We start from the raw sequence: 114,578 nt of genomic DNA on the forward strand, positions 1-114,578 counted from the left end.
CAGTCCTAGGAACAGCTAAGATACTGCACAGGACCCTCAAGCTCCCAGGCCTCTGGTAGAGGACCCGAGCTTGAAGGATTAACCGCCCACAGGGGCGAGTGGGGAATTTATTTATTTATTTTTATATGTAAGCGTGTATGTGGAAATATGTATGTACGTACGCATGCATATATGCATGTATATATACATATATGTATGGGTGTATCTGTATGTATGCAGGTGTATGAATAAGTTGTACATATCTTTCTTGTGTAAATGTAAATCTGTCTGTGTTATTATGTAAATACTTACTTTCGCTATTGTGTATTTCACACAGAGAGATGCCAAACTGCCTTTCATTGTTCTTGTAACAGTGACAATAAAGAGCTATTCTAATCTATTCTGTACGGCTAATACTGGGCAAGATCCCCTTTTTGTCTTCAGAACTCTTTGTGCTAACCATTAGCGGCTAATGGACTGCAATCTGGTGACTGCGGAGACCATTCAAGTACAGTGAACTCACTGTTGTGTTCAAGAAAACAGAGATGATTTTCACCTAGAGACCTGCTGCTCACTGGATATTTCCCTTTTCTCAGTTCATCTTCTATAAACCCCAAAGATGTTTGTGCAGAAAAAATCCCAGCAGATCTTTAGTTCCTGAAATACACTTAAATTACCTTTTTTGCCCCATTCTGATGCTTCGTTTGAACTTCAACTGCGTTGCTGCATTGTAATTGGCTGATAACACACTGGCGTTACCTAAAGGTTGAACAGTATAGCATGTAAGCAGATCACAAACTCTTAGATGATGTCCTTTCTTAGACAGTCATTTGTCACATTATTTAAACAGCTGTCATCATATAATCATATGGATTCAGAAGCTACTGGCTGCTTTTTTATTCAAACCTAAGGTTTGAATTCAAGTTCTGCCTAAACTGAACGCTTGAAGTTAAACTACAGTAAAAAATGGAAAAAAAAGGAAGCAACACAGTCTACTCCCTTAGTATTAATATATGATTATGAAAACATCGTGTTTTTCATGGCTTTTAATAGTTTCAGTTAGTACGACATGGCAACAATCAGAAACACAACACAGAAAATTAAGCATCTGTAGAGCAAAAAAACCAAAAAACTTCAGTTTTAGTTTTTCTATCAACATGTCTATAAAAATAAAATACCATTCCCATTATTCATTTGTCAGGGAATTTGATAAAACTAACTCTTCTAACTAATACTGACGTCTGGGTCTCAACAGATGATAGATGACTGTGACATTCACTTTTTCTAAAGTACAACACACACAAATTACATGACTATTGTTACTATGTACACATGAGCACACATTAGGAAACTGAAGCACATCACCACCTCATACTGAGGTCAAAGCTGCACATTCACATTAGACTGACACATACAACAAATACTTAAAGTGTTAACCTGTTACAGGAGCTTCAGAGCAATACGATTTGCAAGCTGTTTTTCACATTGTCATTTCAGAATTTAACAACATACTGGTCTCAAGCTGTCAAAGTCTAGTGTAACATATGAGTTTGGCTACTCTGAAATCTTCTGGTTAACACGAATGTCACAAAATTATTAATCACGTTTATTTCACTCCACGGTAAGTGCATTGTTTGTCAAGAGCTCATCACGGGGCAAAGACTCACTGTTTAAAAACATGACAAAGGTGCTCACTATGAAAGGCAGGTATGACATGTAAAACACAGGGCACATTTTTACAGTAAACATCAAAGTACACATATGTACATGCAGGCACATGCCATCTACATTTATGTTAATTTCATGAACATTTTAAGTCACCAAATCACACAGCTGACAACCTACATCATACAGCTAAATCACGTCAAAGCAGTGCCAAGTACTAAACATTTCATATGTACAGGAATCCCAGTTAGACTGAAAAGATTCACACACTCATAAAAACCAGTTAATTTAATGCCCTTAACTCCACAATCTGCCTCCATCTTTACCTTTAAATGACTTTTTAAAAAATGACTGAATTAAAAATATAATTTAAACTGATTTCCTTCATTTGCTGCAGAATTTATAAGTACAAGACAGAGATCAGTCAGCAACTGACGGCCTATGTCAGCGCGCTGTGAGCTGCACATTTAACGGTATTCTTGACAATGTTTTATGTGTGACTGTAAGATCTAATACATGCTAACATCAATACTATTATGACAGATGATCCACTTCGTAAAGTAAATCTGCTAGGCATCTTTCTTGGCCTTCAGACAACAATTCTGATGGCTAAAGATCCAAACGGGACAGGCAAAAAAAAAACAAAAACCTATTATGACAGAGGCAGTGGGGCTACAGCAGTGGCATGCGCACACCATCCAGTGGTTAAAACCCGCAACAGCAGCTATTACGACATGGATAATGTAGAAGCGCATCACTTTCAAGGAAAAACAGAGCTACAGACCTTCATTGGAACGCATAATACTCCACTTTTAAATCAGTGAACATAAACTTCTGTTTTTTGCAGCCTCTGTTTGCAAAGTATACCCCCAACCCCGCCTTTCAGTTCCTTTCCTCAGACTAGTGCTTCATGCAGATTCAACATGCAAGCATAAACACCACCAAAAACAGTGCCAAAGAGGATTTTATCCTAGCAAGTTCAAATGAACCATTTTCTCCTTTCCTCAACTGCATCTCATTCCAGCACGATGCATCTCTATCACAACACCTCGCATAGATACTAAAATTCCCCAATAATTCAGTAGTTTCAATTTAAAGTACACGTCACAGTGTGTTAAACAATGCAAAAAAAAAGGGGGATTTCAGAAAAAAAAAAGCAGTGCAGTGGAGCTTGAAAGTAAACATCACTTATGTACAGTGCAGGACGTTTTCATTAGAGGATTACAGTATTCCCCATCCAGAGTTATAAACCAAAATCTATGAATTTGCAAAATCAAATACACTCACAGTCAGTGTGATAATAATTCCCAGTTCAAAACAATGCAAGCAGGACATTGTCAACATTTTCCATTCACACTGCATTGAGTCTTTATATGGCACTTCAGATGGCTTCTTCAGACAGTTATTAAACACATTTTTTAGTCACTAATAGCTGAAAGACTCAAGGACAACAGTTTACTGTAATAAGAGAAGGAACCTCAGAAAAACAAGGTTAGAAAACTAATCCATCTCTGGGTTTTAAATCTTAACAAGGCTTCAAGGAGCACTGTTCGCTCACACGCTGCTGCCTTGGCTCTTTAGAGTGGTGACTCTGCGCACGAACCTCCTGGTTCTCCGGCGGTAGCGTGGTTGCGTGAAGTAAAACAGAATCGGGTCCAGAAAGCTGTTCATGCTGGCAAACGGTCTGGTGCTCTTATAGATGATTGAGAACAAGTTTCTTGTTGTGCAGGGAGCATTGGGCAAGGTGCGCACCACCAGGTACAGAGTCTTTGTGAGGTGAAATGGGAGGAAGCTTACGCAGAACACCGCAGCTACAATAATGATCATCCTCACCGCCCTGTCTCGTTTATCCCCATGCGCTATGGAGACGCCCTGGTAGGACACTGGGCGGCAGAGGATGAAGGCCATCTTGCAGTAGCAAACCATCACGCCTATGAAAGGCAGCAAGAAGCCGAGGCACGTCAGAGCCATGCCGTAAGGATAGTAGTCTACCGAGTGCCCTGGCGTGCTCAAATCGTAGCACACGGTGCGGTTGCGCTGTTGCCCTGTTGCTGCAAAGTGGAAAGTTGGCACACACAAGGAGCCAACCACCAGCCATACCAATCCGCAGACGCACCACACTATCTTGCGACCGCCCTGCTTGTGCCACACCGAGAGAGGGTGGCAAATGGCCAAATAACGCTGCACACTGATGCAGGTCAGGAACAGGATGCTGCCGTGGAGATTACTGAAACAGGAACACAGAGAAGAAAATGTTGTTGAGCTGAATATTATCACAATCCATTTGTATGTTCTGCAAAATCAAAGTTTTTTTTTTTCAAAAAAGTGCTTTTTTTAAACAGAGCAAGGGACTTTCAGTATAGCATTTCTAAACTATTTTTTTCGTTTCTATTTGCACATGATAACAGAATTATTTCAGAAAAAACAAGAGACCCTGCTTATAGTTGGAGAAAGAAGGGCAAGAATTAGCAGCAAAACTGGGTCTTCCCTTTGTCAACTCAAAACATACGTTGCTCCTGGTGAAAAACTACCTCCTGAAGACTAAAGTAACCATTAGTGACTGTATGGTGAACGGAAGACCACATCCATGCCAGAGGACTATAAAATCTGGAGGAGCTTGAGAGATTATCCAAAGAGGAATGAGCTGTGTGTTTTTAACATCATCTAACAGAAGTTGAAACTGCCTCCCCCACAGTGTTTCCTATGATTGTGCTCATTGTTTTTCCAGTACACAATCTGGCAATAATACCCCTACTGAGGACTATTTCCAGATATTTCCACCAAAAGAAGATTTGTGCTGGTGGCAAAACCAAAACCAAAAAAAACCCAGATGAAGATCCAAGTTGCAGAAAACAGGAAGATTTCCCACAACACATGTAGCCAACAGACTCTGTTTCCCGTGATTTTTCTTCAAATCCCAACTTCTGCTACTAATGGCATCCGATGACCGTTTCTCAAGAAAGTCCAAATGTAGTCCCGTTCTCAAAGTGTGTGTGTGCACTAGCACTATTTCTGCATCTGCATTAGATACCTTGCCATGTTCAAAGGTTTGGAACTTCTTCCATAAACTAGTTTTCATGCTTTACACACCTGTTCACGTCACACTTGTGCGCACTATAATGCAAAAAAGTACACTTTTTCCAGTATACTTAAATATTAGTGTCATTGTCTCCATTCCCATTACTTATCACATCTCAGATCCAATTTTCTTTCCCATTCCTGTCCAAAAATAGGACAATTCACATATGAGCACTGTGTCACATATCACTTGCATACATAGACCTTAACAATGAAAAATTAATTCCCAAAAATTACATAATAAAATCTGAAAAATGAGCCAATAATCAACCATGAACCCACCTGTAGAACTGAAACCTGACCATCTTACAGGTAAACTCCCCAAAGGGCCAGTAGTCATGATTCGCATAGTTGTAGATGAGTAAAGGAAGTGACATCACATACAGAAAGTCGGCTATGGCCAAGTTGAGCATGTAGATGTTGTTTCTGGACAAATTGGACCTCTTCCTCCATATCTTCAGTATGACGGTGGCATTCAGAGGAATCCCAAGCAGGAAGACGATGGTGTACACAGCAGGAAGTAAAATGCGCTTAAAGTCTTCCTTGTAGGTGCAGCGAGGGTTAACCGCCCCACTAACACTGCTGATGTTACTGAGAGCGTTAATGAAGCTGTCTGCTGGGTAAAGCTCTGTAGGGTGTGTCAACAGGCCCACTAAGGAAGTTTTTGAGTTGAGGGCTTCTGTGGGGATGGTGCTGAAAGAATCTGGCATCTTCACATTCTGGAGGAGAGATAGAGAGACAGGTGAGACTTGGTAGCAAGATTTGCTCGAGATCAAACACAATTACCGGGCTATTGTATTTGATGGAGTACAGTACATCACATCACATCATCGATTACTTCGCCGTACAGGCAAAAAAAACAACATTTGTTTTGGATGTAACGGCACACACACACACCCACACACCCACACACCCACAGCCTTACCTAGAAGACAGACTCCTATTGTTCCCATTTGTCGATTTAACTGGGAAAACACATGAAAGCAATGTTTCTAAAGCATGCCACGATTAGACAAATGAAACAGAAAACATGCAAGAACACAAATGGATGAAATAGAGAGAGAGGACAACTCTCCACCAGAGGGCACAAGAGATCTGCGTTTGTGTGAAATCCTCCAATATTACACAAAAGCAGTCACCTTGAGCCCTGTGAACACAGGACCTTCAGTATTTATTTGGACAAGTGTATTCAGGTATTTTTTATTTGACACTAGTTCATAATAAAAGCCTTGAACAGTCAATTTAGTGCAAACTATGCAGTATGTAACATAAAAGCAGGAAGGCCACATTTGATAAATTTGTGGAGGAGCAGCAGTGAGCAAGAAAAGATTGTTTTTGCAGTTTTTTAAACCACATGTTTGTAAAAAACACTTGTAGTTAATCATATTTTTAAAGTATAATCCTAATTATTATAAGGGCTTATTAGTAACTCTGACAAATACCTCATAACCCGACTTGAAACCTAATAATCTCCTGGGTGTGCTCACCGTAAAAAGGGCTCACTTTGTATTTACGAATACATACGACCGACTGTAAGAACTACAACAAAATAGGTGCTACAGTGAAATAACAATCATTTAATCTCTCCATCATTTTCTGACAAGTGTAGACCAAGACGTTTGGTCAAGTTTTGAAATGAAAACCACTGCAGACTGTCTGATCTCCCACTCACATTTCACAATGTCTGGAACAGGCCCGCTATACACAAACAGACTTATCAATGATCTTAAATATTCTTCTGCCTTTCAACATCAGTCATATCCACTTCCCTCATGGCAGCAGGCAGCTGAGTAAGTGATCTGCCCAAGACACTTCCTCCAAAGCCCTGTCAGACTGTTACTCACTACGTTTCACAACCAACCAACCAACAAGCCAACCAACACCCTCGAGCCTGCGTCTGTGCTTGTGTGCCAGAGTGTGTACATGTCAGGTATCTCTCAGAGCTGCTTAAAAAACTGTCTTTGGATGTGTTCAAAAAGTGTTAACTGTGTGTGTGTTTAGGTGAACTCCTCTGTGTGGGTGTACAGATGTGAACAGAAGTGACGCACAATTTTATAACTCCTGGCACAGAAACTGAGGGAGAGGAGGTGAAGGGAGCAGTGTGCCAAAGGACCACTGAGCATTTATCTGCGAAGATGAATAGAAAACGTTGTTGAGGAGTGCTCTGCAGTTTGTTTTATCTGCTGATGACTCATGCACAACGTACTTCAGATCAGTGATTTGGTTGAAAATCAACTCCGCAAAAGGCCTTGAAGCCAAAATTCTTGGCTAACCTGAAGCATAAAGACCCTGAATTAAGTCTGTAGCTGTTTTCATGTTAAATAAAGTCTGATTTTCATGAAACACACTAAACTGCAGCACTACAGAAACAATCATGGTCCTAGGGCTCTTGCTTTTGCCACAGAGGAGGCTCTATTACTCATCTTTATGTTCAGGCTTGCTTTTAGACGCCTCGCAGAGCCTGACCTGAATAAAACACAATGAAATGTGTAATAGTTTGAGCAGTAGCTCCTGTTTGTGACATGTGTTGGTGCTCATAGTTCATATTAACTGAACAGGACAGGCAGTAACATGAAAGCTAAGCTATAATTCATTTTACAAAAGAACTAATCAACTCATTGCCACATTTTCCTTCTTTAGCAGTACCGCAATATTTCAATACAGTAAGGATAGAAAAGAGAAGCAGACATCCTGGATCCTACAAGCCCTAGCAAGCAAACCACTGGTTTCAAAGTAAGAGCTGAGATGTGAGAGGCCAATAAACCACTGATTCCCATGCTGAATATCTGCACCTTTTAGGATAAGTATTGTGGTGGAGATGATTTATATATCAAATAAAGCCAGATTATTTTAAAAAGGTTTTGGAATAGGGGGCAAATAGAAGTAAAAGCTCTTTCTTATCTATTCATGTTCAGGACTCATGTCAAAAATTGTTTCTAGAAAAATGGAAAATAGATGTTGTGATTTAGTGGAAACATGGACAAGCATACTCGATATAAAGACGAAACTCAGCCTGAACTCTCCTAGGGAGTTTTCTTGTAACTTCTTTATTATTACTAGTATTAGTTTTTCCCAGTTTAGGTTGCCCTTAAGGTTTTGCATTTGCTTAGTAACTTTTATCAGCCACAATAAATCGGCTCGCTTTTTCTTAAGATTTCTGTTTCATGTCTTCGTTTATCTGCGTTTAGGTCTGCACCACAATCCTTACTAGGTCTGCATCTGCGGACCGTGACACTGGGAAAGGCAATCCGTGACTGATAGTGTTTCATTGCATGGGCGGTGTGTTTGGTTTCACTGTCGTGCTGAAAAATGAAGCCATTCTAAATAAGACGTTCTCCAGATGGCAATACATCTGTGATCATAATTTTATCAATTTTAACAAGATCTCCAACACCTCTGGCTGAAATGCAGTCCCAAACCATGACAGAGCCTCCACTGTGTTTTACATATGGCTGTAGAGACTCACTGTTGTAACTGTCTCATGATCTCCTCTGTGCATATTGACACTTTGAACCAGAAATTGAATTTGACTCATCAATCTATAACACCTGTTACCACTGATTTTCATTTCAGTTCTTGTTTAATTTGGCCTGCCTTAGCCTTTACTCACTGTTTCTTTAAGGGACAGAAAGTAATTTTTTAGCTTATTTAATAAAAAAAAAAAAGTTGTACTCACAAATATATACTGATTAGTGTGTAATTAGGTCTTCGAGCAAAATGATGCGTTCTCATAAACTGAAAATAAATCTATTAAAAATGCATATGAGCAGGTGGCAGCTTGCATATCTACTGACACCTAGTGGTGAGATTTTACACACAATACCTTTAAGGACATGACCTTCATATACTGTTCATCTGCTTTAGATAGTTTATTTAGGCCAATTCCACCTGTCCAATTTCCTCACATTTTTTAAGGACACAGTGAACACTAGTTTGAACTAATAGCTCTTTACTAATCACCTCATTGGTGCATTAATACTATTTTATGCCTTTCAATCTTTAACATTTCTCATAGTTTCAACCAAAGAAGTTGGAGTAAATTATGATTTTTTGGAACAGGTTAGAAACAAAGTGTTTAAAGACACAATTTTGGTGCTTTATGAAATTTTCTATCACATGTAGACACAACACTGGTTCAGTCTCTTGAGTTGGTGCCTTTTTTATGCTTGAATGCTTCATAGGTCAGGGTTAAGTCACTTAAACAAGAAAACAAAAAACATTCTACTGAAAATGATCAGAAACAAGGACTGGAATGAAAATGAGTGAAAAAGCAGCCAATGTCCAAAGAAAGACCTTTAGAAAGCCAGAATAACTGCCTAAAAAATGGTGCTACATTTTATATGGCATAACCCAGAGTAACGCGCGCCAAAGAGTGCTGCTGAAATCTGAAGCATGCACAGTGTGTGTAGCTATAAAAATGCAAGCATTCATTCCTGTGTGTGAGCCTCTAAATTTGTTACCCTTTATTTATCCATTTGAAAGTTTCACTGAGATTTAAATCTCATTTCCAAGACAGACTTGGCAACGATTTCAGGGTAAGAAGTGTGCTCCATTTATTCTAAAATGACCCATTAGTTTATCAATATAAGGAAATATTACTAAAAACACTAACTTAAACGAACAAAACTTCACTCACTGAACTTCCCTAGTACATGTGAAGCTAACATAAACCTGCTCAATGACTCTACTTATCTGCCCACATTAATTTTGATAAACTGATCATACATGTTCTCTTCACATCCTTCCCGAAAAGATTCAGTCATTTAGTGCATGGTGCAGTAATTGGACTATTTAGAGATTTTGAGACCAAATCCTGATATGTTGTCGTCTTTATTGTAATTTTTTTTCCAGCATGCAGATACAGTGTATCAAAGTTATAATGTAAATGGAAAGATAAGCTGACATTTAAGGTTATCTGCACTACCAGGAGAGGAAAAAAGAATTACAGAAATAATACAGATGCTGTTTCCACTGCTAATAGTAAAGAAAACTCTTACCTTTAAAAGTATTTAATCCAGATTGGAAAAAAAAAAAAAAAAAACTTGTTGGAGAATGCGGGCATCGATCCCGCTACCTCGCGCATGCTAAGCGAGCGCTCTACCATCTGAGCTAATTCCCCTTCATGCTGTGTGCTGCAAAAATAAAGCCTTTAGAGGCACACACCCACAGCCCTGCTCACTCACGTGATGTGACCAGTTAATGACAGGGACACTTTCTCTTTGCGATACACACACCCTCACAAACACCCTGCTGCATACTCTCCACCCTGAGGACTGCCAAAAGGCTGAGCTGAGCAAGTCACACAAAGTTATTTATAAACCATGACTGCAAGAATGTGACTGCTACACTCAGGACAAATATAGGAGATTAATAATTCATCATAACAAAGACACCTAGATTGCATTAATGATTATTCTGCATGTGGATATGGTGTCAGGACCTTTGAACTTTGATTAAGGTAATGCAAGTTAACTCTAACTACGTCAATATCACAAGTAATGATTGATAGCAGAGCCCAGCTTATATTTAAACCACGTAACCCGGAGAGTGCACTTACTGCCTTAAGGCTCTGCATGTGTTTTTATTGCAGTACTATGAAAAATGAACATGACTGTGTAATGTAAACCAGCAGAACTTTAAGGTTCCTTTAAGGTTCCTTCCTCAGTGTTACAGAAATGTATGAGGTGTTTTAAACTCATTGGTGTTTAGGCCAAGAATAGAACTAGAGACACAAAGTCACTAACCAGATGTGTAATATGGCAGAAATCTCTACTAGGAGTAAGTGGAGACAGAAGAAAAACGACATAAGCCAACTTGAAATGTTTGATTTGTATGTGCAAACATGTCCGACATAAATTTTATATTAAAATAATGTTATATACAAATCAAAAACGTGGTGTTCCTGCTATTATTATTTTTAATGTATGTTTCTGTCTGATCCACAGATAAAACTCCAAAGAGACATTTGGAGAGAAGAGATAATGGATATGTTTCCGTGGACGATTCTTATATAGCATTTTTCTACTCTACCTGAGCACTCAAAGCGATTTATACTATGTGCCTCATTCACCAATTCACACAAGCGCTTTGTTCTCTGCTTTTTCCTGCTGAAGTGATTTCTATCTAACATGCATGCGATGATGGAGAGCAACTTGGTGTTAGTATTTTACCTAAGTATATCTGGCATGCAGACTGGAGCAGCCAGGGATCGAATAGCCAACCTTCCAAAGAAGAAGTCCTACAAAATAAATAAAACAATGTAAAAATTAAAACACGTGAAACACAAAATCGTGACCAGTAAAAACAAAAAAGCTTCATAGCTGGTGAGCTTTAGAAACATTGACCTACAGAATGCCTAATTAAAACTGGCAGATAAGGTGACATAAAGAGTTATACTGCCGTGCATGTAGGAAGGCTATCTCTCTATCATTTAAACGAACAGAAGAAGGAGATTTAGAGGAGAGGACAGCAAGCAGGCCACAATTCAAGTCCAATTACTTTCCCATCTCCGATCTCTAAAGTCCCTGAACACCCTAATCAATGATTCATGCCCGCTGCCCCTCATTCACTCCCGTGCTCGGTTGTAGTTAATTGGGGAAACAAAATGACGAGCCAGGAAATCGATATTAGTATCACACATGTGTATACGCGCAATGCAATCACATGTTTGCAGACGCACACTGCAGCCCAGCCTAGCAATCAGGAGCAAATCTACAGTAAACAAAACAGAGTAAATTCAGGAGCGCAGTAGGAGTACAATAATCAACTGTACAAACTAATAGCATGACACAGAAACACACAAACCTTCCACATATCAGTGTGATCAACATTCAGGTCACAGCCCTCTATTGTGGATTAGAAAAAAACAGACTGCGATAATTATCGCTGCTAATATGAAGACAGGAGACAGGAGACGCTTTAAACTAATCAGCTGCACCATAAAGAGGACGAGTGATAAGCAAAGCTGGTGTTCCATCAAAACCGCACTACTTGCCATATGGTCTCAAAGATAATAAAAGCATTTCTTGTTGCATGTGACATAACTATACAAATCATTTAAACATTCAGTAGTGCAAACAAAGACATTACTGCAAGGCTTGTGTAGAAAGTCCCCTTCTGGCCTAAGTTAACCAAAGCATTATACCACATTTTCCACTAATGAAGTGGACAAGACTGCAGCTGATAACAGATAGCATTCGCATAATTTGCCATATCTTGCAATCAAAAACAGGCTAACGATGTTGTTGTTGTAAGTATGTCATTAGATATACAGAGAGAAGGTCATGCAATATTTCCTACAACTTTACTTTGTGTTGGTTCTTTGGTGCACAAAAGAGGTCTGATGAAAGAAATGTAGGGCCAGGACAGTAGGGCACCTGTCACTGAAACTAAAATTTTGAAACACCAAAGTTCTTTCTTGTATGATTAATCTGAATCAGCACTCTTACTTAATTGAGTTATGAGAACAAAACTTGTTAAAATGTACTTCTGTTTAGGGTGAGGGGCTTACTAATACATGCCACACTCATCAATTGCAGAACAGTCCAAAAGTCTTGCACCACCGCTTTCTTTACAACAGACTTTCCGACGCTTGCTGCTTTTTTTTTACTCATTTCCAGTCCATCCTTGTACCTGACCAGTATCAAAGGAATGTTTTTGGTCGTTAGCTACTTAACACTGACCTGTGAGTCTTTCAAGCATAAAAAATGTGCATAACTCAATGGATCAACCAGTGTTGTGTCTATGCAAAACAGACAACTTAGCCCTTTTTAGGCACTTTGTTATGAGCAGACTGCCACAAAGGTGTGTCCAATTTCTTTAGAAATTTTTATCTTTTGCACCGACAAGGTGATTCTCAGAAACTGAACAAAAACTATTTAGAGCAGATAAAGAGTATCAGAGAGTAATCTCCTTAACAAATAGGAAAAAAGCCACACAGACAGAGAACATGGTAAACTCCACACAGAAAGGCTCTAAATGGTGATTTAACCCAGGACCTTCCTTCTGTCTGTTTGAATGCTTTGATGAGCACAACGGCAAACATCGCCAAGCTGCTGAACTAATCAAAGAAAAAAATAACAGCAAGCAAGCTGAACGACATTTCACAATAGTTTCTCTCTTGCTTTTGTCCTTCAGCACATATATTGTTATAATAATAATGACTCACTGATAATGTAAAAATACCCCAGAAATGCATAAATATTTTTCTGATGCATGTTTTTGTTCTTGAGCCGCTATTAGTCACATTTAATGTTGTGAGAATAACATGTTTTTACTGATCTTGAGCTCCAGTAGCTGTAACGTCTTGGTGCACAACTTGTGTTGGGCAAAAAATAAATAAAAAGCTTAGCAAAAGCTCAACAGACTGGTAAGCAGCAATTAGTCTGTGCCCCGTGGTTGCTGAAGTCATGTATTTGTGCTGCAGAGGGGATGGAAATGCAGATGTGGTGAAAGCAGAGTCAGTAAAGCACAAAAAGAGAACAGAAACAAAAAAAAAAAAGTCTTTACTGACCGATCACCCAGTGCATCTGTGACAATTGCTGTGAATTGCACAACAAGTTTTGGAAACATTGGCGGTAATCTTTTTAAAACCTACTCAGGACAAAGACATTCAATTTATTTTGAGACATTCACATCAAATCACCAATTTGGCTGGTATGTTTATGATGGCTGCCATTAAGCTTGTGCTTGTTTATTCTGTGAGATAATGCTGAGGGCCACTTAACTTCATTTGATAAACAACTTCAGCCCTAAATTTTCTGTCTACCCGGTTTTCTGCTTATCTAACTCTGCGTCTCCAACACAGAGTTACATTAATCTGCTACCCGGCAGACAAAACAGAGGCTCAAACAGTGCCTAGCAGAAAGGAATCTCCACTAAAAACACAGCAGCCATGTCAAAGCCCTGTGGCGACTGAAGCAGATAGCCTGTCTAAGTGATTGTTGGTTATTACGTCAGCAATATGATAACTTGTTTTTACTGGATCCGAGCACAGTTATGCACATTCTAGAGAGACATAACAAATACAAGTTATAAACCTCACATCTGCAGTTTTTTTATTTATCGTTTTTTCTTACCGTTTATAATGTTTTACTTGCTTTACTTACTTCGAATACGATTTACAACAAGATGTTTTTGAAGTTATCATGGTTAACAGCAGATTTATTAAAGAATGTTTAAACAGCTTTTATACGTTGCTTTGACATATCAGTATGACTCTTTGGTCTTGAAACTAGAGATGGACCGATCCGATATTACGTATCGGTATCGGTCAGATACTGACCCAAATTACTGGATCGGATATCGGCGAGAAATAAAAAATGTAATCCGATCCATTAAATATCAAAAAAGCACCTCACAAAACTTGCTACACAGCGTAACTCGTCTCATAATCGTAGCACGTCGCAGCAGTGTGCATCACGTGATAGAGCGGCTGTGTGTATTTGTAGCCTAGCTAGCAAACCAGCATTTCATCTCCGAGGAAGTTTTCCCAGAGAGAAGTAAAGCAAGTGTGTAAGTTCATCTCTGAATGTTTGTAAAGCTTATGGAGCGACTGCCTCTCTCTCTCTCTCTCTCCTGCTGCTACTTCAATCGTGAAACTGCTTAATGATCAGCTGATCGGCTTTTCTGTCGCGAGTCCATCTCTCTTCTTAGTTTTTGGCCCACTTCTCACCAGAAAGAGGAAACCAGCGGCTGAACAACAGCAGCACGTTTAAGCTTGATATGCTGTTGTTAGAATTTATTTAATATTACTTTCTACACCAGGATCTTTTTCTACATAGCTGACTGCTGGTAACTGTGCAGGGGCGGATCTAGCAAAGTTTAGCCAGGGGGGCCGATAGGGCATGAACAGGGAAAAGGGGGCACAAAGACATACTTTTCTTTCTTATTCTCATTTAAAATGTCTAGCTTTTAATAAATAATTATCTGACTCTTACACCCAAAGTTTTAATCTGATGTAAAATGTATAGAAGTCCATTACTGTATATAGTAACTGTTAAGTCTAATATACCCTAGTAAGCTATAGTACTTTTTCCTTTGGGAAGATACCATCTGTGCAGTCTGCAATTCTGTTGAAGAAAGATGTTGAATCTATTTAATTATTCTTGAAAAATAATTTATTTCTGTGCATTTTCCCCCCTGCATCAAATTAAATTTGATTACATCAATTAAGCATCATGAGGTGGAGGGTGGTTCCCTATTTTGTTTTTGCTGGGAGTTTGCAACCCTATTAGTTAGGTTGCTTAATATTTCTGCTAAGTACTCTTTAAAATACCAGAATAGGGAGGATGGAGCAGGTTTAAGGTTATTAGTTTGATCAGTATTGCTGAACTATGAAATATTTTGGGCGCCGTGTATTTTTTACATACAGGTATAACAGAATAGCTTTAGTGTTGTTATTTATTTAAACTTGAGTATGAACTTATACAAAATGCACCAAGATATTTAAAAAAAACGTTTTATTGATTAAAAAACACACTATATCGGATTCATATCGGTATCGGCAGATATCCAAATTTATGATATTGGTATCGGTATCGGACATAAAAAAGTGGTATCGTGCCAGCTCTACTTGAAACGTTGTACTCTCCTGCAGCATGGCCGACAGATTTATAGAAACAACTGATTGCTGAGAACATACTATTCCTTTTTTAAAAAGATCACTATTAAGGGTGTCTGTCCTGGGGCACATGATGTATTGCAGGCTGTTTATTAATCACAGGGTCAGTAGTTTGTGCTCCGGTGCCTCTAGTCAGCACTCTTAGGCATGATAGGGAATCCCAAATTGCTCCTGACGCATCCATCAGAGTGTGGTGCTTAAAAGGCAAACAACGTGGCTAACAGTAAAAAGCAATCACTTAGAGTAGAAAAGCTAAATAAGCTAAATCTGTTTACCATAACTATATCAAACAATCAAGCAAACACTAGGTTGTTCTTAGTAATTTTTGATAAAGCTTATAATTAGAGTTGGATCAGGTGACCCTGAGCCCCCCCCCCCCCCCCCCTTAATTAAGCTACAGTATCCCTAGGCTGCTAGGGGCCAATTATTATTCATCTCTGTCTCTCTTTCACAATGTGTCTTTTCTCCTGTCTTCCTCACCTCATCTTGAACCAGTTGCTTTGTGAAGCCTGGTTTTGCTGGAGAATTCTTCCTGTTAAAAGGGAGTTTTTCCTTCCCACTGTCACCAAGAGTTTGCTCATAGGACCTCATATGACAGTTGGGGTTTTCTCTGTATTACTGTAAGGTCTGTTACCTTACAATGATGTGACTTTTGGTGTGATTTGCTGCTAAATAATAAAACTGAATTAAATTGCTATCAAATGGTCCAACTCAGTGTAACCCATAAAGACAGCAGGGGCAACCTTTGGAGCTGAAAATTAAGGCAAATACCAAAGTAACAAAAACTGTATTTCCTTTAATGGCTACTACAACCTGGCACCGAAAGGGAGTCAGTTCCAATACACGCCATGTTAAAATTTGTAACTTTACAGCATTGACAAGCATATTTACAGCCTGATTTTTTCAAAATGTGTTGCTCTCTGTAGATAGTTTTCCTAGTGGGTGATTTTTTAAACTATCCTAAACTGCTTGAATGTTGGAATTAAAGGTGTGGCTGTTTTGATTGACAGATGCCTCACGGAGGACACTGTCAGTGCCACACGCGAGAGAGAGGAGGAAAAAGGAGAAGGACAGCCATCTGCAGCGGCAGTCTTACACAAATTCCCGGTCTCTTCCTCACAGTGAAAGATAAAGCATATTAATTTACCACTGGAGCCAGATCACTGCAGATGCCCACAGCATCAGTATCATAATGGACGGGAAGTTGTAAAAGCTGTTGTTGTGTGGTCTACCAAAAAGTGATTTCTGGTATTTGCCAAAAGTGACTGTCAGTATTTAAACTGTTATAAACAATTTTTTGGCCTATGAACATTTGTCAAATATATCTCTAGCGAATGATATCAAGCCATTTTAAGCCAAACTGTCTGCCATCAATTTTTGGCAAATCAACTTTTATATTTCCATTGTTTATGAATGTAAAACTCTCACTGACATCAAAAATGTCTTTTTCAAAAGGGATCAGGCCAATAGGGGCAGCAGAAATTGCAACAAATATAACATAACGGTTATATAAAGATATTTTAAGTAGCTGAAAGGACTGAATTGATTATAATGTAGAACACAGAGCACGTACAATAACGCAGAGTCACAAAGATACTTGCAAAACAAGTCATTTTTGTTTGTTTTATATGCAACACCTGTAAATTCTGTTGAGTGCAGACTATTAGATAAACACTGGAAATCAGTTTTTGGCACAAGACTGGGATGGTGCGTTTTTGTCTTCATTCTGTATGATCTCCTAAACTTCATAATTTTCTACGAACTCCATAGAGATGCTTGAACAAATATTCTCACCTGGTTTGTGCCCCATAAATCATCAGAGTCCTGGGACGCATACAACATGAGTGGATAATGATGACAGCGTCTTGCTCGAGGGCACGTAAGTTCTTGTTTATTTAACTATCGTAATGTAAGAGTACGTGAGAGTATTTTTTTAAGGAATTTGATTTAAAATGATGAAGAGAAACAGGAAAGGGGATACAACTGATCTGATGTTATCACACCAGACGAGTTTATTAAGTGCACTGACTGCACCAGTCACCGGGGCTTTGAGGTGCAGGACACAGGACATGTCTCACTCCAGCACCACAAATAACACAGCTACCAGCCTTACAGCTGCTTATTTTAGCACCACAGGAGCCCCTGCTGGGACATCTGTGCGCCTGGACGAATAATAACAAAACTACACATCTGTAGTAACAAGCTACTATATCTCAGCAGCTAAAATTGATTGTTACACACGGCAGGTCAAATTCGTATCGCGATAATTCTCCAGTGGGAATAATGCCTTTTAAAAAACATTTCTTTAGTCGCTAGCTGCTGCTAAAGCAATAAAACTCTAAACAAACTGAACTTACCCTGAATGAAAAACGAAACAAGTGCGACAACATCAACAAGTTGGCCACTCGGCCATGGCAAAGTGCTGCTCCTCGGTGATAACAAAGAGCTGGGAAACGGACTGTTGCCGGGAAAATAGCAGGTTTAAGGAAACGCCGTGCTGCTAGGTTCGAATTCACCGCTTATCTGTCCCGTACCTACCTGCAGCCGAGCGGCGAGCTGCTGCACACTTTACACGCCGTATAACTGCCACGCACGCGCAATGAGTCTTGCGCCACCTGCACGAACAAAGGAAACGACTCCAGCGACAGCGAACGTCTCGCGCCTTTAGCCGGCATCACGTGTCTGGTTTCTTCAACAGACGTTACAACGCTGTTGCTTTCAGTGGGTGTTTTAAAATCACCTAAAAAATAAAGCAGTTGCAGTGCTGTGAAAACCATCGTGATTTCTTCATATTTGCATATTTATCACATTTACCTTACACTACCTTTTCACACAAGGCAGGTCCAACCATTAATTAAAAATGATAAACCTTTCTTTATTAACCATTGCTTAAAAAGCCATCTCTTGACTGTCTTAGCTACTTGTAGAGCAATATCCAACCTTTCTTTTTACTCATAAAATCTTGAAAGAGTGGTTTTAAAGCAGCTTACTGATCATCTGCAGAGGTTTCAGAGCTCATCATCAATAATATTTTATTACAGCGATTAGAGCATGCTGTAGGTATTAAAGGTACTGCACTTGAGTAGTTTGAATTACATCTGTCTAATAGACTCCAATTTGTTCATGTAAACGGGCAGTCTTCTTCATGCACACAGGTTGATTATGGAGTTCCACAGGGTTATATAGCATTTAGCTCTGTCTTGCATAACGCAATTCATTATTACTATTTTTTCTATTTAAAAAAACTCCTAAGCCTTCAGTTAATCCAAAATGCTGGAGCAATGTCTAGAAAGAGAGAGCATGTTTCTCTTATATTGGCTTCTCTTCATTGGCACCCTGTTAAATCCACTATCAAATATAAAATCCTGCTCCTCACATACAAGGTCTTGAATAATCATCAGGTCCCATCTCATCTTAATGACCTCATGGTATCATGTCACACCAGTAGAGCACTTAGCTCTCAGACTGAGGGCTGACTTGTTGTTCCTAGAGTATTTAAAAGTCGAATGGGAGGCAGAGCTTTCAGCTTTCAGGCTGCTCTTCTTTGGAATCAGCTCCCAGTTTAGATTCAGGAGACAGAAACCATCTCTACTTTTAAGATTAGGCTTAAAACTTTATTTTTTGAGTAAGCTTATAGTTAGGTTAGGATCAGGTGACCATCCTTCTCTAGTTATGCTTCAATAGGTCTAAGCTGCTGAGTGTTTCTTCTTCGCTCATCTTTTTTTTTCTCACTCACTACGTGTTTATACACCTCTCTGCATTTCATCATCATTATTATTCATCTCTGGCTCTGTTCCACAGTGCGTCTTTTGTCTTGTTTTTCACACCTCACTCCCATCCGGTCATGGCATATGGCCGCCTCTTCCTTAGCCAGGTTCTGCAGCATGGTTCTTCCTGTTAAACGGCGTGTTTTTCTTCCCACTGTCACCAATTGCTTGCTTATAGGTGGTCATCTGATCATTGGGGTTTTCTCTGTTTTCTCTGTATTATTTTAGGGACTTTAATTTATAATACAAAGCACCTTGAGGCAACTGCTGTTGTGATTTGGTGCCATATAAATTAAATGTAATTGAATTCAAATTGCTATCCAATGGTCAAATTCAACTGAATTAAAAAGCTTGCAAGAAGTAATAGTTGACAAAAATAACCAGAGTAAATACAGTTTTTAATTGTCAATGATGTTGTTTATTAAGGGAGAAAACTATAAGAACACACGTAAATAGAACTTGTCTGATGAAATTAAGGAGGCTTTGGGACTCAAGTGAGCAACACTGAGAGCCATTATCCACAAATTAAGAAAACCTGGGACAGTGGTGGACATGACAAGGAGTGGCCAGCTTACCAAAATGACTCATCCAGGACGCTGCAAAAGAACCCAGAACCACATCCAAAGAACTGTAGGCCTCACTTTCCCCATTTAAGGTCAGAGTTGATGATTTAACAACAAGAAAGAGGCAAAAAAAAATGGCATCCATGGGAGAGTTCAAGTAAAAAAAATTACTGCTGACCACGATTTTGCATGACAATAAATAAGCTGTTCATGCTTGAAAGTCTGCCAGCGTGGCTGAAAGGAAATGGGTCAAAACTCCTCCACAATGAAAGTGTCACTGCCAGTTATTCGCACTTAATTGCAGTTCTGGTTTTGCCACCCTTGGCAGGAATGACAAGGGTGGCAAAACCAGTTATTAGGTTTCATTTTGCATTTACCCAGGCTAACTTAGTATAATACTATAATTAGCTGGATGAGCTGAAACATGTGAATGTGACAAATCTGGGGGGGGGGGTAAATCACAAAAGGGGCAAAAGCTTGTTCACAGCAGTGAATGTTTACTGCAGGTAACGATGTTTAAGCAACAGTTAATTCCCAGGAGGAAAATTCTAACATTATAAGGGCTTCAACCAGAGAACTTGCCATAGTCCAGCACCTTTGAGTGTGTTTGCAGCTCACTGAGTTCAATGGCAGGTGTTTGGTCTGTACTAAAAAGAGCGACAGGACATGACTGGAGGTGTCACTTCTTATCATTTTTGTTTGAACTTCTATGAGGTTTATTGGTTAATTTTATTGTGCCATTGTAAACATTGCTGTGTCCTGCTCAGCACCAGGTTGTCATCATAAAAGATAAGATGCCTCCCACTGAGTGTGTCGAAGTTTGGATATAAATTTGGCAAAGCTCCAAAGTGACCAGTGGCTCTCACTTCTTTTTGTCCCTAGTTCCACATATTGAGATAGTGAACCTGGTTTTCATTGGCTGATTACAAGTCAACTTATGTGTGTTTCATGTGAAAAGTATTGTTTTAAAAAATATGCCCATGTGTAGCTTTATCATAACCCAAAGATGACACAGGAAGAGATAAGAAGAAGTGCATGAAGGCTAAAGTTATTCTTGTAACAATATGTTCCACCACAGGATGAAGCAGAAGATAAGACGAAGAAGATGATAAACTTTCAGTGCAACTATGTAATCAATGACTGTATAATTGATAACAAATATATAAATAGGTAACTAAGTACAAGAAAGAGACTTAAAATAAGGAACAGAAAAACAAAGCAGAAAACACTAAATTATCATGCATCTATTTACCAGTCTTTGTGCAAATTGTTGTTTTAGGCACTTGAACCAGGTTATTCAAATGTCTGTTTTGTCAAGCTGGACTCTGTTATCACCCAAAAAGTCACATTATGTACTTTTGTCTCAGGTGTTGTGGCTGGTGAGTCACGCCCACATGGATTCCTTCTTCATGGCGTTTATATCTATTCTCTCGGTTAAAATTAATTTTGGCTGTAATCCAATATTGTGGAAAAATATGTCACTGTACTGATAAGGGAAGAACGACGTGCTCGTTCTTGTGTTCTCGAATCACTCCCCTCTGTATTTGTGAAGCCAGATTTCCCTCTGTTCATTTACAACTCTGGAGAGGCTGAAAGACGAGAAGACTCTTTTGTCAGGGTGTATGCAAGCCATGCAAATTATAAACCACAGTATTGGGGTTGAATGTTTACATGTTGTGGCAGTCACAGGAAACGTACAGTAAGGATGTGTTGATTCATGCTCGATTATCCAGGTAAGAAAATCCCAAAAAGTTGATTCTCTTCATGTGTTCTTTTCATGTTTTGTCACTTATCCAAGTGACCTTTTCAGTCTCAGTTGACTGCAGGTTTACCCAAACCAATAAACAGTACATGTGGATAACGACCAAAGGTAGCACCACTGACTAACAATGGGTCGCGAGGTCCATTATTTTTTTGTCTTATATTAAGATAAAAAGGCATGAAAAAAAGAAAAAAACATTATATTCAAAATTGACTGCCATCAGCCTGCCACAAAATTAGACATGAATTAAAAATACAGTCATGTTATCACAGAACTTTATGCTGTCCTGTGAAAAACTAAGTACACCATTACCACTTCCAAAGGAATTAAGAGGGTAAGTAACAGCCAAGTGTTGCTAATGAAGTGCACTTGAATAATTCATCACCAGCAAGTGTAAAAAATTCCATGAAAGCAGAAGTTTGTATTTTGCGTTAAAACCGTGCCATGATCTTCCCAGCAGATTTGCCTCAAGGTCAGAGAAGCAATGCTCAGACTGCAGAAAATCTTTAGAACCTGCAGAAAATCCAATATCTTCAGAATCTCCAGGCCTCAGTTAGCATGTTAAATGTTAAAGTTTATGACAATAGAATCAAAAACAGGCTGAACAAGTATGACTTTTTTGGATGAGCAGGCAGGAGAAAGGCTCTTCACACTACAAGCAATGTGGTAGCATTCCTTAAGTTTGGAAAAAGTACAGATGTTTGGCCATAATGCACAGCGCTGCATTTGGAGACAACAAACACAGCGTATCAGCACAAACACCTCATACCAACTGTCAAGCATGTTGTTGGAGGGGTGAAGATTTGGGTTTGTTTTGCAACCACAGCACCTTGAGTTAACCATGAATTCCTCTGTATACCAAAGCATTCTTGATTCAAATGTATGCATCTGTCTGATAGATATAGCTGGGCCACATTTGAGACGTGCAACAGGACAATAATCCTCAGGATTAAATCTGAAACAAGGTGTTGCAGTCCACTCAAAGTCCAGACCTCAACCCGTGTTAAATGTCTGTGGAAAGACCCGAGGGAGCTGTGCATAAACAATTCCCTGCAAATCTTAATGAAATGAGAAGAGTGAGCCAAAATCCCTTCACATCAATGTGAGAGACTGAGGCTCATAAGCAAATAAACCAGTCTTAAGTTATTGCTGCTTAAAGTAGTTCTATAAGCTACTGAATCACAAGCTGTTTTTCAGGGTACTACATGGAGACCTGTGGAAATGTTCTTTTTCACATTTCTGTAGGACTGTTGCAAACATAAGAGATGTAACATCAATAAAAGCCAAAGCTGAAATGAAGGATTGAGTCTCCCTGCCACTGATTAAATGAATACATTAAATACTAACAAGTCATTTAGACGATTCGATTTTTAAATGGTCAGCAAAAGCATGTCGCCGCTGACTCGCATCCAGCGGACGTCTTTCCGAATGAGCTCATTTGTCATGTTGAAATCCAGACGTGTGGAGACAGAGAAGAAGAGCTCATTTCCCTTTAAAAAGAAGTTGCTCAAAACTTTGACGACACATTTCGTAATAATTTAAAGAGGCAGTAGGTTTAAGCTTGGAGGTGGGACAGCATGGCTGTGACATGACAGCCAGAAATACTGCACAGCATTTCATAGATTCAAGGCATGCACCACTGTGCTATACTGTTGTGAATGTGAAGATGATCCATAAAAATTGCAGGTAATTATGGGTTTACAAGTTTTTTAATGATTTTTACATTTGGTGCGACCTTGACTTTGACCCAACTTTCACCAAAATGAAAAGCTGTTATCTAACATCACATAAAATTTGGAAATGATTGCATCTCCCTTTGAGGGGAGAATTATGTGTAAAAAATATCTCTGGTGGATGACTCATATAACAAGCATTTTACACCTTTGTTTCTCCCATGAGATATTTTCACTGGAACCTTTCTGTTCACAGTATCGCATCGTTTTCCTTCACATGATAGGTTTAATTGCATTCCCACTCAGTTATCTTCTTTCACAAAGAAAAATTAGTCTAGTTACAGCTTGAAGCTGTAAGAGAGAAACAGAAAGCTTTTTAAACCTCTGTCTGGTTTTACTAGGTTGTAACTTCTGTTTCAAATCCAAGGAGCAACAAAAATAATTGGGAGATATGTGCAGTTTGGTGCATACTTCAAGAACTCGTCTAAAATCAGCTCAAACAGTGTGTATTAACTTTGATTAATTATTTGAAGCATATAATCACAATAATAACTTTTCACTTTTCAAACCACAGTTATAAAGTGCTTCACAGTTCAAATAAAAGTCACATACTAACGATAAGTGCACATGTTAAAAACACACAGACACACAGTCAGCCATAAAGACAGGCATTTATTCCAACATACCGGTGCATGGTCTCAAAAATCAAGGGGAACGGATTAAGGAGACGATAAGCTATAAAAATGAGTTTTCACCAGTTGCTTAAAACAAATAACGGAGTCAGCTGACCTGATGGACAGAGGAAGGCTGCACAGTTTGGGCGCTACAACCTCAAAAGCACGATCATCTCTGGTTTTAAATTTAGAGTGAGGGACAGTTAGAAGGCCCTGGTTAGACGATCAGAGAGGCCAACTGCATCGACAAAGTGTTAGAAGCTCTGCAATATGTAGAGCTTTAAATGTTAATAACACAGCTTTAAAGTGGATTCTGAATTCCACTGGAAACCAGTGAACGGATGCAAGGATTGGTGGAACATGTGACGGCTGCTAGTTTTCGTTAGCAGCCTTGCTGCTGCTTTCTGAAATAATTGGCGATGAGCTATCGAGGACTGAAAGATCCACGTTTTAAATGTTTTAAAGTATGTAGCCTACTGATTTAAAACAAATCAGTGGGCTACATACTAAACTTGGAGGGTAGAAACAAAATGCCAGTCTTGTTGAACTTGTATCGATTAAACATCAATACAAGCATTTATATTAATTCTGCTGATATTTGGTAAGTAGTTCTCATTAAATAAGAAATCAAAGTATATTAGAAGAACACCTCATCCTCAAAATTAAAGTTACAGATTTCTTCTCTATTTTTCATCCCACGAAAACCGCACCACCTCACTCATATAGTGGATTTTACGTTTAAAGCGATTTGAGCACAACGAGGCGAGTGCCATCAGGTGTCATTACACTGAAGATAAAGCTAACAGTCTCCAACACTGGCCTCCAAGCCAGCAGATACTTTATTTGATTTAGCTGTGAGCTGTCCCTTTGAACTGGAAGCAGATGAAAGAGAAACACGAAAGTTTTGAAGATGTAAACCTGAATTAACTTGGAAGAATTACTTTAATCGGGAACAAAGAGCATCACTAAAATAAATGATCACTTCAGGTGTGAACCTGCACGGTGGGTTTTTTAGAGCCTGCTCGACAGAGAGTGCATGAAATCCTGAGCACGAGGAATCACCTGTACAGTGAATACACTTCAGCTGTAAAGTCAGTATTTTAACATGTCAGAAGAACAACTAAAACCTTACGATTTAGGCTTGTTTAAAGTGCTTATGAGAAACAAACAGTCTTTATATGTTTTTTGCACAACATATTATTCTACACAGTGGAGTATGCAAACCAAATTTATTGATTTCTTAGTGTTTTGCATATTTGTCACATATACATGTTTCGGATTGTCAATCAGATTTTAATATTAGACAAAGATAACCTTTAAAAAATTGTGATAACTGGCAATGGGACTTTCACACAGCTGTGGAGGAACTTTGGTCGAGAGAGCGGAATTCGTGGTTCCATCAATTACAGCAAGTCATCCAGGTCTGAAGCATCAAAGCAGCCCTAGAGCATCACACTACCGCCACCAAAGTTCAAGTTTCTAGTCTCTTTCTTATTGTTGAGTTAAGAACTCACCTTAACTGTCAGAGTAACAACTAATGAGTAAGGTCTGCAGTTCTTTAGATGTATTTTAGATATCTCCTTGATGGGTGGAGTCAAAGTTCACCACTGTTCCAGGTTTTCTCCATGTGTTGATAAAGCCTCTCACTTTGGTTTGCTGGACTCCCAAAGTCATAGAAGTGGCTTTGTACACATTTCTGGACTAACAGACAACACTGACTTCATTTCTTAAGACTGTAGGACAATGTTCTGCCTTTTAAGATTTTTTTTTTAGCACACCTCACTTTGTCAGGCAGGTTCTGTTTCAATGATTTCTTGATTTAACAGGTCTGGCAATAATCAGACATGGATATGGCAAGTGAAATTAAACTCAGCTTCTCATAAAGTGTGGTTAATTTAAGTTAATTCACAATTTATGACAGGGGGAATCTTGGAAACTTAGAATCCAAGTATGTTCTGACATCTTTCTTCCCTTAATAAATAGTGATAAATAAAGAAACTCATAAATGCATGCGTGTGACCAGTATGCAAGTGTTTCTCTCCAGGAAGAGGAGAGACAGAATCAACATTCCTAATAAGGCATCAGTTATTTGGATTTGCAATGGTCACCGTGATCATTACCATTAAAGCCCAAATATATTTTGACACATCTTTTTTTCCCTTGTGCACAAGTACACATGTGCACTTATTACTCAAGGCCTTGTGTGTGTGTTTGGTGGGGCATTGTGCATAAAAGAGGTGTCGGTGTTTGCTCAGTGCACGCCTGACTGGTGGTTGTATTGCTCAAGCCAGTCAGATCTCTGTGGGCTTACAGAGAAGTGAAAGAGTTGAGCATTCTTTCACTATCTTTTTTTTTTTTTTGCTACACGGGAAATAACGCATCCTCATTCTCTCATTCTTCCACTTTTTTGAAGGTACTTTTGTGGGAGGGAAAAAAAAGCATCAAGACGAAACGAAAAGGAGAAATTAACGTCAAAAACAGAAGGTACAATGCGCTATTTGCTATTATGGCTACAATTGTGTGTATTTCCATTTTTAACTTGAGGAGTTACACAATAGAAATGGGAAGTATAGTAAGACAAAGATTAGTTTTGTTCACATGCAGACATCTACAGCTACAAAAAGTCACACCCAGAGCTTAGTACAACAAAGCGAGCTAGATCATCACCCATTACTCCAATTTAGGAGAAAATTTCCAGAAACATAAGCAGGTGGTTTTTTTCCCCTTCTTTTTATCTGCTTGGACATGCAGAGAAATACAGTCATAAAGAAAACACCCCCTCTTTTAATTGTAAGGTGTGATGCAACAGGACGTACGAGAAAAAAATGATCTGGTCACGTGTTGTTCAACCTCAGATGAACAACACATGACCTGTAACGCATTTATTTAACGTTTTAGGTTAAAATGCAGCAGTGTGTGAAAAACTGAGTGCATCCCATAATACAACAGCTTGTAGAACCACCTCTAGCAATAACTAAGCCAATCAGTCTCTAAGATTATCATGGGGGATATAATAATGTTGCTTCAGTTCATTGAGGTTTTGCAGGCATTTGTTGATGCGTCATTGTTCTGCTCCATCTCCTAACTTAAGCCAAGCTTTAGCTGGCTTCAGTTGCCTCATATTTGACTCTAGAATACTTTGGTTTACAGAGAAGTTCATGGATGAAATAATGAAGGTGCCCAGCAAGCCCAAATCATCACCTCTCCACCACTGTGCTTGACAGCTGGGATGAGAAATTCGTGCATTAAGACCAAACATCTGCACTTCACTTCTCCAATTCATAAATCATACTCATTCTAAATGAAGAAGCTCTTGCTCACTGCCTGCAATCTGCATACACAAGATAAACATTTTTTTCACATGCAATTTGTTTTTGTTCCTTTTTTTTTTTTTTTTTTTTTCTTTTTTTTTAAATTGAGCATTTTGTGGTTTATGGGGTTTTGGAAAACTGGAAGTAGTGAATTTGCTGGGACTGGAAAAACTTGCAACTGTCTTGAATGTTTTGCACTTGTGAATGATGGACTTAACATTGTTGGGAAATGAAGTTAAAACTCTTCCCAGACTAACGCACAGCAACAATTGCTTCCACTGCTGCCATCTTTCCTGCTTGGCACTGTGTTGTGACACACCTAAATGCTTCAGGCCAGCAAACTGCCAAAACTTCTGCGTTTATAGTTGTGCTCATATTTGATGAGTGGACTTGATTAGTAGCATGTGGCAGTTAATTACCCTCCTAATTACTATAGAATCAGTAAGGGCGTACGTAGTTTTATGGCTTTCATCTGAGGTTGTACTTGCGTAATGTTGAGACCTGCTAAAATCATGATGAATAAAACACTAGAATTAGGTGAGGGTTTATGACTTGATTTCTCTCTTTGTGCATATTTTGATGAATCTCAAAAAGCAGTGTTTTATAAAATATACCCAACAATAAAAAAATTAATATCATCACAACACAACCAGGAAAAAAGGCCACACACACAATAAGTCTTCCTTTTATAGGAAAATTTTAATAGTTATTCAATGTTCTACATTTTACAGTAAATATACAATTACAAACTTGGCTTAGTTATAGTACTAAGATCACTAACTGATCTTTAAAAAAAAAAAAAAAAAATCCTCAACAACAAAAAAAATAAACAATAAAAAAAGAGGAAATTAAAAAAAAGAAAAAAAAGAAAACAGATTTACACTTCATATCACAAGCCTGACGCAGGTCCTTCACTCTGGACCAAATAGCTAACATACAATTCACTTCTCTCAACGCTGAACAGACGTTGGGCTTCAGTTTCAAACACAACCTTACGGTAACAGATATACCATAGCATGTGCAAACTGGGTACCAAACTAAAACTTCCAAAGATGGGGTTGTTCATCGTACTTGATCCAGAGGGATGCAAGCAGTTTTTTTTTCTTCTTCTTTTGTTTTTTTGTTGTTTTTTTTGGAAGACAAGGAATTTCCACTTTTTGCATCACATTTAGTGTCAAATCAAACTAAGAGATATCTCTGACAAGTTGAAATTAAAAAGCTGCGGCAGAACATTGAAGACATTTAAGAGCCTACTATTCACTTTGATAGTAGTGTTTTAGTTTATACTTGTGAAAAACTAAGACTTTGCAACTGCAAGGCAAAAACAAAAAACAACAAAAGAAGAGAAGGGGGGGAATGGAAGAGAGGATATGGAAGAGAGGATAGGTGTTATGAAATGCTTCTAGTCACATTTTCACTGTCAAGATAAAAAAAAGAAAGAAAAGAAAAGCAAAAGAGGTTTGGAAATCTACAGGTTGACAGATGAAGCGGTGAAGCAGAGTCACGATTAAGACAAGTTTGCACACCGCCACCCCCTCGTCCCCAAACGCTGCAAAGTGTGCAACTGCCCATTTTCACTTAAGTGCAAATCGAAATAAATGAAACAAGGAATGGAGTGAAATGAGGAAGCAGTTTCATCACTCTGGAAAAAAACTAAACAAAACTGAAACTGTTCCCAGTCTCTTCACTGGGTCTCCACATTAAAACAAAATGATTTGGTTTTGAGTTTTGGTCCACAATCAAAACCAAAAAGTCAAAAATACAGGTCTGTATTTTTAGTTCTGGTTGTCCAGACATCTAAAACTATCTCCCAATAAACCTACAGCAATTTGAGAAAGTGTTCAAAGATGACATTTAATTGTGAGTTTTACATGTAAATGATTAAAAAGGCTCAAAGCCATCAGCCACAGATGCCACATTAGACTTTGTCACCAGCGACATCTAGTGTTTAAAAAGGCGTCGATGTAACAACCATCGCTTCTGCAGTTCAGACGGGGAGGTGAGGGATGCAAACTTTAGGCAGGTTGGCACAGAAAGGTTAAAAAAAAAACAAAAAAAACAAGTGCTAAGAGTGAAGACGGGCAGAAACTATATATGATCCGACATCATTTTGCATCCCTGAATGTGATGAAACCAGATGTGTAATGGAATGCAGAGTGGGCACAAAGTGAAAACGGGGGTAAACCCAGAGAGGAGGAGCAAAAGTTAAAGAGTCAGGCAGACAATATGCATCAACAGCGTGAGAAACAGGACAGCAATACGGGAAAAACCCCAAAACTAAACAGATTCACATGAAGCCAGACGCAACGAGGACTCAGAATTCACCACTTAGGAGAACAAAGTAATATTTATCGAACAACAACTGGTGAAATATGGCACAGAACAAAGGGCACAGAGGCTGAGGGTTTTCAAGACATCATTCAATACAATTCTTTGAACCCACAAAACAGAAACGGACAGAAAAAAAGAAAAACTGATTCTAAAGGCATCCATTTCAGTTCTGTCACGATCCTCTTTTTTAACTTTTTTTTGTAACATATTGTAACGTCTGTAATTTCAATGGGAATCTGGTGATAAGAAATCCCACAGTTTTATGTAAAGACCTTCTGTGAACTCCACTCCCTCCTATAGAAACGGATATGAAGCGGACAGATGCAGAAGAGGTAAAACAAAAACAAAAAATAATATATATATATATATTAAAAGCACAAACAGTAGCTGCCACACTGATGCAACCATGCTTAGCTAGAAATACATTACTGTACCACTTGCTGTATAAATATACTGCATGTTTTTTTAAACTTAGAAATCCAATGCTATAGTGAAATACACCTGAATATTATGCATACCCATTATGCTCAATTGACCATAGGGAAAGAAGAAGAAGAAAGGAAACAAGATTTAACTGAGAAATACTGACAAAAAGTAGTGGTTGGTTAAATAAATCCTAATGGAGTAACATCACTGCTGTCGCAAGAAAATGTAGTTTGTGAACTTGTGAAGTTTCACCAGCTTTAAATTAAAATGTACAAGATCCTTAAGCGGCGTCATTTCCTCACTCTCATGCTAATAACACCCACTTGATATCGGCTAAAATACAAGAGTCGCTTTAAAAACGGGGCCCAAACGTAGGCGCTTTTCTTCCGACAGCGGAATTATGCGATATTTTCTTGAGAATTAACATACTAGTGTACAAACATCTGGACTAAGAATACCTCAAACACTCGACCTTATTGTTTTATTTTTAATTAGGATATAAATTGCTTCTTCCTCCGTCTTGCACTACAAAGTCTAGGTACCTGTTACTTAGCATTAAATTATAGTAGTATAGTCAAGTTTCTTTTTTTTTGTCTTATGTTGTGCAATATTTCCTCACAATGTTATTCAATACTCCAAAAAAATTTGATATGTCTACTTTTCTTAGCAGTAACTGTAATAATTATTGAAAGGCGGCTGCATACGGAGCCTTGAATCCATATTTAGAGATTACAACAATATGCATTTGTTTATTTAAACCCCCCCCCCCCCAAAAAGAAAATCAATTCAAAATGCTGATAAAATAATTACTGTACGTTAAAGTTGGAGGCATTCCCCTCTTATTTTATTGCAATATCAAACCACTTCATCCACATACCCGTGCGCTAAATGCTTTTTTAAAAAGACCAATCTACCCTCACAGGAATGTGAAGTTCTCCTTTGAGCTTTTTTCTTCTTGTAAATCCTGAAAAAAATGCCACAGGCCTCACCTAAAAGTAAATCCCACCACGATCACGACTACCCCACACTGACGAGGACCAATACACAAAGACTTAAAGTGCCGCTATTACGTATCTGTGTTTAGATTTGCTTACATAGCCCAATGTTCTCACCGAATGGAGTCATTCTCTCCCTGAAAACACTGCCATGGAAATGCTTTGGCTGTAGCCCAGGCTCTTCTTGTGTTACATATCTATGTCACTATGTAACAGCCATAATCTTGGCCTAGAAACCAAGAAGTGAAAAACAAAACAAAACACCCCACCTACTCGCCTATTATGACCTTTTTGTTGAGTTCTTGTACAAAATGATCAGTTTCTGCTGAATTACATTTGTCTCCACAACAATAATGAACCCTACATGTTTCATTTTAGCATGGTGCACAGGTATAAATATTTACTCGATCTGTATTGTATTTGACTGTAGACAAATTACCAATAAATTTGTTCTTTCTAACATAAAAACACAAGAAGAAATGGATGAAATAATTCCAAAAAAAACCCATCAAACAAGACTGTCATATTTTCAATTTCCTGACATTAAAGTTCAGAGAAGAGAAAATCTGGCTGAAGCCAAAAGTTTCTGTTAGTATTTGATGGCTCTTAGAGGAGCATCTAGTTATGAATGTGACCAAGTTTGATTGTCAAACTCCTTTAAATCTGCATTCTATCTAAAGACCAGCAGATGGCGATAGCTGTGGCTGCAACAACACCTGCGGTCCTATAGAAGTTCATGGGCTCATCAACTCACTTTGAGTCACACTGAACAAAAAAGTCTGTTCTGTAAATCTTGGTGAGTTTATTTATTTATTTCTTTTTTTAAAATGATGATTATTTGGTTGCCCATGGGCTAATGACTTGCCAATCAAAAACCAATAAGATATAGTTTCCCAGTCAGACCCACGACTCCTTGTAACATCCAGTCTTTTGCAAAATGGGGCTTAAACAAACATAAGACGTCACAGTATCCATCCATCTTTTATACAGTCTGGGTACAGTGCGGATTTCAAGAGCCAGGAGCCAAAACCGAGTGTTTCAGAGAGAGAACGACAAAGATGCTGAAGCACTGTGGGAACTAATGTGTGACTAAAAACATGTTGCCGTTGTTGTTTTTAATTTGTTTAACTTTAAAATCAATGAAGTGGAAAAAATAATTGTGAATACAAGCGTAACTGGGCACTTTAAGCTACATGACAAGGTACGGTATCATTCTGACATAAATCCTAAAAAGCCGTGCTGCAACATGGACCTTATGCTGAGCACATTATTAACAGACTGCGTCCAATCAGAAGGCTGTGATGTGCATAACATTTAGACGGATGGACTAGATTGAATTCTATTCATCTATCCAATGATATTTATCTGACACGTCCATTATTTAATAAAAAAAATTCAATAGTCTGGGCTCTCATCTGCAGGCCGTTTGGTTATTAGTCCTCGTCTGGAAAATGGAAGGAGGAGGACGAGATGATATATTCACAGTGAGAAAAATCAATGTGCATCACATACAGCACAAAAGAGCCGTCTGTTTGTGCACCTCCTTGCAGGCGAGATGTAACAAACTTAACTCTCTTGTACCTTAAGATGACAGCTGTGAATATGTCATCTTGTCTACTGTTCTCATTCCTTCCGGCTCTCCTCCGACATCACCACCGATCCCTTTAAACTCCATCACTGCTGGCTGTGTCTCCCATGCACACCCCAGAAATCCATGTGTGTGTGTGTGTGTGAGTGAGTGAGTGTGCGTGTCCACCAGCTAAAACATAACTGGAGGTACTGTACAATAAGCGCCACTAAGTGACGGCGTTTCCCAAAACACAACAGGAGCCCCTGTGTGTGTGTGTGTGTGTGTGTGTCAGAAAGTGTGCACGACCATCCAAGCTGTTGTCACTGTTAGTATAGCTGTATTTTTTTAAGGTTTTAAATGTACTTACCTACTCTAACCACAGAAAAAAAGCTGACATGACCCAAACCACCCAGGAACGTCCTCTATAGCTAGGATAAAATTTTGATAGTGTCACAACATACCAGCCTGCATAGTATGTAGCATGATGTTTGCACTAGGTACAATGCTAAAGCGGACAAAAAATGTGACGCGTAGCATTACACATGATGGCTGGTCAGTGCTCATAGCACTCCTATGGAGGGGTAACATCCGGGATGACAAACTACTGCTGGACACAGCTACACTGGAAGACGACCGAGATCAAACTGAAAAAGGATGAGGAAGAATTTGGGGGGAGAGACTGCAAAGTAAGGTAACTCATCTGAGTGTAGCAAAAAGAAGGAACATTAAAAATCAACAATCTGTAAAACTAAAATCCTAGTTGTGTTGAAACCCTGTGCTGATATCTAGTCATTAAAAAATTTGGCAGCATAAGTCAATAAGTCTTTGTGACCGATGGAGATGAAGAAGAATAAGTGCCCAATATTCTCCAGCCAGCTGAGTTGCAGCAGGCAGAAACACACACACACACGCACACACACACACACACACACCAGCACAACACAGTAACAGGAGCGCTCGACACCCGTGATTGGTCAAGAGTCCTTCTGGAGTTCCAATGACAGACACAGCAAAGGAAAATGAGGAAATGAAATAAAATAAGAATACAAAATAAGATAATGATTGGTTGGCAGATGAAAAGGAAAAAAGAAAAAGAAAACAAAGAAAAAGCAGCTTTTGTAAAAATGTTAGAGAATGTCGCATAATAACAATGATAGTAAAGTGGCTGTTGCACTTTAGTTTTGTTCTTGCAGACAGATGCAGAGTTCCCGTGATTACTGATGGGAGCTCGCGGTAAGATTCGAGCAGTTGCATACGATGGTGGACTCCAGATCTGGTAGGAAAGAAAAGCAGAGCCACACATAGGTGATTGAGTTAAGACTGCCTCAGACCTCTGAGGGAAGAAGGGGGAAAAAAATGGCGAGGCAGCGCAGTTTGTTAAAGTCGAGAGAGACAGGGACGAGATGAGGAAAGGAAAAGGTGGAGAGGAGGGGAAGAAAAGGAGGAACCACCAGATGGAGCACAGAAACATCTTAAAGAGGAGGATCTGAAACAGCAGGAGGGGAGATACTTACATGATGGATGGGCTCTACCAGTGAGGCGGTACGTAGCTGTACCCAGGTGTCCCTTGGGGCCTGTAGGTTGGCACAGTAACTGGGTGTGCTCCAATTGGGGGGTGTTGTGGCGTTGTCAGCAGAGTCCCTACACAAAGAAAACACCAACAAGGATGCAAAATCAATTTGTACCTGAGCTGCATCTACCCATCATGCACTTCTTTTTGGTTTTTTGCAGCAAAAAGGCAATAAAATAAAGAATAAAATGTTTTTTTAAGTCCAGGGACTTGAGGTAGGACTAAAAAGGTAACAAAGGGTCTTTGCTATAAACATTTAAAATACACCAACACGCATTGGCCTGCACCATCTTCACAGATACTATCAGGGCTATTACACTTTCACCCATCACAGGTGGGCAACAAAATCACACATTTTCATTTTTCTTTACCTTCTCAGGGCAAAGATGAAGAAAACGATCCTTTAATTAATGCTATAGCTTTTTTAAAGCAAACAAATTCAAAAGTTTTCATCAGTGCAGTAATAATAATATCAATAACAGAGCCCCAAAGGGATTTGTGTCTCCTCCAGTACAGCCATCACAAATTATGGTCGAGAGTGAAGAACAGTCGTTATGTTGGTACCATATTAGGCCCACATGGAAAGAGTTCACAGTTGCTTTCATACCTGCGCTCATGGCCATGGTTGTCCCAGCTACCATCCCCATGGCAGCCATGCCGTTGTTGCGAGGAGCAGGTACAGGAACAGGGGCCGGGTAGAGGGCTGTGGAGGGGATGCTGTTAGGCTGCACCACGGTGGTGTGATGGATCACATGTGGCTGAGCGGCAAACACTGGCTGGGTGTAGTACGCTCCCTGTCAGGACAAAACATCGGAAAACCTTCAATGATTACAAAACATCTTAGCAGAAGAAACTTCTTCAAGTGATTTTGCATTACAAGAACAAGGAAAACAGACTGAAACACAATACTTTGAAATGGACAGAAATTGAAGCCGTCTCTTCTTTTCACTGCACTTTTCAAAGCACCAAATTACAAAACAACAACATGATTGCCTTATTGTTGTTTTATTGTGTGCGACTGAATCTCAAAACGAAGTTCAATTCAATCTGTTTTCTAATTTAATAATAGCAAATGTTTATTTCCCCGCATTTTTGGATAACCAAGCGTGTTACTACCAGCTAAAGTGTGCCATAACAAAAATCAGCCAACGTCGAATGTCTGTGTTTTCATTCATCCAGGTCACGGTTGTCTAAGGACATTAGAAAATAAAGCGAGGGTTCTTTAGCCCTCGCTGATGGTAGAGAGTGACATGTTCTGTATCCAAACAGTGTCCCTGTAGGCTGGAGAAATGCGCTTTTCACTCAACAGTCCAATTCTGCAGAACAGAAGCTACCTATGAACATGATAAGTCCTCTGAATTTAAACGAGGAGAATCAACAGCCATGTGACAGACCATTTACTGTCACAAATCGCTTCGCCTAATTGTTTTTAATACAGAGTAAAACGACGCAGACTGAGCAGGCAGCACAAATGTATTTACTGGAGTGGCTGCGTTAAACGGTTATGGCAGCCGAGCAGCTGCAGCAACAAACCCCATCAACATTTTTCACAGTTAAAGTAACAAACGCCACTCCAGACATCCTCACCTGTGTGTATAGGTTCTGCTGAGGGTAGGCACTGCGGATGGGGTACATAGCTGTCGGGTACGGGGTAGGGGTGGGAGTATAAGGAGGAGGGGCTCCATTTGACTGAGTGGGGGGCACTTTGTATGGAGTTCCTGCTGGAGTATATCCTATACAACGAAAGAAAAGAGAAATACAACATAAATTCACCAGCTCACCAAGAAGAGGTCTTCTTAAATCTAGGAGAGTTTCTTATTTACACATCAATAACACATTAGAATAATGAGAATTCTCCACACTGTTTTTAGTCAGTTGAGCTCTCACACTGGGTTTTTATGAGTAACTCTATACCTTAAACATTTCATTGTTGTGTGTGTTTCTATGTTTAGGGGGAGCAGCAGCAACCAAAGCGAGTACAGACTCACCCTTTTAGCACTAGTCCTCACATCTCATTATTTGCATTTCCTATAAAATCCACCAGATGGGGACGACTGCCATCTTTTGAAGGGATTTGAATATCAAAACAATAAAGCTGACAGTTTATGTATATTTATCCAGTTTAAGCATGAGCTTTGAAGATAGGGGCTTTGCACTGTGTATTGAAAAAGCCATCTACTGACTGTATGTGAGGTATTTTCAGGTTTTTTCACAGATTATATTCTGCAGTATACGCTGAAACCAACAACCACAGCAGAGCTGCAACACCATTTCACATAGTATCCCCCCTGTAGCTGACGCTACGTCACTGGATGAAAAGCGTGACGTTGGGGACAGTAAAGGAATCTGGCTCAGACCGCTGCATTCATGTCCGCTCTGATCTCTGGGGGTGTAGTACCTCTGAGCCGCCACCTGGAGGAGCCTGAAGGTCAAACATGCTACTAGCTAGTTGGTGCTGCTGTGGAGCTTATGAAAGCGCTTTTCTCACACAAGGACAAGGGAACAAAGAGATGCTGGAGCTGCTCTGTGGCTAAAAGTCTGTGTGTGCGTGTGTGTGTGTGTGTGTGTGTGTGTGTGTGTGTGTGTGTGTGTGTGTGTGTGTGTGTGTGTTTGCACACACACACACACACACACACACACACACGCTCTCACATTCATTCTTTGCACTAACATGCATGCAGGGCATTAAAGGACAATGGTGTGTGATAATCACACAAAAGCCCTGCTGATAGAAAACACTTTGTCTCCTCAGCGGTCTTGAGAAATAATGACCAAGACACGTTTTCTAATCAGACGGAGGCTGGCATGTCTGGCCGATTCATTGTTGTCACTGATACAAAATCTAAACATTTTAATTTCCCCATAAATTAACCACTGTGGAGTAAAGGGTAAGATATCTGCAGTCAAGCACACACACACACAACAAAAACAAAAAAAAACCCAAACCAAAACAACCCTGATAATGAGTCTCGGGTTTCGGCTGGAACAAAGCTGACAGAGCTTTGCCAAAGCATACCTGATATTTGGTTAGACTTCCAAAAGACAGAAAACAAACTCAGGGAGGGAACAAGGGGAGGAAGCTTCAAAAGCGGCACAGATGAAAAGTACAACCCCCACCCTCTCTGCTCGAGTACCACACTCAATATTTAAGACAATAGAAAACAATTTCAGCCGCTATCTTCGCTCCCTGCTGAGGAAATTAAATTTAATCCATACGTCCAGTAGCATTTTTTATCCTGAAAGGTATTTTAATCAAAATTTAAAGCAATCAATAGATTCTTGCATGATTATATATCACATCTTTACTGCTGTTATAAAATCACATTATCATTATCTCTGAATTCAGTAACAATGCATGCGTTCAAAGACTCCATTAAATAAAAACATCTTGCTGACACTACAAATCATTTACGTATTTATTTTTCCCTGAGCTCATTATCAGTCCCATTCATTTCACCATTTCTACTCTTTTGGGGTTTTTTTTTAATCTTTTCTGTGCTGTTTGCTTGTTTTTGTTCCCGTTTTATTTAATTGCTCAACGTCAAGCAATCCTGGTTGACTTCCTTCCTCGCCTACCCCCATTCAGATCAAACTGCATTACTGTATAATTACCTTTATTACCACAAATCTGCACAAGATTGAAAAATTGATATCCCGAATGAGCAGAACGATGAATTTAATGCTTTCAAACAATGTAATAATGTTTTTTTCTTACGCTTGGACTACAAGAAAGCCTGCAATCACCAAACCTAAACCATCTATACATACATATCTGGAAAGCACAACTGTAGTCCCATCTGCTGAGGGGACCACACAATGAACCCCAACAGAGCATGCATTTGCTGCTATATGGGCACTAGCAGCTGCTACTGGCTAGCTTCCCACTCCTTCGCCATTAATGCCCCTTTAGGCTGAGATCACCACTTAATTCATATTGCCTTTAAACGACTCGAGTCTGTGTGGAGCTCTAAACAACATTGTAACTGCATGAGTGATGGTAATGCTCCGTCAATTTTTATGAGCACGGTTTGGTTCGTAACTTAATTGTAACCGCACGTGACTCTGATAACCATTAAATATGTAGGAAACTGTATTTGCTTTAGGTTAAACACGCATCATAAACGGACAAACTCATTGCATCTCTACGCAGCGCTGCAGAGCCGCAGTAGAAGTGATGGATCCTCTTTAAATTAAAATGTCATCAGTGTGTAATTTATTCAATACATTAAGTGTTAGACAACCTTAACCTTAACACCCACTAACTTTCATTTCACACCCTCACATTACTCAGCTGCCAGACTGCGCGGTTACCGATTACTCATCAGGAAGACGAAAACATTTCTGAAAATTATTAAGATAAATTGGAGGCGCAGTTTGTTCAGGCTTTTCAAGGCATTTCACAAACACTCGGTTCTGAGTTTTTAATGATCATTTCTGCATCACGGCAGAATTCACAATGAGCAAACTAGAAACAGTAATAGCACTGGACTCAAATTCACCAATGCAGGGATGAAAAGGCACGTATGCTAGGAAAAAAGGGCTTGTGAATTTATGTACCCATTTAACTCCACCTCAGTGTGATGTTCTCTCCTGTAATCTTGCTGTCATTTTAAGTCATGTTAGTGTTTTTCCTTTGTGCTGCTTCACTCTGCGTGTGGGCGTAACCACTCCTAACCAGCTTGGTCTCGTGGTAAAATGAGAGAAAAGACTTTTTAAAATGTTATTTTATTCACACGGACATGAATTGTCACATTTTTTTTCCATTAAAGTCAGCATTCCTCTTAAATTCTTGTATTTCAGTAGAAATTACCCTTGGAGCAGCCTGCAGCTCGTATGCTGTCGTGAGGCTTTCAGCGAGGACGCATCACCCTGACAACCAACAAGTCTTTATAAAAAAAAAAAAAAAAAAAAAGTGGCAGCGGTTGTAGTTTAACCCAAACAAAGTGCTTTTACTGGCTAAACTTAACAGAGCAGTTTTATTAAGGAAGTTAAAGCGCTTCTTGGCTGCTGTTGTGATGAATTGATTTTATATAAATAAAACTGAATTAAAAATAGCATGAGTGGCAAAAAATGTAGTCATCTAGTTCTCTTAAAACAAAACAAAACAAAAAAAATCTTTCACTTTGTTTACATGTAGATATGAGGAAACTGTGGTCAGGAACAAAAACAACTGAAATGTCACAAGCTTTTAATAAACTGTTGTGAGACCGTCGTGTTGACTTAATGCACACACAGTCAGTAAACAGGCCCATCAGTACTTCATCAGGCAACTTAGAATACCATTTTTTTTTACTAAACTACTAAAACTACATATATTTTCTCCATATTTTGTATTTTACTTTACTTTCCCAAGTAAAGTAAAATACTTTACTTTACTTGGGCCACATCACATCCACCATGTGGATGTGATGTGGCCGCCTTGTATTTTGAGCCTGGTCGATGTTACTGTTACTTACTTAGCCAAAGGAAGCATGACAGAAATTATTTGTACAAGCATTTGTTTTCCATTCTGCATTACTTTGCCTTAATATAAATCGTTTCTCACGTTTTAACTATTCTAATCTTGTATTCAATTCAATTCATTTTCATTTATATAGCACCAAATCACAATAACAGTCGCCTTGAGGTGCTTTATATTATGAGGTGAGACCCTAGAATAATACAGAGTAAAAACCAGCAATCAAACTTCTCACTAACTGCTCGCTCATAGGGGGAAGGAAAAAAAAAATTTAACATGAAGAAACCTCTGGCAGAACCAGGCAAATAAATCAACCCAGCAAAGGCAGGCAGAAGAAAACAGTCTAGTAGCTTAATACTTGTAGCTGCATGATAATGATTTGTCTGAATTCATCAGTGTTTGTCTTGCATCTTCAATGGTTCCTTGTAGTGCAATTATCCTTTATTCTTCTTCTTAGAAAAAGAGAAAGAGCCCTCTAATTAACTCTGAAAATTACTCTAAACTGACAATTTCTCCCAAGATATTACCTTGTTAAATATGAGCTCTCTGTGTATGGGGAGGAGAGTAGAGCTTACCTGGTGGATACCCAGGACTGCCTGTTTGGTACAGGTTGGTGTAGGTAGGAGCTGTAGCAGGATACCCCCCTGGATAGCCTGCAAGACGCCACAGGCGAGACAGAAAATATTAGAAACCTTAACATCAAGCAGAGGGGCCGCAGACACGCACAACTGAAGTCCCCCTCCTTTCCCCAACCCGCTCACTTATTCACACAGACACACAGGTAGGGGAGTATTTGGTTTGAAGCAGGATGTGCACAGATGGCGCTCATTAAAAAAATGTCTGCACCAATAACACAGTTGGCTGAATGCGTCTTACATACACCAATTTGGCAGACGGGACACACCTGCCAATATGGTGTGGGAGGAGAGACAAATTCAGAAACATTAGCAATGCCTGCAGACACGTGCGAGGGATGCACGCACGCATGCACCACGCATCCTCCCGTGCGTCATAAATTACGTGTCGAGCGAACAAAAAGTCAATCTGACCTGCGAAAAAGCTTCTCCTTATAAAAAGGTGCAGGTTCGACAGGGCGAGACAAAGACGATGGAAGTAAAAGGGGGGGGGGGGGGGGGGAGGGGAGAAGCAGCACAGAGTGAAGAGAGGGAGTGTAAGCGAGCTAAGTGCTGTTCTCTCCTCACTCTTTGCTATTATTGGCAGACAGTCTCGCAGATCTGTTCTGTAGCCTTGAGCCTCCGCTATATCGAGCTTTGGCTGCTGTAGGTTGAGATACGGTCGGATGTAACAGTTCCAATAAACGCAGTTATAAGACGGTCGAGATGTTAATCACGATCACACAACATCCTGTGTTTATTTTGTTAATGCAAAGAATACCGTTTGATTTAACAACACAGCAGACACACGCATGCATAAAATTAAAGCGCGGCATAATGAGCACTTAAAAATTTACAGATTGGTTCCGGAAAAATCAAAAAATAGTAAGTCATCAATCTTCATTGTTTTTATTTCTGATTTGGAGGATGTGTTTGTGGTCAGGAAAAAAAACAAAAACAAAAACAAACAGAAATCATGAAGATTTAAAAGAAACTTTTTTTTTTTTTTACATTTCTCACCTTTTTTGAAGAAAAAATATTTGCATTTACACTACAATTCAGTGTTATATTAAAGAAACAGCTTCTTGCCAGTTCATCATTAGCACCAATTAAAGAGTCCTGAATCAGATGATACATTAACACAACAGATGTTGCTACACTCCAGTTAAACATGTATGCCACGATCTAACTTTAACACCACAAGTTGGATTTTCCCCTTTAACTGAATGCATTCAATCATGTATTGGTTTTATCACAAAAATAAAAATGGGCACAAGAGGAGTTAAAAGTTCCATCTTAAAAATATATATAGATCAGTAGCTTTCACTTCAGTATTTCAGTGTACTATAACTTTATAACTATTATAACCTTTGAGGCCCAAGATTACCAATGGCTGATATTTTTGTCTCTTTCCTTTTATCTCTTCTTGCAAACTCACTTCATTGGGCACTTTATTAGGTGCACTTTGCTCCCTTTGCATTTGTAGCACAGATTCAACAACGAAACATTCGGGTTTTGACCCATATGGATATGACAGCATCACAAAGTTGCTGCAATTTTGTCAGCTGCACGTCCATGATGCCATCCCGTTCCACCGCATCCCAAAAGATGCTCTACAAGACTGAGATTTGGTGACTGTGGAGGCACTGTTCATGTCTTGTTGATGCCAAATGTCTATTCTCTGTAAACGTGAGAGATGGTTGTGTGGGAAAATCCCAGTAGATCAGCAGCTTCTGAAATACTCAGACTGCACAAACAACCACACCATGTTCAAAGTTACTTAAATCATCCGTTGTGATGCTTTGTTTGAACTTCAACAGGTTATCCTAACAATGACATGTAGTCATTGTAAAAAAAAAAAGCAGCTAAACAAGTTCTATTATAAAGTGGCCAGTAAGTGTATATACAAGAGATCATATAATTAGATTTTTTTTTACTGTACTGCATAATTGATTGCTGGAGTCACTGGTAGGGATGTTAATAGAAACAATGTTTTTTTCCACAAACTTGAATACAATGTTATATTAGCATTTCTGTCCTATCAGAACTCTGTTAGGCATATCTCAGCTTAAACCTCGGTATTCAGTAGTATTGAAGATGACAGACCTGTACGTCTGTGTACATCTTACCTGTGAAGGCCATATTCTTGGGGTTTCCATATGGAGTTCCAGGCTGGACAGGGCTGTAGACTGGATTCATAGCTGAAGATAACCTGTTCTTACTAGGAGAGAGAAAGAAACATAGAAAGTGGAAAACAGAAGAGAGAGAGTTAAGAAAAGACGAGGGGAAAATGGAGGGAAAAGAGACATAAGCCATGTAAACTGGAAAGAAAATTGTTACCATTATCAAGCACACTCACCACACGCATAATCCCAGAGTCAGATTCTTAAAGCGGCATCCAGCTGAAGGATTTTGCTGGCATGCAACAAAATCAAGCACTGCGACTCCCCAACCTCAAAGCAGGCTCAATATAAGTATGGACTTAAAAACACAGACTGCTTGGATTTAAAAGAAAAATGCACAAGTTCTGACACAAAGGCACAAGAATGCTTGGATCAATTGAAAAAGAACGCTTTGGTTTCCGCTTTGGTTCACTGCTGCTACCTGCCTTATTTTCCCACCACTGCACCAACAAGGCGCTACCTTCTGGGTTTTTCAGACGTGGGGCCAGTAATCAATTCAGATTGGGGAAAATGGTCCGGCTGAAGGTGCCAGATAATGACCCATAAGGCATCCTTCTCCACACCGTAGAAGACCTCAAGTGCACGCTCTTCATTTCCACTTACCTGCTTATTGTGAATGCAGGCCACGAAATTTCGTGTGTGTGTGTGTGTGTGTGTGTGTGTGTGCGCGCGCATGTAAGTGTGTGTGCATGCGTGCCCCGTACCTCTTGTGCGTGTCTGGTTGATACATGAAACTGAATTTGTCTGTGGGATGCCCGCTCGCCATTCTTGCTGTATGCAAATGAGGAAGGAGTGGAAGTGGATATGCAAATCTGAAATTAAAACAGCGAGAGGTCATGATTACAATGAACACAAGGGAAAAAAATTAATTAAAAGAAAAACAGCAAAATAATAATAAAGAAAAAAGCAAGCACCAGTGCAACAGCAAATGGTTAGTGATAGCAGCAAGGGAGACAGTGATCAGGACCATGTCTGAGTGAGTGCTTGTGTTAACATTGTGTCTTTAATGTGCTCGATACAGCATGGATTAAAAAAGGATGTGTGATAACTCAGTTTTAAGGTGTGTGCAAGTGAAGCAGTTTCCAGAGGTGCTTGGAGATTATTAATATGGGTGTTAATAGAATAGAATAGCCCTTTATTGTCATTGTACATGTACAAAAAGAAATTGTGGAAATTTTCATAAACTTTACAATGTGTGTCCCCAAAGGAGAGTGAAAAATGAATATGGACTTGCATGTACATGTGTGATGTCCTGTTCAGAACGACAAGTACAAGAAGCAAAGCTCAACATCAACACAGCCAATGAAAAAACACAGCACATCCAGTGAAAGGTGCAAGTTTAAAAGCAACACAACGGTACTGGGGGTGGGGGTGGGGGGGTGGTGGGGGTGGGGGGGGGGGGGGGGTGTACCAAGCTGAGTTTTGCACCGAGCCAACAGTAAGCGTGATCCAGAATTATAAGAGAGCTGCACAAACACAGAGTGAAACGGCTGAGCAATAATTGAAGAGAGGGAAGGTGTGCGCGGGCTGTGTGTTATATGAGTTCATGTGTAGCTTGTGTTGATTTTAACCCCCCTTCTCTTTGAAATTTCGGACTTGGCATGTGATGGCAGGAATCAGAGTGGTGCATTGTGGTTTTGAGTGCGGGCCCGTAAAACACTGTGTTGGATGTTACGTGGTGATCCCTCTAAACACGGCACATCCCTCACCCAGTTGCTGTATAAAAAACCTATCAAAATTTATTACGTTTGCGACTTCAGTTTGCACTGATCCATCCTGAGCTTCTGCTTCATGGACAGTTAACAACTGACAAAACACAAACCCTTTACATGATTATTGCGTTGGTGTCATAAGAGCTGGGCATACGCTGTGTAACGTGGTGATGCCAAACGGCACCAAGTGACACTTCAGATTAGCCAAGGAAGCATTTCGGTGCTTTGTAAAATAGCACTGACGTCAAAACACCCAAAACGCAGACAAATAAATGCAAGCACAAAACACGTGGGTGAGGCTGCTTTTCAGTTGTTTTGTGTGCGAATCCCCTTTAAAAATATATGCTCATCCTTCTCCCCCAAAATAACATGAACCTGTGTGTGTCTGTGGGTGTGCAAGACAACAAGAGTGGTGATATGCAAGCCGTGCCTCATTACTGAAACTCATGTCTCATAGCTAAAGAATGTGTCAGGGGAATTGATTAACCTACTGGCACCTTCCTTTTTCTCTTCACTGCACTTCGTTGTTTAATTTATCATTAGCCTTCTCTACCTCAGTTAATCAGTACCTCTGCATGCAAAACAACACTTTGATTGTAGCAGAATTAAAGCTGAATTTTCATTATTGCAACTCCCAAATTAAGAATCACATCTTAAAAATTTTTTTTTTTTATTTTCCCACCCAAAAGCTCTTCTTGGGAGATACGTGCAAACCCGGTAACACTAAAGTACTGTGCAAAAACCTTGCACCACCCTCTTTTCTTTGTATTTTGCTTCCAGGGAGCCAGACTTTGTTATAATTTTTTAAAGTGATCTTGGTAATAGTTTTCCAGGCTTTCTGAAGAACTTTTAAACCTTTTCTTGGTACATTGGCTACTTTTTCCACTCATTTTCGATCAGAGAAATAATTTTTGTTGTTAAACTACTTAACGCAAACATATGAATCATTCAAGCTTAAAAAAGGCACGTAACTCGAGGGATGAAGCGATGTGTTTACACACAGACAACTTAGCAACAAATCACTTCTAAAATTCTATCTTGAGGCACTTTGTTACAAGCCTGCCAGTAAAACACTTCCTTTGTTCCCATTTTTTTGGTTTAATTTATGAAAAAGAAAACAAAGATAACACAGCCCAAGACGGTATTTTTTCACCAACAACATGATTCCTAAAGAGCTATTAGAAAATACTGAGAAAAATGTAAAAATGGATGGACGAGCTAAAGAATTATCTACAGCAGATGAACAATATCTAAAAGTCATATACATGTATCCAGCATCGTATAAGACCTGATGCAGGACTTATATGATACAGGAGATGCATCGGGCAGCTGTCAAGCAGCCATTCTCTAGGAAGGGAATGGAGTGATGAATCAAAATCATAATCAGTGTCTACAGAGGAGGTCAGGAGACAGGTAATAACTCTACATCCATCTGTAAAAAAACGGTGAAAGCCATGTCGTGGTTTGGAGCTGCATTTCTTGTTAAAATTGATCCAATTATCAACACAGAAAAGTATCATCAGATTTTGACCCACCAGGGGAAAAAAAAGCTTAATTTTGTAGCATGACAAAGATCCCAAACACACTGCCAACGCAGTGAAAACAAACCTGGATAGAAAAACACACAAGATAGAACATTATCAGTCATGTATGGGCCTCTCCAGAGCCCGGACATCAACAATGAAGTAGTGTGTGATCATTTTACCTAACATTCTCCCATTTTGTATCCCGTTAAGACGCTAAAACGCTAAAAATATATTAAAGTAATGCTACAAATTTCAATGTGTGAATCAACAGAAGTAAAAAGGAAACTGAAAAATTGTCACAAATTATAGTCCACGATAAAAACGTCCACCAAGGTTAAATTAAGGACAATTTATATGATTGAACACAACAGATTGCTACCAAAGCACAAAGAAAAACTAATGTCTTTCCTCAAAAAATTCTTAATTAAAAGAAGAAACCACAAACAACCCAGTTTTGTTCAAGTTCTCAATATTTGGGTTAACAGGCCATTTAATAAAAAAAACTAAAATCAAATGAAAAGGTACAACAGGCCATGTAAGAGTATTAATCAGTAATACTATATAAAGGTAAAAACCTTTTATATATTTATAAATCCCATTAACACATAGACAAACCATCCCTGAGGGGCCTGTCCTCAAAACACACACATACACAATTACAGCTCTGGATGAATAGAGGAGCGAGAAACGGGTGTTTCACTGCACCCGTGTGAATGCAGAAAAAGGTGATGAAAAGTTAAAACGGGAGAACAAGAGCGGCCGTACAATGCATCATAATGAGGGTGTGCACAAGAAACAGAGGACTGCAGAAATGCATGTGGTGAGTAGGAGTGTCCAACCATGCCTCCATTTGTTTTTGGGGGGAGGTGATGAGGTCTCTACTCCTAAAAAGCCCCTTTCTAACCAGAAGACCTTCTGTTCGGCACTGCATTATGGTAGAAGACCATTAAACAGAGTGTGCTCGCTATACAGAGGGAGACTGAAAGAGAGCTTTTGCTTTTATTTGTAGAACAAGCTGTAAAAGGGCAGATACAAGTCTAAACATATCCATGCATTTATATACTTCAGAAAGGTCAAAAACACATCCTTACTTGCTTACAGACTAACAAAAAAGTAAGCGCTGTAGGCAGGTTTGGGTTTAAGAACAGCAAATTATTATGGGAAATGTACTTAGATGTGATAAATATTGGAGTCAGACTAATAATGACAGCATTAATTATTACCATCCTTGGCCAAAAGAAAATATTCTCACCATGTGTTTACACCGTGTATTTATATGCGGTAAAAGTTTATACCATATATTCTATTTCTGTGCCACGGTTGTTTTTTGCACCATGACACGCTTTGTATACAAATTTGTCAAAAAGCATCAATCTGATTCAGAAGAATTCACATTTTTCAATATATATTCAGGGAGTCAAAACCAAGCTGATATTGCAGAGTACTACATATCAATGAAAAAGTTTTAGAAACTGGAGCCCAGTTATTACAATCAGATAGGATCAGATAGTAGGTATTTCTTGTTTTTTGGACAGAGGCTTTTTTGTTTGTTTGTTTTTGTAATTTAGCTTTGATTTTAAATCAAACAATCAATACTGGATCAAAGTGCAGATTTTCAGCTTCAATGTAAGTTAAGGCCAAAATCTTTAGGAATTACAAACATTTTTTATGCACAGTCTCACATTTTCAGAAGCTCAAAATTAATTGAGAAAACATAATCTTAAAAAAAACAAACAAAAAAAACCTGCTTTTAATCCGTGAATGAAAATAGTTTTCAGTCGATCCCTACGTGAAGTCTAAAAACCATGGACATCGTCGAGTGTTGTGATTCCCCCCCCTTGAGATGCTCTCCTAGCCCAGTATGTTAACTGTAGTCATGAATGACTAACGGGTCACAACTGCTGTTTGAATCCAGATTTGTCCTTTTCAAAGTGGCTTTTCTTTTTACTGCCTGCATTAAACTCCATGCTGATGCACTGCAGACTATTTTCTTCTGTTTGCTGAGCCTTTTTGTAAAAATGGATTTAACTGTCTTTTTGCTCTTCTCTCTTTGATCCAAACACATCTGACTGAAGACACGGGGCTTGCTGCAGTGTAACATCTCCCCATCAATCAAAAGACTGCTGCTCTGACAGCAATGATAAAACTGCACTTGTGATGATAGCATTTTCACTTATCTGTTGACAGCTATTACACTTTCCTGTAGGTTGTGACAATCAAACCAATGACCATGTTACCACGTTTGGCTCTATAACCGCCTCACTCAATTTTTCCCCTTCTACCTGACTGTGACATTGCAATGATGAAAAACATTATCAGAAAATTGGATTTGCACTGAAAGATGACAGAAACCAACAGATGCCGTTTAGTAGGTGAGTGTTGCAGGTGACTTCACTGGGCAGTGTTCAAATTCGAAAAATGATTTTATCCCCCCCCCCCCCCCCCCGCAATCGTGGAAGCATGCTTTATTGCACAGTGAGTCATTTTAAGTTTCATATATGGTTCTAGTAGGTGTTTTAATAGTTTTTGGGTTTTTTTTTTTTAAAAGTCCTGCAGCAGAGGAGGCAGAGGAGATGAGGCACTGCTCGGCTGAGACATCTAATGAATATTATACTCACAAGGCCCCCTCAGTGGGTAAGAAAATTACATCAGCTCCATATCTGATGGTTCTTCATCTGACAACAGTAGACAGGCCTCAATACACAATCAGTACAGGCTCCAGCTTCTGTACATACTGGCATGCTTTGTGACAACTTTGTTTGATGATTTCTCTGTTAAGTGGACTATGGAGAGGGCAACAGATATTATGAAGCAGTGTCACAGCCTCAATCTGGAACATTTACCCAACCATGCATGGAAAAGAAGGCGTTTTAAAGCCTTAATTTTATTTAAATTTACAATGGCTTGAACATGCTCTGTTTACAGTTACCTCAGATTATCTTATCACCATTGTAAAATTTTACCACCAGTGTCTTTTTCATATGTTAAGCTTCAGCTTCCTGGTTAGCATCAATGCCAGACCCTCACCCACAAACAAACAGGACTTCTTACTTGAAACAAAAGAGAAACTACCAGTCAATGCTAACCTGATGTGGCAACAGCACTCCTGTGCAATGGAGGCAAAATAACTTCCTCTGTGATGATCCCACCCAAGTTGGCCAGGCAATACTTTTGCATCCAAGGGATTGGATATCTTGGAGATTGTTTGTAGTTTCCATTTATAAAGCACACTATTTTAAAAAATGACTTCAATCTGCCTTGTTGTTTTAGAAATGGTAGCAGTGGCAGTCCTTTGGCATTGTTCTGTCTGGCGGCAACCTCTGTTGAACCTTGTGAAAAGCACAACTGTTTCCTGCAGGAGTCCATTGTTTTATTATCCTGTTAGCTGTTTCAATAATATTGTTTTTGAATAAGTTTCATATAACTACCATGGTATTAGATGTATAAAATAAACCCAGGAAATAATAATATTTTGTGTATTACTCAACGCATTTATTGTTAGCATGTAAATGCGTACCAGTAGACCAGTTAGGGAAAACACACAGAAACTGCAACCCTTACATTAAACCACAATAGAAATGGGTTTTTTGGTCATGTGTACACACAGACAGACAGACGCACACGCACACACAGCAAGGATTTACTGACGACTGACTGACATTATTAAAGGAGACCTTCCCATTCCCTGGCTTAACCTGGGTAATTTTTCAGGACTTTGTTAGGCTTAAACTCTATTAGCGGGACTTCATTTTAGCTGAACTCTAAAGCTATAGCCTCAAGGCCTTAGCACAAAACGCAGCTTACAAACCTGCATGCTAACAGAGCTGGTATTTGTGTCCGTCTATCTTTTAACGTCTGTGTGACGCTCAAGTTAATTTGTGGACATCAATATAAATATGAGCTCGTTTCAAAATAATAATGTTGGTTCCACTCCATCAAGGGAGACTCCTGTAGCCTGGGAAGAAGAGGCTATAATGAGGGAGGAGGGAAAGATTGTGAAAGAATAAAACCTCTCCCTCTCTTTGATGTACTTGCACACACACAAAGAAATACCATTCCTGGAGAACATGTACAATACGCCACAACCCCCACGCCGACTCCATCCTCCCACATAATACCTCACCAGGCTCTTTAAGCAACAAATCAAAACCGGTGGGCGTTATCACACTTCAGCATGGGAGAGAATAGTACTGAACAGCTTTGTTTTCTGAAGTCCTCGAGAAAGAAAGCGCTTCACTGGGGTCATATGATGAAGAAACAAAGAAAAATCATGAGACAATAACTTGAGGAGTGTAATTTGGTTTGTAAATTGCTTTTTTAAAATGCAGCAGTTTAGGTTTTATAATTGTAGGTTTTGTTCTGTAGCATTTGAATTTAGCTTCCACTAATTATATTTTAAAGCTGAAATAATGATGAATGATTCCAGCTTTCCACTTTAGCAGTTCATTTAAAAAAAAAAAAAAAAAAAAAGGCACACAATTTTTATTTTAATAAAACAAACATAAAAAGTGCATGGATGGCAATTTTTATTTGCCACTTTCAATTTCAACTGGTGACCCACTGATAATGAGTTTTTGCAGATTGAGATTTTCTTTCTATTAAATATAGCTGAAGTATATACAATTTAAAAAAAAATCTAATTTTCTTCAGAATTTTATTTTCATAATAAGAGAAATAATTCAACTTTAAAAATGCCCCACAATCTTTTTTCACTAAAACTACTCAAAAATGTATTGCAAATAATTAACTAACGTATTTAAAAAGCGCAACAGCTTTACAGAACACAACAAATGTCAGGTACTTACATTATTTTCCAGTATAAATTCAAAACCTTTATCTGTATTAATTAGGTTTGATCCAATAAGGTTTGATGTCAGCGGTCAATGATCAACAGCAGACAGCTCGCAAAAATTTAATTTCCCAATTGAGGAATTCAATTATTATTACCAGTCTTTTCTAATTCATGACGCTCTTTTTTTTTAAATCTGCCAAGCCACATTTTCATGTCGCACCTCATCTAACACTTGCAACTAGGGATGGGTACCGGTATCCGGTGCCATCATGGCACCGGTTCTGACATAAACGGTAGTAACCAGACCGAAAAGCAGCGCGCATTTCGGTGCTTTATTTCGGTGCTTTTTTTTCCTGAGCTGTGATACACTTTCTTCTTCCTTACATTTCTATTGGCGGTTGGCAAACAACTGAAAGGTGCATTACCGCCACCAACTGGTATGGAATGATACACTTTAGATTCTAGCCAATCATTTTACGTTTCGAGGATAGTAGGCGGGTCCAGGTACGTACGTTCTTTTAGAGCAGAGCTACAGATTAAAAATGCCCAAGGCAAAGCGGTCAAAGTCTGACTGTACTTCACAGCAAAAGATGCAAACTGAGCAGCCTGCAACAAGTGCTTTAAGCTGATACTGTCAAAGGAGGTCACACTTTAAATCCGATGAACCTAGCCCTGCCAGTGTAGCAGAAATGATGATGATGCAGCAGCCGTTCTTCTCTGCGTGAGTAGCTTAATGTTGTTCGTGTGTAATTTACGTTGAGTAAGCTAACCGCGTTATTAAATCAATGCATGTAACGTGAACTAGCAAACACCATCATAGCTACATGCGGCTGTCTTCTTGTTTGATGGCAGATACTCCCTTCACCCTGGCCAAAAAGGCTAAAATGACCGAAGAAAAAGTGGAAAACAGCTAAACATGAGAGGTTTTTGGACAAAGTTTGTGTTTTTTCCATTGTTTAAGCACTGCTTCCAGCCCAGAGTGATACCATATATGCCCCATAGCTGCAGAAAAGACTAACATTGTTATCTTTTTACAAAAAAACAGCTGAACATGAGAGGTTTTTGGACCAATTTTGTGTTTTCCATTCTTTAAGCACCGGTTTGGGCACCGTTTAAGCACCGGCACCGTTTCAAAAGTACCGGTTTGGCACCGGTATCGGATAAAACCTAAACGATACCCATCCCTACTTGCAACACAGATGCATCTGGGTGCGCATGAGTTTGCATGCCTGGACTTCTGTACGCTTTGTTAATGTGTGCGCAGAGCAGATACACCGATCCATCATCATCGTCAGTGTGTAATACAGGCACATTGGCGGAGGTGCTTGTTTCTATTGGAAAGAGTCGATGACTCTTTATCTATTTATTTTTCCCGTGCATGTTTGGGTCATACAATGTACTTAATGGAGGGTGAATAGCACTAACATAATGGTAGGCTCTTCTGCTCTGCAGGCTACGCCATCCAAAAAGTAACAGCTACTCAGTGTTGTGTATTTTAAGCCGAGGTAATTTATCAAATTTCTGAAGGCTCCATTTTCAATTATGGAGAACGGCTGGTCCTCCAGGGCCATAATTTTCCTTGTAATTGCTTTGGTTCTTTTCACTGCTCATACCAAGAAGAAGCTGCTGGCTTATGGCTGGCTCTGACCTCTAGCTAGCTTTAGCTTTAGCCACTTTCCGTTTGTTAGCCTCTTCATTCTGGAGACGTTCAGTTGAATGATAATGTTTTAAAGCTGCATTCAATTTTAAATGGGAAGTTGGAAATCCCAATATCCGAGTCTGACTTTTTAAGATGGAACACCCCCTCAAGTTGGATTTCCCTCTGAGAAAGTTGGAGAAACGCCACCAACCCCGACTTTACAATCCAAGATTGGATCAGTAAACATAAACAGTAGTAAAATTGTACAACATCTACACTGTAGTGCCACTGTTGTGCATTTCTGACTCACTAAATAAGCCACACAGAGTGAACTGACCGCCATCTATCTGTGATTGTGCTGCTAGTGGTGCATGAATTGCACCAACTTGCTAAGGAAGAGAAGCCCTTTTTCCCCAGCTACCACCACTGAAACACAGATTCAGGACTAATATCTGAATTCTGAGGTAATAGAGATACCCAGTGTCTGATTATGTACATGTATTACAGAGTGCAAACTTTGTGTCTTCTTCATTCATAGTAAAGAACCTCTACGCTTAAGGGTGGCTTAATGGTGTCGCTTGTGTGGTGTGGTAGTGTGTTTGTGCCAATATGCATATGGCAGGTTACACACATAAACTGGACTGGCTCGGATTAGGAAATAGTTGAGACTTACCAGTCCAACTGTGGTGTGTGCTGAGTTTGCTGAAAATGTCCATATTCTAGTCCCTGGTTAAAAACCCCAAACAAAAACTACTAACCGTTGACAACTAATTCCCACCAATGAAGCTGTTTTAAATCTCCCTCAAAATCCTAAAATTAATTTTCTATGACATGACATCTGTGAAACACTATCTGTTCATGGTGATTTCTCTCCCTTATAGGTTCAAAGGTCTGTTTCTGGGCCTCGGGTACAGCAAAAATCCAAACAAGCACGATGCAGCAAGATGTATAACAAAACGCAGGTTGAAGGATGAGACTACCAGTGCCTGCTATCTCAATGAGAACTGATATCTATAATCAAGTCCAAGAAACAAATCCATCATGCTGCAGCACTGAATGGCAGTGTGATTGAATGGCTGATGACACCCCCATTTTTTCTACACAATCAGACCTGCCCTGGAGCGATGAGCTCCAAACAGCTCTGGGCTATTTTAGATCTAGGACAGTACAATTCACTTTGGGACAGCATCTCCCCTTTTCTCCGCACTGCCTTTCTCCTCTTCTATTCGCTTTTCCTGAAACATCTCATCACTCAAACACCTCATGGGTCTGTATTCCTAGATTGAGTGAAATCCTAACAGAAAATAGGAATGATTTTCACATCTAAAGCACCTAGACTGTTGAGCAGCAGTATTCATTTATGAAGATTGTCAAAGGAGCTTGCAAAGAAAAGCGTCTGGACTTCTTTACGTTACTTGAAGACGTTTCACCTCTCATCCGAGAGGCTTCTTCAGTTCTAAGGTCAAATGGTGGAGAGTCCCAGATATAAACCTGGTGGGAGTGTCCCCCCACAGAGGGACAAAAGGACCCCCTGATGATCCTCTAATCGCCTGAGCCAAGGTGTGGAACTGGGTGTGGGTCCCAATCAGCCAGAGTTTGGGACAGGCGATTAGAGGATCATCAGGGGGTCCTTTTGTCCCTCTGTGGGGGGACACTCCCACCAGGTTTATATCTGGGACTCTCCACCATTTGACCTTAGAACTGAAGAAGCCTCTCGGATGAGAGGTGAAACGTCTTCAAGTAACGTAAAGAAGTCCAGACGCTTTTCTTTGCAAGCTCCTTTGACTACGATGACCTGGATGACTGAGAACCTTCACAGACATTTATGAAGATTGTTACCTTGGTTAGCATTAGACATTTCGAAGCCCTGCGCTACAGTAAAGAGTAATATTGACTGCAACATGCTTCGAATAAAATAACAACACACAAGAGTGACCTTTTTCCTCTCTCTTAAAATGGATGATGTGATTACAGTACTAAAATTAACAGTACATGCTGAAGCTGAAGAGCAAAAGGTTAGCAACATCACCTTCGCTGAGGTTAAAAGTGGAAAGTGGGTGGTAAGTGTTTATTTAAAGGTGTTCATTAGCAGCTTCTGTCTAACTTTTTAAAAAGACGGCATCAAATAATATGACTTTTAATGAGTTCTCACAGCAACTAGAAAATTAAAGTAATGGCAGTTGGGCTGAACAGCAGTGGGAAAAAAACTTGGAAGTCTACAGCCACACTAATTGGTCAGTGAGACTGCAGTCACGCATTAAAGAGCAGACAACAAGTGTTGAATAGGTGATAAAATGGAGGTTAAAGGATCTAAAGACCCCCCCCCCCCCCCCCGAAACACACACTCAGGTAAGCCCAAGGTCAGGTGAAACACTGCAATAGACCACAAAGTGTACTTCTGAGGGAAGTTGGCTATTAACTTGTATATCCTTAATAACAGGATATTCTACAGATTAGCAGTACAGTGTGGTTCTAATGACAGAAAAGGTTCGACAATATTCATAAGGTTGCTAGTATTTTCTCACAATTTAATGCAGCTGGGAGTAAATTAACCTGAGAGGATTTCCACTGTAAGACCTGACGGCTGCATGCGGTGCAAATTATGGGCTCTGCATAAACAGCATTTGAAATAACAATACATAAAATGACTAGGGCTGCACGATATTAGGAAAACCTGTGATGTGCGATAACTGTGATCAATATTGCGATAACGATAATAAATAAATAAATGAATAAAGATAATAAATGTCTAATGCTAACCAAGGTAACAATCTTCATAAATGTCTGTGAAGGTTCTCAGTCATCCAGGTCATCGTAGTCAAAGGAGCTTGCAAAGAAAAGCGTCTGGACTTCTTTACGTTACTTGAAGACGTTTCACCTCTCATCCGAGAAGCTTCTTCATTTCTAAGGTCAAATGGTGGAGAGTCTCAGATTTAAACCTAGTGGGAGTGTCCCACCACAGAGGGACAAAAGGACACCCTGATGATCCTCTAATCGCCTGAGTCAAGGTGTGAAACTGGGTGTGGGTCCCAATCAGCCAGAGTTTCGGGTGAGCTCATTGTGAACCTGGCCCCACCTTATCATGCGAATTCCTGAGGTCAGATGGCCCAGGATGTGAGTGGGCGTTAAGGCGTCTGGGGAGGGAACTCAAAACTGGATTATAGATGGCAAACAATTGGTGTCGTAAACCAGCACCTCTGTTCAAAGATGGTCGCTCACAGTGGACATAGATGGCTTCTTTCACTCCTCTTTCAAACCATCTGTCCTCTCTGTCCAAAATGTGAACATTGGCATCCTCGAAAGAGTGTCCTTTGTCCTTAAGATGCAGATGGACTGCTGAGTCTTGTCCTGTGGAGGTGGCTCTTCTATGTTGTGCCATGTGCTTGTGAAGTGGCTGTTTGGTCTCTCCAATGTAGAGGTCTGGGCATTCCTCGCTGCACTGTACATCATCAGGGGGTCCTTTTGTCCCTCTGTGGGGGGAAACTCCCACTAGGTTTAAATCTGGGACTCTCCACCATTTGACCTTAGAACTGAAGAAGCTTCTCGGACGAGAGGTGAAACATCTTCAAGCAACTTAAAGAAGTCCAGACGCTTTTCTTTGCAAGCTCCTTTGACTTTAACATTGAAACATTGCCCCCATAAAAAATTTCTGAGGCTTGAATTCTGAAAGACATCCTTCCCGGTCTCTATAATTAGTTTTAAATAAACATAACTTAATTTATACTGGCAAATGATCTCAATTACAGTTGTTCATCATTTTACCACTCACCAAGTAGTTATGATGCAAGTCAAAACTGGAGAGGAAACTTTACTGTAGTTGTTGCGTAGTTTTCAGCTTGGCTCAGTTCAAACATGACGGTCTTGCGGCATGTTTCGTACATTTGTGGAATGGCAACATGGGAAATCTAGTTTCGTGAGGGGATGCGGTATCTCCGGTCCACTTTATGTATCAGACTGGTGAAGCCCTCTCTACTAACTGTATTTATAGGCATCATCTCTTTGTCAAAAATGTGTCATGGCCTCTGTATTTCTTTGTACCGCTTCGACGTTTTCTCATAAGGAGTTCCACTTGAAAACTCTGATACAGAGACGGCTGTTGGACTGCGGTGCTCTTTGTCTTAACATTAGCAACCTTTGTTTGGCTAGCCCTGTCTTTCTGGAACTCTTCAAACAGTCCTCTGTGGTTGTATTGAAGATGATGGTGGAGATTAGTCGTGTTTCCTCTGGTGGTTGCCACGTGTGTTCGGCAAGTTTTGCAGAGCACCTGTGTTTGGAGAACGTCGCCTTTATCAATAGTCAGTAGCGTTCTCGTCATGTGTCTCACTCTTAGCCATTACAACTCTGACTCGTTGCTGCAGTGTTGTTCGCTCCCCACCTCTAATCCATGTGATTGTTTAATGCCGTGAAGGGCTCTATTCGACTGATCAAATGTGTAAAGGGGTTTCTTTATTGGTAAATTCTTTAAAGCACGTGTGTAAACATTTTAAGGTACCCAATTATCGCAGTTTACGCCGTCTTTTGCGGTCGGCCCATCACACAGGCCAGGGGTCGGCAACCTGCGGCTCTTTAGTCCTTTTAGTGCGGCTCCGCGTGGTTTGGGAAAATAAATTATTATTTTTAAGTAATTAGCTGAAGTGTATTTATTTATGTTAGTTCTTTTGTAACTTGTGTTCTAAATTGGAAGATTATTGTGATATTGAAATATAATATAAAATTATATTCTATTATTTTTTTGATCGCTCAAAATAAGCGTCACACTTACGGAAGCCGGTGTACCCGCCGAAACGCCGTGCATTATCGAGACTTTCAACCCAGGTAAGACAATTCTGGATCTTCAGATCCACATTATGTCAGCAGCTCCACCGTGAACTATGTTAAAAACAAACACCGCTCACGCTTCACAGATGACAGCTTACAGTCCTGCGTAAAGATGAAAGTGACTTCGCTGTGCGTAGAGGTTCGGGGGCAGAAGTCCCATTGTAAACATATCACGGCAGACCCGAAGATGTTTCCATGAACATGCTTTTCAGCATCTCTTATTGACCACTTTACACACACGGTTGCTGTACGCATACAGCCGGTGTTAAAGCGCACAGCCCGACATATCATAGAGAGCACAGACGTGCGGGTGCCGCTCAGGTGCGTCCGCCTCCCCTGTAGCAGCGCTGCAGACCACGCCCCGCCACACACATTAACCAGGTAAAATACATATTTAGGCAGAATATTGCAAATATTTATTTTTCATTTTTCAGCAGCATAGTGCTTTTTTTTTCCCAATTATTTTTTTTAAAAGTCAGGTCAAGGCTCCAAAAGCTCAAAGGCGATATGAGGCTGGCGGCTCACAACAGTTTTTGTTTGCTGGATCCTTTTAGTTCAGCTTTCCTTTTGTTATATTTCTTTAAGAGTTCAAAATGTGTTAATTACATAAATAAAATGTAATTTTCTCTGTAGCACTTCATGGATTTAAGCAACACACCTTAGTTGTTCACACAAAGCATAAAGGTAAAAACAAACAAACAAACAATATATACAGTGTTATCTTCATTTTAGATGTCAAAAAGTATTTGCGGCTCCCAGTGTTTTCTTTTGCATGGAAATTGCGTCCAAATGGCTCTTTGGGTGTTAAAGGTTGCAGACCCCTGACACAGGCTGATATCGCGATGACAATAAATTTTCGATTTATTGTGCAGGCCTAAAAGTGACTGTTGCACACCTGCAATAACCTTAATATTTTCTACCAAATACTAACCTGTACCTGCAGCTGGTAAGTATCTACTAAGGTCTATTTAAAACAAAAAACAAACAAAAACGTTTTGCACACAGTTTTTGTGTGTCAGTTACATATGTTCAGACTTTAAAAAAAATGCTTAATCTCGAGTCACCTCAAATGGTCTGGACAGCATTTATCTGTAGGATATCTAGCCTGTTGGTCTGCTGTTAACTCTGCTGTCAAAAAGCCATATGTGGCGTGCCTATGTCTATTTACTCTTGCACATTTACACTAAGTAAAGCGCTATACAAATACAGGCCATTTACCATTTTTAACTGATAATTGTGTTACTGAAGCTGAACTGAACTTTAATGTTGTAAGCTTCTGTTAGCAGTTTTTACTAAAACGTCCTTAGAAGTGGGTCTAACATCGTCTAACCCAGGCAACTGCAAAATAAACTCCCATGTGATACAAGAGTGGTATCAAACTGTTTATCAGAAAGAAAGCGCTGGCATAACCTTAAAGCTTATAACCAGATGCTGTTATAGCCGGTCACACCTCTAATCTGCTGACAAGTCACTACGGCACTATCAAGAACAGACAAGCATGTTAATGCATGTTTTCTTATGTTACAGCCCCGACTTCAGAGCTTTTCTTTCTTAACCCAGCACCAGCACTCACAGCAGCTTGGTTACCTGCCTGTACTGCCAGTTATCTATCAGCGCCTTTGGTTGTGATGGCAGTGCACCACAATAGATGTGGTTAACAGAGCATCTCTTTGTCAGTTTAATAGGGAGATGTTTTTGTCAGGGTGCACGCTTACAGCTTCAGGCTTTGTAAATAGAGTATTCATTGATAGCATGAAACATTTTACTTGCAGATAGTACATAAATCCATCCTGCAAAATAAAATATGGAATTTAAAACTTTAGTGTAAAATACAGCTTTTACAATAGGCAATGTTAAATATATCAAAATGTGATTGCCATTGGATTCATACTCTGAATAATTTGATCACACAAAGGTATATATACACAAACACAAAAACTCACACATACTAGACCATACAGCTTTATGAGCTAGGACTTGGTGGTTAAACCCAAGGTAAACAATCAATTCTCAGAGGCAGTATTAACAGCAGACAGGCATTATTGCCTGCAATGAAGGTGGGACTCGACAAATATGGGTGGAGGGAAAGAAAACAAAAGAACACCACCATTATATTGCAGTTAATATAGAAAGCAGCAAGGTTTTACAGAGTCCCTGCACAAAATCGTTGTTATTAATGAGTAGGGGGCGTGCGAGAGTTACTGATCATAACGGCACACTTTTCTGTTTTCTCAGTGGTTGCATTGATTTTATGCAGGCCAAAGAGGACCGAGCCTGCAGTTAGGGGTTGGTTTTTTCCCCTCTTCTAACCTGTCAGACACTCTGAAGTACTCCACAACACTTCGCACCGAGGTGTGACTATAGTAATCTGGCACGCTGTGGGCCACGTCAGCCTGAGGATGCAGCTCTCGAAGAACAAAACTGACGCGAAACTTTTAACATTTCGTCGTCTTCAAATGCAATGACACTGTGAGTGGGAATCACAGTAATTCACAAGTGAATACTATCACAATTTGTTGCCCACGATAATGACAGTATCACGATACACTGAATCTCAAAACACTGCCAGACAATCATCTACAGCACAGCATGATATCCTCTGTTTATTCACATTATTGTGAAGTGGGTGAATTAAATCTTCCTGGCTTTTTGAGGCCGATCAATATTACCCCTCAGCAACTACATATTTTTATAGAAATAATTCTAAAACTATTGATATTGGGCACACTGATAACTGCAATACTATAGTTGGCCAATCCGAAGGTACACTAGAGCATTTTTTCCAGTATCCCAAAAAGCCCCTGACACTGAGGCACAGTGCAAAGAACCATGAGTGTAAAACAATGTTTTAAAAACAGCACACTAGCTAACATGATAGTAACCCTTTTAACACAGCCAAAGATTAAAGTTCTGTTTATCTTATCGGTTTTCAAAAAAAGAAAGCAGATAAGTTTAGTCTCTGTCACTATAAAAACAAAGTGGGACATTTTATTCAAACTATGCAGTTACTGTATTACTTCAGACCTAGTTGGCATTTCTCTACTCTTATTATCAATCGGCTTGTGTAGATGGCCGATTAAGATCAATGATGGTCAGAGCTAATTTCACTAATTGAAGTGGGCCAAATGAGTCCGTGTTTTATGTCAATAAGCAAAAACATTTGTTAATGCTGGAATGCTGAAATTATCTTCTTTTGTTCATGTTCCTGTTTCTCTTTGACTCACCACATATTTTATTTTTGTTTTCTTATTTTGTGTAAGTGTGTGTATATTTAGGCCACACACAGTTACATAGGGTGGATAATGACACCATAATGGTTGGCTCCTCTGCCATGAGTCATAATAGGATAGGAATAGGATAACTGGACTATGAAGCAAATTTCCCAACCCTAACATATAGATATCAATACACTTGCAATAAGCTCATAAACACTAGTAAATTTATTGGTATAGCTCTATATGCTAGGGTTGTAATAGCAGCATGGTTGGAAGTCCTGTGACGTCATTTGAACACTGAAAAAAGGACGACATTGAGGTGACGGTACATCTGTTGCTCAGTGTGTGGCTTTTTTCTAGACTCAGGCACCACTGTGGTTTTTTTGTGTAGCCATTTCCCTCATTGCTGGAATTAAAAAATGGCAGATGTGATTTTCGTGAAGGCAGTGGCATGCAGTCTTTCAGCGTCACATTTTGGATCACCTCAGATCCAATGCTTGGAACTCCAGCCAATTGGGTACTAAAAAAAGACCAAACACCAAAGAGTGGGTAATAGTGGAAAGGATTATTAGTAGCATTGCTCATTGTCCTGGTTAACAAGTACACACTCAAGGCTGGTGGAAAATTTGCCACACTTAGCTGAGACTAGGGCTGGGCGATATGGCCTAAAATTCATATCTCGATATTCTTTAGCTGGATGGTGATATATGATATATATCTCGATATTTTTTAAAGCCATAAAGTTCGAACGAAAAGAGAGTTCTTAGTCAAAGCTGTGTCCCAGATGTCACACAGGCACTTTTATTAACACAGCACAGATGTACATGAAAAAATTACTCTGAAATAAATTATCAGCATTTATTAAATAATAATGCTCCATAAATAAAAGAAAACAATGTTATTTTTGTGCATAACAAAGAGCTCACAATTGTGCAGTCAAAATGTAAACTAAAAGACGCTGAGCATAATAACAAAGACAGACAGATTTCGCAGCTGCTCTGATCCCAAGTTCTACTGCGTGACTGACAGCTTTGAGTTTGAAATCTGCTTCGTAACCATGTCTCTTACAGGTGCCATTTGTGGTCCTTATACGCACACAATACGGTAATATTACGTTGAAGCACAGTATGCATTACTCCACGGTAGGGCTGCCACAAACGATTATTTTCATAGTCGACTAGTCACCGATTATTTTTGCGATTAGTCGACTAATCAGATCATGCATTCATTGGACGTAAAACGTAGATTATTGCACCAGCATGCATCTGCTCTTATCATTAGCTTACAGCTTAAGTGTTTAAGGTATGTGCTAACTAAAAATAAAGACAAGATGGTAGTTTATTAAATTTTAATTAAATTTGCAGATTGTTTCGGTGAAGTTTAATAAACTCCTTGCTATCTAAAATATAACAGGATACCGGAGTATATTCTCGAGCATCTCACACTTCTGATAATCAGTTGTCTGCTTGACGTTTATTCAGCTGTGTAAAAACTATAACTTTAATCTCAGCCAAACCGATTTACTGAGGAACAAATAAAATACAAAAAAAAAGCCAAACAATAACATTTTGAAGTTATCTAAGTGACTTATATATCATATTTAACCTGAGTAACGAAAGACGGCGGTGGATTTGAAATTGATTTGCCAGGAGTCCGGTGTTCTCACGGGCTCCAGTGAGCCTTGCCCCTGGCTAACTATCGAGCTAGTGGGTAACAGACGTCTCCGAAAACGTCGGAGCGCTTTTGAAAATATGTGGTGTCTTGATAAACTGAGCAGATATTTGAGGTTTAAACAGCTACATTCTCGCCTGAAAATATGTTAAACGTTTATTTTGTGACCAGAAAGAATAATAAGAGTAATATTAAAACTAACTAGCTGCTGCCATTGTTAGAAACTGAGCTGGCCTGCGCTATGAATTCTGGGACACAGCTTCTTCTTCTTCGGCAGCTGGCATCCTTGTACATGCAGTGCTGCCATCTTCTGTTTCAGTCCGTTATTACACTCTTAAATCCTACTACTTATTCCTGCATCTTTTGTGATCTTACAAAGCTTCAAACGATGCGTCGACTATTAAATCAGTCGTCGACGATTTTGATAGTCGACGCAATCCTGACTAGTCGACTAATCGTGGCAGCCCTACTCCGCGGGGCTCCTGACTATGGTAGCCGTAATGCTCCAACAATCCATCAAGCGGTGCGGCTTCGTAGCTTACCAAAGTCGTACGACAGCATTATTGACAGATTGCTGAGGGCTGTGTACCACATAAAATCGGTTCGCGGTCAGTAAGCACAACCAGAACTCATACATAAGGCACGCTGTCGATTTTTGTGAAAATGAAAGGATTTTAGTGTAAGGTTATAGTCCGAAAAATATGGTATACGAGTTTTGTAAGGTATATTGTTTCGGGGCAGGAGGCTGGAAGACAGCACAGTTTCACACACTATTCATTTTGCACTTTATGGCGCTGTTGTAAATTGTGAAAATACTAGTAATGCTAGATGCACGGCGTTAACGAGGTAACCACTAACGCATTGACGCCCACGCACGGGGCAATCCGCGGTAACTTGTTAACGGAGATTTGCCGCTTTAATACAGTTATGGCATTAACGTCATAATCAGTCAGTAATCTCCAAATGTTTTCTTTAACCGACCAGCTCCTCTTTGATAGCCATGTCCAGCTTGTCGTTGCCTGCAGGTGAAGCGATGGGGGCAGAGTAACGCAGCGTAGAGACAAAAGTGGACGAAAGAGAGGCAAACTTGCGGTTCCACAAGTATAATTATAACGTGACATAGACTATCGATATAAATGATATTGTCACATCTCATATCTCGTATAAAAATATATCGATATATTTAAAAACTCGATATATCGCCCAGTCCTAGCTGAGACAGAATTCTTTCAAGAGTGCTGTCCATTCGCACCAGTGCTCTTGTCACTTGATATCTGCTGTGTGTGTAAGCAGCCAAAACCCAAACCTACACTATATCATAATCATCACGGCTTTAGCTCAGGAGCTACGGCAGGAGCTACTAATCGGAAGACTGGTGGTTTTAGATTATTGAGTCTGCATTCCACAGTATCCTTGGGCAATATACTGAACTCTTCGATGCATCCGCTGGAGTGTGAATGTATGTGAATGTTAAACAGAAAGCATAGAACATAGAAAAGGGGCTTGTATGAATTAGTGTGAATGAGACGTGTTTTATAAAGCATTTTGAGTGCTGTAGTGGAGTACAAAAGCACTATGTAAGAACCAGTCCATTTACCATCTACCATCAACATGTATTTTCTGTTTGTTTTAGAGATAATTGTCCTGGTGGTGGTCTAAAACTAGTGCACATAGCTTAAGTAATCAATATTTATTACATTTATGTGGTCTGACATCATTTAGGGGAAGCACTTGAATGGCCAGTGCAGCAATAACTTTGGATTTGATCTTATTAAGTGTCCCAGAAAAGCCCTGACACTGTGACAGTGAGCCACTGTGCACAGAAAGATGACTGTAAAACAAAATCCACATTAAAAATCAATCAACCATAATGAATTTTATGCTTTAAATTTTTTTCTATCTGTCTTTACCTATTTAAGAAGTGGCCCAAGTGCAGTCTAGCCCTTGTTTACAGGAGTACATACCCACAGAGTTTGTGGGGTCAATCAAAAACACTGTGTGTCCCAATCCAATATAATTATACGAGAAACCGATGTGCAGCAGGAGCACATGTATCCTGACAGAGTGTCAAGATCCAGATACACTCAACTTAAAGCCAGAGAAATGTCCTCACTTCACCTCATACAATATTTTTTCCTTTCTGACTGCTCATAGCACCCACTCTGTTACAGTTCTGCAGTGTGATGCAGTGCAACAATGGCTACTGACACCACAAAAAACTCTCAGCAGTCACTATAAGACATCTACTGTATTTCAGTAGTAAAGATCAAATGTTGTCCCTATAGATTCAGCTATAACTAATGAAGCTTATAACAATAGCTCTGCACTACGAAGTCTCGCCGACACAAAGGGGTGGATAAAACAATTAAAAAATATTGCAAACCCAAATTCTCATTTATTTGAATCAACTCCTCTTTAAAGTAGATTCAACAAAAACTCAACATTATCACACCCACAATGTTAAGATTTTTTGTACAACTGTTGTATGGCTGTGCTTAAGTTTCAGTCAGATGTCAATAATAAAACAGCTACTCTTTGCATAGGTTAAATTCAAAAGCTGCTACAGTAGAATAGCATAAAAAGAATTTCTGATGACTGCAGGTATCACTAATGAATAGCCAGCTTGCAGCACAGACGCATGTGAATGTCCATTTGTGCATGTGTACACACAATACGACTGACAGCTGAATGCATTACAACTTTGCCTCCAGGGATCTGTGTTCAACCTTTTATCCTGATGCTTTATTCCCTCTGACATCTCTCACCTGCCGCAGTTTGTATGCATGCATGCATACACTTACATCAAAATTTAATTGTCATAGAGAGACGACGATCTGACTGAACCATTGTGGTAGACTGATGCTACACAGTGTGAATCTGTGTAAAGGGAAAATAAGAGCACTTTGTTTTCTTATCCTCCTATCATCCCACTAGTTCATTTATGAAACATCAAACAATGTAAACAATGTAAGACCTCTATACATTTTCTAAAATAAAAACAATGTTTTTTGTTTTTTTTAATAGTGGACATCTAAGAACCTTATTTTCAGTTAATAACTGAATAAGAGCTGAAGAATGAGTCATTCAAGTGGTGCTGAGAGGCCTTGTAGCGAGATCAGTGGACCAAGTAACTACTGGGAAAGTACGCCTACATCTCTTACAGACATTTATGGAGTTGATTACTGAATACTATTTAAGTGAATCAGCTGCAATGCACAAATGTATCATGAGATGGTGTGTCTGTTTTAGTAAAACTAAAACAGTCAGTGCCTTTCAATATGTTGCAACTACCTCAAAAACAAAAGAAGAATGTGTTGTTGTAAAATGCCTGTTTTTCTCGACCACCTCTCACTTATAGGGAAAAGGCCACTGCAATGTCACGGATCTAACACTGCAAGCTTCTCTCAGCTGTTCCCTTACTGGTAAAGAGGTCACCACAGAGGATGGATCCACAGATTTGATTTAGCACAGGCTTTCAGGCCAGACGTCCTTCCTGACACAACCCTTCCAGGGATCTGTCTCTCCTTTCACTCCCGAAGCGGGGGATAACCACTACACTTTAGTAATCCTACTACAGAACTGTGGATGTAGCATTTCATTACACATCTAGAATATATTATTTATTGAACCGATTAAGATGAAAGCAGATATAGCACTACAACAATCACCAGCATGCCTTCATGAAGGGGGATGGCGAATGACAACAACATATCTGCTCTTTAATCCACAATATATTGATGTAGAACAAAACTGTAATATGTACGCAGGCAGCAAGGTGAGAAATGTTTCCCAATTTATTACTATAAAGCACGATGGTACAGGTGCGCTAAATGTCATCTCAAACCAGCACGTAGAAAAATACAATTTCTTTTGTATTCCCTTAGCAAGAAATTAAATAAAGCATTACTTCTTCTTTTGGCTGCTCCCTTTACGGGTCGCCACAGCGGATCATCTGCCTCCATTTCACCCTCTCTTTAGTATCCTCTTCTGTTGCACCAGCCGTCTGTATATCCTCCTTCACTACATCCACAAATCTTCTCTGTGGTCTAATTAAGGCATTACTTAATAAAACAAAAAATAATTTTCAGTGCTTAATCACCATTTCATGTGGATTTCATGAAGGTATGACCTACAAATGGTTTGCAAGTCTATTTTAAGTGCTGCTTAATCGCTTTGACTGATAGTTAATCAGGAATAAAATAGTGGCCAATTTGTCTGATAATGCTGTAATAACCAATGTTACTTTTCAGGGAAAAGTTCAAAAGCTCCCTTTTTCTCAGTGTGTGTTGCTGCCATCTTTGGTTAATATTATTGTCAGTGAAACATCTTTTGATTTTAGACTGTTTGGCAAAACACTGGGACACATTTATTATATTTTTCTAATGTTGATTTTATCCAAATGAACAACTGAAGAAATAAATAACCCCTCTTGATTGATTCCTATACAAGAGAAATATTCAGAGTCCCCAAAATGCAGTTGAATGAACCTTTATGTACAGCAACCTTATTATTACTATTAACCATTGATTTCTTCTAAGATGGTCCAACCATTGAAATGTTTACATCTGCTAACCTCTAAAAGAACAGTAGCATTACTGGAGGTTGAAGTTGAGGGACCGTGAGCTGGACGAGGCACAGGAAATGAAGGTGACTCTGGAAGCTGCCGTCTGTTGGTGCTTCATTCGCCGATCTGTGATGAGCAAATCACTAAGTGGTTCAAACCACACGGGAATGAAGTGCTGGAAAGCTCTGTTACAGAACCGCTGTCTGTCGTAACATTAAGTGACTCCCGCTTTCAACAGTCTGACGGTTTTATGGCTGCATTGTACAGCCTGCCATTTATATACATGAGCCTGCGCCCCACACATGCCAAAAGCCACACGACATCCACCGTCTTCCTCCAGCGAGGTAGACAGATGTATCAACTTTAGCATATAGCAACAACACTAGTTCTCATCCAGTAGGAAAAAACAAAACAAAACCACAAACGTAGTATTTTCTGACTAGAGCTCCTAAAGAGAACCACTGACCTTTAAGTTAATATACTTTCATCTGGTGGATGCTGTTCTAGTGGATGCCTTTTGATTGATCTAGAGTCACAAAAATAAAGTCAGCCTTTAACAAAGACTTCCTTGTTTGTATATTAATAAGATTTAGGCTCTTCAGTCCCCCCCCCCCCCCCCAAATCACAAAAGGAAGTATTTCTAGATGTCAAACAGGACGAAAGTATCACCTAATAGAATCACTGAATGTCTATCATCCATGGAGCAGTGTGCATCTTCCAGTCTCGATCGTAGACTATTATTTTAAATGTACATAGTTTCCTTCCACAGTAATGCTCTGGTGAAGCCAACAACAGTAGCATCTCACAAATCCCTTTAGACAGATAAGGCTTCTTGAATTAAATGGGATTAGTAGTCAGTGACTAAAGCAAGTAATCCCCCACCCACCGCCTACAAAAAAAGGAAAAAGAGATGATGGCAAAAAGGATTCATTTCACTGATAAGACTAGTCAAAAACAGGAGGGTAAATAAATAAATAATCACCTGTAACATTTGGAATAATCCTATCTGATATGCACCATTTAAACACACATCTTGTAGTATCAAGTTTTTTAAAAAGTGCCTTTTTTAACTTCTTCCACTGCTCGTTGCATTAGGCATGAATAAATGATTCAGCTTGCATATGTTACCCTGAGCACTGCACTTGGAACTGGCATGTTCACTGATTTCCTATACTGTATACAACGAAAATCAATTAGATTACACTAAAATTGAGATGAATAAATAATGACAACGAGCATTAGTTGCAGTGGATATCTGTGCACAGCAGCTAAGTCCTGGTGTAAGTGACATTCAGATAAAGTATACATTTGTTATGAACCCAGGCAGGAGTTGATGGGCACTGACATAGTTAGCCACTTTAATCCAGTGTGCAAACATTTGCACATGCAGAGTAAACCTTTTCTACCCATTTTGACCTTTCCCACTTCTCTCATTCGTCTCCTTCCCCTAAATTCAGCGCCAAACTCTTAACAAATTTAACTCCAGAAACAGTCATTTTCTCCATAGTGGCTACTGTAGCCTTGAGGCTTTTGTATTTACCCTCACATCAGTGGTTAATATGTAGTTATATCAGTCAGAGTGTGGCATGCACTGGCAGTGCACTGCATACCAGAGATAGCAAGCAAAGCCAAAACGGCGATGGTTGGACAAAAATGGTCACACTCAAACAAGCTTAAGACACCATTTTGAAAATCCACCGATTTCTAGATAACCACTCCGAGATGCCATCTTGCCAATTATCACTAGATTAGCCAGCGTTAGCATGGCGAGCCATCCATTCCAAAACACTCCGTGCAGGAATCTGCACGGGTCACATATTACTAACGTTAGCTTAGCTCGCGTGCTAGCCTGAAAAGCCAGTCGCTAACCCGCCGTAGCATCCCTGCATCTCTCGGCACACGCTGCCCCCCTTTAAAAAAAACGCTAATTAGCAAGTTAGCCGGGACAAAATTAGCAGATGACAATGAAAACCACTCGCAGCAGGTCAGACTCGCAACGCACTGGGAAAACAGCTGATAACACTACTACCTGGCGGACGACAAATAAAGTGAAAAGACAAAACAACAAAAAAACCTGACACATGCTTCAAGTAGTATCACTTTAACTCCGCTGTTTAAGCTAGCCGCTTTAGCTTAGCCCGCTAGTTCCTCACTGTAGCCACCACGGAGGACAATTAAAGGGATACGGAGGGAAAAAAAGATAGGAAAAAAAACCCGAACAAGCATCAAGAAAACACATAGACATTTCTCCTCTTTGTGATAAAAAGCATAAAAGACTTACCAAAGCTACTCGGTCGATCACGGAAGGGTAAAAAGGAAAGATTCCCCGAATGTGTACGTGCTCTCTCCTGTGTGAGTGTGCTGCCTCGGGTCGGTGCGGACTGGCTCTGCTACAGCAGCGTTTTGTCGGGCCAGTGGCGCTGGGAAGACAGCTTTCACCCGGAGAGACGGCCACAGTGTGGGGGATGGGGATGCACTGCCGGGAGGGGAGAGAGGGAGGGATGCAGGGATGCAAGAGACAGAGGAGGGGGCCAGACCCACCAATAATATAAACTGGAGAGGCTCTGATAATAGCCCGATAATATGTACACCGATTCAGTGCAGTCTCGTAAAAACTGAAATCAGTAAATGGCGTTAGTATGTGCTGCCCGTTTACACTGATTTCACTCCAGTTTCACAACAATGGGACGGTCTCTGACTTTTATAGGATAGTCTGTTGTATTAAGATGAAGGAGGATAAAGCATATAGAGTATAATGACTGCTTTTTTACCTTTTTTTGCTTTTCTGTATATTTGCATTTTATCCATGATTGAGCCCACGTTTTGTGTAGTAATAGCATAATAATAATAATAATAATAATAATCTTCAGAATAAGAAGAATTGAATTGTGTCTACAATTCAATTGTAGACACAATTGAATTGTAGACACAAAACGCCTGAAAAACATGATTATACTGTAATCATGTTTTTCAGGCGTTTTCAAGAGTGTGTTTTTATGTCACTGTGGTGGTGAGACGGTGTTTTGAGAAACCGTCCTACTCTGGCAAATCGTCCAACCTGTATTATAATTTGACGGCGACTTGTGACTAATACAAACCCTAACCCTAACCCTAACCATAAGAAATATTCACAATGGGTTAAAAAATGATGTAAATTTGGGGGTTGTGTTACGCGCATGCGCAGCGTTTGCGCAGAAACAACGGGTAGGATGGTATGTGAAGTAGGATAGATTCCCAGAACAACACGATACTGCAGCACCGCTTTAAGTTCACGTTCTAATTCAGATTCAATGGCTGTTGTCCTATGCATCCCCACAATCATTTCTCCTCAGCACGGCAGCGTCACCCAGTGGTATGAAATATTACTGCATCAACATAGTATCAATGAGAAGCAGACAGGAGTAAAGTTCTGCCCATAGGAATTTTCCGTGTGACTCAAAATTACTTGATATGTTTGAGATATGTTTTCATTTGCAACAGAGAAAGCACCCATGGTTAACTAAGCAAGCTAACCTGTATAACCGCTGAACCTTAACTGTTCTAAACTTGCAACTAAAGCAAATAGAAAGGCTGACCAGAACACTCGCCAGAAATAACCGACCAATAAGGGAAAACTACAGTTCCCAGCGGCCATTGCGCCTTTTCTGCTATAAATAAAGAGTACAATGAAAATTAATGAGGGGGATATAAATGAGACACGGGCATTATTCTTTTTAGGGAAAATCGCAAACAACATGACAGGAAGAAGACGATTAAACGCAAAAAACCCCAAACAAAAAGCCGACTGAAATCTCGCGTGATTTCATGCTTCCGGAAACTAGAATGGCATGAGAGCTCTCCGAGGTGCTGACACTGTCGTGAGTATACTTGTCCTGCCTCAGACTAACTAGCTGCATATTTCACGCATTTTATAATCATATATTTTTGACTTTTAACGTCCAGACATCACCTCAGGTAATATCTAATGTGCTTATCTTGAATGCAGTAATCTCATGATACTACTGCATGTCTTAATGGTAGAGAAGGACTGGACTGTGTGTTACAGATCTGTTCATGTAAATTAGTTTGTTGCATTCTTGTATCTCTTATTCCCTCTGTGTGTGTGTCTCTCACAGACTCACTCCATTACTATAAATTGCATCATTTTTCTATTCTATTCTTTTTTTTCTTCAGATTTTGGCGTAATGGATGAAAATCATGACTTGTCCTTGTGTTTGACCAACACCCACAACCCCTGCAGCAGCAACAGCCCACCCAGCAGTAAACCTGGCAGTGCTCCACAATGCAACGGGGTCGCCGAGCGCCGGACAATGCTGCGGGTGTCTGAGTCCCATGGACTGCAGCTCCTGGGCGTGCTCAGATCGCTCAGGGAGAGAGGCTTGCTGTTTGACTTCACCATTAAGGTGCAGGAACGCAGCTTTCCCTGTCATCGCTGTGTTCTTGCAGCATGTAGTGATTTTTTCAGGTATCTATCTATCTATCTATCTATCTATCTATCTATCTATCTATCTATCTATCTATCTATCTATCTATCTATCTATACACATGTGTCTTGTGTTTAGGGCCATGTTTGAGGTGGATATGCGAGAGCGTGATGATGGTTCAGTAACGCTGGGTAATCAGTGTCCAGCAGCGGTGGCTTCTTTCCTGGACTTTGCCTACTCTGGGGAGGCACTCATCACTGATGGCAACGTAGATATGTTGTTTCAGCTCGCCTCTTTTCTGCAGGTAGAAATGCAACTGCTTCATCTTCCTTCTTACCCTTAAACATCTTCATTTTGCCATTACTTCCTGGGATACTGCAGTAAATCAATAATGTTATTATTAATAGTTATTGTACCAGTATTGTTCTTTAAGCAGGTCTGAAATATAACAGAAATAGTTCAGTTCAGAAGCAGCTTCAAGTCTTACTCCTAATAGGCTTTAAAGGGGTAAAGAGTTAAAGACCGAACACTTAAAATGAAAATCTATAGTTGTGACAGTCTGTCAGCTAGGCACTTATCTTCCTGTTGCCATATGTCATTTTAACATGAAAATTTCCCTGCTCTTGCTGTTGTGTCTTCAGGTGTCTGTCCTGTCCAAAGCATGCAGCGACTTCCTGATAGGAACCATGGATCTTTATAACTGTCTGTCTCTCTTGTCTCTGGCTGAGGGATACGGCTCAGCCGCTCTCCTGCAAAGTGCCAATGAGTTTGTGGTCCAGAACTTCTTTGAACTCTCCAAAACGCAGGACTTCCTGGATATGCAGGTGAAACCCAATCTTGCACCTAAATATTGCATCTATGCAGAGAAAGGCTAGAGGCTGATCAGAGTCTCTGTTGTAATTTATTCTCTATATCCAGTTGCTAAACACTTCATTATGTCTGACTTAAGAACTAGTTAAGGCTCAAAGCACCAATGATGTTGGATTTCTTGCATATTTGGTGGGATTTTTCATATTATTATTGAGATATTTTGGTTCATTGTTATAACAGCTCTGAAATCCATTAAAGCAAAAATAATATGCAACTCTTATTGTTTTATGATATATCCAAAAAGCAAGTGTGTTATGAATAATAAGCCCAATAGTTAAGCTAATGGTTCCTCTGCAACATGTAAAAAACATTGTATACACAATATATTTCATTAAATCTGCTCCTATATCACTAACAAAACATCTTTTTGTTTCATTTTTTTAAGCTGACAAATACATCACATTAAAAAATGTAACTCTTTTCAGGTTAATGTCTTGGAGTTGTGCCTCAGGTCAGATGCTCTAAACGTGCCCAGTGAGGAGGCAGTGGTGGTGTCTCTCCTTAGATGGATTCGCCATGATCTCCCAGGAAGACAGAAGCTGTTGCCGGGATTGCTGTCTCCGACCCGGCTGCACCATCTTCCTGCACCTTCACTAAAGGTACAACCAAACCTTTACCTGTACTGGGTTTAAAGACTTTTTGCAGTTTGTGGATTTGTGATCGCATCACCTTTCCTGTGTTGACTCTTATATTCTCTCTTAGTCTCTGTGTGATTCTGACCCTCTCCTCTGCAACGACAAGTCCTGTCTCACCCTTGCATCAGAAGCCCAGAGCAGACAGACAAAGCACAATGGCCTGCTCACTGATGCCAGGCCTTCCACCACGCAGAGTTATATCTACATCCACAAGACAGAGGAAAATGGAGAGATCCGGCACACCTTCTGCTACTGTATGGAAACAGACCAGTGGAAAGAGCTGGGCACAGGGCAAGAAGAGGGGACAACTACGATGCCAGATCCACCAGGATCTTACCTTACCAGCTATGCTGAGAAGGTAAGGTTTACAGCATCAAATGAAATAATGTCAATTTGTGAATATTCTATATAGTTATAAGGTGCTGTTTACTAGAAAAAAGCATAATCTTTTCTTACTCTTTGTCCTTGTTGACTAAAGATTTTGATCACCATCTTTTCTGCTATCTACTGGATTGAAGATGTTTGTCACAGGTGGTTGCCAGGGAAATTGCTGCCGAGCGATACGCCTCCACGTGGCTGAACCTTTCCACGATGCCACTGATGAGGTTTGGTGCTTCTGTCCCGTGACCTTAACCTGCACACCTGCACCTGCCATGCTTAAGCCCAGAACCATGCACACAGCTGTAACGTGCCTGGACCGAGTGTATGTCATTGGAGGACGGACCAAGGGATCCAGAGGGGGGGCTCCCAGTCTGCTGGAGGTAAAAGTGTTGGTTGGGATATGCTTCCATTAGTAGGTCATGGAATCAGTCATGGTGTTGATCTAATTTATGTGCGGTGTTGGATTTTAGGTGGAGTATTATAACCCTTTGGCTCAAACCTGGCGCTCCGTCACTCCACTTCCCACTGCTATCTTCTACCCTGAGGCCAGTGCTTGTGGCAGTGTAATCTATACGCTGGGGTCAGAGGTGGAGATCACAGACTCCTTTAACCCCTCACTCGACTGCTTCTTCTGCTATGACGCCCTGCAGGACCAGTGGAGCCGCCTGGTGGCAGAGTTTGGCCAGTTCTTCCACGCTACACTGGTCAAGGCTGTGTCAATTAATAAAACACTGCACCTCTGTGACTTATCTACATACAAAGTGAGCAACGATTTAGTTTATCAGTCATGCCATTGCAGCCAGATAGCCTTAAAAAGATTCTGAAGCTTAATTCTGTGGTAAAATACACTGAGCTTGTGTAAAAGTGTCCCTTTTTTTCTTTTCAGGTCTACAGTTTTTGCCCAGAGACCTGCGTCTGGAAGGGTGAAGGATCATTTGAATGCGCTGGGTTCAATGCCGGAGCAGTGGGCATGAGGGACAGAATCTACATTCTGGGTGGAGACTATTCACCTGATGAAATCACAGATGAGGTTCAGGTAGGATAGAAAACTCACATTTATATTGCTAGGAACTGAATAACCTTTACCTTTGACCCAGACCTAGACAGAAGTTTACAGACTCTTTATGGGCATGGATGTCATGGTGATTTTGGGCTTTTAGTGATTTCTTTGAACTCTTTTTTCCCCCAGAGCGGGATGATTGTAAATTATACAATTTTAATGACTTTAAATTCAAACTTGAAGTTCGAATTTATTTGGGAATTTTTTGCAATCCACTCAGTCAAAGGCATGCATACAAGCTCAAATACATACACATATCCTTTTTTTTCCCTCCCTGTCCCCTTTGGTTCTTTTGCCATCAGAATTATTGTCTAACGGCAAAGAAAGATGCCCAACAGATTTACATACACACTTCCTAATATAATACTAATATTTGCTTAAATGTACTTTTGCAAGCTGCAGACACTTTTGGTAGCCATCAACAAGCTTCTGGTACAATTCCAGGTATTTGAGCACTCTTCTCTGCAGAAATAGTAGAGTTTATTTAAATTGCTTGGATTCTTGGCATATACCTGGTTTTTCAGCATCACCCACAAATTTTCAATAGGGTTGAAGTTGGGGATTTGGGAAGGTAATTCCGGAAGCTTAATGTTAGCCTGTTTTATCCATTCGAAAACTAGTTTTGATGTGTTTGGGATCATTGTCCTGTTGGAAAAACCAATTGTGTTTAAGTTTCAGCTCAGCTAGCTGTTAATTTTAGGTGATGTTGAATAATTTGAAGGTCTTCCTCTTCCTTCATTATTCCATTTCATTTTACTTTTTGCACTATACCAGTACCACTGGTAGTAAAACTGTATGTATACTTTTGACCCTGTAGGGATTAGAGAAAATACAAAAAGAAATTTAAAGTTCTGCAACCAAATTTTCTTTAAAAAAAAAAAAGAGTTAATAAACATGTATATAGTGTACAATCATTCCAGTCTGGAAAAGCACAATTCAGAGAAATCATTTGAAACCACAAATTACCATGATATTCATGCCTATGATGAGTGAATTTCTGACCACACCTGCATTCTTAGTTTTTACTAATTTTACTATCTATTGTATTCTTTCTTACTACCTACACAGGTGTACTACAGTGGGAGGAGTCAATGGGAGGAAGTGACACCCATGCCCAAAGCACTCACAGAGTTCCACTGCCAGCTCATCAGCTTCAACAGATATAGAGACCCGTGGTGTGATACAGCATAACTGATGGCAGACACATACATGCCCACCAATGCAGCAAACATGCAAGCGAAAGTTTGATGTCTGTGTGAATGACCTTCCCTCGGCTTTCCAAACTGTGTGCATGACGGACAGCTAACACTTCAAGAGAGAACGCTATTCCCGTATTTAACCAGCAAATAGACAGTATCATAGCCAAAGATAGGCAACTAACTTCACATTTCCTGTCACAGATCATCAGTATATGTGAACACATTAACCTAGTCTATTTATTTTTTTATTTAGGGTCAAGTTTGATCTTTAAATTGTATGTGCGGAGCTCCTGTCATCATAGGAGCTTTGCTGTCAGTCTAATTATTGCCCCTCCCATGGAGGACCCCTTTAGAATTCTATTTTAGTACCCGAGTATTTTTTTTTGACAGCATGCTACAGATAGAAAATCCACATAAATAATTAGCATGATCTGTAAACTCACCAGCCTTCTTGCAGCTACAGACTCTGTTCAGGAATTCAGACTTCTTTAATTTTTCTGAATTTGGGAATTTTGATTTATATTTTTTTTGGCAGGAATACACAAATTATGCCACAGAGAGCCTCTAGGAGGCAAGCCTCTCTTGCTTTTACTTTAAAGAGGAAAATCAGTCTGCTAGTACATAGGTCAACTTTTGAAAGCACATGTCAGTATGCACTTTAATCAGCTTGCCTTTATTCTGTTACTACATTGCCATGTGTCCATGCATGTTCTGGTTCTCCTCTCCGGGTGTACACAACAGTTTTTCATGTGCACTTTATCAGTCATAGAGAAACACTCTGTAGCTTCAAAAGGATAGTATAGACTAAAGTTTAACAAACCTGTAAAGAGCAAATGTGGGTGTGAATCATGACTGCATGGCAAGTTTGTGCTGAGAAACAGAAGCTAAACAAATGAAAGACTGTTTAAGAAGTGATCATAAACATAATGCTTCAACAGTCGTGTTGTCTTGTTTTATGAGTTTGTTGTGTTCATCCCTTTGACAAAAAAACTGAAAAATTGGACACAACACCATTGTTAAATGTGTTGGGCACTTAGACATACAGACTATGGTATGCACTCCTGTTTATAGTGACATTGCATTTTTTTTTAGGGTTTTCAAGCCATCCCATTTGGGTTTTCAACAATTTTATTCTTATTTATTAACCCTGATCACTCTGCTGTGATTTCACATTCATGGCCTTATTCAAAAAAACTTAACAAAAAACACTAAAAATACAGATTCTGAACTATTTTATCATTCATAGTTTGTCCCGGCTATAGTAACCACTTATTGTTGACCTCACGTGAATAAGCAAAGCTGTAGGTGTAATCACTGTATTATAAAATTTAGCCAGCAGCCAATTCTTCCGATAACCCGAGGCACGTGTCTCTCCATCCCCTCCGCCTCATGTCCGTGTCCTCTCTCATTGCTTAATTTTTTAGTCCTGGTAAGATTTCACCAGCAACCACATCAGCAGCACAGTGATTAAGACGATCATGAAGTTGAGGAACAGCTCCTGCACCGAGCGATCCATGGCAGCGTGCTGGATGGAGAGGATAGGTGAGACAGTCGAGGAGAGGTTGGTTGCTGTAAACTTTTAAGAGAGAGGTAGGAAAAAGAAACTGTGTTTCAGTTGTTAAAGTTTAGACAAAAATGCAATACACAATGTTGCACATGCTCTGTGCTGGTTTATGCAGTCCCTGTTACAACAAGTTGGAGGGATCAGTGACTTCTCTGCTGGGTTACTGTTTACAGTCACCAAAGGTCAGCAAAGAAAAGGACAACAACATCCCCTCATATTAACATGGGGCAGAAACACACACAAAGCATACACCCTTTAACACTAATAAATCAGGTTAAACATGTTCTATACATTTAGAAGTTGGGCTGTTTTGATATGTGCCATTAATAGCTTAGATAAAACTGGCAAAACTGAGGCTTTGCTGAGGACAATAGCACAAAGCCAGACCCAGTCGCAATCGCTGTTACCTTGATTGCTTGGCTGTGATCCCACTATGAACAGGACAAAGAGAAAGCAAATGTTATCGTCCACTCCTTGCCTTGCCCTCCAAGAGAAGTGTTTCTTCTTCTTGGAAATGTCTCGATTGCAGCAGTTCTCCCCGTAGCATCTGTTTCTTGCTGTTGTCCAGTTTTCTGCTGTTGCCAGGGGCACGGCCTGCTCCTAAAGTAGCCAACCTCAGTGGACCGCCCATGGTTCACATACACACCGACTGATGTCACACACCAACTAAACAACCAATAGAGTGTTATTTTCCACAATCTCATCCACTGGAGTTTTCCTACCCATAACCATACAGAGTCTGTCTCTCTCGCTCTCATACACACACACACACACACACACACACACACACACACACACACACACACACACACACACACACACACACACACAACAGAGGAGGGTCTCAGGGTTATTTATAACACATTATTGGAGATACTTGGTGGATTACAGTTGTTCCAAACACAATACTTATATCATCCAATGGATATAGGAAACTAACAATATCGCCCAGTATCAGAGGAATTGTCCTCAGGAGCAGTCTCTTCAAAATGTAAAATACCAGGCATGCTTGTTTTAAACCAACTGAAGCCTCTGTTAACCAGTCACCTATCGAGTCCCTTCTCAACTTAAAAGCAAAGAATTTGTAATGTAAAGTATGATGATATCTTCAGTATACACACTTATGTGGAATTTCAAATAGGTACTGAATATAGAGGGGTGTCAAGCACAGTGGCTTGCACCCTTCATTAAGTTGCTTATCCTTGATGGATGAAGAGACAGAGGATACATAATGCTCTTAGTAAAATGCACACATGTGGATGGGCAAAGCAAAAAATTAAACCCCTTGATTATGCCTGGACCTAATCTGAATTTCTCATCTTTTTTACAGATTAAAGAAATTGTTACTCAGTGCTTATTTGTGGTTATTATCCTACTGTTACTTTTTTGACAAAGCCAGGCAGGGCTGGATAGTAATGGGATGGATTGGTATTATATGTCAATATAACAAAAATTAGCAACTATAATTAGTTTGCATAATACGTACATCTTTATACCCACCAGCCATAGTGGTAGCTACAACTGTTCAAATGCTTGTAAACACAAATATCGAATCACTCAATCACAGGACAGCAGCTTAACTTAGGCTAGCAAACATAGTCAGACACCTGCTGAAGTTCAAACTGAGCATAAGAAAAGGCAAGAAAGGTGATTTAAGTGGTTCCAGGCTGGCTGGTCAGAGCATTTCAGAAACTGCTGATCTACTGGGATTTTGCCACACAAACATCTCTGGGGTTTACAGAGAACGGTCTAGAAAAGGCAAGCTATCTAGTTCTCTTTTATGTCAGAGGTCAGATGAGAATGGGAAGACTGTTTAAAGCTGATGGGAAGGCAACAGCAACCCAAACAACCACTCGTTGCAGCCACGGTCTGCAGAAGAGCAGCAACACGATGAATCTTGAGGCAGCTGGGCTCCAGCAGCAGTAGACCACACCATGTGCCGCTCCTGTCATCTAAGAACAGAAAACCGAGGATACAATACAAACAGGTTCACCAACATTGGACAACAGACGTTTGGAAAAGTGTTGCCTGGTCTGAAGAGTCTTGATTCCTCCTGCGACATTCCGATAGTAGGTGCAGAATATGGTATAAACGTCTTAAAAGCTCGGATCCATCCTGTCTAGTGGTGGTGGTGTAATGTTGTGGGGGATATTTCCTTGGCACACTTTGGTGCCCTTAGTATCAACTGATCATTGCTTAAATACCACAGACTACTTGAGTGATGCTGACCATGCTCATCCCTTTATGGCCACAGTGTTCCCATCTTCTGATGATAGGATAAAACACCAAGCCACAAAGCTCAAATCATCTCTAATTGGTTTCTTGAACATTGAATTCACTGTACCCAATGGCCTACATAGTCACCAGATCTCAGTCCAAGAGTTCTCCTTTGGGGTATATTAGAACAGGTAGATTTCCAACATGGATGCACAGCTGACAAATCTGCAGCAACTGTCTGATGCTATCATAACATTCTGGATTAAAATTTCTGATGAATGTTTCTAGTACCGCGTTGAGTCTATGACAAGAAGAATTAAGGCAGCTGTGAACAGTGGCGGTCCTAGCCTGTTTGGCGCCCTGGGCGAACACTCCCTCTGGTGCCCCCCCCCCCCCCCCCCCCCAACACACAGACACACACAGACACACACATAAAACATATTAAGGATTGTACATTAACATAAAACTGTTGTCGGAACCAGACTGAATTTCACCAGAGAAACATGCACACACACACACATGAAGAGAGAGAGAGTATGCATAGTATGCAAACGGCTAACGGCATAATACATCATACAATGAGAACAGGACAAATCAACAATTGACAACGACTAATTAATATTAAAATCTGTAACATAATGTTTGGAGTTTAGTCTGTTACTGTTGCTATATTTACCATTTCTTCTTGGAGCAACTGTAATCCACATTATTTCCTTAGGGATTAATATTAAAGTATTGTGATTCTGATTGTTTCAGGATACATGACCTGCCATTATCCAACGACACATCTGCTTACCTGTATCTTTTGCTCGTTAAATTGTTATTGGTCCCTTTACCCCTGGTCCTAAAGTGTATATTTATTTTCTTACTGTTCTTATATTTATTGTTTGTTTTTTTGCACTGCTGTAACTGAAGCCTCAACATCCACAGCTTTCCTCTAATAGAAACTAAATTGAGAATAGGTTTTCGTTCTTTTGTGGATTCCTGATATTCTGTATTATGCCCGTGCTAAGAGAGGATTTTGACATTTCATCAAAGCAAACATCTCAACTCACCTCACACTTGACAGCTGCTAAAAACGGTGTTATCTCTGACCTAGTGTTAAACCCCCTTGACAAACACACTTTCTCCTGCACACACAGAGGGGCCACAGAAGGACAAAGTCCGAGCACAGATCACTTGAACCTTTCCATCGCAGGATTCCAAGGCCATTCCCAGAGGATTAAACAGATCAAACCGGTTGAATTTTATCACCCTGCTGCTCTGCCAGCCTCAGACCAAGCGCTATTTCACCCAGGGATTCCCATTGTCACAGAGATCCAATTCTGGGGTGATTGAATAACACAGCGCGAATTGTGCTGGCATCTCTGTGCGGGGTGGACTATGGCCCACTGTGACAGCTGTGTGTGCATGTAAGATAGAAAAGTGCTGGGAGAGTTGCCCTCTAAATCTGAGGGGAGACAGAGTGGTGTCAACAAGGCCTCAGAAACACCATTCCACAGATTCTGGGACGCTAGATGTATGTTTGTGTGTGTGTGTATACGCATCCATTTACTGAATGCAATATCACTATGTTTATTCTGATGTGTAAGTTAATGTGGTGACAGTTTCCAACTGGAAACATTATGGAAAATAAATAACAGCAGTAATGTATTGGAATCAAAGCAACACATCTAAAATATAAGATATACTTTATTTATTCCAGCTCTAGGGAAAATTCTTTTGTCATGACAGTTACTACTACTACTAATAATAATAAAAATATTACAGTAATACACACACAAAAAAGATAAAATAAAATAATACACCTCCTAAGACCATCAGGTCAATGCCTGAAGGTTCTTATCTATATAGGATAATGTGGAGTCATCATGTTGCCTAGCAACCAGAGCAACAAGCTAAAATTACCCCTCTTTATAATTTGTAAACTATAAGACTGACCACATTGTATGATTTTTATTTCATGACAAGAATATCCTATTTATAACCACGCACACTGATGTTGCCTAGCAACCACCTAGCAATAGGCTAATATGACCTGGTTTTAGTTTTAACACCTTATGAACACTATCATTTTAATCTATTGACAGTAGCATATAATTTATATCCACAAAAGCTGAATTACACATGTCTGGCAGCCACCTAACACCAGACTAAAATGACCTATTTTTAGCATGTAAACAACCAACCCAATATCATGGCAAAGCATGAAATGCAGAAACTGCAGTACATCCAGAAATTGCAATATCTGGAGGGGGAAATAGTATGTTTAAAGCCAAGAAGTCTGTGTGACCAAGCAAGTACATTCCTGGGTCCTTCTATCCTACAACAATTAAGCTAGGTGGCTAATTTGTACTTACACGTAAATGTGTAAGTAATGTCTCTTTAAATGATTTTCTGTGGGAAGTGGGAAGAGGAACCCGTATTATATGGCAACTTTATTTTATAACATAAGAAAATAATTCTTTAGCTAGCTACTAAATAGCTATGCTATGGTAAACTATGCTAATATTAGCTTCTCAATGGTGTTTGTGTTAGAGCAGACAGCATATGTCTGAGTATGGTATGAGTCTTACCAAAAGACAGCAAATCTAATTTCAAATTACAATCTAGTGTTTAGATTATAACAAATTACTTTAGAAGTCATGTCTCTGAATTAAACCTGATAGAAATTGAATATTTTTGCATTCCCCCAAAAATGGTGGAACATATGTTTATTCCATTTTATATATTCATGTAGCCCTAAAAGGTGCATTTCATTCCAATGCCAGTAAAAACATTAATTGGCTTTCTTGGCCTTAGGTTGTGGAAAATATCATGTCACAAGTTCCCCATATTCATTAAATACTGTGGGTTAGTCTGAACATTGGTCTACAAATAGCTGGCACTGGAAAATTATTTAGCTCACAACTTTGCTCATTTATAGTGGCCAGATCTTTGCCATAGCAATTATCAGAGGATAGGACTTCATCCCAACTGACTGCCATTCTGGCAGAGAGATTATACACAGATCAGATGGATCTCCAAACACACTTCTCAGACCTCTAAATATTTTGACCGGTTAAAAGATCTGCTGCTTTAGCTTCTATTTCTGCCCATCCTTACCCCTCCCTGTTAGTCCTTGAATAGGCTAATCTTTTGTCTTCTGCAGGAATGGTAATATTTTGTGTTGATGATTTGTCATTATTACTACTTTCATGCTTCTCTTTCTCCATATGCATGAAAAGACTTAACCACCATTGGCATATGTAGAATATTTTTGATAGACTGCAGTTTTTATAACTCACCTTTCTCCAACTACCAACCATCTGCTCACACGTCTCCAGAGAGGCAGACATCAGAGTCACTATTTTAAAAGGCAGCATCTGGTTTCTTCATCCTGTGGTCCCAGCTAATTACAATACAAAGATGCCAGCAGCAGGAGTTTGGCAAATAGCTACCGGTCCTGCATTTCAAAGGTTGATGGCATGCCTCAGGTTACAGAAGTGATTCCACTTGTGTTCTCACCATTACATTGCTTTTGAGATTTTGGCTGGTGCTGAAGGTGAAGCTGCCCTTGAACGATGGCATGAGGAATACCTGAATTACTGTGCAGCTTCAAGCATTTCCACTTGCTAACTTCTTCACCTTAGTATTTAAGACATTTGTGTATGGCCAACCAAATAAGGAATGTAATGTTAAAATGATATCTGAGTTTTCAGGTCTAAATTTTATTTTTGACTCTGGAAACTGGAGTTGACAAAGGATAGGATTCTGTCACTGAGTCATTATTGGATCATTCATTAGCTTCTAAATTGGGCTTTTGGCATGGGATGTTTTCTTTCTTTGAGTTTCATTTCTAAAAATGAAACTCAAACCTTGGGTTTTAAGCCAGTGGAGACTTGGAAAACACTGAAGGCCCTGAAAGTGGTTTAGAAATTCTTCCCATCTCCAAGTAAATGAAACTGATCCATGTGTTATAAAAAAAAAACAAAACTGTGCAACATCAGTATAATAAATTGCAACAAAAGTTGTTGGTTTGCAATGTTGGAAATGATTAGAAAATAGGAGAGGAACTGAACATCAATCATTTAGTGAGCCATTTTACCAGTTTAGCAAAACCATCACATACAGTGGATACAAATTGTACTGAATGTAGTGAATGCTCCGTACTAGAGGTTAAAGCTTTAATTCTTACTGATATTGCACCTGATATCACCTCAACAGTGATAAATGGGTTTCATTTATTTGAGTGCTTAAAAAAAGAGCAGAGTGTTGTTATCATGTTGGGAGAGGGCAGCCACATGCTCTCCTGCCTGACCAGCTGTTGTTTTGTGGGATAAACAGAGTCTGCCGTTGAGACGACCGAGGGCTCGCACTGGCCAGCAGTGTAATTACGGAGATGGCAGAAGACAGGTGAAGGCCTCATTACACAACACGCCCGAGTATAAATGCACAGGGACACAGCAAAGCACTGAGGCGCACGCACAAATGTTTCAGAACACAGAGACACGCGTGCTGGAACACGCACTCATGTTCAGAGGGGTTGCAGAGTCATTCATCTGACAGAAGAGGAATTTGGATCCAGGATCTGAGATAATTGGCTTCACTGAGAGAGAAATCAGACAGGGAAGAGTGGCCAGGGCAGGCAATGCATCAAAGACAAAATAATAGACAGAATACATAAATCACAAGTCAATACCCATGGTAGAATATGAGTGAATGCTCGTGTCTGATCAGAATATGTCCAGCTGTGTTGGGTATGGTGCTTTGTTGAAAATGACCAATATGAAGGATACCAACTGTCGGTGTCAGCTGCCAACATTTAAGTTGAATCTGATGATAGACGAATGAAATGATTGAAAATGGAAAGGTAGAGTCCAACACTCGATATTTAATCCCTTACTGTATCAAGTTGGATATCAAGTGAATTTGACATTACCGTTTATAATGCCAGCAAAACGGAGCCAAAGGACAGAACAGAAGCTTTGACGTGATAAGAGAACTGAATAGAATCACTTAGCTAAGACTAAAGAACAAGTTTAACAATGTTGCACTGATTGCTCTAAAGGACATCAAAGGGAAAATGCGTGTAAAAAGTCACATGGTCACAGTCACAGGTTCTTTTTTGAATCTGCAACTTTATTCCAGACTGTTGGATCAGGGGTCATCAAGAGCATCATAGCTCCACCTGTGCTTTGTTCTATACTGTACTCTTATGCCTTCATGGTTCACGGTGGACAAAATTCTTTCAGATGCTGGAAAAATGACAGGCAAAGTCCAGATGCACATTTTAAAAATGCGCTGATGCTAATCAAGAAAAACACTGTGGAAAAGTGAGGCACTCTGAGTCATCCATCTGGAATAGAAGAATGAGTGTCTCACTGAAGTTCATATGATCAGATTTTTATATTATGTGCACTCAGTGGTATGCACTTCCCTTTCATCTTTAGAACAGGTTTAATTCTTTGTGGTGCACATTCAACAAGGTGCTGGAAGCACTTCTCAGAGATTTCGGTCCATGTTGATATGATAGCATCACACAGTTCCTGCAGATTTGTGCTCTCAGCAATGTGCTCTACAGAATTGCGATCTGGTGACTGTGGAGTACAGAGAATGTATGTTCAAGACATAGGTTTGAGATGATTTGAGCTTTGTGACATGGCATGTCATCCTGCTCGAAGCCTCTGTCAGTATTTGTTGTTTTTATCTGACAGACGTGCCACCTGAAGTGGTCTTCTGCTACTGTCACCCGTGTGCTTCAGGGTTCCATGTGTTGTGAGACGCTCTTATGTATACCTTGGTTGTAGCAAGTCGTTAATTTAGTTACTTTTGCCTTCCTCTGAGGCTGACCATTCTCCTCTGACTTCAGGCATTAATAACACATTTTCATCCAGAAAACGGATGTTAACGGGATATTTCTCTTGCCATACATTTCTCTGTAAACCCTAGACATGGTTGTGTGGGGAAACTCCCAGAAGATCAGTGGTTTCTGAAACACTCAGACCAGTCCATCTGCCACCAAAAACCATGCCACGTTCAAAGTCACATATATCACATTTTTCGCCATTCTAATCCTCAGGTCGTCCTAATGATGTCCACGCGTTTAAATGCTCTCAGTTGCTGCCATGTGATTGGCTGAGTAAGACAAGATGATAATAAGTTAACAAGTGTAGCTAACGAAGTGCATATAATTTTTATTCACATGTAATAATTTCATTTTATTCTTAACAAATCAGAATTATGTAAGATAAACACTTTACTTGCATTTTACAAAATGTTACCTGGAGAGGTAATCTTTGGGAACCGAAGTCTTTCAGTCCCCGTTGCACCCGGACGGATTAAAACAACGTACCATGGATGCTAGTGAGGAAAACAACGTGAAGGCCGTCAGGAGAAGTAAAGAAGAGAAAAAACTTCTCAGAAAACAAATTAAAGCCAGTCACACATTACTGAAGCATGAAGGCATCCATACGGCCCCGCAGGTTACCAGGGTAAAGACAAATAACGTTTATTTGACGGGAAATGGTTCGTTGTCATATGTTTCATTATTCTTCGCTTGTTTTTTAACATTAAAATGATTTTAAAAGTTACCTGCATATCTAATATTTAATTGTTCTATTCATATTTTTAAATATATATTTATTACTATTGTTGTTATTATTATTGATAAATTAACAAGAAAATCAGCCACTGTTTATGGAAAATATTTTTAATATTTTACTCGTTATAAGAGACTTTTCATTTGCTCCTTTTAAATGGGATCCATTTTTGTGTTCCTGCAGCAGTCTGAGACAGTTTTAAGAACTATTTCTATTTATCTGAAAGGATTTCACGCTGTTATCTCTGCAGACAAATACAAACACGAGTTCATAAAAATTGGGTTCATAGCAAAAGGGAACAAACTACTTTATACTAGAGACAAATATCAACATTTTAAGCCAGTAAAAGCATCACAACAAAAACACAAACTACTTCATTTTTTGGTTGTTTTTTCGTGAGAGTATGTGTCGTAGGTTGATTGATTGCTAAGCAGTCTAACAATCCTCGGGGAAAGGCCTTTTTTTCCATTTTTCTGGCATCTTCTTTTTTTCAGTTATTTTCAGGTTTGTTTGTTTTTGTGTGATTTTTACTGTTTATTTCACCTCTGCAGAGTCTGGTGGTGGCTAATGGTGGCCTGGGGAACAACGTTAGTCGAGAGGAGCTCTCGGCAGCGCTGAAAGAGATGGGAGAAGTGGAGAGCCTGCTCATGCCTCCCCATAAGCCCTATGCTTTTGTCACATACAGGTACACTTAGGGCACAGACAGCACTTTGTCACAGCAGGAATGCGCTTTGTACATCGAGGACCTTTTTATTCCAGTTAAAACTAATATTATTGTCATTTTCATTCTCGTTCCAGGTGTGAAGAGAGTGCTCTAAAAGCGTACACCCACCTTAATGGACAGAAGCTGCAGTGCGGAGAGAGCAGCGTCATGCTCTGCCTCGCTTATGTCAACTCAGGTACTTTTACTTTCAGGACCATCAGGAACATTGTGAGTTCTTTCAGATATAGCCTGGCTTAGACATAAATTCTCCTTTCTCGTTTAAATGGATTTGCACTTGCAGGGAGGGTTTTATTGTGTTTATATTAATGTAATGAGTTATTGCAATGCATTTGACTGAAAGTTGTCTTCTTAAAGTTACATATGACATTACAATGGCTTCAGATGCCGGTGATTGTTCTGTATGGGTCTTATTAGAGCTTAGCTCAGCTTTCGATACAGTGGATCCTACACTGGATTGGGTTTCTTCATATGTTATGAAGTGTGTATTTTCTGTGTATTTTCACGCTCTTGTATAGTGACCTATGAGGAGGAAGCATCCGTCCCATTGCCAGAGGGTTTAGTTCTGCTGGAGGATTTTGTGTCCCCAGAAGAAGAAGCTCTGCTGCTCGCTGCTGTAGACTGGTCATCCACTAATGAGGATGTTACAGGTGAGGGTATCATTTCTCCCCCAAAAAAGCTGTGAAGAAAAGTCAGGCATACACTTTTGATTACGGTTTCTGAATAATCCCCTTTAACTTAACTTCATCCTTATGATTCTTAGCGCAAAAAGCTTTGAAGCACAGAAGAGTGAAACATTATGGCTTTGAATTTCGCTACGACAACAACAACGTGGATAAGGACAAGCCATTACCTGCAGGTAATCTGGATCTTCTTTTATCAAACATATTGTATCAGGTGTGGTTTTGTGGACTGTGTTTTTCGTGATATGATCTTCAGTCTAGTTGTCACTAGACAAGCATATAATAAAGGAAAACAAAAGTAGCAGAGGAATATGTGTGTTTCTAGGTATCCCTGCGGAGTGTTTACCTGTTCTGGAGCGTTGTTTAAGAAATGGACACATCAACGTCATGCCAGACCAGCTGACTGTAAATCAGTATGAATCTGGACAGGGTGAGTTACAGCTCGAATAATTCACAGAAAGTTTTTGCTCATTCCCAACTCTGTATTTTTTAATTTCTGAACTCTACTAGCTGGGATTGGCTCCAGAGCCCCTGCAACCCTTTGTTAGAATATTGTGATAAGGAAGGATAGATAGATTAGTGCTGTATGATTCTCAGCTCAGAATAATAATAATAATTATACTGGTCCTTTGGGCAGTTAATAACTGAAACAAGGACTTTTAGTTCCCGTCGCCATTGTAATTTTAAATATACAATATAAATGTAACAAATTTATTAGACCACCACCCAGTGTAAGGTTTATGCCACAGCTGCTCTTAATTAACACAGTACTGGTAATTACTAAGACGCCAAATTATGATTATTCACTTGCATTCATGGACAGAAAAATTGGTTTTAGTGGTTGAGTGTTTTGCTTGATTAATAACTGCTTTTATACCTGATTATTAATCTGTTATTAAAAATGAATAAGAGAGCACACAAACAGAGTTTACTGATTTGCACCACTGGGTGGCAGCAGAGCCTTTTCCGAACCAGTCGATGAGGAGTTATAGAAGCCTTTGGGCTGAGAGAAGTTTCTTAAATGTTTCACTTGATTAACTTTGCTCTGAAGGTTTTCATTTTCCATGTTTGTTTATGATATTTCCAGGTATTCCTCCTCATGTGGACACTCACTCTGCCTTTGAGGACACCATCCTGTCTCTGAGCCTGGGGGCAAAGGTGAGAAGTCGGTCAGCCAACTGTGATTTGATCATCGTCATCGTTGCCACAGACCTGTGAGCTGTTGGTAATTAGTAGCTGTTTGAAGCCAGCATCAGTCAGCAGTACTCGAGGTGCAATCAACAGTGATTAAAATGAAAGTTGCACATAAAGATGGTCTAAAGAAAACACTGCCAGCTTTCGTCTTAAAACTGTTAAGAGGTGGTTATTCGTTTAAACCCAGTGAGATCAGCTCTGTGTGTATTCATTTATAAGTTCTAGTTTAATCTGTCAAATTAACCGCAACCTTCCTGAGCTCTGTCATTTATCTGCTTCAGAGAGCTGTCAGTATTGTGTGTGTGAGGGTGCGTACGTGCACACATCTTGTGTCCTTGTGTTTTTCCTGAGAACACTGTGTTACCTTCTCGGTGTGTCTTATTCTTTTCAGTTCCTTCTCACCGTAGCATCCGTTCATCCAGCAGGCACTTAAAGAATTAAAGCTCGCAAGAAATTTTGTAAACAATAGGATGTACACAAGAGTTATAGATTTTCCATTTTCATGTCCTTCACTCTTTCAGGTGTTCACAGGTGTTGCGACCTATAAACTAAGATCATGAGTTTAGTCTTTGCTGCCTGATTGCTGTGGATGAACGCCCATCTGTCCCTGCTTGTCTGAAAAGCAGGGGCTCTGCTAGGAATCAGCTGTCATCTGCTGTGGCATCTGTCACACACACACACACACACACACACACACACACACACACACACTGACAGTGTGTGTATTCATTGTCCTTGCTTTTCAGTGGAGATTCAGAGCCACAGAAAATGTGGGCATATTAAATCATGTTAAAAAAGGAAAGGACACTTGGAGGAATATTTGAAGCGAATAGATCCCGAAAGAAAGTTTTATTGAGTGCAATTAAACCGGCTCTTCTTTAAGCGATGCATGGGAGTAATGGTACTGTTAAGCTGAGGGGTGGTATTTCTCGCAGTATTTGCTGTTTAACACCACTCAAGTACGCATTTACATGTAGTCATGGTGACCTGCCTAAGCTCAAACTGAGCTTTAGAATTGGAAAAAGTTGATTCGAATGACTAAACGTGGCATGGTTGCTGGTGCCAGATGCGCTGGTCTGATTATTTCAGAAACTGCTGATTTGCTGGGATTTTCCCACACAGCCATCTGTAGGGTTTACAAAGACTGGTCGAAAAAAGAGAATTTATCCAGTGAGCGGCAGTTCTCTGGGTGAAAATGTGTTTTTGATGTCAGAGGACTGAGGACTGCTTGAAGCCGATAAGAAGAAGAACCACCGCACGCAGAAGAGCATCTCTGAACACAGAACACATTGAAAACTTGAAGCAGATTGGCTACGCCAGATTGCCACTGCACTCTGCAGTAAACTGAGGCTGTAGTTCCCATCAAAATTGGATAATGTAAGCATGGATCCATGTTCCCTCGTATCAACGGTTCAGGCTGTTTGTGGTGGTGGGGGGGATATTTTCTTAGCACACTTTGGACCCCTAGTACCAACTCAGCATTGTTGAAACACCACAGCCTCCCTGAGTGTTGGGAAGAAGGTTTTCTGCTCCATCTCAAAGGGGCTCCAACTGGGTACTAGTAATGAAGTGTTGAGTGCACATTAGGATTTCTAAATTTGATATTACGGTGGTTGCAGAGAATACAACAAGTAGCTTATTTTAAAGACAATTTGGAAACCTTGTTAAATATTTTGCTACTCTGTGGATTTAATGAGTGCACTGCAGTTTGATTCAGTTTTGATTTAAGCAGACAGGATTTGGTACATAACAGAACTTTATGCCATTCGCTCAGTTTCATTGGATTTGATTTCTCTGAAAATGTAACACAAGTGATTCAGTCATTTTTAATGAAACACTTGTTTCCTTGTAATTACACGAACTATAACTGCATTATTGAGCTATTTGTGATGCTGTATATTGGCAGCCTTTTTGGTGTGTACTTGTACTTGTGTGTTTGTGAGGACCAGTTGTAGACTACAGAAGCGAGGACTGACTTTAGGGCTAATTGTAGAAGCTAGGCAGAGGTTTAGGGTTACTTATTGTGATGCTTGAAGTTAAGGTAAGGAAGTAAAGAAGTAAAGAAGCTCTCTGTAATTGATTGTACTCAGAAAGATGTACAAACCTGTGTGTGTTTGTGTGTGCGTGCATACGTGTGAGGAGGGAGGGAGATGATGAATAGTTGTGCAGTAAAGCGTAGTTGCCGGCGTCACCATCGATTTAGTCACATTCCACCCTTTCATTGATTGGCTAACACTCCTCAGAGGGGAATGAAGCAGTCCTGTGTGTGTGTGTATGTGTGTGTGTGTGTGTGTGTGTGTGTGCGTGTGCGCGTCAGAGACAGAGAGCATTCACTTGCAGTTTGAGGTTAAAATCTGATGATTTGATTGACTTGCATGCCCTAGACACAAACCCCTATATGTCTAAGACACGCACACACACACACACACACACACACACACACACAAGCCCGTTCAGCTATCTTAGTGAGGACCTTCATTGACATAATGGCTTCCCTAGCCCCTTACCCTAAACCTAACTATTAAAAATGAATGCCTAACCCTTACCCTAAACCTAACCATAACCTCTTTGTAACCCTGACACTAAAACTACATTTTGAGCCTCAAAAAGGCCTTCAAACCTGTGAGGACTGGTGAGTGTGTCCTTACAAGTGACTGTTGGTTCTCACAAGTATAGTAGAATGCAGATTTCGGTGCTCATAAAGATAGCTAGACAGGAACACACACACACACACACATATATATACATGAATGCCATCTACTTCACAAAATCCAATTTTCCTGCTGTCAGAATTTGGAGAGATACAATTGGAAATTGTTGTAGATGTAATTTCCCAGCAGAACTTATGCTGTTATGTGCTGTAAGGAAACATTAGGATCAAACACCAACACTGTGTCTGCTAGCTGCAAGTGAGAGAAAACATGAACAGTGTTTTAGGTGGTCGACAGTGTTTTCCTTTGGGTGACATCAGTCAAAACTGTGTAGTTTGGAAGTTTTGTGCCAAAGTCTCTTTCAGTCTGAGCTTCCTGGATCAGTAAAATATTAGCTTTAGTGCAAACGTTAAAAAAATGAAAAATTAGTCATAAAGTTTTTTAAATTTGTCATACTACTACTACTACTAATAGTAGTAGTAATAATAATAATAATAATAATAATAATAATAATAGCTGTACAGCAGTATGGCTTAATTAGAATATAGAAACAAACCACCACAGCTGGATAAAATTGCCCAACTCTCTACTGAAGAACTAAAAGCATAAAAACTAGTGCATAACTTGTTTCCTGTACTTGCAGATACAGAAACATTTTGATGAATAATACAAATATAAAGGTGTATTATCAGAAGTTATTACTTGCAGCAGATGCACAGTAATATGTAAAGAAACACTGATGCAGGATGCCAAATTATTATTGCTGTTGAACTGTTAGTTGGAATTGCATGTCCACAACAGGAGCTGATGTCTTCTAGGTGGGTGTCCTGCTGCTGTGATGGGCCTTCATGGTTATAATGTTGGCCTCATCTTTGTTGATGTTGAGACTGATTCCCAGTTCTGATGTCAGAAGTGCAGTTTTTGTCCAGCCTCTGGGGGCAAGAGCACCGTGTCATCAGCAAAGTCAGAGTTGCCATGTTGTGCTGATAGTGCCGAGTGAATGCTGTTCTTTCTTCCTACTGTAGAACTCATGATACAGTGAGTTGGAGAGAAATAAATATGTTTGGGTGTCTACTCAAATAGTCAAACATGCACAGGTGCAATGAGAGAGGACCAGGACCCATTCCTGGAGAGACTTACTTACTTACATCATAGCAGTTCTTTCTCATACACCATCATTGATGATGACTGCATGTACCATGTGTGAGGAATCTGATTGCAGTTCCTGCCTTTCCTATTTAGAAGTGATCCACAGTATCAGATGCTGCTAAGATCAAATGCAGTCGAGTCTGTGAAACTCCCCGCATCATTCCTCAGGCAAATTGTGTTCAAAACCTTTGCAAGGGCTGCTTCTGTGCTGTGATATGAGCGGAAATCTGACTGAGCGCTGTCAAGCATGTCATCCATCAGTAGAAAATGATTGGGTTACAAAGGGAAGGGCCTGGCGGCTGTTTTTGTGTGTTTGTGTGTGGATTTGGAAATATGCCTGCAAGAAATATATATGTATATAAATCCACACCCAATGACTTTAAAACCTTCATAAAAATGTTTAATTTAATCAGTAATTTGTTATTATCGGTGCAGTGAAGTAATGAGTAGAAACCACTCTTACTTTTAACACAGCGTGTTTGTGTTTGTGCAGACGGTCATGGAATTCCGACATCCTGATGGTCGCGTTGTTGCTGTGGTGCTGCCTGGACGGAGCTTGCTGGTCATGAAGGGCGAGAGCAGATATCTCTGGACTCATGGGTAAGCTGGACTGTGTCAGAGCATCAGTGTCTCCTTTTGGAGTCAGGTTCTTTTGACCTGATCTTTGGATTGATGCTTAATTTGCTGCTTTTTCCTCTGAAAAAGAAACTATTTATTTACTACAATTAGTACATTTCAGTCTGTTGATGGTCTTTGTCTTCAACCTTTGCATTGTATTTGTTCACATCCACATCCTCTCATCCTCTTCACCAGTTGGTTTGTGTGTTTTTGTCTTTTATAACTACTAAAACAAGCTCTTCGTGTGTCCTTTTAGGATCACTCCTCGTAAGTTTGACATGGTGCCGGCCTGTGAGCAGCAATCCCCCGATCATGTGACGCCTGAACCTGGAACCCGTAGCAATCTGACTCTGAGCAAGAGGGGCACACGCACTTCTTTCACTTTCCGCAAGATCAGACCTGAACCCTGCCGCTGTGGTGAGAGTGAAGCAAAACACACTTTGCTTTTATAAACTGCTTTACTCACATTATGAGAGTGAGTGAGGTTTTGAGAGGTAAATTTAATTTGAATATATGTAATATGTTACGGAGCTCCTTTTTCTCATTTTTTCATTTCTCTTTTTTTTTTCCTCCATTTTTTTTTGAGGCCTATAGATCTTTAGATGTTGTTCTGGGTTCTTTTGTGACCTCCTGGATGAGTTGTTGATGCGCTGTTGGAGTAATTTTGTTAGGCTGGCCACTTCTTGGGAAGGTTCACCACAGTTCCAACCACGGGTCTCACCATGGTTCACAGCAGTCCCAAACCTTAGAAATGGCTTTGTAACCCCTTTTCACACTGATCAAGCAACTTTGTTTCTCAGACGTTTCTTTAGATCCTTACATGATGCTTTGCTTTTTGGGTCTTTTAGCCTGCTTCACTTTGTCAGGTTCAGTTTAAGTGATTTCTTAATTCTACAGGTATGGCAGTAATCAGACCTGGGTGTGGCTGGTGAAATTGAGCTCGGCTTTCCGAAAAATGTGGTTAATCACAGTTTAGGCTACTACTTTATCCCCCACAGGGCCAGATTGATAGGTTTGGATACCTTTTGTCCCTTAATAAATGAAATTGTCAGGATATCTTTGTCTAATATTAAAATTAGACAGGAGGATTATGTTATTTTGTCTGACAGTTTCATCACATGAGAATCCTAAACCCAGAGCATAGCTAGCGCTTTTGCATAAAGACAATAATAAAAGATGCGAACGATATGATTGTAATTAAACGTTGCATGGCAACGCAGGTCAGAGATAAACGACCGGCACATCTCACCAGTGAACGCCTTCTCTCTGTCTCCAGCCTTCCCCTCTGCCTGTGACAGTCAGGGAGCTCCTTCAACACTCTCGCCCTCTACGCCCTCCCCTCCCGCGCTTCCATGTTGCCATGCCGATGCAGCCCGTCTGGAGGAGGAGTATGTGCACCGGGTGTACGACGCTATCGCCTCCCACTTCAGCAGCACCCGCCACTCCCCCTGGCCTCGCGTTTGCCACTTCCTGTCCTCGCTCCCACCGGGTAGCGTGCTAGCTGATGTGGGCTGCGGAAATGGGAAATACCTGGGAGTAAACCCAGAGATGATTGCAGTGAGTGTCATTTTATACTGAAATGTCTGCACCTCTGAGATACTTCATTGATCCCTGCCGGATAATTTCCTCTATCACTGCTTTTTTTTTATTGCTGCTGTTTCTTAGATTGTCAGCACTTTGAAATGCTACACATTTTCATAACAGGCGTTTCTCTGCAGAAGCATTCATCTGTGTATTCGAGCTAGAACTCCTCTCCTTCATTTCTCACATAGGGACGCAAAATCTAAGATGGCTCTGGGCTTTTTCAAACACATGTAGATCAGCATGACTCATCCAATAACTACTAATGACCTTACACAACACTGTCGCTCTGATAAGGCCACAGAGGTCAGGCTAGAGATGTAACATCAGGTTTAACTTTGGGTTAAAGCCTTTAAACACCATCAGGCTTATAGGTGAAAGGATAAAAGAAAGTGAAATGGACTTACGTGCCATAAAAATACATCAAAGCAACACTATTGCAACACGCAATAAATGGAATACAGGGTTGTAATTATAGTCAGATCTGCTTGTGCTTTAATGACGGGGGAGTGATACTGATGAGCTTTTTAACTTACACATTCGAGCAGTCTCGAATGACTGCTCGAATGTGACAAACCGTTCCTAAAAACAACACAGCTTTAAATTCTTGGGAGAATTCGGGAGCTCTAAATTCGTCCATGTTTAAGGTTGATTGTCTAGTGGCAGCATTTTATTTTGGTGAATTGGTGGATTGGTTCACTTGAATGAGTTGTGATGTTTAGTAGAACCAGAAAACAAAAAAGATATCCTAGTTGTTTAAAAATCTCTTTAGTTGGAAGAAATTGATACAGTATTGCGATATATATTGATACAGGGACACCAATTATCAATATTTAAGTAAATAAATAAAAATTAATCTGGGAATATTCAAAAGAATAGGCCTCATCTCACCTGATAAGAAGCAACCTTTCTGCAAACGATCGGGAACTTTTTCATTTATAACATAATAGTTAATGGGAATTTCTGTCTATGCAGACAGCAACAGGGATTTTCACTGATTTATCACAGTTAACTGTTGTATTGGCAGACATAGATTGCATATTATTGGCAACTTGACCCCATGCAGTCCAGACTGACTTCACATTTATGGAAGGTTTAAGTGACAGTGCTGGTGTGGTTCACCGTGTCATTTTGCAGCAAAAAACAAATCTCTGAAGGGAGATAACTTTGTCTTCTTGGATAAAACAAGTATTGTTTACATTTAAAAAAGTTTAAGGTGAGCTGTTCATCAGTAATTAGGGTACACTGTTCACCTCAGCTGTCAATACTGGGTGTGAAGTATCCACATGTATTTACTCTGAAGGAGGCTGAAAACTTTATACTGTCAGTTAAAAAAAGAATCGCCCCTGTACAGCTATACATATCATCATTTCTGCCCTGAGTGTTTTAGCATTGGAGACTATGGGGTTTATTTCCTCTCAAAGCCAACCTCAAGTGGCCATTTGGGGAACTGCAGCTGTTGTGCATCAGCTAAAGCTTCTTTCCCCGAACAGTAGACAGACCACGTCGTGGTCACACTCGCAGTGCTCGGGATTTTCATAAACATAAACATAAAATGAAAAGGAGGAACCTGAGCGAGCCACTTCAGGACCTGGTTGCATAAGCCTGACATCTGTGCTTCAGAATGAAGTAAAGTTTGCATCATTGGGCTAGACGCTGCAGCTTACACGTCTACCTCCAGTGGTAGAGCTTTGGGTCTCCGGGAGGGTATAACTGAATGTGAAATGTAGGCGAGTTAGCAGAGAGTTTGCTTTTGGTCACAGGTGTAAACATCACGTCTTGCTTCAGGACGGCTAAATAAATAAGAGTAAGGCACAGCAGGATGAGATTCCTGTTGTCGCTGTCATTTCTTCCCTGTGTCTTTTTTTTTGTTGTTGTTGTTTTTGCATAAGCTCAGTTTCCATGGTAATATCCTACATTTCCTGTTTACGTATGCACACTGGGATATTCTTGTTTGGGATTTGGGGGTGCATGTAAGCAGCTTATCCTGACTCAGAGTGTAGCTGTGATAAATCAGAACAGAGAACACTGTGATTATGCAGCGAGCACAGCAGCTACCCCAGTTTTATTCTGCTTGTTCTCATTTTCTCCCAACCCAGGCCTCTTCTCTTCTTCTGTTTTCTCGCCTCAGTCCTTCCCTCTTTTTGTGCCTCCTGCTCTACTTCTTAATCTTTCTGTTTGCACGTCATCAGTAGATCGAGGGTGTGTGCGCATATGTGTAGTGTTCCCGCTCTCTCACTTGTGTCTGCTGTCTCTTGTTCACCTCGCATAATTTATCTCCATTCTTGCTCATTTTCTCTGGCTTAAATGATCACGAGCAGTTTGTAAACGTATTCTTCTACAGACCTTGAATGTGCTGACACTCTGCTGACGTGTGCGTTTGTTGCTGTTTGAGAATGATAGTCCACTGAATGGCCTTGTTACTCTCTCTGTATGTGCGTATGTTTGTGTTTTATTTCAGGTGGGATGTGATCGTAGCAGCGCTCTCGTCCAAATTTGTGCAGAGAGGGGTTTCCACGCATTTGTTTCTGATGCTCTGAATGTTCCTCTGCGAACAGCCTCCTGTGACGCTTGCATCTCTATAGCCGTCATACACCATTTCTCCACAGAGGTACACACAGCTCATCCTCATACAAAGAATAACCAGAATAGAACTGTTATATCAGTTTTATTTAGAAAGATGGACCTACAAAAAAAACCCTTGTATTAATTGTTAGTAGCTCACTAAAGTTTTCATGTTCTGAACTTTTCATGGAACCGTGTGCAAAAGTCTTTGAGCCAGCTCTTATTTATTTAAATTCTACTAGGAACATGGGAATGGATGCAGTGAATTATTCAAACATGTGCAAATGTACTTGGTAATACTGATATAAGGCATAAGGAGACACACTTAAATATTTGGTATGACCACCTTTATTCTATAGAGCCCGGACTCTCTTGGGCAGCTTTCCTGTGAGGTCTGGAAGTCTTCAGGAATAGTTTTCTAAGCTTCTTGAAGGACATTCAAATCTCTCCTTGGGATGTTGGCTGCTTTTTGTTCTGTTCTCCATCAACATGATCCCACTGTGCTTAAATAATGTTGACATCTCGGCTCTGGGGAGGCCAATCCATGACTGATAGTGTTGCACTGTATGCTTTTCTCTCCAGATACGCTTTTACTGCATTAGCAGTAGGTATTGATCGGTGGGTCAAAATCAATTATTATAACATTTCCAGCTCCAAACCATGACAGAGCCTCCACTGTGTTTAATGGCTGCAGACACTCCTGTCCTGGCTTCCTCTGTACATGCAGACTATGATTTGAACAAAACTTTCAAATTGAGATTCATCACTCCATTAAACCTTTTGCCACTGATTCTTAGTCCAGTTCTTATGTAATTTGGCATGCCTCAGCCTTTTTTTGCCGTTTTTCTTCCTCAAGAATGACTTCTTGACCCTTCCACTAAGACCATTTCTGATTAGGCTTCAGTGAACAATAGATGGATCCACTGAAGGTCCAAATGCCTGTCTCAGGTCTATCCTGTTTCATAATTAAAAGGACCAAGACCTTCAGATACTGTTCATCTGCTATAGTGTTTTTTTCTTCTTCGCCTGCCGCTTCTTTTATTCTCCACTTGTCCATTTCTGAAAAATATTATTAAGGACACATTGCACACCATAGTGAGATGTACAAAGTGTTCAGCTAATGGCTCTTTGGGAATCAGGTTGTTGGTGCAAAAATCTCTCTGAAAATGATTCACATGCAGTGAGTTGCATGTGATTCTGTCTTTAATTAATTAATTTTTTTAATGTGTGTGTGTTGTAGGAGCGGCGGCTAGCAGCTATGAGAGAGTTGGTGAGACTTCTAAAGCCTGGAGGTCATGCACTCATCTATGTTTGGGCTTTTGAACAAGAGTACAACAAGCAGAGGTCCAAGTACCTCAAAGACCACAACAAAGAGCATCATGGGAAGGAAAACCTTACTAAAAACACATCCGAAGACAGACGGGAGCCTCATGGGAAATCGGCTATCCAGAATAGCGGACATTTAGAAGAAGGCTACGAACCTTTTGGCAAAGTGACTGATGGCAAGCTTAGTGTGCACACAAACCGCACAGCCTTTAACACCCAGGACCTTTTAGTTCCCTGGCATCTGAAAGAGGGGAAAAAACCAGGGGAGGAAGAGTCAGGAGATGGTGTGAAAAGGAATAAAAGAAAGGAGAAGTCTAAAAAGGTTTTAACTAACCAAACCAGAATTGACAGTAACCCTGGTCTCAGTCCAGGTTTTGATGCAAGTATGTCTCCTGGATTAAGACTTGACACTGATGACGCCACTCACAGCCCAGGCTCTAAGCCCAGTCCGAGTGGCACCACTCAGACCTCGAGTTCTCATCTGAAATCAGAGTCTGAGAGCCATCTAGCCGCTGTCTTTCACCGCTATTATCATGTGTTCCACCAGGGGGAGCTGGAACAGCTGTGCAGCCAGGTGGATGGAGTCAAGGTACAGAGCAGTTACCATGACCAGGGTAACTGGTGTGTTATATTAGAGAAGGACTGACACACACGTCATTAAAATCATTTTTATGCAACTACAGATCTGCATAAATAAAGAATTTTAACTTACAATTAAGTCCCACCAGCTTTACTCAAAAATAAATGCAACTAAATGAAACATTTCTGGAGTTAGTATATCTACTAAGCACACTCTGGCTAGCTCACTGAAACCCCACAATAAAAACAAGCCTATTCAGCTGAGTGCAAAGACAAGACTGTACCTCACAGGCGATACAACCCTAATCTCGAAAAAAGTTGGGACGTTGTGTAAAACGGAAATAAAAGCGATGCAATGAAAATGTCTCATTTTAAGACAAATATTTGCTCATTTTGAGTTTGATCACAGCAACATGTCTCAAAAACATTAGGGCAGGCCATGTTTACAGGTGTGTAGCAACCTTGCTTCTTTTAAAATCTGGGAACTAAGGAGACCAGCTGCTGGGCTTTTGGGAGATGAATGTTGTAGCTGCTCAACATTCCTGGGTGGTCTTTGTTATATTTTTGTTTCATAATGCATCAGATGTTTCCAACTGATGAGAGCTCTGGACTGCAGGCAGGCACGTTCAGCGCCAGGATTCTTCTGATAAGATTGACATGATGTGAGATAACTTAATGCATTATGTAGTTCAGCATTATCTTTTGAAATATGCAAGACCTTCCCTGAAAAAGACATCACCTGGGTGGGAACACATGTTGCTCTTAAAGCTGTTTATACCTTTCAGGACTGATTGTGTCTTTCCAGATGTGCAACTGTGCAATTCAATAGGTACTAATGCACCCCTGTACTATCAGAGATGCAGGCTGTTGAGCTGAACGACGTCATATTGTTCGTGAAATAGTAAAATGTCTGTTTTGCGACACACATTTTTAAGTGTTTTTTTGTTTGACATTGTAACTCGCTGCTTTGCTTCCTCTCCTGACCTCAGTGTCTGCTCTGAAATCACTGAGCTGTAGTTCAGTTGTAACCTGTCTGCCTGACCTTTTCAAGGTAAAGGGCTGAGGTGTAACACAGCAGTTCAAGGCTGCGGGTAATTTGGTCACATTTAGGAACTGGTCTATTTTTTTTTTGTCCTTTTAAATATGACAGAGGTGGCACCTCACAGTTAGGCATCGTACAGGCACACGATTAGCTACACACTGTATGCATACAGTGATTAATAACTGTTTAACCCCACCTTTCCTACCATAAATCCTTACAAACAAACAATACAAAACTAAGAACTCTTAACTAAGAATAAGAGATCACAACAGGAAAATAAAATATAGCTCTATTCTGTTGCCCACATTGTAGAGGGTGACTTTGCATGTAAACAGGAAAATGAGTAGGGAAGAGGTGAAAGTGGGATTGAGCACTTTCAAATTGGTTGTAATGGCTCAGCGTGGGGAAAAGAATCACAACGCAGAATCATTTCTATAGAGAACTCCAGTAGATTTTCTTTAAACACATCATGTATTTCACATGGTTCACTTCTGAATTACAAAATCTTAGAAAAATCTGAGGCTGAGTTAACTGAAGAGTTAATTGAAGTGCAGCCAGCCTGACCAGGAATTACAGTCAGTTTTATACTGACATGCTAAAATTCTCTGAGTCTATTTGCTGTCTCTAACAGCCATTTGAAGATCAATAGTAATTACTTTTGTACAGGTTATGTGCTCGTTTTAAATTTGTGCACATTTTATTTATTACAGCCTGTACACACTTTGTGATAGATCAGATGACCCTAGAAAAAGGTGTAATAATAAATAAAACCAAAAATGTTAATTGAGCCATTTGATTTATTCTAAATTGGAAAATTATTTTCTGTCCACCTTTTTTGTGACTAGCAGTCTCTTCCAGGTAACTGTTGTTGTAATTTGGTGATGTACAGATAAAATTAAATTGAAACTTCTGCTGTACAGATTATTAAGAGACCCTCTCATGGGCAGTGCGTAATCACACAAAAGAACAACTTTAATTTCACCATAACCCTCTGGAAATTTAAATGACTTTACAATTGTTGTACATTACTCTAAAATCAGTGCTATGAGATTGATTTTAAGATGATAACCTGATTTAAAACAGAATCTAACAAAAAGTCTTGCCCCTGGAAATAGCTCTAAGATATTAAGACAAAGGCAAATGAGATCATTTGGAAAAATGTACTTGTACTGTGATGAATGCAGTGCGTTTATTTACAGTGAAATCACAACAAGATGCAGACTGAATTCGGTGAATGTATGTCCCCGACTGCCGTGCAGGATCTCCTCCCAGTGACTATGGTCCGTGTTTTCGCTCACTCCGTTTCTAAATCCCGTGCGCTCGCTACGCGATCCTGCAGGAAACCACTAAAGCAGCCGTAAAAAACACTACGCACGAAGGGCAAACCGCGAACTTCTAAACATCTATGTTCACCGGGTAAACTGACGGTTTCTCACGCAGCGATCCAGTGTCGACCGGATATCACTCTGTTAAGAAGCTTCACAGGCGAGGCTGATCAGCTGCAGGTTTGTGTGGTTATGCTCCCAGGTGTGGCAGGTCCCCAAGGCGGGAACACACTCGGCAGGAATCAAAAGAAGATGAGCCCATGAAATAAAAAGAAGTCTACAAACACTCATGAATTCTGGATCACTATAAATGAAAATGTGACATATTTTCAAAGCATAAAAATAAAATTTTACAAAATTCATGTTCGTTGACGATCATATTCCACGTGTCACAGTTGAAAAGCATAATATACTTAGAAAGTGTTCAAAGTTGAATTTCCAGATCCCAACTAACCCAATTATTGTGTTTTAAGCTGCAGAGTAGTTTTCAGCTCTTCTTGCCAGTAAGATGATTCTAATCATATATTAACCATCTGACCTGATACATTAGCATGAAGTACCACCACGTGATCTGTAACTACAGGAGTGATTGTTACTAAAAATGGACCCCTGTATTACTGTGTACATATATTCTTATTACTGTTAAATTTCATGTAATATTACATGAAAACCAATGGCAATTTGTATTTACAACGAGGGCTTTTCACCCTGACGTCAAACTTTTGAGCAGTAGTGTGTATTGTATGCATGTATCTGTGTGCATGGGATCAGGATTTTGTCATCACTTTCAATCAAAGACTACATTTTTTAGCTGTGTCCGTCTTTAAAAAATTGAGTTGGAGTGTTTCAAGGCTGATGGAAAACTCTCCCTAACAAGTCCACTTTATTGCGTGCTCATGTATTTTCTCGTATAAGTGGCTGATAGGTATCTAACTAGTCCACCTTATGCATGCTTCCTAATCTGTCACGCTTATCGGTGGCTCATGGTTGCTTAAAGCCTATGTCTGTACTTGACCACAGAGGCAGAGCATCATTCAATCCTGACAGCTGCCTATCTTGGTAACATTTCAAGGATGACCGACTCCACTTTCTCTGCAGCAAGACAGCTCATAATGTTTTACAGTCTCTCCCTGTCCTGATATCCAATATCATCTGCTATAATCAAGAACCATTCACTATCATTGCAATTTACACTACAGCTCAAAAGTTTGAAGTGAAGTAGAAACGAATCAGTTTATAAAAACACTGAAATTCATATTCATACTTTTTCAATTAATCAGAAATGTAAAGAAAGGTGCATGTTTAACAGTAAGATTGATGACAAATGATGACTGAGGTTCAAAGGAATATCTACAGAAGTATACAGAGGCCCATTTTCAGTAATATCTGCTGTGTTTCAGTGGTACATTGTGTTAACTGCTGTCAGTTTGTCAAGTTAAATCCCAACGTGTCAGTTAAGAATTTATTTTCCAAAGAGAAAAGCATCGACCAAAATCATTGTGCAGATTAAAAACATAGTAAACTTTACAACATTCACGTCAGATCATCCCGTTTTCACTTTGTAATCTGATTAAACCAAGTTTATACTTTTTTATAGCAACAGTGACACACCCAGATGTTCAACATCTTCCATTTTTTTCACTTTCAGGGTTGGAAAAGTTTTCATTTCCTATAATAATATTTCACCAAGCAACTCTTACAAAGAAATGTTTTTTCTTTCATCTACTTTCAGACTGATTGAACCCATAAAGTTGAATTTCCAGATCCCAACTAACCCAATTATTGTTTTTTTAAGCTGCAGAGTAGTTTTCAGCTCTTCTTGCCAGTAAGATGATTCTAATCATATATTAACCATCTGACCTGATACATTAGCATTAAGTACCACCACGTGATCTGTAACTACAGGAGTGATTGTTACTAAAAATGGACCCCTGTATTACTGTGTACATATATTCTTATTACTGTTAAATTTCATGTAATATTACATGAAAACCAATGGCAATTTGTATTTACAACGAGGGCTTTTCACCCTGACGTCAAACTTTTGAGCAGTAGTGTGTAATGTATGCATGTATCTGTGTGCATGGGATCAGGATTTTGTCATCACTTTCAATCAAAGACTACATTTTTTAGCTGTGTCCGTCTTTAAAAATTGAGTTGGAGTGTTTCAAGGCTGATGGAAAACTCTCCCTAACAAGTCCACTTTATTGCGTGCTCATGTATTTTCTCGTATAAGTGGCTGATAGGTATCTAACTAGTCCACCTTATGCATGCTTCCTAATCTGTCACGCTTATCGGTGGCTCATGGTTGCTTAAAGCCTATGTCTGTACTTGACCACAGAGGCAGAGCATCATTCAATCCTGACAGCTGCCTATCTTGGTAACATTTCAAGGATGACCGACTCCACTTTCTCTGCAGCAAGACAGCTCATAATGTTTTACAGTCTCTCCCTGTCCTGATATCCAATATCATCTGCTATAATCAAGAACCATTCACTATCATTGCAATTTACACTACAGCTCAAAAGTTTGTAGTGAAGTAGAAACGACTCAGTTTATAAAAACACTGAAATTCATATTCATACTTTTTCAATTAATCAGAAATGTAAAGAAAGGTGCATGTTTAACAGTAAGATTGATGACAAATGATGACTGAGGTTCAAAGGAATATCTACAGAAGTATACAGAGGCCCATTTTCAGTAATATCTGCTGTGTTTCAGTGGTACATTGTGTTAACTGCTGTCAGTTTGTCAAGTTAAATCCCAACGTGTCAGTTAAGAAGTTATTTTTAAAACACATAAGCATCGACCAAAATCCTTGTGCTTTTTAAGAAAATAATGCATTTTTCCACACACTGTATGAATCATCCTTTTTTTCCAACTGCACTTTCTGTGACAGTAGTAGCACACTGAGGTGTTTAAAATCTTTATTTTTTTTTTTCAGTTTGCCACATCTATTAGCTCTCATTTCTTACAACACGATTTCTTTAACAAGCTTTTCATATCCATTTTTTTCATGCCTTTTAAGACAACTTGAACCCAAATCTGAAGCTTTAGACCCTGACCTAATCAAATGAAAAATTTCTTTAGTTCATAATAAATTTTTTTCGCCACCGTTAATATAATTGCGTCTAACCAGTACTAAGCTACTTTGAATTATCCGTTAATTTCCAGTGCTCTTTATGTGTTATGTTACTCACAGTTTTGCTGTCTGTTTCTTTGACTTGATTGATGATCATCTCTCGACATTTTCTTCTCCTTATCAAGTACCTTAATGTGTCCTGTCTTCAGATGTAATCCTGCCACCTGCCTTCGGGTTTCCATCTTGAGTTGTGTTGGCGAAATATCCAAAGTTAAGAGAAAAAGTTTTTCATCTTTAAATGCTCCTCTCTTCCTGCTGGCACTTTTGTTGTCCTCTTTTAAATGTGTTCTTTTCAGATTTTGTTTTTTTTTACCTAGTATTACCATGACAACATGACACAAAGCATTATGGTAGGTTATGCTGTCCTCCTGATGTGACATAATTCCAAAACTGTGTTAATGATGCTAATCTTTAAAATGACACTCAATGCCTGAATTTACACATTATAAGATCTTACATATCATTGGTGTTTTCTTATTATTGCTTTTTCTCATTTCACATTATTTTTAATTGGATTTCTTTACATACAGAGAGAGAAAATCCAGGTCAAATCAATTCTACGCCGTTCCTCTTTGACTTTTTTAAGAACAGCTGTCTACACTGATTGTTACTGTGTACTTGTACTTATGTTGACTGTTTCTTTTCTAAATAAATGTGTGTGATGGCCCTCAGGCCTCTATATCCCCTTCCAGGATTTTGTTAAAATGTTTGTTACTTTGGTAATTGCTCAGCTATCTTCCACTGTTCAAGACCATCTGGGTTTGTCTGAATTTTGTTAGGTTTACACAACACAGAAACACCCATCCACACAATACACACATTAACAATCAAGCGATGACAAGTTTAACGTTTTGATAAATCTACTTTTTATACAAGTCATGTGTGATATCCATAATTTGCCTTTCCCGTCGAGCCAGGGGTGTGACATGTTGGAATGTCACACGAAGATACCTTAATGACACTCACACATAATTTATGGCACACCCTAGACTTAATCATTTGTCAGTCTTCATATTTTCAAAGTGGAGGTGCCTGATAACGCTCTTGATATTTTTATTTTAGATAACTATCCTGTTTGCGTGGGTTCCCTCCGGGTACTCCGGCTTCCTCCCACCGTCCAAAGACATGCAGCTTGTGGGATTAGGTTAATTGGATAATCCAAATTGCCACTAGGTGTGAATGTGCGAGTGAATGTGAGTGCGAATGGTTGTCTGTCCCTGTGTGTTGGCCCTGCCACAGACTGGTGACCTGTCCAGGGTGTACCCCGCCTCTCGCCCCTATGACAGCTGGGATAGGCTCCAGTGCCCCCCCCGCGACCCTGAAAAGGATAAGCGGAAGCGAATGGATGGATAACTATCCATCTGTATGGTTAGGATAAAAAAAGTTGGAAATACATACAGCTCCCACATTTAATGTGATTTAAATGTACTAGTTAAATACTTAGTTACTAGTTACCAAGGGTGGAAAATTCATCTTCAAAACTGTTTTCAGTTCAAGTAGACAGATTATTGTAAGTAGCTTCTAAACAGCTTAGCATTGATATGTGTTTCTCTAGATTACTGCAGAATCAACATTAAAGCCTCATAGTCGAGATAACAGGCACATAAACTCTGCCTATATTGCACTGTCCTCTGCTGGGAGTGAGTAAAAGTGTTCTACTGATGATCATATCTATAACTGTCAGACCCTGAGTTAGGCTTCAAATTCAACATTAAATAGGGAATATCTGTAAGGAAGAAGAAGGTTGAGGGAGGGTACAGTGACAACAATAACCTAGCATTATATTTTCAGTTCACAATGAGATGCACAGCACAGATGTATTCATGATGCTAAAAAAAAAAATCACTTTTGAACAGAAAGTTTTTAATTTGGTGTTGTTGCATACTTTAAAAAAAAATGTCCTCATATTAAGACATTCAATTTATTTTATAACAAAAAACAATAAAGTAATTATTGTTTAACAAAATAGTAACATTTTATTGAATAAAGTATAGGGTGAAGGAAAATTCAAAGAGTAATATCTCCATCTCCTCCTAAGAACCGAGGATAAAAGTATCTTTCAGTTTAACCAGTTTGTCCGCTATGATTGTGCTGGATGTCCAAATTGGGTGAGATTTCTTTAAGTTTGATTAGGAGTTATATCCAAGTTCAATTGGATGTGATTCCATTCAATTTATGTAGCGCCAATTTACAAGACAGTTATCTTATATTGTAAGGTAAAGTCCCGACAGTAATCAAGAGTAAACCATAACAATCACATAATCCCCTCTAAACAATCACTTGGCAACAATGGGATGAGAAAACTCCCTTTTAATACAAAGAAACTTTCAGCAGAACCAGGCACAGGGAGGAACAATCTGCTCCAATCAGCTTATAGGGTTATGGGAGGGAGACAGGACCAAAGACTCACCGTGGAAGAGAGAAGGCAAATGTTAATGACATGCAGTAGTGGTATATGAACATGCTGACAGTGAAAGACATAACTCGAAGTGCTAAGTGCATCACTGGAAGTCTCCTAGTGGTCGCAGCCTAAATCAGGATAACTAAAGGATAGGTCAGGGTCAACTGATCCAGCTCCAACTAATAAATTAAGGAAAGGAAATAAAGGAAAGTTTTGAGTCTCATTTAAAAGAGGAGAGTCTCTGTCTACTGAAAATAAATTGTGGGCTGGTTCCACAGGTGAGGGTGCTGATAGCTGAAAGTCTGCCTCCCGTTCTACTTTTAGAAAAAGAACGACAAGAATGATTCTCAATTTCTGATGAAAGACAGTTTTAGAAAAAGTCTCTGTTTGTGACTGGTGTAAATAACCTCATAGGACAGAGTTAGATACAAGCATACAATGCACATTCCACTTAACAGAGCAACTCTTTACTTTACAACATCATGACGATAATATGCTCATGCCAGCTACTAACGTGTTTCAAAGATTTGGACTAGGCGACCGAAATACTCTTGCAATCAACAACTAAAGAATGCAGTTAAGAAAAATTCATATGCTTCACAGTCCTTTATAACCACTGGCATATGTAAAAGAGTTTTCAGTGATTTCTCCAACAACCAAAACAATTCTCTAAGTTATATAAACTAATTTCAACCACAAATTCAATACATCTACCCATCTCTAAACAGGAAAAAGTCTTTAGAACAATTTTTTTCGGCACATATTTGTAAAAATACATTCTCAGTGACAAAAAATATTAATTTACGACTCATTCAATATTAAATCCTTCACAGAACTCATATCATGCAACAGATGCTAATTTTTTTTTTCTGATTCTGATATTTTCCCTCTAGTTAAAACAACCTAGACACTAATTCTCACATAGTATGGCTCTGCTCACCTGTTCAGGATTCCTGGCTTCAAGTCACTCAAAACCTTTCCCCTATCTTAGGCTTCAGAATCCGAATTTCTCCTCATTTCTGCTTGCTGCGTGTCATAACTTCAATTGATCTTCCAACCAAACAACCTTAACCCACGCTAACACCTGTAGCCATCGCGAAGAAAACAATACTTGTTAACTAGAAAAAGAAGAAATTTAGTATTTTTCATTTGTTGAATCTCCTGAGTGAACACATCTTGATGGAATAAATATCTGCCTCTTGGGGGGAAAAACACATACACACTTTATTGAAACATAAGTTGACTTTTGCTGGTTTTGCCCAGCAAGAGTACCATTCACTGACAGTTGGGGAATGGCTGCAGTCACAGCATTGTAAGATGGTGAAAGATGTACCCTTACGCCCCCTCCTCGATTCAGAGATGGCCTTTCTCTTTTCAAACGGCCTCCTTGACTCCCCACTCAAACCAGCATTGCTCCCTGTCCAGGATGTGTACATCCTCATCAATGAAATAGTGGCCACTGGCCTGTATGTCTGAATAGACTGGAAAGTCCTGGCCTGAGGAGTTAGCTCTTCTGTGCTGTGCAATTTGCTTAGCCAGAGGTTGTTTGGTCTCCCCAATGTATTAATCATGGCAATCCCCTTGGCACTTAACAGTGTATACCATATTACTCTATTTTTGCCGGGGGACCCGACCCTAGAGCGGACCAATTTTTGGCGTCTTGGCAACAGGACCACTTTTAGCACTGAACAGAACTGTGTCTTCATTCAACATATTTCACATGCCAGAGTCAGTACTGCAGAAAACTGAAGAAGTCACTTGGATGAGTGACGAAACGTTCCCCCACCGAAAATGTTACGTCCAGATCAACAGGATAAACTTTTTGGGATTTCCTTACCTGGATGATTGAGCACTCTTTTCTATTGCAGTACTCTTGATGCCTCTGATCCCTTTAGTAGTTTTTGGAACCCTGCCACTAGTCTGGTTTGTCCACAAAAAAGCACTTACTATGAAAAGAAATCTTAAGTTACAAATGATCTTTTAAAGACCTATGACAGCGGACTCATGTCTGTGCTTGTCCTGCTACACCTCAGTGCAGCGTTCAATACTATTGACCACAATATTTTATTACAGCAAACCACTGCAGCGCAGTACCTGCAAAACCTACAGCATGTAGGTTTTGCAGGTACTGCGCTGCAGTGGTTTGAATCATACCTATGTGATAGACTCCAATTTGTTCATGTAAATAGGGAGTCCTCTTCACACAATAAGATTAATTATGGAGTTCCACAGGGTTCTGTGCTTGGACCAATTCTGTTTACATTATACATGCTTCTTTTAGGCAGTGTTATTAGAAGGTATAGCATGCATTTTCACTGCATTTAAACTGCAGAAATGTCTTCAAGATATAAAGACCTGGATGACCTCTAAGGTTCTTCTTCTAACTTCAGATAAAACTGAGGTTATAGTAATCTTACAAATATATCCAACCAAATACTGATTCTGGATGCCATTACCTTGGCCTCCAGTAACACTGTGAGGAATCTTGGAGTCATTTGACCAGGATATGTCTTTAATGCACATATTAAACAAATTGTAGGACTGCTTTCTTCCATTTGCGCAACATCTCTAAAGTTAGAAACGTTCTGTCTCCGAGTGATACTGAAAAACTAGTTCATGCATTTATTACTTCTAGGCTGGACTACTGTAATTCATTTTTATCAGGATGTCCTAAAAACTCCCTTTAAAAGCCAAAATGCTGCAGCAAGAGTACTGACAGGGACTAGAAATTGAGAAAATATTGAAAAAATATTTCTCCTGTATTGGCTTCTCTTCATTGGCTCCCTGTTAAATCCAGATTGAAATTCATAATCCTGCTCCTCACATACACAAACTTGAATAATATGTGCACCCTGTAATGTGTTTGTGTTTCTTAAGGCCACATTAATTAACAGACCCTGTAAGGCCCTCCTTTGTTGTTACAAAGCTATGCCACGAAAAAAGTGAGGAAACAACTCCCAGTATGGTTATATCTTTCAGGAGTTTCTCTGACAGATTACAATATTTGAGTAGAGTATTTATATAATGTTGTATAGTGTAGTAGTGTGAGTAGTGTAATTTATGTAAAGTATTGAAAGCCATACTACCACATGCACTGCTCCATTACCTTAATGTTATTTGGGTAGCTTGTAATCATGTCTGGACATATTGTCTTGGACATAGAAAGATTTACTTATTATTTTAAATATGGTGCATCTGTGATTATAGCGTCAAATTAAGTAGTTATGAAGGCATGTATCCAGTACCCATGCATAAGAGTACAGCTGTGTGTAGTTCTCGAATTGCTCAGCTCGGTGTAGCCACTGCAGCACAGCATACTGACATATTCACTATGAGTATATGAGGCCATTGTTATGTACTGTTACAGAGTTATTATTAACATTATTATTATCACTATGAGAGATGGGAATCATGAACTGGTTCCCTACAAGAGCCTGTTCCCAGTAGTTCAGGTGCTTCAGGTACAAACAACAGGCGAAGCCAGAACACAATGAAAAGGTTTATTTCATTTGGTACCTGCGATTAATATCATTTCATGTTTGGAAAAATGAGAAATATCAGATGTTATCAATTCCCTTGTTCACAACTTATAACTGCTGTGATTAGTTCAAGATAAATATGGATTTAATTAATTAAAATATCTTTATGCTCAGTTCTCTCTAATTTTGATTGTATAATGCACTAATGCTGAAGTATAATTGAATAACAACTCCTTCTTTTTCTATAAACACCTTCAAAACTATCTCTTCTTTTTTTTTTACTAAAAGATCGAGTGGATTGTAGGATAATGGGCTATTGATGTCTGTGGAGTGAAGCGTGGTTATTCCATGTGGCTCCTCTGTCAGGTCAGTAATTGATCGGCAGCTCCTCCGGGACCCACAGAGACAAACACATTAGGTGCTGAGATGGCGGATGGGTTGGAGGCTTTTATTGATAGTGGTTTATTGATTAAGTAAAACAGGCTGTGTGTGAGAGAGAAAACATTAACAGAAAAGATGTGAGTGTACAGTAGTGGTTCTGTCAGACAGCAGTTTCAGCACTTGACATTCTGAGACATGTAAAATGTTAAGTGTTTTCCCTTAGGTGTAGCCTATTTATTTGTCTGCAAGACATTTAAATCAGCTCACAGGAGTCAAGAGACATTTCTACTGAAAGCAAGTCCTTTCCTGATCCATATGTGTGATCTGAATAAGACAATAACACACATTGATTGATTTCCTCACCAGCCACTTTGCTAGGGACACTTGTTCGACTGTTCATCCTTCCATTCTCTTTCATTTATCCTTATCAGGGTCGCGTGTGGGCTAGAGCCTATCCCAGCTACGATAGGGCGAGAGGCAGCCAGGATACACCCTGGCCAATCTGCACAGGGCTAACACAGAGAGACAGACAACCATCTGCACTCACATTCACGACTATGGGCAATTTATAATCCTCAATTAACCTAACCCCACACTGCAGGTCTTTGAACTGCCGGAGGAAGTCGCTTAATTTCTGCAGCAACATTCAGAGGATGTGGTGTAGTTTGGCAACAGGAAAGCATGGATTCATCCTACCTATATCAACAGTTCAGCCTGATGGTGGTGTAATGACATGAGGGGTAATTTCTTGGCTCACGTTGGGCATCTTAGTACCAGCTGGGCATTGTTGTCACAGCTTACCTAAGTCTTCCTGCTGACCATATCGAATTTCTTCTGTGACCAAACTATATCCATCCTTTGATGACTGCCTACAGCAGGATAACACACCATGTCACAAAGCTCAGATGATCTCAAACTGGGTTCTTGATCATGAAAATGTATTCAAGTGTCCTCCAGAGTCATGGGATCTAAATCCAGTAGGGCACATTTGGGATGTGGTAGAACAGGAGATTGGCATAATTAGATTAGATGAAACTTTATTAATCCCTTGGGTGGGTTCCTCCGGGAAATTCAGTAATAAACAAGAAGCAAATAAATCTGCAGCAACTGTGTGATGATAACATGTCAATATAGGTCAAAATCTGGGGAATATTTCCAGCACCTAGCTGAATGACTGTGGATTGTAAATACAGTCTGTATTTATGATTATATTACTATCTTCATTGTAGACACTAAAATCACATTCTGTTGAAGTAAATGAAATTGTCATTGTAAATGTAAATGTTAACTGCCAGGTGAAACATTGTGTCAAATCATAAGTGTCCATATATAATGAAATAGGATAAGGGGAAAAAATTGAGTCGAAAACATTGGACGACAAAATTACTGCCGTCTTTTTGAACTACAACAACCACAAAACGACAGTAGTCGTAAACCTCAACGCTTTACGACACTTTACAAAAAACATTGACGGCGCTGTTATGGCGGCGTACGGACTCAGTTTTGAGAGTACAAGTAGCATCGATGAAAGGAAAGAAAAGAAACGACAGGCACGACAAGAGGCGCTAGAGAAGGTACGAAATGTCAGCTTCCGAAACAGTATCTCTCTGTTTAAATCTAAATTTGTTTAATTGCCATCATTTTTGGTTCAAATCATACGCGTTTTGTTCAAAGGAAAGCTAGCAAGCTAAGTAGGCTAACACCCACAGTCATGTTAACTCTTAGTGTGGGTTTTGTGACACAGCAGCGTCTTTTCAGGGAATTATCCTTACTTGTTATATAAACCGGCACCTTTGTGTCGTTTTTGGTCCCCCTTTCTCTGTTGGAAAGCTAACAGGACTTGTGTATCTTCACAATAACCCGATGACATTTGTGTATCTGAACAGGCAGATCCCGTCAGGCTTGTAGAGAGAAGGCAAACACTGAATGAGGCAGATAGCAGACATGTGCTTAACAGATGATATTTGCCACAGTGTCAGCTACTCGCGCTGCCCGTTTTAAAGATTAGGACGGCCTCGTTGTTACAATCACATATATACACAGTTTGTCGATTGGGCGTTATCTTTTTGCCGTGCAGCTTTGTTTACACTGTTAGCAGATGGAGGTACTCCCACAGAGTGCACCTGATGATGCTTCCAGTAGATGAGCCACACTATCTGCTTTGCTCACACGTAATTGAGGTGGCTAAAGCAAAGAGTGCCACCTGATTTATTATACTGAGTTTAAAGTGGAATAGAAATGATTAATCAATGTCACACGTGTAAACATAAACTGAAAGGCCGTTTAATGTTTAAATATTTGACAACCTCAGCCCTCATCTCCTGTGTAATAAGCAAAACAAAGAGAACCACGTCTCTGTTTGGGGACTGCCTTTTCGATATTGAGCTGTCAAATTCTAATAATTTTTAATGTCAGCTTTTCGGTTTCTGGCCACGGCATCAGGCTAGCTCTGCATCTTCCTGAACTGGTATTATACTGGTTAGGTGGTTAATACCGGGTTAGATCCCCTTCTGTCTTTTGATCTGTTCTAATGTTTTGTCATTAAGATTCAACAAGGTCTTGGAAACTTTGCTCAGATTTTGGTCCTTATTGACGTGATAGCAACACACATGAATTGAGATCTGGTGGCTGAGGAGGGCATCGGAGTACAGTGAACTCATTTACGTGTTAATATTTTTTATTTGTAACATGGTATTTTATCCAGCTGGAAGCAGCCTTCTTAAGATGGACACACTGTGGTCACAAAGGGATAAAAAAAACACATGCAGTGATATGCAGTTAAACTGTGGCATTTAAACATTGCTAATTTGTTATGAAGGAGCCCAAAGTGTGCCGAGAAAATATTCCCCACACAATTACACAACCACCAGCTGCCTGAACTGGTGATACAAGGCAGGATGGATCTATGCTTCCATGTTGTTTCCACCAAATTCTTACCATATTCTCTTCTGTTATGGCAAGAATCAAGACTCAGCAGATCAGGAAACAGTTTACAAACTTCTGATGTCCAATTTTGGTGAGCTTGTGAACTGCAGCCTCAGTTTCTTGTTTTTAGTTAGAGTGACACCCAGTGTGCTCCTCTGCCACTGTAGCCTCAAGGTTCAATGTGTTGTGGCTTCAGAAATGCTCTTTTGCATACCTTGGTTGTAACGTGTGGTTATTTGACTTACTCTTCCTATCAGCAGTCTGGTCATTCTCCTCTCACCTCTGACCCCTGACGAGGTCTTTTCTCCCAGAGACCTGTTGCTCATTTTATATTTTCTCTTTATTTGAACTTTCAATGTAAACCTTAAAGATAGTTGCACGGGAATCCCTGCAAATCAGCAGTTTCTGAAATATTCAGACCAACCTGGACAGAACCGAGAATCATACCAGGTTCAAAGTCACTTAAATCATCTTTCTTCCTCATTCTCATGCTCTTTCACTGTCATGTGATTGGCTTAATAGGTATCTGTGTTAATGAGCAGTTGAACTGGTGTACCTAATAAAGTGTCCAATAAATATATGTCACAATGCAAATGCTAGTAAAAATTTTGAAGTGTTTATTTCCATTTTGTCATCCAGGCCAAGCAGCAGTATGACAAGGAACAGAGGAGGAAGGAGCTGAAAAGGCAGAGAGGGGAGGACACTTGGATGCTCCCTGAGGTCAACGAGAGGCTGCAGCAGATAGAAGACGTAAGATGGAACATTTATACTCATGCAGACAGTGCCTTTAGGTAGTTGCACGAACCATCCTTACTGCATTTGCTCAAATATGACTGGGCTCGTAAAAATATGTATTTTTAAGACTTATATTACACATTTAATACTTATATTACACATTTAAATAAAACTTTTATTATTTCCTTGAAGTAATGACCGCTGGTCCACTGGGGAAATCTTTGCAGTATAATCATTTCTTAAGTTTTACAGTAGGTTTGTGTAATTGATTTGTGTGCACCTTTCTTTGTTGAAATAATTAAATAGGTAAATGTGTTTTTTTTATACAATTATTTATTGATTAATTTATTTATCTATTTTCAATTTTGGTTAATTAATTAGACGATTTATTATTTCATAGTGTATTTATTTAGTTCTTTATTCATTTCATTTTGGAAATGGATGTCAATCACTGTTGGAGACACATTCCTGTGTTTGTTCTTTATTGGAGAACTTTAACCTGGGATATCTTTTATGATTGAGAAATTCTGCGGACATTTTTGACAAATTATGGTTATCTAACAAACTTAAGGTGAAGTTAAGAGAAAATAATCATTCCCTCTGCATCTGCTGCAGGAGGGTTCTGTCAAGAGCAAAAAGAAGAAAGAGAAGAAATCAAAAAAGAAAAAAGAGAAGAAGAAGAAAGCCAAGAAAGAGAAGAAGGCGGCAGAAACAGGAGATGGCTCAAGTGACAGCTCACAGGTAGATTCGAGACTCATTTACTGCAGGATTCCTTTAAGCGTGGCCTCAAGTTAAATCCTGAAGATTTATCCTCGATTTAAAGCTGATATCTGATACATGAGCAATCGTTGAGCTTTGCAGTTGAAGATTTCATATTGTGACATTTCTGAATGATCAAAGCGTCTTTATTTTGTTATAAAGTGACATCCCTGTCAAGTGGCAATGCTATTGATTGAGAAGACTGCAGCTCTTG

At 39.7% G+C, this 114,578-nt stretch overlaps 6 protein-coding genes and 1 non-coding gene across 14 annotated transcripts in view; 3 read left to right on the forward strand and 4 right to left on the reverse strand.

Annotated features, from left to right (window-relative positions):
- Window positions 1-1,010: 1,010 nt before the first annotated feature.
- p2ry6 (pyrimidinergic receptor P2Y6) lies at window positions 1,011-17,999 on the reverse strand. 7 transcript variants are annotated; one of them, XM_085184528.1, is made up of 5 exons: window positions 17,701-17,922; window positions 10,893-10,960; window positions 5,648-5,687; window positions 5,005-5,441; window positions 1,011-3,871 (listed from the first exon to the last, which is right to left on the reverse strand). In XM_085184528.1, exons 4-5 carry the CDS (start codon window positions 5,430-5,432, stop codon window positions 3,199-3,201), a joined length of 1,101 nt encoding a protein of 366 aa, XP_085040654.1. In that variant the 5' UTR covers window positions 5,433-5,441; window positions 5,648-5,687; window positions 10,893-10,960; window positions 17,701-17,922; the 3' UTR covers window positions 1,011-3,198. The 7 variants fall into 7 exon arrangements, with proteins under 7 accessions (XP_085040654.1, XP_085040655.1, XP_085040653.1 ...); XM_085184529.1 differs by lacking the exon at window positions 10,893-10,960; XM_085184527.1 differs by lacking the exon at window positions 5,648-5,687.
- On the reverse strand, window positions 9,769-9,841 carry trnaa-agc (transfer RNA alanine (anticodon AGC)). Its single transcript has one exon. It is a non-coding gene; the product is annotated as a tRNA-Ala (tRNA).
- An 8,160-nt stretch (window positions 18,000-26,159) lies between the features above and the next one.
- Window positions 26,160-68,735, reverse strand: fam168a (family with sequence similarity 168 member A). 2 transcript variants are annotated; one of them, XM_085184533.1, is made up of 8 exons: window positions 68,459-68,733; window positions 42,945-43,052; window positions 42,187-42,278; window positions 40,019-40,096; window positions 35,573-35,718; window positions 34,593-34,779; window positions 33,930-34,056; window positions 28,368-33,688 (listed from the first exon to the last, which is right to left on the reverse strand). In XM_085184533.1, the coding sequence occupies exons 2-7, from the start codon at window positions 43,004-43,006 to the stop codon at window positions 33,944-33,946; spliced, it is 678 nt and encodes a 225-aa protein (XP_085040659.1). In that variant the 5' UTR covers window positions 43,007-43,052; window positions 68,459-68,733; the 3' UTR covers window positions 28,368-33,688; window positions 33,930-33,943. The 2 variants fall into 2 exon arrangements, with proteins under 2 accessions (XP_085040660.1, XP_085040659.1); XM_085184534.1 differs by lacking the exon at window positions 42,945-43,052 and having other exon boundaries at window positions 26,160-33,688; window positions 68,459-68,735.
- Window positions 68,736-69,658: 923 nt separating this feature from the next.
- On the forward strand, window positions 69,659-79,781 carry kbtbd3 (kelch repeat and BTB (POZ) domain containing 3). The gene is made up of 11 exons (XM_085184524.1): window positions 69,659-70,034; window positions 70,351-70,642; window positions 70,740-70,905; window positions 71,243-71,425; window positions 71,897-72,070; window positions 72,174-72,464; window positions 72,625-72,867; window positions 72,958-73,248; window positions 73,374-73,523; window positions 74,616-78,907; window positions 79,027-79,781. The coding sequence occupies exons 2-10, from the start codon at window positions 70,362-70,364 to the stop codon at window positions 74,736-74,738; spliced, it is 1,902 nt and encodes a 633-aa protein (XP_085040650.1). The 5' UTR covers window positions 69,659-70,034; window positions 70,351-70,361; the 3' UTR covers window positions 74,739-78,907; window positions 79,027-79,781.
- On the reverse strand, window positions 75,684-76,262 carry sln (sarcolipin). Its single transcript, XM_085184535.1, has one exon. It carries the CDS (start codon window positions 76,260-76,262, stop codon window positions 76,167-76,169), a length of 96 nt encoding a protein of 31 aa, XP_085040661.1. The 3' UTR covers window positions 75,684-76,166.
- Window positions 79,782-84,816: 5,035 nt separating the features above from the next.
- alkbh8 (alkB homolog 8, tRNA methyltransferase) lies at window positions 84,817-102,009 on the forward strand. Its single transcript, XM_085184523.1, has 12 exons — window positions 84,817-85,000; window positions 85,660-85,793; window positions 85,907-86,007; window positions 86,348-86,479; window positions 86,593-86,688; window positions 86,838-86,942; window positions 87,600-87,670; window positions 92,000-92,106; window positions 92,381-92,541; window positions 93,401-93,681; window positions 96,167-96,316; window positions 97,511-102,009. Exons 1-12 carry the CDS (start codon window positions 84,863-84,865, stop codon window positions 98,240-98,242), a joined length of 2,208 nt encoding a protein of 735 aa, XP_085040649.1. The 5' UTR covers window positions 84,817-84,862; the 3' UTR covers window positions 98,243-102,009.
- Window positions 102,010-111,387: 9,378 nt separating this feature from the next.
- The window catches only part of cwf19l2 (CWF19 like cell cycle control factor 2), a 22,910-nt gene continuing 19,719 nt past the window's right edge, over window positions 111,388-114,578 (forward strand). The window contains exons 1-3 of the mRNA XM_085131471.1: window positions 111,388-111,519; window positions 113,510-113,620; window positions 114,221-114,346. Coding sequence (XP_084987597.1) covers window positions 111,427-111,519; window positions 113,510-113,620; window positions 114,221-114,346 — 330 coding nt within the window. The 5' untranslated portion in view covers window positions 111,388-111,426. The remainder of the gene's footprint in view (window positions 111,520-113,509; window positions 113,621-114,220; window positions 114,347-114,578) is intronic.

Source organism: Neolamprologus multifasciatus, chromosome 14 (assembly GCF_963576455.1).
Source record: "Neolamprologus multifasciatus chromosome 14, fNeoMul1.2, whole genome shotgun sequence".
Classification (NCBI taxonomy): domain Eukaryota; kingdom Metazoa; phylum Chordata; class Actinopteri; order Cichliformes; family Cichlidae; genus Neolamprologus; species Neolamprologus multifasciatus.

Bases quoted from the DNA above. Each gene is read 5' to 3' on its own strand.
- kbtbd3 (XM_085184524.1), top strand. From the start codon at position 70,362: ATGGATGAAAATCATGACTTGTCCTTGTGTTTGACCAACACCCACAAC. The intron at 72,071-72,173 runs GTACAACCAAAC...ATTCTCTCTTAG, and splicing joins TTCCTGCACCTTCACTAAAG to TCTCTGTGTGATTCTGACCC. The intron at 73,249-73,373 runs GTGAGCAACGAT...TTTTCTTTTCAG, and splicing joins GTGACTTATCTACATACAAA to GTCTACAGTTTTTGCCCAGA.
- sln (XM_085184535.1), bottom strand. From the start codon at position 76,262: ATGGATCGCTCGGTGCAGGAGCTGTTCCTCAACTTCATGATCGTCTTA.
- p2ry6 (XM_085184525.1), bottom strand. From the start codon at position 17,733: ATGTTGTCGCACTTGTTTCGTTTTTCATTCAGG. The intron at 5,442-17,700 runs GTAAGTTCAGTT...TCTCTCCTCCAG, and splicing joins TGTTTCGTTTTTCATTCAGG to AATGTGAAGATGCCAGATTC. The intron at 3,872-5,004 runs GTGGGTTCATGG...TTCCTGTTTCAG, and splicing joins GTCAGGTTTCAGTTCTACAG to TAATCTCCACGGCAGCATCC.
- fam168a (XM_085184533.1), bottom strand. From the start codon at position 43,006: ATGGCGAGCGGGCATCCCACAGACAAATTCAGTTTCATGTATCAACCA. The intron at 40,097-42,186 runs GTAAGATGTACA...GGCGTCTTGCAG, and splicing joins CAAGAATATGGCCTTCACAG to GCTATCCAGGGGGGTATCCT. The intron at 34,780-35,572 runs GTGAGGATGTCT...TTGTCCTGACAG, and splicing joins AGCAGAACCTATACACACAG to GGAGCGTACTACACCCAGCC.
- alkbh8 (XM_085184523.1), top strand. From the start codon at position 84,863: ATGGATGCTAGTGAGGAAAACAACGTGAAGGCCGTCAGGAGAAGTAAA. The intron at 86,689-86,837 runs GTAATCTGGATC...GTGTGTTTCTAG, and splicing joins GGACAAGCCATTACCTGCAG to GTATCCCTGCGGAGTGTTTA. The intron at 86,943-87,599 runs GTGAGTTACAGC...TGATATTTCCAG, and splicing joins TCAGTATGAATCTGGACAGG to GTATTCCTCCTCATGTGGAC.